General features: G+C 40.3%; 7 protein-coding genes across 9 annotated transcripts; 4 read left to right on the forward strand and 3 right to left on the reverse strand.

Annotated features, from left to right (window-relative positions):
* Positions 1 to 6425: 6425 nt before the first annotated feature.
* Positions 6426 to 20137, forward strand: ccdc3b (coiled-coil domain containing 3b). Its single transcript, XM_084349098.1, has 3 exons — positions 6426 to 7102; positions 11235 to 11409; positions 17930 to 20137. The coding sequence occupies exons 1-3, from the start codon at positions 6744 to 6746 to the stop codon at positions 18221 to 18223; spliced, it is 828 nt and encodes a 275-aa protein (XP_084205224.1). The 5' UTR covers positions 6426 to 6743; the 3' UTR covers positions 18224 to 20137.
* Positions 20138 to 29899: 9762 nt separating this feature from the next.
* camk1b (calcium/calmodulin-dependent protein kinase Ib) lies at positions 29900 to 65583 on the reverse strand. 2 transcript variants are annotated; one of them, XM_084349877.1, is made up of 13 exons: positions 65465 to 65583; positions 63574 to 63586; positions 58973 to 59086; positions 43267 to 43398; positions 37774 to 37848; positions 36004 to 36142; positions 35750 to 35876; positions 35402 to 35477; positions 35077 to 35189; positions 34253 to 34331; positions 33977 to 34064; positions 33272 to 33401; positions 29900 to 33184 (listed from the first exon to the last, which is right to left on the reverse strand). In XM_084349877.1, the coding sequence occupies exons 2-13, from the start codon at positions 63582 to 63584 to the stop codon at positions 33087 to 33089; spliced, it is 1182 nt and encodes a 393-aa protein (XP_084206003.1). In that variant the 5' UTR covers positions 63585 to 63586; positions 65465 to 65583; the 3' UTR covers positions 29900 to 33086. The 2 variants fall into 2 exon arrangements, with proteins under 2 accessions (XP_084206003.1, XP_084206004.1); XM_084349878.1 differs by lacking the exon at positions 63574 to 63586 and having other exon boundaries at positions 65465 to 65558.
* Positions 65584 to 67171: 1588 nt separating this feature from the next.
* On the forward strand, positions 67172 to 75418 carry nek4 (NIMA-related kinase 4). 2 transcript variants are annotated; one of them, XM_084348953.1, is made up of 16 exons: positions 67172 to 67463; positions 68256 to 68522; positions 68633 to 68830; positions 68919 to 69026; positions 69843 to 69997; positions 70200 to 70335; positions 71375 to 72064; positions 72148 to 72198; positions 72338 to 72475; positions 72562 to 72726; positions 72971 to 73037; positions 73190 to 73302; positions 73493 to 73584; positions 73709 to 73926; positions 74004 to 74137; positions 74681 to 75418. In XM_084348953.1, exons 1-16 carry the CDS (start codon positions 67374 to 67376, stop codon positions 74777 to 74779), a joined length of 2721 nt encoding a protein of 906 aa, XP_084205079.1. In that variant the 5' UTR covers positions 67172 to 67373; the 3' UTR covers positions 74780 to 75418. The 2 variants fall into 2 exon arrangements, with proteins under 2 accessions (XP_084205079.1, XP_084205080.1); XM_084348954.1 differs by having other exon boundaries at positions 73496 to 73584.
* A 141-nt stretch (positions 75419 to 75559) lies between these two features.
* spcs1 (signal peptidase complex subunit 1) lies at positions 75560 to 76747 on the reverse strand. The gene is made up of 4 exons (XM_084348955.1): positions 76604 to 76747; positions 76189 to 76248; positions 76018 to 76104; positions 75560 to 75844 (listed from the first exon to the last, which is right to left on the reverse strand). The coding sequence occupies exons 1-4, from the start codon at positions 76637 to 76639 to the stop codon at positions 75719 to 75721; spliced, it is 309 nt and encodes a 102-aa protein (XP_084205081.1). The 5' UTR covers positions 76640 to 76747; the 3' UTR covers positions 75560 to 75718.
* Positions 76748 to 77092: 345 nt separating this feature from the next.
* Positions 77093 to 80992, forward strand: glt8d1 (glycosyltransferase 8 domain containing 1). The gene is made up of 9 exons (XM_084349357.1): positions 77093 to 77432; positions 77639 to 77737; positions 77879 to 78089; positions 78257 to 78374; positions 78479 to 78563; positions 78737 to 78849; positions 78948 to 79114; positions 79271 to 79383; positions 79634 to 80992. Exons 1-9 carry the CDS (start codon positions 77417 to 77419, stop codon positions 79816 to 79818), a joined length of 1107 nt encoding a protein of 368 aa, XP_084205483.1. The 5' UTR covers positions 77093 to 77416; the 3' UTR covers positions 79819 to 80992.
* A 533-nt stretch (positions 80993 to 81525) lies between these two features.
* gnl3 (G protein nucleolar 3) lies at positions 81526 to 86721 on the reverse strand. Its single transcript, XM_084349356.1, has 15 exons — positions 86617 to 86721; positions 86353 to 86411; positions 86053 to 86193; positions 85644 to 85763; positions 85490 to 85561; positions 85263 to 85398; positions 85035 to 85138; positions 84460 to 84610; positions 83702 to 83789; positions 83333 to 83510; positions 83087 to 83229; positions 82759 to 82895; positions 82424 to 82572; positions 82158 to 82224; positions 81526 to 82073 (listed from the first exon to the last, which is right to left on the reverse strand). The coding sequence occupies exons 1-15, from the start codon at positions 86627 to 86629 to the stop codon at positions 81982 to 81984; spliced, it is 1650 nt and encodes a 549-aa protein (XP_084205482.1). The 5' UTR covers positions 86630 to 86721; the 3' UTR covers positions 81526 to 81981.
* A 1161-nt stretch (positions 86722 to 87882) lies between these two features.
* On the forward strand, positions 87883 to 92181 carry LOC311255138 (uncharacterized protein). The gene is made up of 2 exons (XM_084349358.1): positions 87883 to 88186; positions 89417 to 92181. The coding sequence occupies exons 1-2, from the start codon at positions 88006 to 88008 to the stop codon at positions 90334 to 90336; spliced, it is 1101 nt and encodes a 366-aa protein (XP_084205484.1). The 5' UTR covers positions 87883 to 88005; the 3' UTR covers positions 90337 to 92181.
* The last annotated feature ends 29385 nt before the right edge of the window (positions 92182 to 121566 follow it).

A 121566-nucleotide genomic window follows, 5' to 3' on the forward strand; every position in this document is an offset into this window, starting at 1 on the left:
GAAGAACGCGGTCATCCTCAAGCAGATTTCAGAAAACCTGGAAAATATAAGATCATTGACGCTGTTCTGGTGGATCATGGTGGCACAACTTCTTACTAAGACACATAATGTTACAGTTGTTTTCCTTTCATTTGTCACCCGTCTGTATCCGTCGTTTACTACATAATGAGACACAATGAACGAATATGAACATAATGTACAAATTAATAAAAATGTTCACACAAAGCTCCACATTGATAATAGTTCATTTGCACAGTTTAAAAAAAAATCTTTGTTATCACATAAATGTAATCTAATATGATGTACTTCGAAAACTATCAAGAAAAGTACTAACCTTAAAGGATAACTTCATCCAAAATGAAAATTGAGTCATAATTTACTCAACCCAATGTGGAAAGTCGGGTGAAGTTGTGTCCCACAAAACATTTCTGGAGCTTCACAGCAAAACAGCGTTGCAGCATTGTCCTAAACAACTGAAGTAGATGGGGACATGCAGTCTGTCCAGCCTAATCAAAGTCTCCAGAAGCCCCGAAGATCCAAAATTGATTTGAAAAGTAATTATTTATACCCTTTTTAGCTGAAATCCTCACTGTAGCTGGTAAGCTACCCTGTCCTCAGTGGGTGCATGAACTGAACCGTCCATTGAGGGTGTAAATAACGTCTTTACAAATCAATTTGGGATCTCAGTGCTTCCAGTAACTTTACACCGGGCAAGCTGTATGGAGCCAATTTTATGTCCCCATCTACTTGAGTTGAGTGCTGCAATGCTGTTTTTCTGTGAAGTTCCAGATGTGTTCAGTGGACTGATGCTAAACCCAACTTTCCATCAGCACAAGAGTGTAGATGATGACTGAACTTTCATTTTTTGGTGAACTTATTGAAACAATAATAACTGGAGGCAACAAATACAACATTGTTATCACTTTTCTTAATATTTTAACTAGAAGATAGTAAAGTGTGCATGCAAATCAATCCTTGAAACAAATCATCTTAATTGGAGAAATCCCTTGTTCAATGGTTCACCTGGTTGATTATACTTTATATTTTATATTAACAGTATACTGTATTGCTAGTTGACCTTGACCCATCAACAGCATTGTCGTCTTGTGCGCGCTTTCTCTCGGCTACATCCCAGATCCTTCATCCACCGCAGCTTCCCCTCCAGGGCCCTGCTACAAGACAAAAGTGTTTTTAGGCTTCGTTGTGATGGTCGCGTTCATAAACTTTTTATGTAATAAGACTTCTTAATATGACAATGAAGTTAGGATTCAGCACCAAACTATTACAACTTACAAAGCTTATTTCGTTCTCAGCAGTGCCTCTGTTATACTGCAGGCTGGAACTCTCCTCCTGTAAATGAATTGTTAATACAAACTTAGCACATAATGCACAACGATCACAGTTCTGATTGCTAATTGTATCCATGAGCTTTTCAGCGAAGGACTCTCTTTAAAACGGTTTATGGCACAGCTTTATGCAAAACAAAGAAACAACATGTACCTAAATGTCCGACAACATGACAGAAACCCTAGTTGATCACATTCCACGTCTCTGCTGGCTTTCATGCTGGTCATCTGATCTTTGCAGCAGGTGCGCTAAGTAACAAAGTCGATGTTAATGGCCTGCCTTCGCTCTGTCTTCAGATTGCAGGCCTGGTATGTAAGAGCACAGTAATGGTAAATGCCTCAGTGACTTGCTTGATTTAGTTACACCTTATCCCCGTGGAACAGAGGAGTGCTTCTCAACTCTTGAGTCTGAGTACATGTCTCCGGACATGATCTTTATTCATGATGTTCTGTGTAGGTAGACTCTCTCTCTGTGGCTGTCCAAACTCACTGATGGCCCACTTTTGATTAAAACCTTCCTGTTGACATCGCTTGTGTTACAGAAATTTACACTTGTTTTCAAAAATGAGTACTTGCAGAGGAATTCTGTGTGAGGATTTTCAGTCATAATACATTATAAAATATCAAACTTTGTTTAAAATGTATATTATTTGACTGTGTTTTAGCAAAACCTAACCTGAATTAAAATAAAGAGAAATATTGAGAGAAAATAATAATATAGTTAATACAAAGAAAAGAAAAGATGTTACGAATTGCATTACGTATTAAGACTTAATAACAACATGATTGTGTTTCTCCCAAACATAAAAAACAAATCAAGACTAATTTGATGTCAGATTTGTATTTTTTGACATCATCAAAATTTGATAATGTCAAAGAGAAAGATTCAGATGATGCTATCTTTTCTACCTACTACTTTGACTACCTGGCTTATAATAAAGATAATATATTGTATATCATCGGTATAGTGCTTCCAGGTTTTGAATCATGAAAATAACACTGACCAGGCCCTGATTTTTGTTTTGTTAAATTCCTGAATTCAAAATTTCACTTGAGTTAGTAAGTGAGTTCAAAAGCATTGGCATCAAAATGTAGTACAAAAATTAAAAGTACTTATTATGCGGAATGACCCTTTTCAGATGACCAGTATTATGTAATTGGATTCTGATTAATGATGCATTAATATTTTACATCACTAATGTTGCCGCTGGAAATAGTGGGACTAATTTAAAGTACTTTTTAAACTGTTGGGTAGTGTAATCTATAATACATCATAATTTATTAGTTAACTGTTGTTGAATATTAGTGATATTTTGTATTAATCTGAGTCTGTAACCAGGGTAACCCGGGACAATATCCATCAAATAAATGAAGAAGAGTGAAAAGTACAATATTTACCTCTGAAATGTAGTCAAGTAGAAATATAAAGTAGCATGAAATGGAAATATTCAAGTGAAGTAACCTCAAAACTGTTCTGAAGTCAATGCACTTAAACTGGATGCATGTTTGCTGTAGGGAAACCTCTGCTGGCACCAAATGCAAAAGAAAGCACAGTTGACAGAGAACTTACATATCCTACATCCACCTCCATCAGTTCTCCAGCCTCGCTGTCCTCTGTGCTGCAGCCTCCAGGGAAACACTCTGATGAACGCTTCTCTCTTACTTTCTGAAGGAAGTCCGTCGCTGTCGATTTCCTAAGCAGTGCTGTCACATAAACAGGTAACACTAATGCATTAATGTCCCAGATTCTAGCTGAGAGGTTAATATTTATATATATAGTCATCCTGTGTCATAAAAACATCTCACCTCCCTCACAGATGTAGGGGATCATGAGCATCACAGTCAGCAGTGTTGCAGCCATGTCCTTCACGCAGACTCTCACACACTTGAGTGTTGTGCCCCCCTGCAGCTGCTGGTACTTTGTGTTTGTCACCTGAGAATCCCCACGCCCACCTACATCCAAGCAGCAATCCCAAGGGGGCAACAGCCATCAGAAGGATTTGTACTGAGCAACAGGTAGAGAACAAATGTGTGAGTGTGTGGAGAACACATCATGACTATCGCTACTGTGTTTTGAAGGCCTTTGAAACCATGGAGAGTGAGGAGAAAAATGTGTGTGTACAGTCCTCAGAAGAGCAAGAAATGGAGCTTTAAACAAGGAAATTATTTAAATTTTAACCAAATAATTGTCAGAATACTTTCAGGTGAAATCTCCACTCAGTGCCTGTAATCTTTTTAAATGTTCTACACTTGCTTGTTGTGTCACAGTTCAATTAAGTCAAGAGAGCAGAAAGTTGTATTATGTATTACTATTATGGTTGAGTGAGTGCAGTTGAAAGGATTGGCAGCAAAGCATCTTGATAATGGAGGCTAACTTTAGGTAAATGCTCAAGGCATTGAGGCCTTGATGCTTGATGATGGTGCCACCTGGTGGTGAATTTGTTTAATCTCCAATGAAGTACTCTGCATGGGATCCATTTTTGTACTGTCTAACTGATAGTTACTTACTGCACAGTTTAGTGAGTAATCGCTAGATCGAGTTTGTTAAAATTCAGACTTGTTATCAGTCATAAAAATGAGGATGGGATACTTTGATGTGAGAATTGTGTCCTTATAATCACATGTAAAAACACACAACCGATGCTTCTTGAATTATAACTCAAACAGACATAAGTGAATAACTGTAATTTACACAGCATGTTTGCTTACCTGTTTGTGTATATCATCAGTTTCTATAACTTCTGCAGAACCCTAAATATTGTTTATATCAAGATAAAATGCCAGAACACAAGATTGTCTATGAAGATGTTGAAAAATTCGAGCTAGCCAGGAGTCGAACCTAGAATCTTCTGATCCGTAGTCAGACGCGTTATCCATTGCGCCACTAGCCCACGAGGTCCAATCTGTGCTACATCCCCGAGTGTTGGCTCACAGGTTCAGTTTCCCCAAGTTGCAATTACATTTTTCATTTTTTGTTTACTTGTGTTCAAAGATCTCACACAAGAGACCGGCCCGTCATTTCTCTCTCTAAACACATCCTGTAATTATGTAGCATATATAAAAAGAAACACGTGTTAATAGAAAAGAAAAGAAAAGAAAAGAAAAGAAAAGAAAAGAAAAGAAAAAATAAGAAAAGAAAAGAAAAGAAAAGAAAAGGAGAAAAAAATTGCGAACGCTAAAGTTGAACTCTTAGTCGGCCTGTAAAGAAAAAACATCTGAGCCCTTAAGTGGAAGAATACTGAAGTACTTTAAAGACATAATAAAACTATAAAAATATAAATAGAGTGTGAATGAAAACAACCAGGAAACAAAAGCCACCCTGGCGTCCTCTTTACATAATCTCTTTTAATCGATATTTGTACACGTGGACCTTGATTTATTGCAGGTGATATAGAGCCTAATAAAATGGAAACCAACTAAAGCAGTTTCAAATGTGAAATGTGTCTGGCAAGTGACTCTGGGTAGGAGTGTGTGTCAGGGATGAGAACAGCCAGGAAAAATAAGTGGGCACCGTCAGTGAGATGGAGGCCTTTAAATAGATGTGGAATGCCTTGGTCTGATAATTACTTAAGTATCCAAACTTACATAATAAAGGTCAAATTCCTGCTCAGTTTAGTGAGTCAAATTATATAACTAGATCGAGTTTGTTAAAATTCCGACTTGTTATCAGTCATAAAGATAGGGACAGGATATCTTAATATGAGAATTTTGTCCTTGTAATCACTTGTAAAAACACACAACTAATATGCTACTTGAATTATAACTCAAACAGACATAAGTTTGGAACTTAGGTTGGTAAACTCAGTATCCTCTTTTAAATCACTTCTCAAAACACACTTTTACAGGAAGGCCCATTACAGTAAAACAGTTTACTTCCTATCCCTGTTCTATCACCTATTTTACCTGTTTTTACACTGTTTTATCAGATCCTATACTCTGTTTTTTTTCTTTATACACTGTTTTATCAGGTCTTATGTTGTTTTTATATGTGTTTTTATGGCTTTATTATTTCATCTTGTTCTGTAAAGCACTTTGTAACTGTGTTTTTGTTGTTTGCTTAAAATGCCAGAACACAAGATTGTCTATGAAGACGTTGAAAAAGTCGAGCTAGCCAGGAGTCGAACCTAGAATCTTCTGATCCGTAGTCAGACGCGTTATCCATTGCGCCACTAGCCCACAAGGTCCAACTCGGCCTGCATCCCAGAGTCTTGGCTCACAGGTTCAGTTTCCCCAAGGTGCAATTACATCAGTCTTTTTTTGTCCTTGTGTTCAAAGATCTCACACAAGAGACCGGCCCGCCATTTCTCTCTCTGAAGACATCTTGTAAATATGTAACATGTATAAAAGGGAACACGTGTTAATAGAAAAGAAAAGAAAAGAAAAGAAAAGAAAAGAAAACATGAACTAATGTTCTCCTCCTGTCTGTACCTGTCTTTCTAAGGAAAACCAGCATCTGTGCTGAGACCTGTCATGGAAGGAAGAATGAAGTAATCATCAGCCAACAAGGAAACAAAAGCCATCCCGGCTATCTCTTCAGTGTTATCTGTACAAGTGAATCTTGAGTTATTGCAGGTGATATAGAGCCTAATAAAATATAGGTGGTGAGGTGATGCATTTGATGAGTTGACATGACGAACTATGCCGTCAGTTGTGATTCAGCGTAAGTGTCATGTTTCTGTGATGTTGATGAAAAAGTCGAGCTAGCCAGGAGTCGAACCTAGAATCTTCTGATCCGTAGTCAGACGCGTTATCCATTGCGCCACTAGCCCGATGACATAACTCTTTATCATATTTCCAACTATATTGACTCTCAGGTATCAGCTCTATCAACAAAGTGGTTGTAACTTCTAAAGACACCCCTGAAAAGTCTATTTGTATTCGGTAGTTTATAGTCCAGAGGACAGACAGAGGAAGGCTACCCGCCTTGTGTCCTTGCATTGCGTCGCTAGAGGGCGCCACTGATCTGTCCCTACATTTTAATTCTAACATCAGTCTTGTATTGGCTTGCTGAGAGTTCAAATGTGTTATTTGGTGCCTTAAATGCCACCCAGTCTCTTTGGAGCACGCAGGCCTGAGTGCACATGTTTCATTCGCTCCTCCTGGTCTCATTTCAAAGGTGAGAGGCAGAGTTTCTGCAGGGGATGCTGGTGTGATCGGGCTGAGCCTCTGATCGCAGGTATTGTGGCTGGAGGAGGGAGCACAGGGAGAGAAGTTACCAACAGTCTTCAAAAAGTCTTAAACTGACTTATTGTGATTATCAGTAGGGTGAAGACTGGTGGAAGTATGTGCATGCTGTGAGAGCCCTGCAGCTTTTTTCCCTTTTTTTTTCTTCCTGATTTCATCCATCATCCATCGGTGCGCCTCTCTGACCCACAGTCGTCTCCTCTCTGCCGGATCATGTGGATTATTTTGGCGTTTATTCTGGCAGTGGCCGGTCCTGGTGGGAGCAGGGGCTGCCAGCTGCCCCACGACTGGAGACCGCAGACAGAAGCGTGCCGTGCCGAGCTGGCGCAGATCATAGTCTATGCCAAGGTGTTGGCACTGCACAAGGAGTCTTACAGTGTGTATAACTACCTGCCCTGGCAGTACGACACCGACCTGTTCTTCTCCGCCGAGATCGAGCTGCTGTGCGACCAGGCGTGGGGCAGCATGCTGGAGGTCCCCGCCGGCTCCAGGTTTAATGTCACCGGCCTGGGCTACTTCCCCTGCTTCTCCTACAGTGTCACCCAAAACAACAACTACTACTTCTTTCTAAGGTGAGAGTACTGCAAAAAAAGAAGTTATCACCGCAGTTTTATTTGCCCCCCTTCAGGATGAGAGGAGAGCCAGTCAGTCCTCCTAACTACCACCTCATGCATCGTAAAGTTCTCAGGAAAAAATACTTTTTATAGATTGATTTCCAACAAAATAATAAGCTTTTCATTAGGGCTGCAGAGAGATTTATGTCCTGTTATAAATGTGCTTTTGTCAGACCCTCTTGCACCCTCTTGCCTTAATAAGTTTTTGCAGCTACAACAATAATCCTCTTTTTGATGCAAATCAGACATTTTCTATTCCAGATAGAAACTAGATAGATACTGCTTGGGAAAAAAAAGTGTGTGCTTGTGAAGCTCATAAAGTCAGCCAATGAAGATGACAGCACTGCCTCTCTTTTATTGGAATGAATAGCCAAAAGTTCATGTGTCATGAGATTTGACAATAACAGATTGCGAAAGGAAATGACATGCTTCGATGTCTGTGAATGTGGGAAACAACGGGGTAAGTAATGTTTGGCATGTGATGTGAAGTTGTCTTTGGCAAAGCAAAATGCTCATTTTCACATACAAACGGTGGAGCTCCAGCATCACTCCCTCCTGCTCACTTGAGATATCCGGCGAGTATAGTCGATTCGTCTCCTCCATCAGGATCTCAAATGCACAATTTATCCTTATTTTATCTATTATGGATTTGACCATGAGGTATGAGACTGTGCTGTCCAGCCTCACAGTGAGACACCTGATTACGTCATCATCGGCTCCACTATCTGACCCCTTGAGCTCTGGGCCTCTTTGACACAGTGTACACATCTATCAGAGTTAGATACTTAAGCCGGAAGAGAGAAGTTCAATTGGTTAAGTGGCTGCTAACCACTGGGGAATCACTGAAAAGGCCATTAAGAATCATCTCGACAGAATATTAGTGACATTTGAAGCAGCGGTGGACTCGGCATGTTTGAGGGGCAGGGGCGAAAAAGCAAAACAAAAAGGGCACCAGCTGTGTGCAGTGGGCCAGAAAGTCATGATATACCCCAGAGGTCAGGATTGTCATGTGTTATCTACCATAGGGGCATCCACAAGGGCACTAAATTTGAGGGTTCCCCACTGCATACAGCCCTTTTTATTTTTTGCGCCTGCCCCTCAAACATCCTGAGTCCGCCACTGCATATGATTTCCGAATAATAAACAGATAAACTGAAAATACAGTCTGCCCAGTGTAGATCTGTTTAATCCGATCCTGGTTGCCGTATTGTATGTGCCTTAACCGATTGTCCTCCAGGACACCCCAGTAATGTGTTTCATATGACTATGATATAAAATCCACCTCCTCTTTGTGTCTGGCCCGACTCTCCAATGAAAACCAGTCAGACCTGTGCAGAATCTGTCATGAAAGGCAGTAAAGAGGGCCGAATCAGTCGTCACAAGCGGAGGACTGGCACCTTCCTCGCACATTCTCTTTTAATCAGCATCTGTCTGCTTGAATCCAATATATTAATAATATGTTGAACAACCTGCCAAACGTTCTGCTCAGATTTCAAAAACGTATGTGGCAGGTTAATTCTTAAATGTCTGTGTTGCACAGAAACAACAGTGTTACTCAGGAAACGTCGATTGCATTCCAGCCAGCAGTGTAATTACAGAGCCAGACATTTCCCAACAGCTTGGAGGTAAACCTACATATCGGCACGCTAACTATCCGTAGGACCACCTTTTGTCCTGCTGAAGCCCACCAGTTTGCCACTCGATGAAGGGAACGTGCGCTGACAGGCCCGAGCGATATTTCTCTCGTATTCTGCTTTTTCTGTCAAACAGATGAAGACTTTGATATTCACATGGGGGCACTGAAACGCATTCCTGAAGTGTAATGTTTGGCTGTCCCATATGAGGGTCTGCAGCCGGGCCAACCACAATAGTATTCTTTACAGCACATGTTACACATCATATGCACAGAGTCACACTCACATGTGTGGTTGGGTTTTGCTGCTGGCTTAAAGATGAAGGGACCTCAAAGATGATATCACAGGTTTTTGTTTGCTAATTACACCTCCAGGGATGACTTCGCTGTCCCCCCGTTGTGATGCTGAAAACATCCGGACGTTATCCCTATAATCTGTCTGGCGACCACCATCGGAATCTTCCTGAAGCTGGAGTCACAACAGAGCTCTGTTTAAACGCAGACTTGATTATAATTAAGAAGCAACAATTGCTCCTTTAAACCGAAGCAGTAATCTTTCTCAGTGTTTACCGAGGATGTGATGGAGAGAGCCAGCCCCCCCTGAAAAATGCTCACACACATTTTCCTTTGCAAAAGGCTTCATCCCACAAAGGATGCAGACCTATAGGAAAGAAAACAAAGCTCAGATGGGTAATAAATATTGTTTTAATGATTAATGAGTTTGCTATGCTCTGTTTTTTTTCTTTTTTTACCAAGGATTTTCAACATTGTCAAGTGCTCTTGTGGCCTGTTACTTTAATTTCATGCCAATTAATCATTCCAGTGTGTGTTATATGTGAGATGAAAATAATGAGATCTGGGTACTGCAGTCACTTTTTGCCGAGGGTTACATGAAAAGATGGATACCTTTGTCATCTGTCTGGTAAATATAACTCTACAGCCAGCCTAGCAGTTGATTAGCTTAGCTTAGCATAGCAGAAAGACTGGAAATAGGGGAACACAGCTAGCGTGACCATTGTTTTTACATTGAATTTGTTCATTAGTAAGCTTTAGTCATGCTGGTAAGGGGATTTTGTTACCTTTGGACAGAGCCAGGTTAGCCGTTTCCGTTGTTTCTGTTATTTATGCAAAGATAAGCTGAACATCTGCAGCAAGTGGAGAAGAAAGGTTGAACCATTCTTTCCATTTGAACTTCTGGTATTGAACTTCACAGAGATGTATCACAATCGTTTTCTATGCGTCTGTAATGCTAAGCTAAGGCTAGTAGGCTCCTTTTCACAACAAAAGTGCTGTTTGCCTTTACCCGGTGTGTTATTCGACACTAAAACACCCAAATTTTCTTTGCTGAAAAAAATAAATAAATGTAGCTAATCAAATAGTGTTTGCTTGTCCTGCTCTGTAGCTGTCCTGCTAACATGAGACCCCCCCCCCCCCCGTCACAAACCTAAAACAGACCAGTGTAGCTGTGTCTGCTCTGCAACACCATGACCCAGAAATTTTACGAACAAGCAAAAACTGAATGGTTCTCATTGCAGTCTCCAGCGGACGTCTATTTCCTGTTATAAGAGCCCCAACACCACTGTCTCGGCCCAAAAATAGTCTCTCCTATCAATTATGTGGATAAGCTCCCAGGACAGAGCAAATCAGAGGCTAGCATGGAGAAAAATGCAACTGAGGATCTCCCTCAGGAGCTTTAAATGAGACGGATTGAGTGTGCTGCCTGAGCCACATACTGTAAAACCTTCAGTGCTTCAAGATTTTTAACTTCTTTGTCAAAAGAACCAAAAACCAAACCTAAAAGGAGATGAAACCAAAAATCGCTCAAAATTAAGTTAGCATGTGTTGCATTTGTACTTGTTTCATGTATAAAAAAATGTTTTTAAAAAGAGTTTATGTCACTATTGTTATGCTCAGTTCATTTATTCCGTCTCTTTATTTATGTTTCCATCATGAAGTCCATTTCCCTCTGACCTCCTGGTCGATGTGCTTACATCTGACCTTTGACCTCTGTTAAAGCAAAACATCAGCATTTTTGTGCTCTCTCAACACGCACACACACACACACACACACACACACACACACACACACACACACACACACACACGCACACAGAGTCTCTGATAGGGACAACCAAGCTTTTTAAATCCCTTGAGGGATACAAGATGGACTCCAGATGTATGGAAACACGCTGCTTCAAGACTTCCTCCCTCACACTTCACAACGTAGCAGGAGATATGAAACATGCACAGTAAATGCCTTTGGCTTGTACTTTGCTGGCGTGACTTATCCACATAATGCTTGAATTTACATAAAAATAGACCTAGGTCTGTAAACAATTCTGCATGAATGTTTTTTTTTCCTCAGACATTTTTCTTACCTCAGCTGTTAGGTTATGTCTGTGAACTTTTCAGGATAAACACAACCTCTTTTTGTGTCTGTTTGCCTCTGTTTTGCAGGATGGATGAGAACTACAACATTGTCCCTCATGGAGTGAACTTCCAGGACCCCATCTTCCCCGACACTGCAGAAATGCACCGCACGTTCGCCAGCCTTTTCCAGTTTTCCAACTGCACGCCTGGCACTCAGGTCCACAGCTACAGCCCGGAGTGGGAGGCTCAGGAGGACAGCAGGGTATGTAGCCCATCACAACCACAACCACAAGCTTCCTGGTGTTGACAAAATGTTCCTCTTCCAAAATGTCTCTCTCACACTCACTTAGTGATAAGGACATCTATTTTGATTCAGCCGTTGCATACGTATAGTGGGAGCACAAATTACTTTGTAAAAACAGCTTCAGAGCCCAAAGTATTATTGTGTAAACATAAAGGGTTCAGTGTTGGATCCTGGTGTTTTCAGAGGCATACTATGAAGACACTTCATTTCCTGAGGTTTTTGCTTGAAAAAGAAACTCCCCATATTTAAAGGAAAAAATGGACTTCAAAAAACATTATTTTTGCCAACTCTCTAGCAAACCATTTTGTTGTGTAATGGAGATTTTATTTATTCCACATGACGAGAGCCCTAACATAGTGAGGTTGACCAATAGTGTTTTTTTAAAGTCCTATATAATAATGATAGTTTGGAGCAGGAAAAAGATGATAGCCAGCTGGTATAACCCCCCCACCCCCAACTCACTGTCAGAAATGAACAATCTTTGACTTCATTAGAAAAATGGATAACTGTTGAACTGAACATCCAAGTCAATGTAATCAGTACCTAAATAAATGTTTGAATCTGTGCTGTACCTCCAAGCGGAAACCTCCGGGGCTGAAAAATGAAGCCAGCGTGGAAGTATGACTGACAGATAGCCGCTGCCCGCTCCGACGCTTCCCCTCAGCTTATTTGAGTCACTGATCCGGACCTCAAGGGCGCATTTGTGTTGTTGGAGCCTTTTGGACAATTTTTAATGCGCATATGAGAGAAATAATATGGCTTGCTGCGCGGTTAATTGGACTAACAGATCGGAACGGAGGGAACGAAAATGGTGCTTTGGATTAACAAGCAACCCTGTTGACACTAAACTGCAGAGAGCTGCCGGAGCTGGTGAGCTCTGGCGTTGACAGCCGTGGTTAGTGCTGCTCTGGTCAGACACAAAACTGAACACACACACAGACACACTTTGTGACGGTTGTGGCTCGCCATCTTGTGGGTAATAAACAACAAGGTATTCTGGCCATTTCGGGGTGAATAAACGGGCAGTCAAACTGGCGCAAGTAACTTGAACAAACACAAATGATCCCGCAATCAAAGTTATGTGAATAACGTTAGCTAAATTTTGCTAATCTGCATGTTTGAACACAGATAACTTTCTAGCCTTAGCCTTTGATTAGCCGGGAGTTAGCGATGGTTGATACCACCCACCTATGGGTGATGTAACAGTGGCTCTGTTCTCTATTTTTACAGTCAGTGTGTTTTCTTCTCCCGTCTGACTGATGGAAGAAGTGCAGCCATTAGCCCCTAAATGAGTTCTGCTGATACCAGCTTTGTAAAATGCCCTATTGGAGCCGATTAATTGGCCAAACTATTGAAAAGAAAGAATGACTCAGACTTTCAGCTCCAGGTCACACTCTCATGTCACCATTTAATTGAAGAAAGCTCATTTTTACCAAAACCCAAATGACAAACACCTGGTGCTCCTTGACTCTGTAAGTTTCCTGCATGCCGTCCCAGCGTCCATGTGACGGTACCTAAATGGTTTCCAGTCACTCACCGCTGCTTTATCCCCTCTAATGAATCCAAACCTTTGGTGTAATCCCCTTTGATTTTGGTCAGTCCTCTTCTGTCTGTTTCTAATCATTTGCTGACTACTCATAAAAGCAAAAATCTGCCATGGGAAAGATAATGAGAAAGAAAACATGGTTTGTATTTCCATTAAACTTAAACTTCTGGGTCAGGCCTGTGATTATAATTACAGAGGAACATTAAGATATCAGCGCTGCTTTCTTACATCATTCCCCTGATTAGATTTCCTCCAAGTAAAATCAAAACAGACATTGTTTTTACTGTTACTGCTCAACCATTGTTTGGACAACTGACCCAAACTCACATCAGGACAGATAACAAATTATAATCCAGTATCAACCAAAGTAAATCAAATGTCATGCACCCATCTTAAGATTTCACACCAAACAGTATCAGCTATAAAAACATTATTTTAACAAGTAAAAAAGCGTTTTTCCCACAGTTTTATATTCCTAACAAAACCCTTTAAACTCTACCCTGACTTGATGTGCGGACTCCACAAGATTTCAACTTTAGTTAACACGGTCTAATTAAAATTTTCCTTTTCATGTTCAGACATCCATCTGTTTTTCCTTGCAAAGATTTCAAACATGTCTCCTCTGAGACTGAAAAATACGCTGAGAGAAGGCTTTGGTCCTGCATAACACATAAACCCCTTTGTTTTGTCCATGCTGCAGTCGTGTTTGGATGACATCAGAGTTGATAAAATCCTGCTGGGCACTGACGGGGTGCCACATGGATCCATTTTGGTGATGTGGAGTTTGAAAGTCGTGGGTGTTTTCACAGGCGCGAAGGGTCTTATGAAAGTGATATGTTGCAGAGTTGCAAGTTAAATCAGTGTTTTGACCTTTCAAAGAAATAATATGTAGGAATTCTGCATTAACATGTCTAAAAACAACTTGTCCTATATATATTTTTTTGAGTTGTGTAATTACATTATCCCATATGTTTCCAGCAACGTTCAAACCCAGAGAAATCCACAAGTTTACTCAAGGTAACGGTGCGTTTCATTTGGTTGCTTGTCGCTACTTCCAGGATAAGGAAGTCAGAGAACAGGATCAGCATAATTTGTGTTTATTCGCCTTACTTGTGCAGTGTTTATCCGCCCCAAACACTCAGATTAGTTTACTTACATTAAACATACGGTAACGTTAGCAAACAACTGAACCCACAGAGTGAGTCTTTAAATTCTCGTCAGAAGAAAGATGCTGCTCTGTAGTCTGGTCTGTATGGCGTTTAAAAAACGGTCAACTGTTTTGTCCACAGGAGCCACAGGAATCAGCAAAAAGTAGCTTTAAGCACTTCAAGTTTGTCTCGTTTATCTCTTTAAACACTGCTCTTGACAACATATGTTTGTATTTCATGCAAATAAAACAGTATGTGTGTTGTTTTTGTGAGATGAAGATGATAATAACTTGCATATTTCCTTTCACACTCTTTAATATTGAGAACATCGCAGCATACAAATACCCTGGCATCTGGCTTGACTTTTCTGAGTTTTCTTCTGCATTATGGAGATGTGATTCATTGATCTGCTGATATGACCATTCATGAGCCCTTATCATCTGTTTAAACTTTCACTCCTAATGTTTATGTCTGGAGGTAATTCAAATACTCACTACTGCATTTTATATGATAAATGAGATCATTTTCTTTCCAGATGTAGTAACCACTGGTACGTATTTATCTACGAAACCCTTGTTGGAGAATCGCCATCTCATATCTCATCGTGTTGCTCTGGACTTCTGGCCCATACTTAACCTGCCCAAATGACTGGTTCATGCTTATGAAACAATATATCTGAGCTCGTGTAGGAAAGACTGCTTTTATCGTTAGTACAGTGGTCTCACTCATTCAATAATTTGCAACGTCATCTAAAATTCAAACCTCTTATACCAATCTGTAACTCTTAAATCCATGTGTAACCTGTATCATCTATCATTCTGTTCTCTTTGTCTGTTGTTCTTATTTCAATTAACAATGTAAATGTAATCAGCAATATAATTAGTATATGTAACATGCTCTTTAACCAAGCTACTTTATAAATCTCTAACGCAGACATGTGGTACAAGAAAGTCTTCATTCTTGCCACTGCCCTTACACTGCATTGGTATAATACAACTTTAACTCAAGACCGTATGAAAAACGTATGACCACAGGTGAAGTTGGAACAAAGATTGACTGGTAAATCCAAAGCTTTGCCTTCCGGCTCAGCTCCCTCTTCACCCATTACTGCTGACGCCACGCCAGTCTGCCTGTGGATCTCACGCTCCATGTTAACCTCACTCATGAACAGAAACCCAGAGATACTTGACTCCTTCACTTGGGGCAGCAACTCACTCCCAACCCAGAGGGAGCAATCAGATGTTTCCGGCAGGGAACCATGGCCTCAGACTTGGAGGTGCTGACTCTCATCCCAGTCGCTTCAGTGTGTGCTGAAGGTTACGGTCTGATGAAGTCAACAGAACCACACCATCTGCCAAGAGCAGGGAAGCTATTCTGAGGTCCCCAAACTGTGGTTCGGGGCTCCAATCGAGATGCCTCTGGGGCACCTTCCTTTGAAGGTTTTCTGGCCAACTGGGAGGAGTCCCTGGGGAAGACCCTGAACATGCTGGAGAGATTATATACTTCATCTGGCTTGGGAAAGCCTTGGGATCCCTCAGGAGGAGCTGGAAAACATGGTTGGGGAGACGGACGGCAGGACTACCATGGATGGATGGATGGATGGACCTTTCTTTCTTGTCTCCTGGTTTTAAAGTCCACATCACATTAGTCATCTAATTATCATGTGAATTTGAGCTGAACTTTTGAGATGTTGCGAAAAAGACAAAAAAAGAAAATGCAAATCAGGCGCATCAACTGGATTTGAAATAGACTAAAATATGCAAAGTGTTATGTTGTCAGAAGTTCTCAATTATAGGCATCGTTATACATGACGAGGAAGAAGAAGAGGAAGAAACAAAACCAGTTTGGGATTGTGGGAATTGATCTAGTGAAATTGAAGATATTTTCTCGTACGGGGCCATTTCCATCAACCTTTACTAATGCTGTTCTTCAAAACTGTGTATAAAAATCAGTTGACAGAAAGACAGCCATTAGTAAGGCTAAAAAGCTTATCGTTTGCAAAATATGCCCACCTCTCAGAGGCAGCTTTATATTGTATGTATGTCTGTCTCAGTCTCGGCTCCAGACTTTTCAAGGGCAATTACCTTGAAATTAGCCTGAAACAATGCTGTACATGTGGACGTAGGAACAAGCTGAAGGTGTCTTGTGTTAAGTCACACCTGAATGCACAGAGAAGTGATGTGCCATTTTACACCCACTGCTTTACATAACCAGGTTGTTCTGCTTCAGAACTTATCCTTTGCATTATAAAGTTTCATACCGCTTTCAGATCCCTTATGGCACATAAGTAGGAGCACATGGGAAAAATCCACAGCTAGTATTACAGCGGATAATGTACAAACCAGTGATGTGGGGCGGCAGCCAGCAGCGCATTTTTAACATTTCCTCAAAACCCTCAGCGGTTGTTATCTGATGGCAGGGAATATACATCAGTGTTTCACGCTGGCCCATGTGGAAGCATTAGGATCTGTGAAGGAAATCCACACTCAGGCAGACAGGCATGCAGTCAGAGGCAGCTGGAGGTAATTTTTTCACCTATGAAAAGTCCGGGCCTTTGTATCATCTGTCAAAGGATTGCAGTGGCGTCGCACTGAAACAGACGGAACATGTTGTGTAACCATTTTCCTTACCTTAAAGATTCATCTTGGTCCCTAACTGGAGAAACAGCGTGTTATTTTTGGCTTTCATAAATTGTCTGTTACATAAGGAGCAGGGCATTCAATAAAACGGTAGCTGTCAAAGCCTTTCGATAAATTTCCACAAAGTGTTCCACAGTTAGAAAGGCATAATCACAAAAATACTCAATGATTAATTTCTTGACTTTTTCCTTTCACTATTCTTTGCTAAAAGCTGCCAAAAATCGTCTATTTTTTGACTCACTCGCACACAAACAGTGCAATATTCTTGAAGACATACGAGGTGTTGTCACTGGTTGTCGACACAGAGAGCAAGCCAGAAGAGTTCTCTCATTTGACCTGTCCAGAGGCGATCGAGCATCAAAAGCAGCAGGTCTGTCTGGTGCCACGTCATAAATGTTATGAAAACATATTACATCTGACACTAGCACCTTTAGCATGGGGTAAACATTCAAATGAAGTGCAAGAGGAAAGTCTGTTTGGAAAATTGGAGAATATATGATGAAGTCTGGTGCCCCGCAGTCAATCACATGTTGGCCTGAAGTGCACTTAAAGGAGAACTGTTGTGCGTTTTAGCTTTTTTCCTTTCCTTCAGTGTTTTATATAGGTTCTTGTACATGTAAGAGATCTTGAAAGTTGAAAAGATAAGAGTTCGTATCAACAAGACCTCTCTCCTTAAGTGCTCGAAACGCCTAATTTTTGTAGTCCCGCCTTTAATTCACAATATGTCACCCTTCACCATGTTTCATGTTAGCATAATTTCTGCCTAGCAGCTAGTTTGGCAGGTAAGAACTAATTCAGCACAGCTGCTCTGTTGTTGTTAGCCCTGCTGGCTCAGGTGTGCGTGAGCTGACCAATAAGAGCAGAGCAGGTGGGGCCTTAAAGAGACAGGAACTAAAACAGAGCGTTACAGCAGAGGGGGGATACAGAGATGCGTCACTGGACTGTACGAGAAAACTGATGCGTTTTTGAGCATTTAAGCATTACTATTATTATTCTTGTAGTAACCCAAAATAAAATGATGAACCTGTAAATAAGCATATTGTCTCCTTTAATCAAGTGCTCCCATGCTTTTCTTGATATTTCAAATGTTTTTTTTTACTGTAAAAAATTGAAATGAACAAACTTATATCTCATCCTCTTAACAGTTGCTGTGCTCAGCAGTCCAGAAGGCTCTGTTTGAGGAGGAGGAGCGCGTCAGGACTCTCTCCCAGCAGGTGCGTTCCTTGGAGAAAGCCAACGATCACCTGAGGGAAAAGGTGAAGAACATGAAGCGTCAGCTGCGCCAGGCCCAACGAGAAACAACCAAGGAGCAACAGACCCTCAACCTCAAACAGCTCTACGAGCCGAAGACGTCCCAAACCCACCCGGATCAGGACACTAACCAGGACCTGAAGAACAAGCCACTTAAAAAGGTCCTCTCCAAGAGGCTAAAAAAATAGAGTTGTTTGCTTTTTTAGTTTTGTGCAAAACCAAAATTTGCTCACTTTGAAGCACCAAAGACAGCAAAGTGAGAGGGAGTGTGAGAAAAGCTGTTCATTTAGAACAAGATGGACTTTCTTTGTAATTTCATAACATTCTTCATGTCTTCAACCTTCTTAATAAGCTTATTTCTAGAGGAACGTAACTTCACAACCAAATGTGGAAGCTTTGTTGGTCCAACAAAATACAGTTGTTTTAGTTAGCGGTAAAATTGACCTGTGTCATTGAGACTGTCAACCACAAAGAGGCCATTCATGCCTATTTACATCCTTATACTTCTCAGAGATGTGTGTGTGTGTGTGTGTGTGTGTGTGTGTGTGTGTGTGTGTGTGTGTGTTTTGTGTGTGTGTGTGTGTGTGTGTGTGTGTTGGGAGTTGAGGGCTCTCACTTGACTTATATTGAGGCCCCAGATGAACTAAAGTGAAGGATTAACTGCCTCTGAGATAAGGAAGAGATCTTTATCTAAATCCCCTCAACTCTTATTTCACCCCATTAGTCTAATATGATCATTGTCTCCTATCTTAACTCCAAAACTGTTACTTTTATCTTTTGTTAGTTTAATTCAGTGGCAGCACAAAGCCTTTTTCCAAACCTTGGGCCGAGCTCATAGCTGGTGGATGCACTGTTGAACGATATGTGGACAATGTTAAAGCATTTAAAATGTATTATCATGCTTTTTTTCTGTGCTGGACACATTATGCATTGTATGATTATTAGATTTGTTGCTTACTTCTGAAATACTATCTTCAAATGCTCCAAACCAACCCGTTGTCTTTTGAGAGTCCACATTTGGACAAGTTTGTCCTTTACCGTTAAATAGTATGAAAGGTACAGGCTGTGAGCTTTAAAAAATACACAATTCTCTGACAGGGAGCAGCTAAAGTTTTAAAAGCAATAGCTAACGTTTCATCACATCATTTTTTTCTACCTTTGCCTGCTTTTCATTCACATGTTTGATCTATTTATACCCAAGAAACTATCCCAAAGTTGAGAAGAATGACGACATTCTTTAAATTCAGTGAATTGTTTCCTGTGGGTGCATTTCTATGCAAATTGTACTCGGTGACAGTGTAAGTTTTGTATTTGAAAACAGGGTGCTGAGCACTCATTAAAGGATAAGTTCACCTTAAAATGAGAGTTCATTCACTATCTACTCGCTCCGATGTGGATCCACAAAACACTTCTGGAGCTTCACAGCAAAACAGTGTTGCAGCTTTCTCTTAAACAACTGAAGTAGATGGGGACTTGTTTTAAAATGTATAGAGATAACCAACAAAAACAACAACAAAAAAACACACAAAATGGCTCCATATAGCTCATCCGGTGTAATACAAGTTCAGGAAACCCTGAGATCCCAAATTGATTAACACCCTCGACGTATTGAGGAGCTTGAGCACCCACTTCAGATGGGTTGGCACTAACGTTTTTAGCTTGGCGGCTACAGGGAAGATTTTTTGCTTTAAAAAGGGTGTAAACAATGTTTTTCAAAATCAATTTGGGATCTCAGGGCTTCCCTGGACTTTGGTTATGCCAGACGAGCTATATGGAGCCATTTTATGTTTTTAGTTTTTTCCCATCTACTTCAGTTGTTAAGGAGAAAGCTGCAGCTGCAGTTTTGACTCCAAAACACCTGAGTTTCCATCGGCATGGGGATGAGTAGGTAATAATTGAATTTTCATTCTTAGGTGAATTTATCCTTTAAATTATCCAACAGGATTGGCTTTTTCTGTGTCAGAAATCAAAGTTTGCTTTTATTTTACATTTTCTCATTTTTTTGTGCTTTCTCTAAACTATAAACATCTGATTTGCTTTGCCGATAGCATTATCATTTGTGTTACAGTTATTGTGTTTTTTTAATGAATAAATGAACTTTTTACAACACTTCCTGTGTTTGAAGTGTATTTGATCTTCATAACATGCACATGTACTGTAAGTTACTTTTTAGATGGAATTACGATGAAATAAACATTTCAATATAGAAATTAAAAACAAAGATTATAGAGTTACAAAGCAGTTCTTAATATCCAGTCATCATAACGTCTAGCAATGCCGAATTTGTAGTCTGGCTGTGTTAAAGATGTTTTTAATATTTGTATCTTCTGCCTCACTGACTTCCCCCAGACTCGTCCTGTCCGATGTAGACAGATCATTTTAACTGTGTCTAGCCAAACACCAGAACAAAGGGACCACTGAGAGGGATATGCAAGTCAACGTCTCAAACCTCAATTGTAACATTTCCTGCTTTCTATGTATTTGAGTCAGAAATGATAAATGCTTCTTGGCATGCACAGTATGTTTAGTGTGATTCGCTGCTAATAAATCAAAAGTTTTCAAAGCACTGGTGCAAATTCAAAAGCATCATAAATCCTAAAAATAAATCGGCCCCATTTTGACCTCTCCCCCTTCGAGCTTTTGTACAGCGCAGTTTAAGTCCGGTGTGCTTACTGGAAGAACACAGCGCCATTTCAGACGCGAAATCATCCTGGCAGATGAAATTTTCAACACAACTTCCAGGAGAGCTGAACCAAATGTCTTCCACATGGCGCTGCCGCATAAAACCAAGGCCGTGAGAGGCCTGGTTTGCATGGCAGGAGGAGAAACAAGAAATGGATGTATTTCAAACACGTTTTATGTCAAGAGCTCTGCAGGATTGTTCTGCAGTGAGGCTGGATGCGGAGGGGACATTTACAAGTTTTCCTCTCGTTTGACCTCTTGAGCAAAGAAGAGAAAGTGTTGCAGGGACCAGCTCGTCTTGTCTCCTGGTTAACTTTTTTCATGAGACGACCTTGCCTGCAGCCAACTGTCAAAATCCCATGGACCTGGGCCAAAGATGATATACACACACTGCCTTCTCAACATAAACCACCATGCACCGCCAAGCTGCAAAACAGATGTCAGGCAATACGACTACACAGTGGTGGTCCCTTTCAGAAGACCTGGCTATCTGTGGACATGGTTTATTTATCTTGCCTCGTTTTATGTTTTCAAATGTTGTTACTTTCTCTGGCTGCTCTAGTTTCACTTTTTTTTTTTAATATTGATAATCCTAGAACATCTTATTGGCGAATACAGTTCTCTTTTTCCTTTCCCCCCCATTTCTGTTCATATTTTCTCAAGCAGCTACACTTAGTCTGTCACTACGTCTGTCATTCATCGCCTCGCATGAAGAAATCCACCAGGGAGGTTTCTAACTTTGAGCTTTTGACCTTTGGTTACTTCAGTCTGCGCTCGGAGAGACGGTTCCCTTTCAAGAAGTGAAAACCAGCGCTTTGTGTTTTGAATTGGTCATCCTTGTTAAATTAAAACGAGAACAAGAGTCTACAATTATGCAAGTGGCTCTGTGAGGCTGCACAGTGGTGCTTTTAAGCTAAATGCTAAAGCTTGCATGCTAATTCCTATTAGTTTATTCACTATTATATTTTACTACTATGTTTTATTTTTGTAAAACTTGTTTATAATTTTGCACTGGAACCGGCCTGTTGTTGACTGTTTGCCCCAAACTCAGATTACCATGTGCTGATTTTTTATCCAAGGTCCATACTCACATTGACAATGCTAACATGCTAATGTTTAGCAGGTGTAATGTTAACCATGTGTACCATCTTCTACTAAGTTCTATCTTAGTTTAATGTATTAGTACGCTGCTAACATTTGCTAATTAGCACTAAACACAATGTAAAACTGAGTCTGATGGGAATGTCATTCATTTTGCAGGTATTTAGTGTAAAAACCAGAAGAGAAATAACAATTTTGACTTGGTTGTGACCCTTAATGGAAAGCTAAGGGTTTCCCAAAGTCATTAAGATTCATCCAGATGAGGAGATGTTAAGGTTAGGCAAAAAGCGACCTAAACACAGGACACTAAGGCAGGCAGGAAGACGTAACAAAAAGCGCATTTAACTGAAGCTGTATCCAAAAAAGATAAGGCAGGAATACAAGAACACAAAAAAACTAAACTAAGTACTAACCAGGATAACATGAGGATTCAGGCAGCAAATGCTGGAAAAACACAAGGATAAAACCACACCAGGGAACAGACGAGAATCTCATGACTAACGGATGAACTGACAAGGAGAGAGGGAAAGATAGAGGCAGGAAAAAACACAAAGAGAGGAAGTGGAATGTAAAAATGACATGAGGATAAATCCACCAAAATAAAACAGGAAACAACCAACAAAAAAACCCAAATGGGCGGCTGCTAGCGGAAAAGTCATTGGATTACCAAATTCAGAGGGATTCATACTCTGGACTCCATGAATGTACACATTTAAAGGCGATCCATCTGACACTTCTTGAGATATTTAATTCAGGACCACAGTGATTGACCGACTGAACAACCCTTGAGCCATATTTCTTGTCTAAAGAAGGGAGAATGTGTAACATCTCCAGCATCTGCGATTCAGATCAAATAAGAAATGTGATATTATGTTGCACCCAAGTGCAAGCCAGCGATACCTTTTCCCCTTTTCACCTTCCTCACAACTCCGTCATTCTGTCGTCTGCTTCGCAAAGAGAACATTACCCAGCACCTCCAGGAACATGGCTTCGATTTGAGTGGAAACGTTTCCTCGTCATCTCTTGACGAGCTGCACTTTGGCGAGGAGGAGGGGATTTTTCATTGTTGCCTGTCCACGTCTGTTTCAATGAGGATGACTGATGTGTGTGTTTGCCCTCAGAGACCCGTGCTTTGCCCGTGCTTTAAGCCTCAGACCTGTACTCTCGGCTCAAGCGAGGGAAATTCAGCACAAGTGTCTTGGCGAGCCAAAAAAAGTGAGCTCAGTATTTAACGTTCAGGCTACAATAATGACCATAGCACTAGATTAAATTCCACAACCCGGTTATGGCATGCAAAAGGGCCAATGGTTCAGGCCTGGGAATCTGGATTTCACTTTTTTCACTGTGGGAAATAATTGTTCTCGTCCACAGTTTCTGCTTATAGAGGCCGTGACACGCAATCTCTATCCCACCTGGGAAATCACTCTTGGAGTACGCACAAGTGTGTATGCCTTTGGTTCTTCTGTCATCTCGTCATTGTTTAATCTTCTTTTTTCTTCCCTCCAATTTTTTTTCACATTTGGCTGAAAGTAAACCACTGATTTTACTTTCCCGAACAGCCTCTTTCACTCCTCGCCCTCCTCTTACCTCCCCCTCTCTTTCTCCCTCCATCCTTCACTTGTAATTGCTCCTCTCTTCGTCTGGGTTGCTGACGAGGTCCACGAGAGACGCGGGAGGAATTTGACTTCATGTGTTTGTTGTTAGCGCTGCCACGCTGTTTTTATATCTAATCGTTAGACTCAAGGATGTTGGGTTTATGTTGGTGTATTTTCCAGCCTGCATGTTTACAGCATTTCTGAGTGATTGTTCTGTAGTCGAGGCTTTTTTTGTGTTTCGTTCTGGACTGCATGTGAAGTTTTTGCATAGTTTTGAGAGAAGAGTATCCTGCTGTGGGCTGACTGTTGTTGGTAAATGCACCAGTTTTGTAAGTAGCTGCTGTTTGAGGTTGTTATTCTGAGAAACACTGAGGTGTGGTGCGCATCTCAGATGTGAGTGGTTGCGAGTTGGTCTGTGCTTCAGATCTGAATATCAAAACTGAATGGGCATGAGGTTTCGGAGGTGGAGGCGATTGGGAGACCAGTCTAAACAGACTCCACCAGTACTGTTTGAACGCTTAGAGAGAGTAAAAGGGTTGCAAAAATATCTGTCAGTGTAAATCTGTTTTATTCAGTGGCCAGTATAAATCTAGCTACATAAACCAGCATATCAAAGCTAGCTCAAACTATCAAGACGGTGTGCCGCCCCACTCAGAAATACTGAAAAATGTAATTAAGATCTTTTGGGGACAACCTCAATAAAGTAAATGTTGTCAAAACATGTCACATTTTGGAGACAGAGGCAGAGAGATTGAATCTCTTTATTTTCCCCTTGAAATCGCATTGATTTTGATTAAAATAATGTATCTCAATGGGAATTAAGAACTTAAGGGCTGCACAGTTAATTGAAATGTAATTGAAAGTGCAATAGAAGCTGTAGCTATTTTGATAAATATATGCACAGAATTATAATTAAGTACTGTAGGGCTGCAGAGACGCCCTGGCCGACAAATCTTGGTCTCCAGATGTTCGAAAACATGTTTGTTTGGTACAGATTATTATAATTTCAATAGGTTTTTCAGTGAAAATTGAAATTGTCATGCACAAATGATCATTCCCAATAATCGTTAATCATATTGTAGTCTCTTTCAAAAGAATCGTGCAGCCCTGGAGTTTATTATATTCAGGGTTTAAGGGGTATTTGAGGGATAAAACACATTAAAATTAACCAAAATACATGAAAGGCAGCGTACACTGGACAGGTCTATCACAGGGTTCACATGGACAACCATTCACACCTATGAGTCACCGATTAACCCAACCTGCATGTCTTTGAGCAGTCGGAGGAAACCACTAAGTGCCACCAGGTGCAGTATAATGCACATTAATGTACTGTATGCACACGGCTGTACACTATTGTGAGATTTGCCTGAAACTAATATTACTTGTTAGATGTGCATTATAGTCTTTTGATGTGTAAAATAAATACAGGGGGAATCCGATAAAGTGTGAGTTAATATTAAGAACTAATTCATTAGCATTCATTGGGTGAAACAGATAAATACCCAGTGTGATATTATTATTGTTGTTGGTATTCTCTTGTGAAACGGGACCTTTCTGAAGCTCCATTTGATGTGAGTCACTGGGCGTGTTAGAGCAAATTTAATTTGCAGCTGTCTTGATCAACAGTGCTGCTTGCACTTTGGTGCAGACCTATCCTTATAATAAGCCTGAGCATGTTATTTGGGCAGAAATTACTGCCTGAGAAGAGTTTCCAAAAACCCAGTTCTGCACTCAGCAAATGTGTGTGTGTGAGTGTGTGCTTGAAATGGACTGGTGGACAGGGCTTCAGTAAATCAAATATTTTCTTGGTGTTTGCCCAAGAAGGTTTTGCTGAGGATTTGTTTGGTGGTAAAACTGAAAAAAAAAAAAAAGCTTCCCAGTTTGAATGAAGGGTCTAGGGGCCAAGACATTAAGAGGAGGCAATTTAAAACTTTTATAGAAGAGTAAAAATCTGCGGAAATAAAAATACTGCTGCAGTAACTGCTGTGTTTGACCGAATGAAACTGGATTATTAGGAAGTCATTCACATTTCACACGTTTCTCTGTCGGCATCCTCACTGACTTTGACCCGACAGTGTGACCTCAGACGACCCAGAATTCCAGTCTGTATCCTGTCTGATGTCTGCTTTGATCCATTGTCCCCACGGAATCAGACAGATCCCATTCTGAATGTGCAAAGGTGTGGAAACAACACTCTTTCATGATTTTCCTCTCCATCTGTCCTGCTCTTTTCATGTTTCTCTTCTGACAATGTGTTTCCTTTTCATCTGCCGTGGTCTGGGACTGTGTCGTCTGACGGACAGAGTCGGGGGGGAAAACTCCCAACTCAGGCCAGTATCAGATGTATTACTAATGCGAGCACCATGGATGTCAAGTTTCTGGCGATGTTTGACCCTAATTGTAGGTTGAATTTTCCCAAAAGTGGAAAATTAGTGGCTCTCCTCATGTTGCCAGATACTCTCCATCCTGCTCTCCATCCTGTTTATTATTACCAACTGTGGTTTGCAAAGTCATGCAGGACTTTGAGGGTCTGCAGCTTTTCATAAACTGCGGTGCTTTGGCTTCAGGAGCTTAAGTACTCTGTGGTGACTCTCCAAGATTCAGTTCCATGTTTTTCAGAAGGAGATTTCCGAACATCTTTTTGGATTTGAACAAACTCGGTCAGATTTAGGCTCGAAGAACTACTTCATCTCTCCCACTCAGATCTGCTCAAATGAGTCATTCACAGTGAGTGATTGGTTCATAAACCTCACGTCACTCATCTCCAGGGCATGAAGAGGAGGGTGATGTCACTGTGTAGTTTAGTCGCTCACCCTCCGCTGTGCTCCAGCACCTCAGGGACTTTGACTTGCTCAAACTCAGACAACCTGGTTTTACTCCTAAAACAATGTGAGGCCACAGGACCGAGGAGAAATGGAACTGGAAAATCCTTTTTACATTAATGATTTGTGTCTGTTTTTCCGTGTTTCGGTCCAAAGAAAACACTTGGCCAAGATGTTCTGAGCCGTATGACGCTGCATCCAAAACAAATGCCCTACTGAGATAGAAGACAAAGATCTGAGTGATTAGGTATAGAGGAAAAAACGAGTGTGTGCGTCTGGTGTGTGTGTTTATTTGGTATTTTGCTCATAAAGCCTCTCTAAATCTATCCACACAACTTAAGCTTCCAGGCTGCATGCCGCAGTGTGTGTGCGTGTGTGTGAGAGATCCTTTAGTCCTTAGTTATAATCAAAACACAAGAACGTCTTATTCTTTACTTGTAACCAACATAATATAGGACATTGTGCAGCGGACTGCTTGATGAGATTAAGTTTTGGATGTTCTCCTGTATGTCTTATGAAAATAAACAGCATATCTGACTAGACATGGCGTGTCATTGAATTTGTTGTTACCTCCACCAAGGAGGTAATGTTTCCATTTGTGTGTTTTCTATTCAGATTTTGGGGAAATTTGCTGTTAAGTTCAGCCAGGAAAAGCTGAGTGGATTTTAGTGCAGATACTTTATAAATAAGAGGTCAAGTAAACCATTTAGGCATTTACACTATAAAGTACTTTTTGCATGAGTTTACTATAAATGTAGAGGCCAAATTCCTTATTTCTTCACCATATTGCACCTATGCACCATTTAACGTAAAAAGGCAAAACTTTTTAATGCATTGTGCAACCATATGTGTAACTATGCATGTACGACTGTAGCATTACCTGCACAGAAAAATAAACGTTACCAGCGAACATAATGCAGGTAGCAGTTACATTTCCTTCAAAGTTTTAACTAGCAAAACAAATCCGTACTTTATAAAGTCAATTTTTAGGAGACAGAGTTGACAGTTCACAGATACAGCAAAATGTTACTTATGGTCGGTGCTACAGAACGCACACACTGCATATGTGAAAAAAATCAGTATAAAGTCTTTTGTGGCTCCAGCGAAAGCTCGATCTGATAAATTGTTTCCAGTGACGTCACTCAGTGGCTTAGTTGCATTGTGGGTAATGTATTAGTATTAGTTTTGAAAAGTAAGAAGAATGTGTGGGATAAAAACGTTGATCTCTGATTCTGCTGTACAACTTTTGGTCATTTGTTTTTAAACTGTCCATACACCCAACAGGAGTGCACAGATAGACCACTGGACTGCTTTTCAAAACCTGATGTCTACATTACCCACAATGCAACTTGAGTGACATCACTGGAGGCAGTTTAGTTACAAGCTGCTTCCCCTGGAGCCGCAACAAGCTTTTTTTTCACACATGCTGTAGTGCTCCCCAAGACATGTAAACACACTTTAATGTGTAAAATTGGTGGAGTCGGCCTTTAAATAATAATAATATTTGACTGGAAGAGAGTAGAAAAAGAGTGAAAAGCTAAAACAACTTACTTACACTCTCCGTGCCTCTGACAGCACACATGTTGAAGGACAACATGGACTTAATGGGCACATAAAGCTCCTGAGAGCACTGACAGACAGAAGCACAATAGATTCCTGCTGACAGACAGGAGGGCAGCGTGCGCGCTCGCTCTTTGACTCTGCACACGACGCATTTCATTTCGAACCTTAACTCAACACTTTGACATAAGGTGAAACAGGTAACCTTGAGTAATGAAGGGTTATAAAGAGAGGGATTCGAGAATACTTCCCCCCCCAAATAATGTCATTATAGACCCACTAAAGACATTTTCAATGACCTGCAGTATCTTTACAATTATCTTTATAATTATTGGAGTGTTAATGCAAGTTACAGCAGGTGACCTTGGAGGTGACAAAGATGTGGACCTGTCAGATAGCTGTGAAAGTCAGAAACACACTGAGATCAATGGTGTGTTCGGCTAAGCCACGCTAATATGCTAAAAAGCTCCAGTGATGACAATGGTGTCAAATGCTAATGAGCAAATGTTAGCTTGCTAACAAGCCAGACATTCCTTCCTCTTTTTTATTAACAATGCGAGCAGGCTGCAATGCTGAGGTTTTCAATTGTGAGTAGCTAAAGAGACATTTTGTTATGGTCAGCCACAGATTTTGTTGACTTTGGTGCTGTTCACCTGGAACGCTTTGAGGAAATTCCCAACCCTGACTTCCACCGAAGCGCAGCATAAGATGTTAAACATGGTTTAATCTGTACTTTACAATGGTAAATGCCAATGTCAACTCAATGTTATTGTCTTTTTGAGTACATTAGCATGCTGAAGTTAGCATTTAGCTCAAAGATGTATTTAAGAAGCTAGGCTACAGCAAATCCTGACAGTCATACCCACTCTGCCAGTGACAGAGATGTTCTTCCAACCAGAAGATTTAAGCTACGCCCATAACACTGTTTTCATCCATGCGCAGCCATGTGGCTCGTTGATACATTTTGGCAGACCTCCAAATCAGCATTTTGTTTTCAGTGCTCCTTTAAGGTTTAAATTGCTGACACAGCTCTAATAAATCAACATGCAAACAATAAAGTTGAGTCAGTCATACCAGTGTGGTTCACTCCCGGCTTATCACGATATCAAGTCTCTATTTCACATTCCATGCAAGCATGGGCAACAGCACCCCAAAGTCATGCAGGGAGGAGGATGTGGACTAAGCATAATCTTCATCAGTGTGTTTCTACTCTCACTTTGGAGGAGAAATTAAACTCAGGCATTAAGATACAGTAGGCTACGTGTGTTCATTTAAAAAAATGCAGGCCCACTGTCTTCTGGTGCCATCTTTGATTCAGCTGAACTCTTCTCCATGGTGCCAAGTGTCTCTTTGTTTTTACCACTCTTCCACATCTAAACACCGCCTGCATCTTTCAGCACTCTTTACCTTGTGATCCATGCAATTTCTCCCCCATTATTTTGAATCACTCCCTTGTTTCTGGTTTGACCGCATAATTTTTACTCTGTCTACTGTCTCCTGAATGAGGTTGACCACCAGACTCCCGCTCCCGCCCCGCTCGCTGGTGTCCTCCGGCGCAACGCTGCAGCGGCCAAACCACAAGCCTCAATTACCCAGCATTCCTTGGAGAGGACGAGAGAGGCCTCATGTAGCACACTATGAAATTAACATTCATGACAAACCTCTCAAACCACATCACTTTTTCTTGAGAGCAGAATTTCATCATTGAGGAAAGTATCACTCCTACTGGGACTTTTCTGACAAAGGCTGAGAAAAAACCTTGCCATGATTGGCCTACTACTCCGCCGGCACCGCCAAAATGCAGTAATTACACATGTAGTCAAAATTTAGCAAGAACCAGAATTTGACCTGACATTTATTCTACCATAAAACATTTTATTAACAGCAAAACAGTCAAATACAAACTACAAGCTAATTTGTCGGATTAATTTAAAGATATTTAATTAGAGAAAGCTGACAGGACACGTTTTGTTTGGCTAAATATAAACTGTCTTCAAATCACTGCTTTTCAGAAGTAAGAAGCACTTTTAATCTTTTTGAGAATGTACACACCAAAATCGTAAAAGATGGAGTTTTTCTTTTACAAACACGCTCAGACAGATTGATAATGCATAGACAGGGATTTTAATGTACTGTATGTTTCACCGACACATCTGTTCCAAGCACAAGTCACTGGCTTTCACACTGAGCAGTACTTACTTTTCAGCAACCCATGATGCATTGCATCTGTGTATACAGTAGGTTACTGTAGCCCAAAACAGCATTTCTTAAAAAGGCAACATATTCATGGTACGAGTACACATCTGTACAACAAATCTCATCAAACATTGGTCGTTCTCAACAAGCGGTCAGTGAGCGATCAAAGGAGAGGTCCTCTCTTTTTCTTTAGGCTGGTGCACTGTGAAATCTATCAATGAAATGCTGTAAAAATGTAAATTTTTAATGCAAAAGCTGTGGTAATTGATCTAAACACCCTGTAGTTAGGTACTATTGAGGACAAGTTCTGTATCGCTTCTTTTTCCGAACAGTGATTCTAATATCACTCCTGCTATTTGCCTACCAAGGTGGCTGAGTGGTGAGGTAATGGGATACTTCGTTATGTATTTCAGCGCTTGTTTCATTGCACTGGAATGTAAAATCCTTATTTTTCCGTTTCCACACAACAAGAGCAAACTGTTTTGTTCTTCATGACGAACTATTCTCTGACTATATATCTCTTGGTTTGTGGGAAACATTTTCATTTGAGTTCTTGCGGGACTGGGTGTGCTGAACCAGAAGAAACAGCTGGAGCATGTGGAAAAAACTTTGTATATTAATACTAGAAAATTAATCATCATCGACAGGCAAATTACAGGAGCTAAATGAGACTGCAGGGGTGTAATGACAGCCTCTGTGGCAATATGTCAAATCAGAGGACTTGTTTTCTTTTTCAGGGGATTTCTCAGTCTGCCAACAGCAACAAGCATCGGCTGTCCTGTGCTTGTTAGGATCTTCCTCTGTTACGTTAATTTGTGATGTACAAACAATTCACACTGAAAATCCAAGAAAAAAATAATCACTTTTTTTCACTTTACAGTTTGGAGCCACCACTTACATTACTGTCCAAATACACTACGACGCCTACCCAATAGAAATGCAGAATAAAGCTCAAAAAGACTCTTTGAAGCAGCACGTTGAACTCGCTTTAACCTGCGACGCTATTACAGCTTTTTGTTGCTTTTTACACGTCTAATAGCAACTTTTCGAGAGAATTTTGTAATTTTGAAAGAGCAAAACATCTGATAAAATCTCTCCTTTTACCAGCACTCATCTCATGGCAACTGTCATATTATCACAATTAGTTTACACACTATTCATTGTTGATTGTAGGATTCACAAATTTTAAGCCACATCATGCAAACATAGCCAAGTGACATCAATAACAAATGTCTATACTGTTGTATCAGAGAGAGAATGAAGCGTGTACAAAGAAACTGGATGGATGGATGAAGCTCATGTCTGTGGAAGATCTCAGCGTCACTCAGCTCCTCTACATCTGATACTCTAACCAGTCTCCATCCAAATAAAGAACCAACTCGGCTACTGTGTTTGTCAATACGTGTCTTTAAAAAAAGAGTCGAATAAATGACAAATGAATGCAAAGCAGATACTCTTCATGCACACACCAACATAAAAAGCACTGATGGATGCACAGTAAAGATGAAGAGAGTCAGTCTGATGCATATTCACATTCTTTAATCCAGGTTCTTTCTGATCAGGCTGCATGTGGAGGAAATGAGCCTGTAGAAGAATGTAAGAAGAAAAGGGTTGTAATGACGATTACAGTACATGGTGACGGATGCATATCAAAATTTGGTTGCAGTTTTCTTTCTTTCTTTGCTTTCAAACCTACTTAATCCTATTGAGTTAGCCTAGTCTTGGGGATGGCTAAGCACACTGATCAATCAGTTTTCATGTTCGGAAATACACATTTTTTGAGCAAAATGCACTGTAGGATTTGTATTAAAATACATGAACACCGTTCTTTAATATGTGTCACAGAGGGAGCTGGCAAAGTACTAAAGAATACGTCTGAAAAACATTTATTTGAAGGATTTTTTTTAAATAAACGAGGCTCCTGGTGAAGCCTATTGTAGGTTTATTCATGTCATATCATTATATTTGTTATTTCCATTTAGAGCAGATTCAGTGAATAACAAATGACACCTTATCATAATCAACAGTGTGTACGCAGGCCTCCCTTCTTAGATTACAGTACATCACTTTAACAGAAAGCATTAAACTGCATTTTAAAGCTTAAAATGTGATACATACAAAATATGAAGTTAGAAGAAAGAGTCTGTGCTGCACGAGGAGACGAAACCTTTCAGAAGCTACCCGAAAATAAACCCATCATACTGTAAATCCCGAAGGCACCTTAGACAAAGATATATCCCTGTGCTCGAGTGGTTAAAGAGGTTTGGGGTTAAAAAGAGAGAGGGGAGAAGCCTTTTTCCTCTAAACCACTGCATGGAAACACTATATCGCCACAAGAACGGCTACAAAGAAGGAGTTTTTCATTGCATAAACTATTCTGTTACTGATTGTCTAAAAGCTTTAAAGACAGAATGCAGATCTGTAAAATTACAAGATTTGACTCATTTTCATTTTAAATACGGCAACATATCAAGATGCTCTATGCCTTTCCCCCTTTACAAACCTTGCACACGGCACTCCACCATTTGCATCATACTGCCTCTCTGCAACAGGGTATATTTATATAACGAAACATGCGTGGGGGACACTCTCTCCTGATCATGCAGATATTGTTTTTGAATTTAAGCTCCAAAGTCTAACAGTAGGAGGTTAAAAAGACAACACAAAAAATATACAAAACAAACAGAGAGACAGGTTGAATCATGAGTAAAAACAGTGTCCAACAAGCTCTGTCCTGCTTCGGCAAAAACAATCCCCCTGACATGCTGGTGGAGGAGCTTATCTTCCCCTCCTTCCTTTGTTTCCTCGCCCCATTTCAACTCATCCCAAGCTACCAGCCCAGTCTGTAAAAGTGATCCTCTCTGGTGCATCATCATTATCATCAAGTCTCCCTCCTCCTCCTCCTTTCATCCCATTTTATGTCTTGCTTCTCAGGCGGACCGGGCTTGCTCCCCCTGCAGGCGAGAGGTTGGAATGACGCTGTATTCCTAACCAGATAAGGGGGGAGATGGTGCCTCTGGTTCCACCGAGGGGGTTAAAATTGGAAAGTCGCTGGGATTGGTTAGACAGGTTAAGTGGAGCAGGTGCGGGGATCACACCCTGCTGGTCGGGTGGCAGCGGTAGGTGCAGTTGGACAGAGGGTCAGCTCCGCCTTCGACGTTCTGGGAGCACCCTCCCTCACAACACGCCTCTGGGAGACAAAACAGACATACTATCAGTACTTAAGAACAGCTGCAATCCACACATTTTGTTTACTTCAGTAACTGTGTGTGTGTACCTGCATCTTCCTCTGGCATGAGCAGGTGAGTTCGGCACGGACTGGGCAGGGTGGGGTTGGGTCCCTCGTGACTGGTGCCAAGCTGGAGACGCCTCATGTGACGAACCACTGCTGTGGCGTTGAATGCTTGCTGCAGAGGAAAAGAAACGAATCCAATATGGCCCAGAAACCTGCAGCATCTCAATCATCTGAAACTGAAAGCTGACAGGGACTCGGAGAGCAGCCCAGCAGCCGTTCCAGACATTTTTTGCTTAATATGTAGCCACCCCTGCATCTCTGTGAGTTGAGAGCAGTTCCTTAAAAGACTGCTTTTGTTTGAGTCGTTTTAGGCATTAAACTGTACAGTATTTGGCAAAAGAGCAAAGAGTAAAGAAAAGCTTTAAAATTTAGTGTAGCACAATTTCACGACAATTTTGTGACCCCATGGATTTATCTGACAACCCTCAAGGGGGTCACCCAGGTTGAAAATCACTGGCAGATTTGTGGCAGTCCCAAGTCTTTAATGCTTCTAACAATTCAACATCCATTCCCAAAAGTTAAAATTAAAAACGGCTGTACTGGAATGAGTCCTGAGGTTCAAACCAATCCAGACTTTTAATGAAGCTACTCTTTATTCTCTCCATGTGCACCAAAGGGGAAATATGCATAAATCATGCATATAAGAAAATCAAAGTGCATCCAAGATAAACTGGAAATCTGACTTACCTTCCACTTGCTCTTAGCAAAATTCTTCTTGATCTGAGCGCTGACAGACTCATGGATGTTCTTATCCAGAGCAGTATCCCCCGCAATCCTGGCACACAGAGGGGCAAGGAGACATTAGAGTGTGTCACATGTGCAGTCACAGCATTGATCGGAATTTCATAAGCACAAAAGCGAGCTGGATAAGTAGTGAACTTTCAGCATCAAGGTTTTAATCAGATAACAAAAATGTTGTGTGCAGTGTGAGTGCATCATGATAGAGGAGAATGGGACCAGTACCAGGGGTGCTGCAGAGCCTGATCACAGGTGTAACGTACGTGGGGGTCTTTCTCCATCAGGTGGACTATGAAGTCTTTAGCTAATGAAAAAGAAAGGTTGAAAACAGTCAAATTGATACAGTCGATTTATTGATGAAGGCATATGGTGTAACAGTTTGGATACGCTTTAATGTAATTATGTGTCAGTATCTAACTGCTGTAAACAAGACAAAACAAATCTCAAGGTTATTCCCGCATGACAGAGAATTGGCTGCTGCATCAGTTGTATCATTTGCTCTAAAAGTTGGAGAGATCCAGAGCAGAAAAATAGAGTAGGGACCCAATCCAAGAGCTGGGACTGGGAAGAACATCAACATGGGATCATTGCCTTGGCTTGTGGGCTCAACAGCTGCAATGTGAAAGGTAGGGATCGGAAAAACTATTTACTGGCTTCAGAAAATCCAGACATAATTTTCTCTGAATAAGAAAGAGCTTTACTGGCTCTGGAAAAAAACTCTTGGATAAAAGTTGGTCTCTGTTGTACTCAGGACTTGCTAAAGGTGAGAAGTGTCAGGTGTGTGAGTGGATGTTAACAAGCCCCGGCTGAATACTTCAGGTTGGGGAGTTTTTCCTGTTAAATCAGATCAGACTTGATTGTTCCATGTACCAGAACTGCTGAGAACTGGTTCCAATTTGTCTGATCCATTGGAATCGAATGCTTCATAGTTTATCTTTGCCTTGTTTCAATGCAATTTCAAAGCTTTAACCATTGCTTTTCCTCTAGATTTGCTTTGACTCTCTGTAATATCTACATCAGTGTCATGCTGAGAGTACAGCTTGCTGTACCTGAGTCAGAGATATCGTCCCAGTAAGGAGAATCAAACTCATATTCTGCCTTCAGGATCTGTTCAAACAGTTTGGCGTCATTCTCGTCATAGAACGGAGGGTAACCACACAGCCTGAGAAACACAGGAGACATATGCGTCATTTTTGATCTGAGATGTGCAGGAGCTTTTCAACTTGGAGAATGCTAGGAGTTTAAAATAACAATGAATTTATAAATAAATGCAAGAAAAGAAGATGACTGCCAAGGTACTGTGCAAAATCTGTGTGGAAATAAATGAATCCCTCCTGTGTTTGGTTATTTCCATGTCTTAAAAAGCGTACTTACAGAATGTAGGCTATGACGCCAATAGACCAGCAGTCCACGGCTTTACTGTAGGGTTTCTGAGCCAACACTTCAGGGGCTGAAAGAACAAAACAAGGTAATACAAGTTAGTATGTTAACTGTAAAAATTAAAGTTGCTCATTTTATAGGAAAGCTTCTGGCAATTATTTAGCACTTCAGGCAAAGTAACCTAAAATGGGCTAAAATGAGTCATAACTTTGAATATCGCTCTGAGCCAAAGATTAGCTGTTGACACTGTGCTAATATCACAGGCTACAGTGTTCTCTTCTATTAAAAGAGATTTATCAGAGGCTGATTTATCTAATTTAAGACAGTATCTGGCGTCTTTACCAACATATCCTGGTGTTCCACAGGCTGTCGACATCACACTACCGGAGCCCTCAATTTTAGACAGCCCAAAGTCACTGATCATGATCTTTGAGTCTTCATCCATGCTGTAGTAGAGTAGATTCTCTGGCTGCGATGGGGAGAGACAGAGCCAATAACAAAAATGTTAATTAAATACCATCATACATCTCATGCATCTCCATCACCACATGCGCTACCGGCAAAGCCACACATCACACCTCTGAACCCAAACTGACCTTGAGGTCACGGTGCACAATGCCCATGTCGTGGAGGTATTTGACGGCATCCAGAATCTGCTGAATGAGCTTACTGGCGTCCTTCTCTGTGTAAAAGCCCTTTTCTATGATACGATCGAAGAGTTCCCCGCCGGAGACCCTGCATAAAAACAATAATTTATGGCAGATGAACTGCAACAATTTTGGGCTTGACATTTGGTTTTAGCTTCCTTAATGTCAGGATTTGCTGATTTTCTTTGTCAATAATGATAGTAAATGAAGAGTCATTGGGCTTTGGACTGTTGGACAAAAGAAACAATTTCAAGATGTCACTTTGAGCTCTAGGAAATTGTGATGAGCACTTTTCACTTTCTTCTTTATTTTATTTCTTTTACATTTTACGGACTAAATGATAAATTGTGAAAATATTCTGCAGATTAATCCATAATGAAAATAATCGCTAGTTGCAACCCAACATTAAAGTGAAACATAAATCATACAATGAAGAAAACACCAACAAACTCAGACTGGACTGAAAATTGTTGAAATAGAGGCCACTGATTGCTTGAGACAATTTTACATGTTGATGGCTGCAACAGAGAAATAGTATGAAAAGGCATGGTGTGAACAAATTGTTTAGAAAGTAATTTTCAACAACAGACAAACTGCCAGAGATTGAGAAAGAAAGGGCAGGAGGGGAGGATGAGATGGGGACTTCCTACTACCCCATTAATTTGAACAAGAAGCAAACTTGTTTATTTGTTTTGTTTGTTGTAAATAACTGCGATACTGTAATACTCTACATGTTATATGTCTCTTACAAACATACATGAATATAGAAATGTGTTAGTCATACTGTCTAATGTGATTGTTATTAGACTTAGAAACCACTAGATGGAGACATTGTCTGCAGAAAATATGCTGCAGGTTGCTCACTCCTACAGTATTAATATGTGCACCAAAACACACTCACAACTTGGAAAGACAAGATGGAAAGATTTAGAAGAAAAACAAAAAAGTGAAGGGGAGAAGCTAAAATCTAAAAAAGGTCAGAATTATGACTTGTCTTGAATGTTCAGGAGTTTGAAAAGGAGAGCTGACCTCTGTAATAACTCAGCTGGAACACCGTTGTGTCACCTTGCCGGCCAATACTTTCATTTCCCTCGTGATATATTGCCACTTTTTCAACTCCTTGCAACTTTTTCTTGACGTTGTTATGTCAAATTAAAGATAAAAATTTAATAAGTAGATCCATTACCGTGGTGAAGCACTGCATATTACATTTAAGAGTCATGAATCAGAGGGAATACAAGACATATAGCAAGGACAAGCAAAAACTATTTATAAGGGCACACAAATATATTGCAGAGGGGTGACACATTAGTCCTTCCCTTGATCTAAATGCACCCCTCCTGCTCTGCCGCTGTCTTTTATCTCTCTGATTTGCCGTTGACTGTGATAAATACATAAATAATTTATATTTTCTGGAGCCAGTTAATAGCGCTCCTGATCTCGATTTTCTTTCGTTCTCTCTCGCTGACATTTCAGTAGTTGAGGTGGGATGGAGGCTGACAGGCTGCAGGTGTGAGGGCGAACTCCCCACTGGTGTTCATGAGTGGGCAGAGGACCGTGTTTGCCTGTGTGCGTGTAGTTATGCACATGCGAGTGTGTTACAGAGTGCAATTAATGGCATGTGACATCCAGTGTGTGGGAGATAGCACAAGTAGGGAGCTTGAAACACACATCGCACATAAAAACGAGTCACACAAACCCACACATGTGAATACTCACAGTTGCATGACAAGGTAGAGGTGTGATTTACTTTCAAAGATCTCTTCCAGAGATACAATGTTGGCGTGTTTAATCCTGTGAGGAAGAAGAGAACAAGAATAAAGCAAGAAGTTAATATTAATAATTCTACTAGACATTTGGCAAGTAGTATTTCACAAGATTTTTCTCTGCAGAAGGCAAAATTAATCTCCCTGGGTGTCAGAAGAATTCCTTTAAATGTTTCCCAATAGGTCAAGTTGAGACAGTCAGTGTATGTCCCCTCCACAGAGCTTCATCCAGCAGTCACATGTACTTCTTACTGACTGGAAACAAGGCTACACTGTGTGCTGGCATGTAGCTGCCTAACTGGCTGAACTCTGCTGCCCCTTGAGACCCGTGGGTGTAGTGACAGGGGTGAGAAGCTGACTCACTACATCTAGATTCATATTGTACTTCTCTGCCTGACCAGTGTTTACAGCTACCATACCTGAAATACATCCAATGGCCACTTTATTAAGTACACCTGTACAATATAATGCAACCCAGCACAATGGCACACCTTATGGGGTGGAAACTGGGTATATGTCAAAATTTCACATACACATACAATTTCCGTCTCTTTACCACTTCCTGAATTTTGCTTTTCACAAGAGGACCCTAATTATTGTAGACTTTGGTGACTTAAGTGTCTTTTTGCACCATACTGTATGTGGGAATGTGATGTTGCTTTAAACCCATGTTATCCTTTTAAACAACACGAATATTTAATGGCTGTTTCTCCTCCTGCCATGATAAATGTTGGTTGGGTTTTAAACCTCACCACGGTTTTTATTTGGTCGTGGGTTGTATGCTCTGGGATTTCAAACCAGACCAACATGGCAGCTCGTTTGGAAACTTTCTCTCATATTACAAATATAGCTCAGTGAAATGTGTTTCTAAAGACATTTTAGGCGTGAAATAAGCCATGCAGCTGCAAAATATTGATTTTATCTCGACAATATTTATAAAATTAGTTTTTCAGGAGTTTCCAGAGATGTGTGTCATACTGGATCCCCCTTATTTGCATAAAGTAGCCACACTTCTACTTCATGCAAATGAGGAGCGGGCAATACTGTGACTCCCTGTCTCTCACAACGCGACGCTCCACTACCAGAATGCATTTCACAGCTGCTTGCATAGACAATGAATGGCGAGTGTGGAAACAATGGATCCTGTGGACCTGTACCTAGAGCTGTGAACTTATGATTGGATTATTCAAGAAACATGTTAAACCATAGGCTGTAGATACTCTCGACTTAAAGGGGGTCTGTGCAGATATGTTTACACTAAGTGTCTCTCAGCAAAACTTGAGATCACATGTTGACTGTTTCCTTTCTCATAAAGTATTTACAAAGCTGATTTTTAGATTATTTTAAATCATGCATTGTTTACATCTATGTTTGCCAGCATTCTTTTTCTTCACTGCGTTTGTTGTCACATTACCGTCACCAACTGTGGATCAGTGAAATAGCGTTAAACCAACGACAGGATGTGAAGCATGCAACTCGTGCCCTGCATGCTGGCCTTGTGTGCATGTGCAACATACATAAAACAATATGCAAATGCTCATAAACATATTGCTCCATAGCGCTACTAACAGTTTAAAGCTTCACTGGGAGCCTTTGACTGACTGTGTTTGTGTGTACTCTCTTCATATAAGTAAGTATTTCCTGGACAATAAGTGTCTGTTTGAGGGTTATTGAGTTGACTTGAAAGTAGGAAGACAAAGACAACACAAAGCCATGTGTCTGAGCCGAGTAGCGGATGTCTCTGTGTATGCGTCAGCCTGAGCTCATTCTGGATTACAGCAGTGACTCTGATCCAGATTGTAACAATACATGGACATCTTCATTCATCTGCTTAGCTCAGTGAGGAAGGAGAAATGGACCCCGTGAAGGATGAATGATGGATTAAACCTGCTGAGTGAGCACACACGTGTGAACCCGTGTGAGCTTGAGCGTGCACTTTCTCACACCATTAGAGAAGGTCAGATACATGCAGTGACAGTGGGGCATTTAACTTGGATTTCTGTGCAGGTGTGTTTTCTGTTTGTGTGGGTGATGACCCTAAGGTCGACACTGGTCAGGGTGATTGTCAGAGAGCTGAAATGTCTACTGAAGGCTGGTGAGTCATCTGCTGACCTCTGTCAGTACCAATATGGTCTCACAGGGCATCAGAACACAGAAGTCAGCAAATTAGAAAATAGAGCTGCATGCTCTGCAGCCAGTAACCACTACATCTGACATCTGGGTCAAAGTGACAGATCTTCTGAATCTAAGATCGATATTCTGTTGAGTTTCTCAGCAAATAATTACAAAGTTGATTGATTTTTTATTAGGAAACTTTTGTTGGATAAATACCTTGCTACATCTCTGAATTTTTAACAGCTGTGAGTCGAAACACAGCTTCAGGTCCTCTGGCATCATTCCTATTCTTCTTTTAGTTTTTTTTCACGTTAGCTTTTGTGTTTTATTTGTTCTTCTCACAGCTTTGACACAATTTGTCTACTTTCTCCAGAGCAATGAGTGGGCTGGCCATGAATGAATTGATGCTTCTTACAATATCTGTGGGACCTTAAAAGTTCCTGTGGTGAGAGGAATGTTGTCTCCTGTTGCAATGTTTCTTGTATTTCTTCTTGAGTGTCAAGAGGGTTTCATTGATTACAGTGAAGACAATCAGATTTCTCCTACAGAAATCCACCTCCGTTACCCATATTAGAGCTGTGTATTTGGCTACTTACTTAGGTGCTTTTAAATGTACAGAGCCATACATAACACAGATCAACATTTGAGTATTAAGTAATGAAAACCCTGTGTACCATAACTTTTAGGCCTTTATTTGGAGTTCAGCATTAATGACAGAGCCACGTGACACTACTGGCTCAAACACATGTTTCAGGGATGTTATAGACATGTTAATAAGTCTTCTCCGATTTTCAGAGCCTCCGCAACAACTTCACACCAACTCCTCTGATTGGCATGGCGACAAGTGTCTTAGCAGAGTGTGATTAGTCACTGTATTTGCACGTCTGCGTTTGGGGTAAATATTTGGTCTGGATGAAATGGAGGAGAAGGAACAGCCAGCTACACACTGTGGTATCATATGACTACATTAGTGCTACATCAAACTACCATTAGTTAATGTTGTTATTGTTAATTGTTAATAAATTAAGTGTTGTTATAAGTGCTTTGCTTAGGTCGGAAACATTAAATAATCACTGGTAAATTTACAGTGAGTCATTAAAGAAAAGTCAAAATGACAGGTCGGCTCTGGCATCACAGGAAGAATTAGATACAAAGTCCTTTGGTTACTCCTGTGGCCAAAAACAAGACCCATTTATGTGGGAAAAGATCAAAAAAAGGTAGACAGTGAGTTTCATAGTACATCTGTTACACTCAGGAAATAAAGAATTGGACACAAATGCTGACAGAAGAAGGCAGCAGAATAATTTCAGTGATTCATTGGTGCAATAACTTACAGCCAGACACTGGCAGGCAAGCAGGCAGGTACAGGTCCAGCTAAACATGCAGACAATAGAGGCTCAAAAACAAAAGCACAAAGCAAGAAGCCAACAAAGCAACAACCACGAACTGACAGAGAAACAAAGAATCCGGGCTGGTGTGTGAATGAGTGATTGATGAGGGTAATGAGATCCAGGTGTGCAGAGATACGCAGGGAAGCTCAGGTGAGGGGAACAAGGTGACAATCACCTCTTAGATTGCTATGTTTGGGACAAATGTGACACATCAGAAAGAGACAAAAAAACGGAAATGCAAATTCATCCATTGGCAATGGAAAAGGAGTCAGTTGCCTATTTTAAGTGGGTTTACCAGTGTTTGAAGATCCTATACGTGTGAAAAGGCTGTAAGTTTGGTCTGGCTGTTGTATTCAAACACCTGGCTGTGATTGCATCTTTATTAATGTTGAGATATTGCACTATTTCTGCTAAAAGTTGCACCCATTCAACTCAGCAGATTATATGTTTGTTAACTCCTAAATGTTGCCAGCAATGAGACAGACAAGAGCGCTGACACTGAATCTAAACAATATCCTTACAAATTGTAAAACCAACACTGATCTGACAGACTGCAGAGCTAAGGGGAGCTGCAGAGTCTGGTGATGATTCCCTGTGGGTTCATCACTATGAGTCACCCCTTTCCCATTACATGTAGTTATTATATCTATTGTTAATATAAAAAAAAAATTGTTTAGTTCAGCTGGGAACATGTAGTTTACCTTTTTGTATGAGTCTGTCAGACCCCTTCCCCGTACACTGTGTACCGAGGAGGAGTTGAGGATGACGAGTCAAAATGAGTAATGACACCTTCACATAAGTCTACACAAACTTCAGACAGAGCAGGCAAATCATGATTTTCAGGCCAAGTTTAATCAGTTTACTCTGTTTGTCAAATTTGTAACCAAACAGCTAACTAACCCCCACCACTCTCATTCCACCATCATCACCTCAGGAGGGATCATAGCTGTATATTGGCTAGAGTTGTGTCTCCTGTAACCCAGGCAACAAGAGCTCTAAAAATAACTTGGGACCCAATGTAGATCAGCCATTTTCACCATGGTCTGTAATTCCCCACATCTAAAGAGAAGTACGTTTGAAGCGCTCCACAATTACAGCCCGTCTTATTGTCTCTTACCTTTGTCTTTATATGATAAAATGTGTATGTGTGTGTCTTAGCATATGACTCCATATTACAGGCATAACTGCTTATATATGCAATTTAAGTCCTGAAATGAAGGTTAAGGTAAATTTGTTGTATTTTGTTTAGGGCAGGTTACAGATCAGTATGTGTAACACTGTGATCTTCAAGAGCTAATTCATGTTTTGTAATAGTAAATAAATCGACTGATGTATATATTGTTATTTACTGTTTTACTGTCTTAAGTTTAGGGGTCTGTGACTACTGTTGTCGTTCCAATAGAAAGTACAGTTTATCCAGACTGACCAGAAATACATCATGTCATTTCAGCCCCACATCAAATTATATTCAACTCTATTGTACTGCACCTGGGCTAATAAAAGCAACACTAACTGGATGCCTACCTACCAACAGAAGTTAGTGAGGAAATGTGTTTTCTTTCTACTATTTTGGGTGAACTGGCCCTTTAACTCTCCGATTGCGAAAGTGTTGTTTCTTTAATTAATATATGGATCCGAGTCTAGATATAATCAACCATAGTTGATCATATTACCACAGCATATATCATACATGACATCTATATGATATCCAGTAATGTGATACAACTTACATGATGCAGTAATGGAGATACAGTGATGAAAAATTAAGCATCTTAAACCTTGTGGCTAGTGTTTCAGATGCAGGCAGTTGTTTCACAAGCATTTAAAGGGTTTTTGCTTACAGTACAGTTATTTTGCTAAACACCATGTTTTTTAATTCATAAATAAATAAATATATGGTTTATAAATGTTAATTTCTCAAATCATAGAGGTCTACTTACTTGTGCAGGACTGCGATCTCATTCTCAATGCTGTTTTCCTTTCCCTCTAATGCCTTCTTGGGGATACACTTGATTGCCACCAACTTCTGGGTCCTCTTCTCCTCAGCCAGGACCACCTCAGAGAAAGCTCCCCTGAAACACAAACACACAGGTCAGTCTGTCCGACCTCAGTACATTTATCTTCGGGTGTTGAGGCAGAGCTTTGTGACAGTATGGAAAGAAAAAAGGAAAAAACTCCTGCTCTAAATTGGCCGAACTTTTGTGATAACTTGGCAGCGTACAACTAAGTGCTGGTAGAAATTGTAGCCTGCTGATGCCAGGTTGTGTTTATTTTAGACGTCAGCCTCCTCCTGAAGTCTTTGGGGCTGCTGCTGCTGCTGCTGAGTCAAACTTTGGAGAGGGAACAACTTAGTGGGATGATTTGGTGGCACAGATATGAAATGCTGAGGTTTATCTTTGGGATGAATTTTGATACAGACCCAAAACTCTTTCTTTCTTTCAACATGTTTTACTGATGTTACAGTTAATAAAACTTCACTGTTTTAACAGATTTTTACAACGTAAACTAATTTGTTTATATATCAGGATTTGTGTGTTTATGTGTGTGTTTGAGCCAGTGTAGTTCAGTAGTTCATATGAAGGTATATGTGTATGTGGATGATACAGTTCACCATAGCTAGGTTCATAAATATAATAACCATTAAAACAACAGAGCAGCTTGCTCCATGTATTATTCAAATTTAGCACATAACACTGAACAGCGACCGGTTTTATGCTAGATTGTGACAAGCTGAAGTATGCACAGCTACTACATAGATCGGCCCTGACACCTTCTTCAATAAACAGCCACATTTCTTTCTCTTTTGCTCTCTCTGTGTCTCCCTGCCAACAAAAATCAATAATGGAAAACAAGCAGCAAAAAAGCTCAAAGTAGCATTAAAAAATGTTTAGCATTTTCCCATGACCCATTTAACAGCAGAGGCAGACATTTCTTGTGACCTCTGGCGTTTTGGCTGAGCTCCAGAGATTTCTGACTGAGATCCAAAAGCTACAGAAAAACAATACAGAACCCTGACCCACAATTTTTAACTGAACATTACATCAATACAACAGCAGTGGTAGTAGTGGAACTGTACGAGGCGTGGTGCAGGACGGAAAGAAACCTTCGAACATGAATACTGATTGAGCAAGTGAAGTGTGAGCAAAGTGTGAAAGAAATGCTGGAGGAAAAGCAGCATAGGAGCCTACATTATACCTAGGCTGCAGATGATTTATGGTTAATAAAGTCACAAGGAGGAGCTTTCACACACTGGGATCTGCTCACTCTATTTTAATTCATACACTTTTAGTCATAGACCTCCTTGAGGCATAAAGGGCAAACAGAGAACGAAGAAACATTCAAGTGTATATAAAGGCATTCCAGTAGCTAGTCGTAACGCAAAACATCTGTGCATCCTGTAAACTTATGCTGTGTTTACGTCATAGGGGACAGATTGTAGAGATGGGGGCGATTACCATGTTTACAACTCGTCAGTGCACCTCGCCAGACAATTCAAGACAGTTGCGTGATTGCAGAGTTGGACACATGAGGGTTAAAAATAATGTGAACTCGCTGATGTGAAGTATCTGTATTTGTTCTGGTTTTCTTAGTGCCAACTTGGATATTCAACTTGGATGTTAACATAACGCTATTTGCAAAGTGGACAATGGTAGTTACGGTAATTAAGATAAAGCATGACAAACTTATACCGTCCCAGCCAGGAAAGCCATTTTTTAAGTAACAAACAACTGCACTGTGCAATAAAAAAATCATTCAATGAAAACAAATAACAAGCAATCTTAGATTGCTATTTTAAACAGAAGCTCACCAAAATGATACAGACTGCCTGCATATTCTTGTTTTACTGCCAACTCCTGATGGAACAAGTGACAACTACAAGGCCAATAAAATCCTTCTGCCGTCATTAAAGCTATGGTCTACGATTTGAAAGATTTGTTATTATTATTAACATCATTTAGATGGTGGTTATGACCCAATAGTACCACCCACACAATGTGGAGAGTAAAAGGAACCAAAAAAATCCATTCTCTCTAGTGTCTGTAAAACTGAAAAGAAATTGACCAATAGGAACCATCCGGCCCGGATGGCTCCTATTGGATCAATTTTCCGATCCAATCCTCGCTCACTCTCCTGCTCCTGCTCACGTCTGGTCCCGACCCACTTCCGCATTTGAAACTACAAGCGGACAAGAGGTTTGTTTTGCCCTGAGCTGTTCAGCTGCCTCTGCTTGCCCCACCGACAAAGAGTCAAAGAAAGAAAGTCTGTCACTGTAAACACACAAACCGGAGATGAGAAACAAAGAGGGCTCAAACCGAGTAAACATCGGGTCATCGTTTGAACGGTGGCGAAAGGTCCGTGAAGATATGGACCCGGTGCTGATACAGCGGCGTTTCTGTTGAGCAGGTAACCTTCGTCTTTATTGTGGATGTTGTGACACAGATAACTTTCATGCCGATGCTGCTTATGACTGTGAAAGCTGCCGTTAGTTTGTTTCTGTTATTAGACGGTGTCTGTCTCTGCAGTGTTGTCAACACTTGTTTACTTGTTCGACGGAGACGTTAGCCTCTATGCTAGCATTGTAAGCTAACAACAAGTCTGAGTAGCACCGAACAGCAGCTGGGACACACACAGGTTTGTTTTTCAGCCACAATGTGGAAGCGATCGTTGTGATGAAAGCTGACGGCAGCATCTGTTAGTCTCTTGGCCCTCAGTAACTTTTAGAAGTGGCTAACTTAGCTGTTGTAACTTATTACGTAGCTGTAAGGTAACGTAGCTGTAGCATGCTAATGACGTTACGCTAGCTTGGCTGTGGAGCTTAGCTGTGGACATTGTAATGACTTACAAGATTTACGTGAGTTTCAACGTGCATTGTAATAACTTTATCTGTGAATCCGACATCGTTACTCCGCATTCAAAGCTGGGCTGTATTTGGTTTCTGCCGGTTTGTTGCTCTTGGTGCTTGTTGCGGGAGGTATAAAGTTCGTTGATGAGAAAAAAAAAAAAAAGCTTGTAGCCGGAGGGGGTGTGTCGCGGGGCTCCGTGGGGAGAGCGATACAAGCTCGGAGGGGAGGGGTTAAGGAGCACAGAGGGGAGGGGTGTGTGTGTGGGGGGATGCTTTTTTCAAACCTTTTTCTCAGATCGTAGACCAGAGCTTTAATTCACAGCTCATCGTTTTGATATGAATGTGCTGTCCTGGATTGATTTATTAATTGACAGAACTGAGGTATTATTACATATCTGTTGTCTTTGACTTGAAGGTAAAAACTCTATTAAACTGCTCAAAAGATGTGTCACACAAACCATTAAAAACTCCAACTAAGTTCATGGTTCACCTCATCTGAAGAGAACAACATTTCTGGGTAAGTCTGGTTCCATTTTCACAGGGACGTTTCAGATCTCACTCATACTTCCTCTGATGTTCTGCTCCCAAGCAGCTATTAACTCTACATCAACTTGTGGCGAACAAATGCATGTTTATTTTGGAACAGTCCAGCATCTATTCAGTACTTTAACAATGCTGCCAACAAATGTTGGCTGTATCCACATGTTGAAGCACGTCTCTGTCCCCCCAAAACATGTGGTTCTATGGTTAAAGCTGCAATATGAATCATACAAAGACACAAAGATGAGACAATCTCATAAAAATTACTTGTAGGGGCACTTTTTTAAGGGTTTGGAAAAATGTGAAAACATCCCCTGAAGTTACAGTATGTCATTAATACAAACATCCAAGGGCGTTTGAGCGTGCACTGTATATTTGGCATCTGCATATGTGTGTTTGTGTGCGTGTGTGGGTGGAGGGGGGATGTCAGCTGTCAGTTCTTGCCAAAGAGTATCTCATCGGCCACATATAGCTGCATGTGTGGGCAGAGAGGAACCACAACTGTCCAGTGACTAGCTTTGTAGACACTTTATCAGCTTTACCAAAACAAGAAAGATCTGGTTCCATGCCAATGTGACCAGAAAAGAAAGGGTGTGACTCCAGACCACAGCCCCTCTATTTCCTTTTCTCTACAGCTACAATATGTTAACCTCAACACTGAAGATTATTGATGTTTTGATCCACAGTGTGTTTGACTACTTATATGTAGATCATATTTATTTTACAACTGTGTTACTCAACTTTGAACTGAGAAATTGTTCTCTTCTCCTCAGGCAGACCCTCTGGGTGCCTCAAAAGGAAAACAAGTGTGAACAAAATGTACTTTCTGACTTGCAAGTGTTTGTCTTAGTGTATACACAATAAAGCTGCTATGTGTGAACTTGAGACGCCTGCTGTATTTACACTGGCTAACAGACCAAATACCTCAGGTGGATTTGGTGCTTTCATTTTCAATTTGATTACATCTACACTTTGTTGACTTCGTACATTTTTGCGTTATGAAATCAAATTTGTGGTTACTGCATTTATTTATAAAAAAGCAGTCTTTCTAATTTAAACGATATCATCAAGACGTGATTCTTGCGAATGTCTCACTCTACCAGGAGTCCCCAACCCCAAGATTGAGAAACTCAAGCCAAGTGTAAAAGGTGCCAAAGCATGTACAAAACTGATATAGCAAAAGGTATCGTTAAAGTTAAATAAGGAGCAATTACTACTATCTTACTTACAGTGTTAAAAAAGTATATTTATTCCCTGTCAGGTTTTATCAACACCACCTCAAAGCTCAGAACACCTAACCCATTTCCAGATCAAAGTGACCATTATCCTGACATTGAGGCCTTGCGGTCACATCTCAAAAGACAGTAAAACTGCCACAGAAAGGCCATTAGCTTTGGCAGAAATCCAGCTGTGTGGAGGAGGTTGTCAGAGCTGCAAATTCCTTTGTAGCATCTGGAGGATTTAGTTGACATTCTCCATGCACCCACCACTGACAGACCGAGGGGCTCTGGGGAAGTGTCACACAGTGGTTCACACAAACAGTGGGAAAATCTGAGAACACTAATGTGTCTTTGACTGTGGAGAGTCCCATTGTCAGTCTGTTATTTTGGTAATGTACCCCTTCTTTGTCTTGTGAAACAATGACATAATGCAGGGAATTGTACAGATTTCTAATTGTTTAAGATGATTTTATGTCAAACATTTATAAGTGGTATTGTCAATAATTAATCTGGTTGCACCTCTGGCTCGTCATTGCTTTCACTTGCAAACTAAGTGAAACAACAACCCTAGTTTAGCTGGACTGTAGATAATGGCTGTGCAAAATCGTTTGTCAGAAGCAGAAGCATTTTATCCCTGACTTCCTGTCACCAAATGGTACCACACATTGTTTACACGAAGTCCCAGGAGATACTTCCTTCTTTCTGAATTTCAGTAAACTGCTGGTTACATTTTCATTGTGCTGGGCAACAATCTCTAACACAACGCCTTTTAAAACAACGGATTCCACATATTGTGGACTTCGCAACAGATTCCATAAAACAAGCCTTTCTGCCAATTACATTGTTTATTCTGGGCACGATAGCAATTATCACAACGCGATCGTTGGCTTAGTTCTACTGCCAGCATTTCTTCCTACATTAACAACTCACTGTTGTGTTACCAAAAAGATAAACTCTGAGATTAGATGGATTTTCACTAGCACTGATGAAGAAAGGGAGATGCTACCCTGTTTAATACCTGTCTTTCAACAGATATATTGTGGAAAGTCACTTTATTTCAACTACAGGGATGGAACAGAAGTTCCAAGAACAAGCCTTTTGAGAGGCTGTGGGACAGATGTTGCACTAAGCTTAGTTGATTACTTGACATCTCTTCAAAATGTTCCCCCAGAAAGCACAGCATTGGCTCTAAAATCAGAAAGAGAGGCAAAAAAATACCTTCTAGTGGAGAAAAAACCCCAAGCTAAAGTCTGCTTGCTACTGACACAGTGCAGACTCAAAAAATAAGAAGAGCATAATTGTGCTGAATATTTGATGGGTGCTGAGTAGTGTAGTGAGTTTGCTGAGAGCTTAATCCTTGCAAAGGTTTCAGCTGGATTATAAGGTAAACAAGCGTGTTTACTGAGCTGTTCCTGTTCTTAACAGGACATTCGTATCACCACCATGGGAGTGTCCAGGAAGAGGATACACACACAGACAGACACACACACACACACACACACACACTGCACAGCTATTAGCCACTAAACCCTTAATAAAGACACGCTTACTGCCACTATCCAAACAGTCGGGCGTGTTCTCAGACATTCACTGAGCAAATACTTTACCCAAGAGTTTAAATATAAACAGGCAGCATTACATTTAAATACGTGGCGCCCCAGAGTAAATATTTACATGTCAATGAAGCGACATATATTCCAGTGATCGACATCGTGCTATAGTGCATAAATCCTGTATCCAAACAGTGGATAAGAGGCAGCCTTTCTACTTTCACTGCTCAAAAAGTTCAAATATTAGCATAGTTCTTCCACTCAGTTAATCTCTTTATTACATCACTCTTTTCTGTCTCTGAGTAAGCTGCTTGCTTAAAATATAGACTTGGTGTTGCTTAGTTTCCGTTGTCGCTACAAGCAACCTTTCCATGTGTGTATCCCACGATGCCTCACTCAGTGCATCAAAGCAATTCAAAACCAAGGAATTAGGATCTCAAATGCCATCATGCATGCATGTGTGCTCACTCCCATATAACAAACATGGAGGAGCAAACATGGGAAACAAGAGGCTGCAGTCACATCCACAAAGATCATCCACAGCCGAGCTCTAATGATTTAAAATGACAACTTAAAAGACCATATATCTATTGATAACTATCACTGACACACTTTTACACGCAATCATCACAAGACAAATGCAATCTGCACGAGATGGGCAGGCCCCACTCTCTATTTGCTATTACTGCCATTTTTCTCGAACAGCTGTAGCATGTTCTTGGATTTAACAGTTCAGTATCCTTCCCTACACGTTTTAATATCAATCTTCGTTCCGATTATAAGATAAACAAGGATGCCCCTCTTGTATGCTGTGGTGTTTTGAGAATACACACCCTCCTTGACTATAAGCCATGTTTTTCTTTCCTGTAAATCCCATGTTTCTCTTGTGCCATCTGTCCTGCTGGGAAGTTGGTCAAGAAAGTATGTAAGCAGATGACAAAACGGTAACTGTGGAAAGGTCAGAGAGACATGGAGAAGGACCATCTGGTCCAATCAGAGCTGAGAGATACCCAACTGTGATACTGGCCGTGAAACATAAAAAGACCATCTTTGCTCTGTGGGCCTTCCAAACACAAAGATCTAAAAAACCAAACCACAATGGCTCACTTTATCTGAGAAGTAGCACAATGCAGACCAAATTAGTGTTAGCAAGCACTATGAGTTATATTTAGAGCTCCAATTAAATACATAGAGCAATTTTAGCAATAACTAGAGGATTACAGTAATCAACTGATCCTGAAAATAACTGGCAGAATCATCGATAATAAAAACTATCATTGCAGCCCTAATGGCCAGAACATTACTATTTTGGTTTACTCTCACGATGCTAATCAGCACTGTTCTGGATACTCCAGGAAGCTGTTTCAGTAAAAAAGCTCCAAAACTCCCTGGTATAATCCTTATGTAAAAATCCAGCTAGTCAAACAGATGTTGTAGGTCTTCCCCACGCTGTTGATAATTGGTGTGGTTGCACACTGAAGTGAAAATGTTCCAGGATGGATACATGAACCGTTACACCACAAATATGTAATAAAAAAGGGATTAATGTCGTTTACGGTACATTGAGATGATAAAAAATGTAATCTTCTAGTATCATCAAGTTTTGTTCACTCTCATCTTAATAACTCCTTAATATGAGTGTTGGCATGGTGCTGGTATGTTGGACTTGCTGCCAGTAACTTTGTCCCTTGGCTGAAGACCTTAGTGAACTACACACTATGGCTAACAGAGGGGAAATGTCATGACCATATTAAGAAATATGCGAGACATAGAACATGCATTGACAAGTGTAAAGTGATCAATCAAATACCTAAAGACAAATGTTGGCCCTTGTATGCTTGTGTACTGTGTCAGCTTCAGTGAAGAGTATGATGATGGTAAGGCAGACAGTGACACTGGATTTCCACCATTCATCCCATGGGATCTTATACGTGTCCACATTGCTCAGGATGGTTCACAGAACTTGTGGTGAACAGTTTTACTAGCAACTATTTCTTAAGGAGAAATAAACTCTAACACAAAGAGAATTACAATCTACTCTCCATCTCTGCACAGATTCTTAGATTCAAAAGCGGCCAGGTGGCCAGAAACATGACTTTGATGGAAGGACTGCGGTGCTCTGTGGTGGATGTAGGCAATTGTGCACTTACACATTACCCACTTTGCGCACCAAAACTCAACTAATACAACTTTGTCAGAGAATAATAGATCCAACTTTCCACTGTCCGCTTACTGAGAGGAATTGCTCTGAAACACACGCAAAAAAACAGTATCCTTAACCAAATTGCATATCGGATTGTAATTAAGCTGCAAATCAAAGAACATGTTTCCCTGAGGATCCTTGGGCTGGCGATAAGAAAGCAAAAGTCTTCTCAAGCCAGTTTGCTGATATGTGGACAGCTTGTCATAACTGGGGAAATATGGGCGATAAGGGATTATAACAATAGAGAAAGACTGTGGGAAGATGTACATGACAAGCCTCTGAGTGTACTTAAAATTGTTCAGGGGATATATCGCTGTGAGCAGATGGAGATGCTAGCAGAAGTGGGCCAGACAGTGGGCTTGTATGAGTGTGTGTTTGCATGTGCCTGTGTGTGTATGTATTCCAGGAACAGCAGGCTATGCCATGCTGAGCTGTGCTGTGCTGAGATGCAGGCTTCTGTTCGAATTAGGTCAGGGCAGGGCTGAAGGGCTGAGGGTGCCATAAGCAGGGGTGGATTTTCAGGACTGGGTCGGCCTTGGAAACCGTTCCATGTTGTCATTTTTCAAAATATTTGTTAAACTCTAATTGCTATGAATGCTAGGGGTGTTAAAATGGACATAATGTAGTCTTTGAATGAATCAGAAGCTGACTTGATTTTTAATTTCTGTAATGTATCGTAGGCTCAAATGAGAATACGAGGGAATCTGCACACTTTTTTAGCACAAATAATGTCCGAAGCAATGAATCAATAAAATACAAAGAGAGGAGATGAGACGGATGAAGAAACGCAGAGAGACAGAGTAGCGTGCCACAATCCTTACTCGTAACTCCTGTATGGTCTTATCAGTGGCTGAGACAGAATTACAAGGGCGGACACAGTAACATGTTGTCCTGTGCTTTGAGGAGCCGGTACAGTACTGCCTAATGAAGGAAGGTCTTAGCTCTATCTCATCCCACAGCTTTAAACATTGTGACAATAGAAAAGCGGAGAGAAGCAAAACAAGCAGTAGTAAAAAAAAAAAAAAAAAAAAAGGGGGGGGGGTTAATTCATTCTTCTCCCCTTGTGGAGAAGCAGAGATTTGATTAGAGGAAGAGACGACCAAAATTGTAATATCACAGAAACAGAACGGGGTAAATATGGTAAGTAGTAATGATGGGAAGAGAGGGACAGAAAAAGAGAAGCGTGGAGAGAGACAGAGATGAAAAATAGATGAGGTGGGACAGCTCTCACGCTGGGAGACTCATCTGCTCCATAAAGGTGGTTGTTTCGTTTTGTCTGAACTACTTTGTTAATCATCATTTTGAATTCATTTGATTCTGACTCAGCATACAAACAATGAATAATGAAAGAGCCACAAAAATAGCACCTGAATAGTGGATCTGGGCTAAAATTCCCTCAAAGAACCAATTTCTGGGCTCCTTGCTGTGTCTACACCTCAGCTAAGTTTTAGAAGTACATGCTGACATTGAAATATGGTGACTGAGGGATGGGTGGTCATAGCGTGCTTTGCCTGCCTGCTATCTGGAAATCAGGAAGATAGACATCACAGCGATGAAGCAAATGAAGCTGAACAATAGGGATTCAAAGCCACTATCTAAAGGAAAAGTATGGTTTATCTTATTGGTATCAGAATTACAGTAATTGCTTATACTGTCAGAGTGACTCAAATACAGTACAACACATTATACATTTACAAGTCCCACAACACTGGGAGATTTGTAAGACTTCTTTTTTCCACGGCCTCTACGAATAACAGTTCATGTCATAATTTTTATTCAAGTGCATTTGACACTTAGGCAGAGTCAAAGCCTCACCTCTCTTCACACAACTCCACAAATGCATCTGCAAGCACAAGTGCACACACAAATGCACACACACAGTAATCGAACCTTTTCACTCAGAAGCAGAGAGCCCTCAGACAAAGTGGTAAATCAGTGTTAAAACCTGGGTAATGTAGCAGAGAGGTGCAAGTGTGAGGGAACAAGTGGAGCAACGGTTCCTCTTTTGACTGCCAGACTAAGTCCCAGCCCAGAGTACAATTTGTGTATCACAAAATACAAATCTATGAGTAATCTGGGTATAAGATTTAAAACTCAATTAAAACAACAATTTGGACATGTTTAAAGCCTCAACAGGACAACACCTATACAAACATACAGTAGCTTAATCATGCTTGCCAAATGAAAATATCAGGCACTAGAACCATGGATATTTAACTTTTGTGAGGAATGAGGAAGGTAAGATCCGAAGTAATGATGCACAGAAATGCCTGATTAACGTTTTAATGAGAGATCTTAAGTGTGTCAAATAAAAAATAACAGGCCATTGGTGAGAAGGCTCCATCCTTTGTAAAAGGAGAAGATGTGTATAGGGTGCCATGTGTTCATTGATAGATGTGGAAAGAATATGCAGAGAAAAATATACAGAACAACCTTCAGTTACAAACACATCTGCTACACACACTCACACAAACAACAGTGCAGATAAACTATAACCAAAAAAAGTGTTGTTGTTATGAACCCTCTCTTTCTCACACACACTCCTCCCTTCCCAAATCAATTGTGGCCAGTAGCTGATCATACGACCGTCGAGAGCAGGGACTACTGGGTCACCGTTCCACATGAGCGACAGAAACAGGCAGGGGCCAATCCATCAGGCCTAACGATTTTAGATGATTACACCACGCTCCCCTACTCTTACCCTCTACTTCCTCCCTCCCATTCCCCGTCTGTGTGTATTTCAATGTATTTCGGGCCGATAACGCTGAGAATTCCCCCTTGCTGCTCTCGGCATGAGAACATGTCAGAGAAGCCTCTTTTGTGCAGTTTGTCATCAGTAGTAGTAGCATAGCTGGCAGCTGAGTATGGGACAACAAAATAAAAACTGAGGTGCTCTTGGTTTATTCCATAATCTTTACATTACATCAATGTTATCAGAATAGTATTTATTTCATAGACCTGTGAGCTGGTAGAGCTGTTCGACATGGAAAATAAAAGTGGTACAATGCTAAAAATAGTTCTGACATAATAGATTTACAGATTTAAACAGAAAATATCGATATCAATTTTCAAAATACGTGACCTATGAATCTATAACCAGCCAGCTCTGAATAATCACACACTGAACAACATATGCTGAAGAGTGCCTTGTACGTCAATAGCTGAAATGGAGCCAAGGGAAGCGCCGGGGAAGCCAAGGGAATTTACTCTTTCCAAGCAAGAAAGTCTGGATAGGTGGGTGGGTTTGTGTGTATATTAATGTGTGTGTATGCATGGCATGATATAGAAAAGCTGATTTTGGTCTTGCAGATAATTGTGTGTAATTTTTGAAAGAGTAGATTGTTATTTGACTGTATTCTATGTCGTCTTGATGATAATAATGGTTCACTCTTATGCTAAGTCGTGTGTCCCGATTGCCGCATAATGAAAGCTTTAATTTCACCTGATAATTAAAGAGCGGCAGGACACACTGGGATCCCTGTTCCAAAGCAAACACAGTGTGAAACCGGGAAACAGTTAGAGAGCAGGTGTCAGGAGTAAGGAGCCAAAATGGAGCTGGATTTCTGACAGTAGGGTTGTGGTTTTGTGGCTGGGAGGACAGAAAGAGATAGACAGAGAGAGGGAGGAAGAGAGAGGGAGAGAGAGAGAGAGAGAGAGAGAGAGGGGGAATAGATTAAAATAAGTAACAGAAATGAGAAAAGAAGGAAGGCTAAAGAGGATTTGAGTTGATTGCAGTGAAAGTGCCGTCGCCTGTTTGTGCATTATTAATACCCATCTGTTTTGATTACAAAAACATGTGGCAGCAGCTGGAGATTCACAGTGCAGACCCAGGCATGCCCCTGGTAGATGGTTTACAGTTGCTTTAGTGTGTCACTAAAGACACACGTGAAAGAAAATATCAAATGTAAGAAGTATTTGTGATAGTGTATTTGTCATATGTTAACATGCAGTGAAATTTGTTTCATGGATTTGTCATAAAGAACACTGTTTAAAGTATAAATACTGCTGTTATTAAATATATTGTAGGTTATTCTGTATGTAATAATTGAATGTTTTATGTTAGTTCAAGTAAATTTGAAGTAAGGCTTCTTTCTTTGACTCATGATGGACATTTGATTCGCTGATGAGATGATATGTAAGCACGTGCAGGGAGGGAGGCTCCAAAAACAGAAGCACATTTATAGAGAAATGTCTCCATGCGTGTCATTTTTTCTGTCTTTTCTTGTCAGAGAGAGCGAATTTATCTCTTGCACAACGCGCACATATGCACCCGTCGGTGGATTATTAATAGCAAATCAAAAACTTTGTTTCCATAGAGACTGTTTGAGTCCATTATGGAAAGTGTTTCCTGTTGTTACCAAGACAACAATCCAGCGATGGCAAATGAATGTGGCACACAGCTGAGTGATGCGGTGAGCTGGTGAATCTCTCCATAAACAAGCTCAGCACCAAAACTGGAGGCAGGTGGAGAATAAATGAGAGGGTTGAAAGGAGGGAAAACATTTTCATCTATGCACCCATCAGTTGTGCTTATACACGTATACAACTTCAGTTTGGATTGATATTGCTATATTTACCTGTAATTAATCACATTTGTTGTGAGAAAAATAATGAATTAATTTTAAAGTTACTAACATTTTGGCTCTTGAGAGTGTTTACAGTAGAGAAACAGACAGGAGGGATGGTAAGTGGCCATCAAGCTGTTAAGGCTGACTTCAGTGGAAATGTTTGCAACTGTGGTTGAGTTCCATCAGGTAGTTAAGTCCTTTTCATTAGGTGCTTATGATATTCTTTTACCCTCTGTGCAGCCATGACTAAAGAGACTAAGGAGGGTTTAATAAACTAACAAAACAAGCTTAGGTTTCATCTTGCATTCAGTAAGTGTTAACACAACGTAATCCTGGGCTAACAAGGATGTGGGCGTATGTAAAAGGACCTTAAGTAAGACACCTTAGATAAACATCCAGTCTCATGACTCTCAGCACCCATGATTAAGGATCTTGTAACAAAGAGAAGTAGGATTAAATGTTACATTTAACCACTGTGCTCTCTTAGAGCAATTTGTTCTCTAGGGTCAAAATGGCCTCTGCCAATTTGGGAAAGCTGGCAAAACATTTCACTGTGAGATGGATAGCAGGACTATTCAGACAGGAAGACCAAGGCAACCCCAGGAGGAACTCAGGAGGACAGAAAATATGCTGTGTTGTTGAAATTGCCAAATGACATTTAGGTTTGGACAAGTGTACTGTATAGCTACCAGCATAGTATCCCTGCTCACTTGCATAAATATAGAATAGACTGCCTTAAAAGTCGGGTTTGAGGGATCCAACAGATGAGATATGGTTTTACATATGACAAGCAGTAAACATGCCATCATGTGCTCCTGAACCAAGCATGACCATTCTGAGATGAATGAATAACATACACACATGCTCACACACACACAGGCTTGAAACCAAGAAAGCAAGAAAATCATAAATAAGGAGACACAGCACAGACTCGTCAAACAGAACAGAGCAAATTACCCCACAGTATTCCACAGTATAATGCTCCTCTCATGAAGTACTGCTGATATGGCTCATAAACTGAGGCACTGTCATAAACTGAGGCACTGTCGTCCATTTTTCATTTTCAGGTCAACTGAAAATACTGATATACAGATTTGTATTTCAAAAATAAAAACAACCATCTGATTAAAACAATTTTCGCAACATACTAATGAGCCCTGGCCTGAATCATCAACATAAACACGAAGACCTTGTATGAAGTTGATTCAGCTTAGTGTGGGATACGGGTTGATGTTTTCAACATAGAAACAGCATCACTCCGGATTAGTTACTCATAGAAACAATTTAATTGGGTAATGGGTTTTTATTATTTGCTCATGTTTTGTCCATTTGTATGATTCCTTAAGCTAAAGCGCTGTGTTGAGCTCTCTCACCTCTCTCTCTCTCACTTTGGCTTTATAAATGACTGCTGATTAGTCAGGTCTAGCTGTATTGTATCTTTAAACAAGCTTATATAAGTCCTTGAGCGTTCCCAGTATGTTAAGTACACCTACAATCAAACTGGAAACCAATACTGCAGCCCAGCAATAACTCTCTATCTTTGTGAAGCGTATCATGTTCGTGTCAGAGGTGACTCACCTCTGGGGAAATTTGTGGCTGTATATTTAGTGGTGCAGTTTCATAGTGAACTGCATTTCCTTAAGAGCTGTTTTTAATGTTCTGTCTACACTCATTTACATGCAGGCAGCAGAGTATCAGCTCTCAGTATCAGGCTTTGTGGCTGGTTTGTTGACACTGTGTCAGTTTGTCAGAGTTAAATCAACAGTAGAGTTCTGATGATACTCAACAAAAGTCAACAAAAGTGAACAGTAGACGTTTCACAAAGATATATTGCAGTGTTTATCCATTACTGAAACTTTACTGCTGGGTAATGTGTTAAATTGCATTAGACTACGCACAATGACCACTCTCAAAAAAACCTGTTTGCTTGACTGAAATATATCCTCTTGACTAGCCTGAGAAAGTGTGTTTGGAGATATGCCCAAAGAAAAATGTCACCTGATCTGTGTGATAGTGCTCAGGACACATCCTGGAGACACCTCCACCTCCTGTACTCAAGGAAATAGTTGACCAGCACAAGAAGTCTTACTTGCTTAAAATATCGTGTTTTAATATGCTTTTAAATGTCAGAGAGTTTTATAAGGGTTTGAAGAAATCCTTGTGTGTTTCAACTAAAGCTCAAAAGTAGCTGTTTCGTATATACTCATCTGTGCCTCTCCTCCTACCAAACTGGTAAAGATGCATAAAGTGACCAGAGGAAAAGAGCATTGTTGCTACCATTGGATTTGCACTGACACAGTTACTAAATACCTGGCCACATACAGTACATGATCTGCCTGCACCACATCAGGTTCACATTAGAGCCATTTATGTTCCAACCAAAGCATCAAGCTGTTTATCTGGGGACACGGACAGCAGCAGCAGCAACCCAGCATAAATATACATAAATATCCTAAATATACATTTACAGAAAACACTGAAGTCTTATACTTGAATGATGATTTCAAACATTCAATCCATACAAAAGCGTCGGGATCAGAAACAAAACAAATGCAAATGTTCTGTCTTTTGTCCATCTGAGACAACAATTAACAAATACGCACAAAATGCATCAAACACACATCCTCTATTCAAAGCGTGGCAATGTTTCGCAGAGTATGAAAAAGCCATCATACATAGCCGAAACACAAGGGGTTTTAGCTGCTGGCACTGACACACTTACGTTCCCAGGATCTCTTTGAAGTCATACTGATCCTTCACATCTGTGGTCTTCTTTTTCCAGGCATGGCATTCGTCACCCAGTGGCATCTTCTTGTTGTTACGGTCAGAAACAATACTAGTGAAGAAGAAGGAAAGGAGGAAACACTTGTTAATGCCAACTGCTGAAGTGCCTCCATCCGTGCAGTCCATCTCAATACTGCACTTAGTGCTGCTCACTTTTCTTATATGGTTGACTATTATAATATATATTTCTTACAGTGTATTACTAATAGTATGCAACGCATGTAAAAAACATCTTACATATCCTCTATTGTTCAGCAAGGCAGGTTTACTTAGAAGGTGTCTTTTAAACAGAGTACTTTACATTAACCATGTCTAAAACTACTTGCTGTTCCCATTGCTGTGCAACCATTATTTTGTTTATGTGTAGCACATTTTTTTTGGGCTAGGGTTTGCATTCACCCTGCGGGTGTGCACTGGAGAAGACCACTTCCTGCAGCCAGAAGTCACATGATGATAAGAAATACTTGAAGGACCTTAGCACAGTGCCATTTCATGATGCCAGAAAGAAGACTTATGCTTCACAGGTTAAGGTGAAAAACTTTCAGAAACTTACCGGTTACTAAGAATGTTACAACCAGCTTGACAAACAGACTGTTGCAAAAACTTTGGTCAGTCTGTTACAAAACAGACAAGTTGCCCACGTCTTAGGTGACTTAAGAATGTGGTAAATCCTGTTTCCTCTCTAATATAATTTTCACACACAAAATGAATCCTCTGACATGGGGCATTGAACACAGGCTCAGGCTGCATTTCATCCATTAAACTGAACACGTTGTCACAGGGAATTACTAGGTCAATGTTGTTTAGGCAAATCCTGCATCTGCAACTTCAGTGTGGTTGTGTTTCAGCGTCATGGAATTTATGGCAGAAAGGGCTAAAAGTCATGGCCAATATCTATATAAAGTTAATAAGTAAACTGTAGTTTCACTCTGGTGATGCGATTACTGCTGTAGAAGTCTATGACTTCAAGTATACCGCAGGCAGCTCTTAGTGTGTTTCTTTCATCCGTGCTGTTGTTATTTGTGTTTTCTTAACTTAGCTTCCTCTGTACAGATAGTTTCTTTGTTTCAAGCTTCTGAGGCTGTACACAGCTAAGTTATGGACATGTGGTGTAGAGACAAAGACCCTTTTAAACCAGGCACACGCATGTATGTCAGTGGTGACGGGTGACCCTCCCATTATAGATATATCAGTATCAGTGTTGCCTGATATGTGCAGATATGAAAACTATGAAGCAGAAAAAGATGCTTGGGATAATTTATAATTATCAAATTCCCAGTGAAATTTACTCTTTGCACTGGTGTCATTTTAGATAATAAAGTGTATTGTTAAATTGTAAAATATCCTGCCTCTGTTACATATCTTTGCCCAAAGTGTTTAATACCCACATTTAAAGGGATCATTGGCAAAAATGTGTGTAGGTTATATCAGAGTAAATATTGGAATTTTTACTTCCTAATACCGGTATCAGCAGGGGCCCAAAATCCAGTATCGGTCAGGCTCCAGTTATAACAATAAGCTTTTCCTAATATAACATGATACTATATAGTATATAGAGTATAAGAGACCTTTAAGAGTTAGAGAAAAACAATGTTAATCCTTTGTCTCACTTGTTCATATTTCTCAGGGGAAGTTCACATTCAGATGTTTGTCCTCACCATACTCTCAAGAGAGGTAGTGATCACAGAGGACCCTGCCGTCACTGATATCATCATCTAAACCCAGAAAGTGTCTATAACTCAAGACCTGGAAGACTAAAATAGCCCTGCTCATATCAGCGTGCCTCACTCCTCCTCTGTTCCTGCTGCCTGCCTGGCAACTTCATAGTCTATCTATATAAGATGATGTAACATATTGTTCTGGATTGTACAAGAGCCATTTTGCCAAAGACAATATAATAGCACGGTTAATCATCTCCTTATCAGTGCAGAGTCACCTCACTTAAATGCTGAATTGTGTGTATGAGCAGCATTAAACGACAGACAGACTGGTGAGACTTAACACTGCTGTTATCGCAGAATAAATGTTAATAGGATGTGGCCTCTTCTAGTTGCATTTCACTGCAGTCACTGATTGATGCACACAGAGACTCTATCTCTCTCTCATGCACACACACACACACGCACATGTGCACGGTGGCCCTCTCGCTGCCTTCACTAATGTCAGAAGTCGGCTTCATACCTGTTGTCATGGAAACCCAAAGGAGCTGCTATGGTATCTGAGAGTCTAAATTGCTTTAGGGATTAATGGCAGGTGGCAGCTAAGGTGGGAATCATTCGATGGCTGGCTGAAGTGCGTTATGTTTAGTAAAAAAGAAAACATGTAAGCGTCCCGCGTGTGGTTATTGTATATGAATTAGAAGCACATATCAAACACAGGAAGCAGTGAAAAATAATACAACCTGAACAGATATACATTCAATACAGTACAACTCATTAGTAAAGCAGCCACATGACCATGATTTTAAATGTCATATTAATTCACATGACCATTTTCAGTTCATGATTGGAGGCACTACTTTGCCTTTATCTGATGTAAATTTGCTGAATAATGTGACCAAAACTACTGGGAACAAAACTTACAATTGAATATTTAAAACAATATCTGAGTCACCCATCATTTCCTCTACTGCATTTTGCATACCGTTTAAAGCAACTGAAGTAAAAGGAAGTATTTCTAAATTAAAAAGCAGCATGCAAAGTAAATGTGCTTAGGGGAAGTGGTAAGAGGAAGTCCAGGCAAATGTGTAAAAGCTTTGCTGGTAAATCTTAGGGCCTGTGTTCCTGTCGTCTTTCTTACTGTCGGGGACAAACAAACAATACATAGTGTGGACTGTAACTCTATTCCTCAGTACATCTTCAACTTGACACCAGTCTCTTTCTGTGGAAATTGAGGATCCATTACAGAGCATGATTTTTCCCCTCTAATGTTTTCATTGAAAAGTGATCTGGAGTAGGTCATTGCGTACCAATCTGAAAATACAAAAGACTGCCGACAGTATTTGTATAAAGAAATGGGTTTTTTAGTAGAGATGAGATTCTTCAGGCTTTATTGTGTCTGGTGACTGTGAGGAGAAGACGCTGAGTCTGTGGTGCTGAAACTCGATCGACACAGAAATATTTCATGATAATTATGCAAGCAATCATTGATTCATTATTCAATAAGTACAAATATGATGTATGATTACAGCCTCTTAAATGTGAATATTGCTTACTTTCTCTATATTAAGTTAATAGTGATCTCCAGTAATAGTGTTCAACTATTAAGTCAAATTTATCACCAACTATTTGGAAATCAGCTTGAGTAATTTTTTAAGGAATTCCAGTTTCTTAAATGTGATATTTTCTGGTTTATTTACTTCTGTATGACCATGAACTAAATATCTTTGGGTTGTGGACAAAACAAGACATTTGATTGCATCATCTCCATCCTTTTGGAAACACTGACCGGCCTTTTATTGACCAAACGACTAACCGATTAATCCAGAAAATCAGCAGATTAATAGACAATGAAAATGGTTTATTGTGGCCTATACTGGAACTCGAAACATTTTTTGAAAACTTCCCCAAAAAGCAATTTCTCAGACATTATTCTAGGCTCTGGTAAACCGTGATAGAGTTTTGTCTGTATTTTGGACAATTTATAGACTAAAGGATAATCTGATACACTGACAGGAAATAATGAAAGTAATAATAATAGCTGCAGCTGTGTCTCCTCACTTGCATTATTCAGGCAGGGCATCACAGTTTTCCTGTTTAAAGAGTAGTAACCTTTTGGCTAAAAATAACTCTCACAACACAAGAGAAGACACTGAAGTCAGAGAAGGAGTGAAAAAACCTCTCACATACTGCTTGTTTGTAGCATCTCACCTTGCTCATATTGAGATTCATGGAGATTCATGTTAATTCATGCACCGAGAATGGGTGATATCGAACATCAAAGTCATTTAAACATCAAAGTCAGAATGCATCAACCTTACTTGTCACTGGTTGTGTTCATTTTAGAAATCTAACAGGTAGCAACTGTGTGTGTACCCAGGAAATACCAACATGCAACTAAATCTCCTTCATAACGCTTGGATTTCACTCCAGTTGCACAAACATCTGGATTAGGCAGCTTCACATTACATTTCAAAGGACACATTTCAAGCAATTGGAGCATTAAGGACAAAGTTGAGCAAGGGGGGCCTGTTTATCAAACAGGCAAATGCTATAAACAGCAGGATAAGGTTCATGTTTAAGACACGCAGGGGCAGACGGGGGCAAGTTTTGAAAAACTTGGGAGAGTAGAGGGGAGAGACACATGCAGGTGTCGTATGAGCATGTAGAGGGCCAAAAACAGCCCCTCCATGTCCACTGATGACATGACGTTTGGTCGGCGGGTGAAGATAATGCTGTTCAAAGACCCAAGAAGCAACAGGATTGAAGAGGCTTGAGATAGGGAGATGCACAATACCATGAACACATTCCCTGAGTAGTTTGTGACATGCAGCATTCACCCTTGTTTAAGGTTTACACAGAAGAGAGTTGCTGTACTCACTGGTTTCCCATTCCTGTGATGTGCAGTGGACAGAAGAAACACACACACAAGCATACGCACGACCACAGTTAAATGTGACAAAATGACGCATAGTTTGTGTTGCTTAAGTGTGAAATTTAATCTGCAATGGTGTTAAAACATTTTGGCAACCCTTGCATACACACATGCACACAGACAGAATCAAACAGACAAACATATTAAAAACAGATATTTGGAGTTGAACTAAAACTTGAGACAGATCCACCTATGTTCTCCAAACTGGGTGGCTCGCGTCTCAACAAGTGTTGATAACAAACTAAAACATGAGCAAACTGATTTTAAATATTGAGTTTGGGGCTGGCTTTACTTGTTTTACTTCTTATCTCGGCAGACAATAGATGGCTCCAAACAGTGGTGAATTTCCTGCTCTGCCAAGTTATGAACAGGCTTTGGCAGGCTCGTGCCAAAGGACTGCATTCCTGTTAAATCAGATTCACTACGCGGGAAGCCAAATAGTTTTTGAGATGTTTTTTATTTGACTGCTTCTTTTTAGGGCTTAGTTTGGTCAGGTGCGGAGCTACATGTCTGATCTTTTAATACTTTCTGAGAGCATCAATCTGAAATCTGGCCTGAAGACCAAAGCTGGGCAGTTTTTAAAAAAACAAAAAAAAACAACAAATCCAGTTATCCAGGCTTTTGGACCACATTTTAAGCAGTATTATTCATTTTTGCTGGTATTTGGTTTCCAAGCGTTTGGTCTTGTTTTTACCTCAACGGCTTTAACGTCTCTTTGGCAATCTCGGCAAAAACTGTAGGCATCGACCAAGGCTGGAGCCAGCACAACAAAGCTCCATTCACATATTTAGTACAACAAATAACGATGATTCATTGGGTCAAAACGGTTGAACTGCTGCAGCGGTGGTGGGCGAGTGCTTTCTTCTGCTGTGCCAAGAGCAAGATGTTTAAAAGCAATGAACACAGACATCAACATTGACTACTGTAGGAATCAAAACACCATCCAACTCATCACCATCACTCCCTCGGCTGCTTGCCATGGTGCCTGTCCCAAAACTACATTGTCCCCCAGCCCTCAAAACCCCATGCACCCATTGGCTGACCGGGAGATTTACAAAACAGCAGTCTGATTGGTCAGCTGGTGTCGATGACGCACAACAAATCTCCTCTCAAAGTGAGCTTATTAATTGATAAGCAGACTTCTCCTGGCGAGATCCCACAGACAGGCAGAGGAGATGAGGAGGTGTGTGTGCGTGTGTGTGAGGAGAGAGTTGAGAGTGAAAGGGACACAAATAGAAAGAGAGAAGGCGAAACGAGCAGCGGAAGATTACACATCGCAGCATATTAATGAAGAAACCCTTCGCGCCATTTCTACTGTAAAGAATAATAATAACACCAGTGAGGGCTCTTTTTAGAGAGTCATTTGTAGATGCTGTATACACTTGACTTAAATACATTATATTAATTCAAAGAGCAGACTAGTTGTACTGGTTTGCATGGAAGAAGACACTTTAGTCGCATTTTCCATGTCAGTGGATCATATCTGCTCTTTGAGACCGCAGCTTCAGTTACACAGAGGTCCTGCTGATGTGAATGGGAGTACTGTACATATGCATAACTGACGCTATCGGCTGCTGTCAACTTCAGCAGTCTCCCCTGTTGTAAAGCTACTTATAGTTTAGGTTTTAAAGTCGTTAAATCTCCCTCCAAGAGTTACTCTGAACGACAGGTCCCCAGCGGGTGCGCGTGAAGCGGCAGTTAAGGTTAGCTAACTGATAAACGACCTGTCAAAAGCAGAACCTAGCAAGAAACCACGCTCCAACATCTCTCCAGCCTCCGTGAGAGAGGTGGGAAACAAAAGTTTGTGTCACGACAGTGTGGCAGCAGTCGCTCCTACCTGAAATGTACCGGTGCGTCAGGTCCAGCAGCCGTGTCCAATGTCCGTCTGTCTCTCCAACTCGGAGCGCTCTCACACGGAATCCGTACTTGGCAACCTCACCAGCAGCGCTCCTCCTGACGTCACCGCAGGGCAGGACGGCGAGCGGACCAATCAGAGCTCGAGCTGTGGCGCACAGGTAAACAGTTCTGAGACAGTATTGGTCACCTCCCCCCCTCCACCCCCGTGACTCCCGCGCCGTACTGTAGTGTGGATGAAAGGGCTCGGAGAGGTGAGCTGCTGTCGGTGTAATAAATGCTCACACTGTTGGTCAGGAGCAGCTTTATTGACCCAGTCTGTAGGAAGTTAAACACATAAACACAAAGATGGAGAGACATAGGTATAATAATAACAATAACGCTAAACAAAGACAGGTAAAAGTGAAGATAGAACTAATATCTACATACAAGTAAATACAATGTTTTTTTGACTTTGAGGGGGATTTCTTAACGTATTGCTTAACCTGCTGCTTCAGATTCATGGATAACATATTGTCTCTATTGCATGTTATCTATTTTGTATTGTTCTTTAGGCCTACTTTGATTTCATCTCTCTCTTTTTTTTTATTTAATTGTTTTACTTATTGTTTTCTTTTACTGCAGTTATTTGTGTTTTTTTTGTTTTGAATCAAAATCAAAACCAAACCACTTTGACTAATCTATTTGTAATGATGCTCAAAATAAAGCCTGGGATAAACCATAAACAAGTGACTTTTCCATTTCCACTCTCCCTGCCAGGTGCGCACTGCTGGGAAACACTGAATAAGTGCGGTGTCAGCTTGCAGTGGTCTAGTGCTCCATCTAGTGGATTGTAAGGCCCCAAACAGTAAAATACACAGAAGCAATGTGCCTGAAATCACACTTAGTGTAGCGGTAACAACATAGCCATGGGTCTTGCGCAACAATTCAGGTGTTATGTTATTGTAATATATCATAATTTATAAAAGGAATTTCTGTATTATGTCTTTTAACAAGATCCCCATTAGCAACTACCGAGACAGAAGGTATTCTTCCTTGGGTCCACACAAGTAAAGAATTACTATTGTACCCCTGGTAGTTAATATTTATAGTGACCATTTGCTATTTTTTTCCTAATTCCCATGAAATTAAAGGGGCTATACATAGTTTTGGAGAAGAAGTTTAAGCTGAGAATTTTAACATTCACAATGTTGATATGGGAATAATACGAACTCAGAAATATTTATTTTTCCCATAACTGAATAAACAATATGTTCTCAGAGGAAAATAAGGTCCCAATAACACTGTTTGAAGCTAGAAAGACGACACAATCCGCCAAATATAAACAAAGCAAAACAGTATGAAATTGTGCTGTCCTTTAAGGTCAGTTTGTTTATTCAGTTTATTCTGTCACAAAAACAAAGATAGTTTGTTTATTTAGTTTGTTGAGGCATAAAAAAATCAGTTAAATAAGAGCTTTATCTTCTGACTAAAGTTCTTCCTGTAAACTACATAGTGCATCTTTAAGATGTTTGCCCTTTTCATGGCAGGAAGACCATGTGTGTGAACTTGGTCACATCACCTGGGAGTGAAGCTGTACCGGTGTGTGCCTGCAGACGCTGGGGGGCGCTGTGCTGTAGACGGAGCGGTGTTTCTGTCCGGTCGGACCCTCTCTCCATCGTCGGCGGTAAGCTGACAGTTGCCTAGTGACGAAAAACTATCGACTGCTGCTGATTTCCTGCGTTTTCAAAACCTCATCGCTGGCACTGAGCTAACTAGTGCGAAGTTTCCCCGCACAGGTTTCTTTATGTTTGTCTCGTCCCCTCCAGCTGGAGTATGGGGCGAAATAAAACCGCTGTGCTTGTCGAGTGACGTTTCAGTGTTTCAGGTCGCGTTATGAAGCCTTTTGAAGAATGATGAATAATTATATTTTCATCAGGGTCGTTGGGAAAGGGAGCTACGGGGAGGTGAACTTGGTGAAACACAAAACAGACCGAAAACAGGTGAGAGGCGGAAAATACGTGTGGAATTCAGTACATCACACAAGAGCTAAAATAACCAACACATAGCGTTAACACTTTGATATTTTTAGCTTGCCATTACCCACCCCCGCTAAAGTTCAACTAGCTTAAAGTTAGCTAAAGTCGGCTAGCAGATTTGTTTACGCTCTCAGTAATAATGTTCAGATTTATGAAGTTAATCTAATTATACTGTCAAATCCATAACAAAACAGTCAAGTCACATGTTAGAGAAGATAATGTATGTTGTTATTTATCAGCTACAGCAACACAATAACACTCAGTTTAACAGTTTACAAGCTGTTTCCTTTCTGCAGTGGTGCCTAAAGAGCCACTGAAGTGTTTGAGACTACAGGGACAATTTAATGTATCCTACTTAACATTGAGAAGTTGTACCTGCATGATTGATACTACTAAACACCAAGCTGAGAATTATCCCCCTCCAGGAGAGGAAGTTTGCCTTTAAAGCCATCAAACATCAAAACTAGTTTCAGGTGCAGGTCTGTTTTGTCAGTGTTTCATGGCTTGAAAAGTACTCATTCAAATGTGGATCAATAACATTAGCAAGGGTTGTGAATCCCTGGTCTACATCAGTTATTAGACAATTATAACTGAGTTCAGTTCATTGCAATCTGGTAGTGTCAGTTTCTTCATCCTATGGTGATGTGATATGTTAGGTTCCTAGCGTTTTGCTTTCTGATCACAAATATTGAATGGCGTTGTTTTCTTTAATTTCAAATTCACAGGGAGTATTTGTGCAATGTCCTTTTTTTCCAGTATGTTATCAAGAGGCTGAATTTAATCACCTCCTCCAAGCGGGAGCGGCGTGCTGCCGAGCAGGAGGCGCAGCTCCTGTCCCAGCTGCGACATCCTAACATTGTGACATACAGGGAGTCATGGGAAGGAGACGACTGCCAGCTGTACATTGTGATGGGTTTCTGTGAAGGCGGCGACCTGTATCATCGACTCAAACAGCAAAAGGGCGAGCTCTTACCTGAGAGGCAGGTGGTGGAGTGGTTTGTGCAGATAGCCATGGCACTCCAGGTATGCTGTGAGATTGAAAGTGAAGGCCATGCGAGGGTCAAATGTAACTTATTTATGTTTGTTTATAATTATAGGACATCTGGAGTTATTGTTGTCATTTTACTTTGTAGTACCTCCATGAGAGGAACATTCTTCACCGGGACCTTAAAACACAGAACATCTTTCTGACGAAGACCAACATCATCAAAGTTGGGGACCTTGGCATCGCACGAGTATTGGAGAACCAGAATGATATGGCCAGCACCCTCATAGGGACCCCTTACTACATGAGTCCAGAGCTCTTCTCTAATAAACCATACAACCACAAGGTGATTTGGTTGTCTGCAATTACGCTGTGTAGTTGTATTCATGAATTGTCATAGGAACTGCTTTACATATGGTTGTATTTTTTTCCAGTCAGATGTATGGGCCCTGGGTTGCTGTGTGTATGAAATGTCCACCCTGAAACATGCCTTCAATGCCAAGGACATGAACTCACTGGTCTATCGCATTGTGGAAGGGAAGGTATGTTGCATCTTTTTACATATATTTTATTAGACATTTTGTGAAAGTAAAGTTTGAATGGTTTTAATGGCATTATTATTATTATTATTATAATTTTTTAAGTATTTTTTTGGCCATGGCTTTATTGATAGGACAGCTCAGAGAGATGACAGGAATTGGGATGACAGAGGGGAATGACATGATGCAAAGGGCTGCAGGTCGAACTCGAACCCTGGGCCGCTGAAGCGCGGAAAAAACTTCTGTATGTGGGACACCTGCTCTACCAACTGAACTAGTGGGCAACCCTGAATCCGAGTCTGAAGTTTGTTTGTCATTTCCTGAGAGGGTCATTTTGTTTAGCTCCACAAACAGGCTGACGTTTGGAACAGTCTTGTCCTATTTGCCACAGATAGCAAAGCTTTGAGGTTGTTGATTGGTAACTTTAATCATCTTGATCAGGAATTTAATTATTCAAAGTTGAGGTCAAAATGTTTTTTGTTGTTCTTTCTTGGTCAAATGCGCAGTGTAACAAAGGGTCATTTTGAGCAATGGCATTTTTTATGACATAACAAGCAATGACTACTTAATAGGTATAAAATATCAGATGTTAATCACAAATAAGGGCAAACACTGTAAGAAGAAAGGTAAAAATGGAATGAATAGCAAACACATACATAAAAAGAAACAATATAACAGAAAAAAACATTACATTGGTTCTCTTCTAGTTCATACAGTGGGGTATTTTTCTGTACCCTGATAATCTAGAAATGTAATTTCTGGCAAAAAAAAATATCGTCACAATGATTTATAATGTTTCTTCTCTGGGTTTCTCATCAGCTGCCACAGATGCCCAGTAGGTACGATCCCCAGCTGGGAGAACTAATCAAGAGCATGCTGTGTAAGAGACCTGAAGACAGGCCTGATGTCAAACTTATCCTCCGGCAGCCCTACATCAAACGACAGATCGCCATGTTCCTTGAGGCCACGAAAGAGTAGGTGGCCCTGACCGCTTTGCTGTTATTTCTAATGACTTTAAAGCTGTTTATTTCATACAAAAACTTAACCCTATGTGTTTTTGTTTTTCTTTCGCTGACATTTCTTTCATTGTATACTTCAATTTTAATAATCTTTCACAGTCAGATATTCAAATCTAATCCTCCATTTTTAACCTTTGTTTGTTATGGTTCTTACTAGAAAAACTGCCAAGTCAAGAAAGAAAGCTGTGCCACCCAGTGGTGAACGTAAGGCTAACAATGCATCGTCTGTGGTGTCATCCCAGCCAAAACCTGAAAGGAGTCCCCAGTCTGAACCTCTAGCCAGAATGAAACGGGTGAGTCACTGCAGAATAGCATGACTGGTTAAACACAGACAACTTTGCTAAAATACTGTAATATTTTACAATATTACAGTCAATCCTAAAAAGTTTGAATGCTGTGTACAACATACATTCACAGTCTTTCGTTGGCCCTGTCCCAACTGAAACATGTCTCAAATTCAGAATAAGCAAATTTCGTAAAATCAGTGAAGTTGATGAGGTACAACATTTAATATATTGTAATTGTACTGTTTTAAATTGAGTGAAAATGGATCATCAAATTATTACTTTCTGTTTTATTTATGTTTTGCAGTGTTCAAACTTTTTTTGCAATTGGGAGTTGTAGCCTGATGTTTTCAGTCACTCATAAATAACTGTTGTTATTAATTGAAAAGCATCCTATGATTTTCTTGTATTTCTTGTTATAATGTTATGTTATAATGGAGTAATAGTACATACAGGTATCTTCTATTATACTCAACAAAGAGGATTTAGTATGAAAGGGGACCAGCATTAACGTCAACTGGCTTTAATATTAGCATAACATATATGATTGGGCCATTTAATTATTTATTGTCACCTCTTTTTGCTTTCTGAATGAACATGCTTTTTATTTTCTAGTCACAGTTAGCAGTTTTGGAGTTTTTATTTCTGGGATAAAAACTTAATGCTGTTATATTTATACTGTAGAATAGTGAAACCCTCAAGCAAATGTTGTTGGATTAAAGCAGCATTAAACCTTTTCTGACACAGAATCAACAGAAACTGTATGACATTCTTGCAGATTAATCTTCATAATCATAACATGACACTGAATCAATGTTTTTTCAAATTGCCTTAACCAATCCTGAATAACTTCCACTATTATATGTTTATTCTCAATAGGTGTGTGTAGATTTATCCTTGTTATTAAAGTATTAAGGTAAAAACAGTTCAGTGGATTGCTCCGATTACAGAAAGGTTAAGCAGTTTACCCAAGTTCCTCTTGTTCTGATGTCAGGTGGGAAATTGTGAGAGTTTATTGGGATTTTTGTTTTTTTCTTGCCTTCCTCAGAAAGAAGAGAAATCTCAACCACATAAAGTTCGGAATGGCATCATTGAATGCACTCCAGTCCAAACACCGACGCCACACAAACCCTCCTCTCCTGACGCTCTCCAAGCCAGCCTCGTGTCCCTGGCAACCATCAGCAACATTAATATTGATATTCAACGGCAGGAGGATGAGGACCTGATGAAGAAACAGGTGCAGGGGCCTCAGTCAATTGTGTCACACCACCGGGCAGGTAATGAACCTGTGTCTCACAGTGTGTACAAAGACAGCAAGGGACGAGGGAAACCAGATCCCTCTCCCCCTCCTTCCCCTGTTAAGCCCTCTCTGAAGTCTGTATCAGGTGTTGTCAGTCGGGGAGCAGACGAGAGGAGGGCATCCAATGGATTGTTGGACTTCCACCCACAGGCCAGGCCAAACCCTCGGGATACATTTTCTGTTGTCTGTGGGGAGGAACAGATGTCAGCTTTGGATGATAAGGAGGATACCATGGAGTTACTTAAAGAGGCTGACATGCAGAACCCAAACCTAGAAGTAGAGAGAGAGGCTGATTTTTCCATCCCTGAGAGGAAATCTGCACACAAATCCAATATAGAAAATATCGGCGTGAGTGTGGACGTGAATATAGACGAGAAAAATGACACGCTTACCCTTCTCAAGGGAGCTCCAACACAACAACATACCTCAGACACCCAAGTAAGTGCTCTTAGTAATACAGCGTTGTTCTTGTGTTTTCGTATGAAATATTTGTTTAAATGTGTTAATTAATGTGTTTTCAGGAAAACCTAGAATCTACTGAAAAGCTGTTAGAGCCGCTCCCTCCAACACTGGTGAGCATTAACATTCTTGTATTCCCTCTGTGAACTGTTGCCAGAGTAAAGCCCATAAGCTGCAACAAGCAATGGCACATGGCACAGGAAGTTTTTCTTATATTTTGCCACAGTGGAAAACGTGTACTTGTATGTTTAGGAGCCCGTTCAGGAGGATCCCCTCTCACCAGCCAGTAAGCAGGGTCCTACCAATCCATGCATCCATTCATCAGAGCCTTCTGTATCACAGCAGCACAGCAGGAGGGACATAAGACGGACACATGGAGATCAGGACAAGGTAAAGATACAGGCAGTGAGGTTTATTAAATTCATTTACATTTTTTTTCTTAATTTTAATTAATTCATTTTTTTGCCTTCTGTTAGTCCAAGGTGGCCGCTCCTAGACCTTTACCTCCACCGCCCGTTGAGAGCATTGCTGTGGAGGGGAGGAAGAAGAGCAGGAGGAGCACAGAGAGCAAGAGGGCGGGTGTAGCTGCAACCTCAACATCAGTTAGTTCCTGTAAGGACGGACTCTTACCACTGCCACAGGTGACAGTTCTCCTCCACAGTATACAGCCTCATTACTACGAAGCTGAAGTTGATGTTGGTAAAATAAAAAGCTGTATAAACATTTTGTAAGTCTAAATCAGGTAAGTTCACAGTTTGTTCAGTTTTAGTGAACGTTGTTGAACAGTACTTTCTTTGTGCTCATGGCTGATGGTTTTGCTATACTAGTGTATTCTTGCTTGAAACCAGCAGTTGCAAGTAAAATGTGGTTCAATTTTATATCCAGGACCGTCCTTTGTCTGCCAGAGAGAGGAGAAGACTGAGGCAGTCCCAGGAAAGTGCCAGCCAACCAGGTACTTCTGTCTTAACTGTCCTGACACCAGAACATTTTAGTCGGACCTATAACAAGAAACATTTAAACTAAAGATAGGAGGCTTGAATAAAGAAAAATAATCATTGGTAGTTATTTATTTTTTTGTGATGACTTTTTCGGCTCCTTCCACAGGTGTTAGTGTTGTGAGAAGGGCATCTTATGATGTCACATCCACCACAGATGAGCACTACAATGTCCCAGTTACCAGATCTGTTTCAGACAGTGTTACTGAGACCAACAGTAAGGTACTGACACCCCATTGCTATGAAATTTAATTGAACTTTGCACAGTCGTTAAAAGGGCAATGCACTTTTTGGATGTCTGCCAGTATGACAAAAACTAGATGTGCCATGTGCAGCTAATCTGACCTAATTATACAGTGAATTTAAAACAGAAATCCGTTTCAAAACTGCAGTGGGATGTGTTTCCTTACAGCAGGATAAGCTGCCGGAGCGAAGGTCAGATGAAGATGAGTACAACTCATCCACAAGTTCCACAGAACGTTCAGAGGGAGACGGCAGGGAAAGGTGAGATCAAGACCGAAAAGAAAAAAAAAATAGAAAATAGAGCTCTGTAAGGTCTGTGTTAACACATTCACTGTTTCACAGTAAATTACTTGTATAATCCATGATTTTATGATTTCATCTGCAGGAAGACAGGATCCAGCGACATGCAGGATTTAGTCCACATGATGACCCAAACTTTAAGGATGGAAATTGAAGACGGTGTGTGTGAGGTGGAGAGAAGCAGATTTGGCTCTACTGCACTGCCAGAATTTAAATTGAACAGGAGGTACAGGGACACCCTGGTGCTTCATGGGAAGGCTCGAAAGGAAGCAGAAAGCGTGTCACTCGGTGAAATACCAACAGGTTAGATACAAACTCTATTGTCATCAGTCTGACATTCTGGAGCTTCCTTGTGTTTAACCAGCTTGTCTTTTCAAAAGGCTCCACTTCTGGTCCAGCCAAGATAAGGAGAGCCATAGAACAGCTGAGGACGGATGTGGTGAAGGGCCTGGGGGTGAAGATGCTGGACCGAGTGCTGGAAATCATGGAGGAGGAGGACGACACCAAACGAGAAGTATGACTTGAGAGAACTGAAACACATCACACCTTATCATACTATAGTCATACTCATAACACATGTTCATGTGTGCATAATGCTTTGCAAAAGTTTAGACATAATGTGGTTTCCTTAAGTTAAATACATTGTGTACTTTTACACCAGGAAGTATAATGGAAGTCATAAAGATGTAAGCCAGGTGTGCAAGTTACAAAAATAAATGGCTCAGTGATTTTCTGTGGCATTGGTCAATTTGCTCACTGCAATTGTTTAATTGTTTTTTGTGAAAATTCTGCCATATATAAACACAGAGATAAAGGCCCAATGAGAATAAATAAATTAACTAAGTTAGATGGACTTCTTAGTTAAAATAAGTCAACTTTTAGATCAACTTGTAAGAATTTTCTTCCAATCACACCTTTGGAATAGATTAACTTGTTCATGCACTGTGTAACCAATTTATCTGCAAAACCCAGTTTGTGTTGAGTTCAAGCTCTTAATTCGCCTGTACTTTGTTTCCAAAATGATCACAGTTAACATCCTTTTTTATTCTCACTGCAGCTGTGCCTTCGTGACCAGATGGGAGATGAAAAGTACCATGCTTATGCTGTGATGGTGAGGCAGCTGAAATTCTTTGAGGATATTGCCTTCCAGGTTTAAAGAAAATGCTGTATATAAGGGAGTATATTTGCATTTCCATGACATCACATGCGAGAACTTAAAGACGCAAGCATCTTGACAGATCTTGTGCAACAGGAAACTTTATCTTTAGGAGAAATGCTTGTTTAAAAGTGGACGCATGTACTGCAAGTGAAAACTGGTCATTATTGTTTGTGAATTTATTTTCTGTCAAAAGATCCAGCTTGTGTGGCATTGCTACTTTCTCCCTCCTGTTGCATGCAAATGATCATTTATGCATCCAGGCTTTGTCACGGAATTGCAATTATACAGCTCCCCATGCAATCTTGTAAATTGTGTAAAAAAATGTTTTTTTTTACCTCATTCTTCAAACATAGAAATTGTAATTATTCCTATAATATTCAGAATAGCTATGCAAAGATTTTTTGTCATGTTTAAGCACTCCATGTCTTTTTATTTTCTGTAGTGAATATTCATGTGTATTTATAATGGACAGAATTTCAATAATTGTTTTACATATGCTGTTTCTCTGAAGATACTAGATCTCAATACTGCTCTGTTGTAATTTCTTTAACACAAAATAATGTAATGTAGAATAATGCACTGCAGATAATAACTTTTGAATTGTTTCTAATAAATCCTACATGTATTTTTTGTGGACACTGTAGTTTCCATTTGACAGAATCAAAAAAAGAAAGAAAATAATTGAAAAATGTATCATTGTGCACCATAACATAATAAGCAAGTCCTGCTGTAGAAAACAATTCAACACAAATCACACATGCCATTTATAAAAAGATGGACCGTATCAGTTGTTTATTATTTGGACACAAGTATTTCATGACTGATCAAACACTGTAATGGTGTTTTCTTCAAAAATGCTTCAAATGTGACCTGTGGGACAAAATAATTTCCAATATAAAAAGGATGTATTAACAGCCAGGTAGGGATAATTCTGAGTTATTTGTGCTTCTTCTTCTTGAGACTTTCCTGAGGTTTTTGGCTGGGCTCCCCGCTGGGCTCTGGTAAAGCTGGCTGCCAGGCCAGAGGATTCTGTCTGTACATAGGCCATGGAGGCAGGGTCAACTAATGGAGAGACACAGAAGAAAAAATCATTATGTTGACTGTTGTTTATGGGCCTCCATAAGTGTTAACAGACAAGTGTTTAACTGCAGAGAACTCAGTTTTGTTTCCAACGTATCTACATACTGCTCCTTTCCTACAAATAAAGCGAACTACAATGCAAATTAAAAACTTACCACACAGGAAATTGCAAAGCCACCCAAGACTATGTACACTGTCCACCCGAACTGTTCAATGATCAGTCCATACACGAATCCAATCACCTGGAAAAACCATACAAATGTTATCAGAGAAGCAGTCTAATGGGATACTTCAATTGCTAATTTGAATGCATCATATTTACTTACTGCTGAGATGAGTATTATTCCTTGGAAAATCTGTTCAGCCAGTTTCTGGCCTTTATAGTCCTGCAACACAAGAAAAGGAAGATCGTTATAATACAATCAGTTCCCACTGAAGTATGGTAGTGGGTCCATCTGTGCAAAACGAGTAGCAGGTGTAACTTGGCTGTTGATTAATAGCTTTGTTTAACGTGACACCATATTAGGAAAACGTTAAATAACGACTTTGTTAAAAGCTTCTATAGAACATAACACTTTGGTTGTGTCTTTAAAGGATAGCATCACGTTAGCTAGCAGCTGTTACGTTGATTTAACCATAGCACTGGCTAGCTAATAATTACCGTTATCATGATATAACAGCATTTATGAATGGCTCGCATTACTATAAAGCTCCAGCACATATAATCTCATTATATCTTACCATGTGCGTTGGAATGGTCTTGAATATAGACAACATCTTTCCGCTAAAAATGAACAAACAGGCAGAATTTGGCTCAAGCGGATGCAAGCGGAGGCTGTTTGGCTTCCGGTTTCAAAAAGATACGTCGTGTTGTGAAGGACCCATCCGGCTCCTCCCGAGTGTCATAACTTGTGTTAGCTGCGCAGGTTCACAGATCTATAGACGACAGGGATTGGGCGAAGTGCTACACGTTGTTGACACGTTTGGTTTGGGGTTAGTGGAAAGCTGTGCCTGCCTAAATGTGTGCCCGTTATTAGGTCTAATTATTTTATACGCTTTTATATTTTAAGCATGTAATTTGAATCTTGTATATCCCGTCATGAAATTATATAATCATACTAAAAATTGAACTGAATTATTTTTATACACTGGAAATAACAAGCGAATGTAATTTTATAGTCAGGCAAATGCACGGGCAGCCATTACTACGTGCTGTTTGCGATAGCGGATAAACTTGTTGATGTTGAGTTGGCAGTTTGGCTCTAGCGTAAATTACTTTTGCTGCTCTACGTGTTTTTTCTTCAGAGCTGACTTTACCTGCGCTGCAAATATTTCAAATTTAAGCATATGAACAGAGTTTAAAGCCGCTAGTTTGCCGGCGGTCCCGTTGTGTGTTCATGCAGTAGCCACGCAGCGGTGCAGCAGATATTCGGGTTCACCTCAGTCCACTTTAGCTAGCCAGCTAATACATCTTGGGCTGCACTTAGGTCAACTTTCAAGTTTTTACTGGTTTCATTTAATTTTATTGCTGGAGGAACGGATGAGGCCGTTGTCATGACACTGAGGAGAGGTGAGTCAGTTTGGATGAAGCGGTGTCTTGTTTGCATCTCTGTAACATGTCTGTAATTATGTTCAGATAGTCCAGTGTTGATACAATAGTTACAGCGGATATTATTGAGCTGTCATTTAACTCTCACATTACTTCCAAACAAACAGTTCCCACACTGACACTGGTGCCATCTATTATTAATGTCAGCTCTTCATTGTGTCTTCCAGTAAACGTGGTCATCCTTGTGCTGCTGGCTGTGGCCTTCCTGATCATAGTTCAACGAAATCTCCTCAACCTCAGTGACTTTTTACACAAGGAACACCCTGGTATGTTTATCTTTGTTTGTCAGCTGCTCTGTTCCTACATTATCAGAATATCTAGTGTGCACTGTTGTTGTGAACATCTCATCAGACAAATCCACAAACATTGGAGGCAGTTTGTAAAATACCAAATATGTCTTTATCCAGATGCGGGGATGATTCTTCCCTTTGAATCGGAGTTGTCTCCTGACCTCAGACTAGAGGCGGTGAGGAAAGGAGAGGAGATCCCCGTCCTCATCACTGCTGCTGAGGACAGACTCGGTGCTGTGGTTGCTGCCATGAACAGCGTCTACCAGAACAGCAAAGCCAACGTCGCCTTCACCATTGTGACTCTGAATGACACGGTGGATCACCTAAAGTAAGACAATGAAGCAAGTCTTTATGGATCCCATATGTTGACTTGGGCATAATGCAGATCTCTATTGTCTTTCGGTGCCTAAGATAAGAGGAATTTGTGGAATGTATTGTATTTGATTCAAGTAAACCATTGTCTGACAAGCCATTTTCTCTTTCTGTTATCTACAGAGTGTGGCTTAGTAAGACGAAGCTGAATAATATCAAATATAAGATAGTTATTTTCCAGCCCGAGCTCCTCAACGGGAAGATATCCAAAGATCCACAAACTCTGGAGGCTACAAAACCGGTGAGACAACTAAATGCTTTATCACCGGGCCAGAATAAACATTCTTGCTACTATTTACTCATGTTAATCTCTTGCACACTTTGTTTTAATGGGTTGAATTTCAGTTGAGTTTTGCCAGGTTTTATCTACCTGTATACATCCCCGAGGCAGAGAAAGCTGTCTATTTGGATGACGATGTCATTGTACAAGGTAAGACGCCACCATAAAGGAAGATATTTACCTTGGCCAGACATTTTACAGCTACTTTTAAATCAGAAAATGTGTTTTCCATGTACCATTTCACTCATTAACTCGATGTGCGTTATAACAGTAAGAGAAAGGGGAATTAATAGAAAGATTTAGCCTGTTCTGTTGGGTTTCAGGCGACATTCAGGAGCTTTATGAAACCAACCTCAAACCAGGACACGCAGCTGCCTTCTCAGATGACTGTGATTCAGCATCTGCTAAGGGCATTATTCGAGGGGCTGGAAATCAGGTAGGCATCTCTTGCACAAGCTTATTTTATTCAGTTATATAAAACAATCTATCGTTATGCATCATAAGTGTTATTAAAATACAAATCTTTTTTAATAGAATAATTATATAGGTTTCCTGGACTTCAAGAAGGAGGCTATCAAGAAGCTGGGGATGAGGGCCAACACATGCTCCTTCAACCCCGGAGTCATCATCGCCAACCTGACTGAGTGGAGGAACCAGAACATCACCCAGCAGCTGGAGCACTGGATGGAACTGAACACACAGTACGTTACTCACACTGTTGAAAAGATGGGCGAATATGAGACAGTCATCGCTGCTAAACACACACACAACTGAAGACAAAAATCTTACATGAATTGAATGTTAATTGAATTATTATTTCTGTTTGTATTAAGCTCATATTATTGGTTTTTCCTCAGGGAGGATTTGTACAGTAAGAGTCTGGCAGAGAGTGTCACCACCCCCCCACTCCTCATTGTTTTCTACAAACGTCACTCCTCAATTGACCCCATGTGGCACGTCAGGCACCTTGGTAAGCTCTGGTTTGTTACTGACAGGAAACTAGAATACATTAAGAGGTTTAGCTTAAACATATTTTACGGTTGGACAGTATTAAAGCAATGAAGAAGCTCTGTTCGATGTGAAGGATGCAAGTTTTCAGGTTGAAATTACTGATGATTATGTTTTGGATACTGCTTGATTTGATTTTGGAATCACTTGATTTTGGAAAGTATGACATTAATCTAAATGCTTATATGACATCGAAACCTTGTTTTTTTTAGGTGCAAGTGGAGCTGGAAGCCGCTACTCCCATCAGTTTGTGAAAGCTGCCAAGCTCCTCCACTGGAATGGACACTATAAGCCATGGGGGAGAACATCCTCCTTTACTGAAGTGTGGGACAAGTGGTTCATCCCAGACCCTACAGGAAAATTTAATCCTGTGCGAAGACACACAGGGGACAAATAGATCGGAAAAAAATTGGTTTCAGGAACTTTGGACCAGCCAAGCAGGACCGCAGCTCGTGATATCTCAGGAATGAAGTAAGGCCTTCCCCCGTCGCCACTTCTGACATCCTCTGAACATGTAGACCTGTGTACGCTCACATTCCCCTGAACAAACAGAATTTACCTTTTTTCTGTAACCCTGCATTTTTATTATTGCTTGGAGTGCACAAATATTTTACATTTCTTTAGTCAGTGCCCTTAAGTTTGCTTTGACATGCTGTTTTTTCCCACTAAAGAGGCACAGAGTGATTTCCTCCTTTTTTATAAGAGCAGCAGTTTATCCTGAACTTGATTCGAAGCTTGTTGCATCTAGAGGTTATGACCTTTTAATAGACATGTATGCATCAATCCCAGGCAGCAGTAATGAGATGCATTGTGATAATGTGCCAAGACAACTATGTACAACTTAAGCCACTGTCAAAGTAATCATGGCTTTAGAAGGGATGTTCACATGCAGCTTAATATTGACTTATTTACTTTATTTGCACACTACAGCAGCTTGGTTACCTCAGCTGTAAGGTGTAACAGTCAACCGACAGTTTATAAATACATTTTAAAAATTGTAACCATTTCAGCCATGCAGATTCTTTATACCGTTACCTCAATTCAGTACTTCCCTGTGGAAAAGTAATGAATTTTTTATGTTGAATTGCACATAGGCTTATTGATCACATCCATGTTTGGACATTTTTTAGCAGTGATCGGAGCCTAGTTCAGTCTTTACATCACAGCTGGACAGAAAATGCGTTTTTTACTCCTATTCTTTTAATTCAGTGATTCTGAGGGGTATTTTCATCATATGAATTGTTTTTAAAGTGCAACTACAGTTAATTGCAGTCAAGTTAATGCACTACCATTTTCATTTTTCCTACCTTTCAAATCAACTCTGCCATAAATGAAAACTGTTTCAGAACTTCACTGCCTCATTGAACTGTTACAGTGTGGTTTTTAATGACTTTGAATTCAGACCACTAAGCTGACTGCACCTCTGCAGAAATAGAAGAACATGTTTGTACAAAGTTCTTGTTTTATTCTCATCAGAATTTTTATACACATTGGAGAAAGCATTTACCTTGCAAGTGTTAATATTTGTCATCTTTTGTAAAGTTCATGAAATAAAACTTTTATGATTTAAATCTTGTGATTTTTTTTAAAAAAGAAAATCTGTCATGGACCTGCTATTTGTCAAGACTGTCAGGTTTTCTGAAATATTTCCTGAAAATGTATATAAAATAAGAGCTACAAGCAAAGAACAAGCAGTTAAAATGTCGCTACAGTGTGCAACTGGTACGGAAGCCCTAAAGGGCCATGCATTCATACATTTTATTTCCGTTTTCCTGTAATAACGAGTTAATTTCATTCGTTTTCTCGAGATGACATTGCTACACTGATGTTTCCTGCAATGATTTAATATACTACACTATCGTTTGTTTTCATGATCTCGAATTAATTATATCGTTATCTCAGGAAAACAAAATTTTGTTCTCTCGAGATCTTAAATTAATTATCCCGTTATCTCGGGAAAACGAATGAAATTAACTCGTTATCATGGGAAGACGGAGGAAATAAAATGTATGAATGCATGGCCCTTTAGGGATTCCATACATTTGTGCAAATTCATGATTTTAAAAAAATATAAAAAGGCGGTCAATAGAAGAACATAATAAAAGACTTTGTAGAGGGTTTATTACATGTATAGTGCGTTGTCTATTTACAGTATTCTGCATGGACACAATATTACAAATGACCTCTGGACATTTAAAACGGCCGTCAGTGGATATATATACACACATAATCACTTAATAGATAAGTCCACTTCCTTGGCAGGGATTAGTCCTAGCAATACAAAGTTCAATGGAGCCATCGACTGAAAAATGTAGTCTAGGATGGGAAGTTAGTCCTTGCCAGGACGCTGTCTCCCAGGTTAAACGTTTGAAGAGGGTCAGAAATGCCAAGGAGTAGCCTGAAATAACTCAACTAGGCAGTGCCTTTCAAACTGAATCAACTTCTTCTGACAGCGATTCTTTACGTCAGCATGTTCGTGTACGCTGACAGATCCAGGACTGCATGTCAACCAGACCACATGAGCACAGGCACATAATCAGAAACAGTGTGAAGGCAAAGCTCATTTAAAATCTGTGTTGAAGTCATAGGCATCGTCTGTAGAGCGGCTGATGTCGATGGGGACAGACTGGAACTGCACACGGCCTGGTTGTTCTGGAAGACAAGGTGTGATGTAAAAATTAGGTCTAATAGGTGTCGATTTTAGCAATAATTAATCATTTTTAAAACAAAATTTACTTTTGAGTGGCTCCTTTTGTTTCTCCGGTTCTACCGTTTCACTTGCCTCCTCAGTTGTTTGTTCAGGCTGCAAGAAGAGCAGATGTTTATTTTAAGTCCAAGATATACAGAGTGACTTCAACAAAACAAAGTGGTTCAGTCAGCTGGATCAGAGTTGGATTAGAAGTCTTCATAAGCAAATCAAGACTTGCATTTTTGTCCTCATTTCCAGCAGACCAGTCTGCTCGAATTATCAGAAGCAGCTGTACTGTCTGGCAGTAAGTTACCTCATTATTCTCATCGTTCTGCTCTGCTTCTGTCTCTGTGGCTGCAGCACCTGGTTTTTCTTCAGAGACATCGCTGACATTCAGCAGACCAGCAGTCGGGCCTTTGGAGATGATGCTTATACTGCTGGCCTGGTTTGGGAATTTAACACCTAAAAAAAAAAAGCAAATGTTATTTAAAGCAACAGACAGAAGCGACGACATTCTTTCGGTAGCCTCTCAGTTGATACAGCAGACTGACCTTAAGTGCTGCTGTATTTGAGCCCTGCACACACTTTCTTACCCTTACACAGCTGCAAATTTAAATTTTTAGGGATATTCAGGTGGTTAGAAAATACCTTTCAGTGATTCCTCGTTGCCCCTTTGCAGTTGGTTTAGATCCCAGCCGTTCTTCATTTCAGCAACCACAGCATCGGACATGTAGGCAGGTAGGCTGCTGTTCTCCTGTGCCTTACAGTGATAGCTCATCTTGGCTCTGAGGAGAGAAAAACTTAAATAAGACACTCCCTATTCTATGAATTTGAATATTTGCAGTTTTCCTGGCACAGTGTTGGGATCAGAGTTGGATTAGAAGTCTTCATAAAGAAATCCAGAATTGCGTTTTTGTCCTCATTTCCACACTGAAGCTGCTCAACCTTCTTCCTTTAGGAAAATACAAACACTCACCCTGTCCAATCAGCAAGGAAAGCTGTGGCTGCCTGCTCTGTGTTGGGGATTCCACCTTTCTGCAGAAATCCACGCTTTTTGGCAAACAAGCTTAAAAACTCCAGAGAGTTCCTGAAGTCAGGGACAGTATACTGAAGCATGATCTGAAACAACAAGAGCAGGTGACCTGAAATTATTAAAACAGTTTAATTTACATGGTAACACCCAAACTCATCCGACCAGTTCACAATTCATCTCTCCTCCTACCTGAGTCTTGTCACACTGTTTGAGCAGAGTCCTGACAGCCTCCAGCACACTCTCCTGGCCCTCCTCCACCTGCAGACTCCTCAGAGCCATCGAGGCTGGAGGGTTGGACCGTGAGGCTATAACTCCCGGGCTGTCTATTAGCTTCACATTCTTCAAGATGTGCACTTCCTGCATGGATCTGAGGGCGATGACGACAGGTTGGCAATTTTTCACTTTAAGGACCAGCTACAAATATGAGGGGCTTCAGAAATATGTTGATATGTTAATTACAACTCTGTGCAAGTGTGCTAATTATGCACTGTGGTACAGGTCCCAAAGAAAATACTATAATCCATTTAGAGAAAGTTTTTATGCTGAGTTGTCACTCACTTTGTGATGCCTCTCTTGACACCAGCATTGCACGCAAGGACCCCCTTTAAACTGTTGATGAGACTGCTCTTCCCCACATTAGGAAAACCTGAAGGTAAAAAGAGATCGCATTAAAAATGAACATGTAGACTGTTCTGTGAACAAATTCAAAGGAATGAACACAATCGCAATTAATACATTATTACAGAGCAGATAGCAACAAGGTTTAAACAGCTTTTTAAGAGCATTATTCAAACACTTTCACGGTACCTAGACTAAAAATTCTGGACTTTATTTATTTTTTTAATCATCATATGTAAATTGTTATATGCAAAGGTGAAAAATAAAGCTTACTGAATTGAAAAATGCCACCAGCAATGAGTGTATATCTTCATGTAATGTATTTTATCAGCCGTTTATATCAACTTTGATAGCAAGTATTAAATAATAATGGACAAAAAAAAAAAATTAAATATTATTAAAAAAATTATATTTTTCACATGAGGCAAATAAATGATGACAGGAACTTTTCTTTTAAAATACTGAAAAAAATTTGGTTGACAGGAGTGATCGTGACGAAGAAACAAGACTATGGTGAAAATGAAGCATATTCCTGACCTAAACAATTAAAATTAGGCATTTTTCTAACTTTTAAGAGCTTGTACAAACCCTCCAGTAAATGATTTTAATTCATCATAGAGCTCAGTACTTCTAAATCCTCAACTGATACAATATAACATCAAAGGAAGTAACTTTATACGATAAAACACTTTTCTTACCAACTACACCCACTCTAAGTGAAGCTTCATCCTGTTTGCTAGCAGCCAGACTTGAGAGGAGCTCAGTGAGTAAACTGTTCCCAAAGCAGGCTGCTCCTCTCGATTTGTCCAGGACTTCATTGGAGGCAACTATCCTGCTCTTCTTGGCTTGCTGATGAAGAGAGAAAGAAGATCCAATGTAAAACTACTTTAAATACCATTCACATGTAAACAACAAGCTTGCTCCCATGTATTTTCACATATCGGAAACTATTTGTCCACAAACACACCTGTCAGCTCTGCTTTGGACAGAGCCATTAAATTTGTGTGGTTTGTTTGTTACTCTTGGAGGTTATAACCAGTTATAGCAGCACAACACAAGCTGCTCAACCTTCTCAGTCCTCCATATTATAACATGGCATTAACAACTTTAGCAGCAGTTTGTTCTTAGTGATAAAAAAAATCCAAACTATGGAGGAGAAAGGGTGTAAACACTACACTTCCAGCCTCAACTTGGACAGAACCTTTAACTTTCTTCAAATCAAGTGATCCAAACATTTGTTTTTAATCAGTGATGTTTAAAGTTCACCTCTTACCACTGTTTTGTCCTTGATCTGTGTTGATGCTTTGAACGCCACCACCGGAAACTCCTGTTGTAAACACTGGATCCACCTCTCCACATTTTCCTTTGGTACCAGATCTATAACACAGAAAACCTAATTCAACACAACTCAAGACATGTACCTGTTTTACAACTGACCACGAAACCGCTCATCTGTGTGTGCACAACTTAATTTACATGTCACCGTCTCATGTCCATTTACCTATTTTGTTAAGAACCAGAAGCAGCTTCTTGTTGCCTTCCCTCTGCAGCACCGCCTCCTCAAGTTGTGGACACCTGTACCCCAGTGGATCCCGAGCATCGAGGACTTCTATCACTACATCAGATGCATCAATTACCTGAAAAATTAGAGAGGGAGGTGAGGTTGAGGATAATCAGATAAGACATGCCTCTCACAGATAACTGCTGACTGGGCTTGGGTGGTCTTACCTTGTTTAATTCAGAGCAGAGGTACTGTTTTGAGCTCTTGTCTGGGGCAGTCTGTTTCTCTGACTCCTCATCCTGTGAAAACAAAGCAAAAAAATAGTCAAGTCAACCGTAGAATAATTAAACTCAACAGACAGACTTCAGTGTTGCCTTTTACCTGTCGAGCCCTCTTGACTTTGGGTTCTGTGTCTTTACTTGCAGGCTCTTTTTCCTTTTTCCTTTTCTGGGCTCGCTCCTCTTTTTTAGCTTGTCTTTTTCTTTGTTTCTCTTCTTCAACCTGCAAGACCAAAAAAAACCAGACAATTTACTGAGTTGTATTAATAAGGCTGCACCAACACATGGACACTTAAAAACACTGTACAGTTTCCCAAAAGCATCTTATGGCTGAGGTGAACTTGGCCCACATATTTACAATGGGACTAAGATCTTTTTAATTTTTTTTTTTTTTTTACTTTAAACCACTTTTGGGAACCAGATTAGATCCATGCAGCCATCTGAACAATACACTGCATTTATACATGCTGGTAGCTATAATAAACTGCATCATAAGAGCAAATGGCTGTCACCTGCTGCCTCCTCTGCTCTGCCTCCCTCAGGATCTCCTCTTTGAAGGGAGCACTGCTGGGCACACCGAGGTCCTTCTTCACTCGTTTACTCACTCCTTTCTTCTTCGCCTCTTTTCTTAACTTTCTGGCGTGCTCCCGGACCTAAACACACACATCACCAGAATAACGTTTAATTTCGTGAGGACATTTTTAATAAGTCAAACAAGTTAGAAATTAGAGTAGCAGTAGCAATCTCATCCACATAGGCCTCGTCGACCATCAAGCTAATTTTTTAAAATCTAAAGTAACTTTCAAACTTACCTTTTTCTGTATTTTATAACGTTTTGAACATGACACCCGCTTACTCGCTTTCTTTAACTCTGAGGATAAAAGAAAGAAAAACAGAAATCAGTTGAACATGTGTTGAATTGTTAGCAAAAACGAAGCTAATGCAGACCGACGAATAATGGTTGTTGTCGACTAAAACAGTTAGCTTATTAGCTCGGTGGATTAACTTGACAAGAACACATTAAAGAGTTGTTTTCTATCAGCTGAATTATAAGTTAAATGTCAGGGCTAACTTACTCGGTCGTTTCATCGTGGAGCTGCGGACCTGCGAATGTGCCTGCCTGCTCTGCTCTCACACACGTGGAGGAGTGAACGAGCTCTGATGTTTCGTCACTTCCGCTTTTGTCAGCACAAGTGGCGCCACCTGCTGCCCTGGAGTACAAACAGGTGATGAGATGATACTATTTTATGTACCAGCATTAATAAATAAGTAAATAAATAAATAAACAATGAATCTTTTCAATAAATAATTAATTGGTGGTAAAAAAAAATACCTGCTAAATCGAACTTAAAACTTATTTAAAGACATCACATTCTGACTTATTATTTAAAATGTGTCTTTTCATTCTTATTTCACTTCTCATTATATTTAATAATCACCTTATTTATATTATTATATCCACATGTTGATATTTGTATTTTGATTATAATAACTGTTTACAATGGGCTCACTGTTTTTATTTCATATCACACATTTGCTCATTTTATTTTGTTTTTAAATTGGATGACTCTGCCACTGATTGGAGATGCACCTATAATTGTGTTGCCCAAGACAATAACAATAATAATCTCTTGAACTCTTGCATACTGCAGTGCTCCAGCCGATAAGTCTATGGTACTGTACCCTACAGTGTAAGCCACTCACTGTATATGTACAGTGTAAGTGTAGTGAGATGGCATGTCTTTATTGTTTCTATTTGGGACTTGGGACCACAATGCAGAATTCTTTGTTAAAGCTTCATGCACACAAATGTCTAAGCTGGCCCGTAGAGGGTGTTTGCACTATGTGATCACTTTTTCTGTTTGCTTCAAAAGTGGGAGCAACCTGTTATTATTACAAGGCCCAGACCTAAAATGTCAAAAAGTTAATAATAACATAGCATAATTGAAGTATATCATACCAAGACTGCATCTTACTTTAGATGTGTAGTGACTGATCTTTGACCATTAAACACATGATTTCTGTTGTATACAATGTGTGATGACTACCACGTGCAGCCACATGACAAACAGAAAGTTTTCTTAATTCATTTAAAACATACTGCCACTGATGCAATAGAAATGTACCAGCTCTCACCCCTTTGCCACGTTAGGGTTTGCTGTTCTGTGATGGGAGCAGGTGCAGCACAAGATTCTGTGACCCGTCAGATTCGGTGTCCTGAACGAACCCAAACCAAACTGCAACGCCGAAATATAAGCAAACCCAAATGGGCTTTTTATCGAAACGTGTAAATCATGCATGCCTGTCCCAATCAGACACATGTTGGGAAGACTATGAAGGGAAGAAGTAGAAGGAGGAGAAGAAGAAGAAGAAGAAGAAGAAACTACTCCGGGTCACGTGATTGGGTCGAGCATCTTTTTTGGTCCATTTTGGATGATAGCAGGAGCTCCGTGCAACCCAAGAAAATGACCAAACTGCAGTTTTTGAACGTCTTTTTGACTGAGCGTCTCATGCTTGCTGCGCAGGAGATCTACAAATCTGTCGAGGACACGATTTTGGAGTACCAGGAGGAGATAGCGATCCGGGAGCGGGAGAACGACCATCTGAGACGCAGGCTGCGAGACGCTGGAATTGAAATATGGCCAGGTTAGCTCCGCTGAAAGCTAACTGTGCAGTTGCGCCCCTTTATGTCCTTTCAGCCGAGTGTGTGGGTGACGTTGGGTGGTGAAATTGAAACGACCGTGTGCAGGAACAATGCTGTAACACAACAAATAGCCTCGGAATAATGTTCCTCCACTTCAGGACAAGTTAACTTTAGCTGTTAGCGAGCTAGTTGACGTTAGCTGCTGTTGTTGTGGAGCGGCTAGCGCGTTAGCAACCTTTGTTCGTTAGCCAACCAGCTAGTTTAGCCGACTAGCCTACTCCAGGGTTAGCATTTACTTATATCTGGATACTTTTGAGCATTTTGAGTGAGTCATGATTTATTTGACAGTGACAGAAAGAAGTGAACACTGACTAAACAAATACACACTGTTCACCTGTTGTGTCGCTGCGCTTGCGGTTGTTTTCTTCAATTTTCAAACTCAGTTCCCACACAGAGCCAAGGCTCAAACTGTTGCAAAGAAGTCACTTTTTATGAGTGTAAATATGTTTTGCATTCATCAATTCAGTCACTTTTTAGACATATCTATGCACGCACGTTCATTTGCACATGACATCAGTGTTTGTCCTGTTAGCAGTGTGTAATATCCAAGTTACATCCACTGTTAGTGAATGTTGTGAAACACACAAGTCCAAAGGAGTGAATACTTAATGCAGAAGGCATCACATACAGCATTATTGGCAATTATAAACGTTCCCTGACTGTTTTATAGCAGATTAAAATATGTTAAATTGAGTGTTTGTTGTTTTGGACAGTATTGTGTAACTACATTGATCATGAGGAAAGATGTGTCAGGATTTTGGTGACTCTTCTTCGCTGCTAAACAGTTTCCAGTGGGGAGCATCGGTACTGCCCTGTATGTTGTCCTTCCTAGTTGAGATTTATGCATGTTGTGTATCACCTTTATCACATTCAGGTTTCTGTTTTTTTCAGGCAACAAGTTAGTAAGTTCAGCTCTTTGTATTTTGATGAAAAAAGTTGTCAGCTGAAGAACACTGCTGTTAGCATTTCCACATGCTGTGCCTATGGCTTGTGTTCAGCTACAACTTACTTGCGAGCAAATCCATTTTCATACTCAGATACATCCTTCATAAGCAAACTCTGAAACTCTGTGAACTGCAAGTGCCATATGGCATATAAATGGGCATGGTTGTGTTTTGCAGAAACGTAGTTGATGTTTTCATCTCAGTCTCTACCTCCTGTTGTGTTTGCAGATCGTCCGTCCATGGCGCTGTTGGACGAGGAGGATGGTGAGCATCCACGCCGTGAGTGGAGTCCCAGCATGGGGCACGAAGAGCGTATCCCTATTCAGATAAAGGATAAGAGAGATCTCCGGCCCAACCAAGGAGATGATCAGCTTCGTGGCCACGGCTCTTGCAGCACGCCGGAGAACATGTTCACTCCTCCACGCGTTGGAAATGAATATCCCCAGGAAGGCCCCCACACGTCCAACCTTCCTCAGAGTCAAGGTGTGGAGAACAGGGAGAGGGACCCTGGATCTCGAGGCCCCTCACGGCATGTGAAGGTAGAGAGTGGAGGAGCCCACAGAGGCTCAACTGCCTCCAACAGCGGCGCCCAGCCGTTAGCGCCAGTGAACCCAAACTGCTCAAATGAGAACAACATTGACATTATTGGGGTGGAGAATGGAGGACAGATGGTTGGTGCTAAGGGAAATGGAACTGGTGCTAACAGAGGTCAGGCCTCTCACATGCGCAACCAAGGAGCCAATGCCGTGGACTGCCCCCATCAAAAATCCCCTTTACAAGGCCACATGTCGTCCTTCTGCTGCAAGGTTTGCGGTGAGGCATTTAGTCACGTCGGCCACCTGCACGTGCATGTACAAGTGCACACGCGAGAAAAACCTTACCGCTGTGGAGTGTGCGGCAAATGCTGCAGCTCCTCCGGCAGACTCCAGGAGCACCAGCGTAGCCACACGGGGGAAAAACCATTCCGCTGCCAGATTTGTGGGAAGGGCTTCACACAGATGGCTCACCTGAAGGTCCACATGAGGATCCATACTGGGGAGAAGCCCTACAGTTGCCCCGTGTGTGGCAAATGCTTCAGCCGCTCTGACAAAATCAAAAGGCATCTCCAGACCCATAGCCGCGAGGGAACATATTTCTCAGGGCAATGATGCAAGTGTGTTGTTAAACAACCCAGTTTGTGAATCATATTGATGTGGGAAACCTTCCAACAAAAAGCTAAAATTGCTGCCATTAAGACAAGGCTTTTTTTTTTCTACTCTCCAAGAACTAGGGATTCTGCAACTCTTAGAGAAAGTTTCTTATCTAACCTAATATTTCTCCACGCCATAGTCCCTCAATAGAATTTGTATTAGCCAGTTTAGTACGTCATTTATTTAATTTTGTACTTGTCACTGAGTATTAACTCTCTGTGACACAATTTGAGTTATTAGCTAGCCTCTCTGAATTATCAAGCCTTTCCTTCCTTAGTCATATAATTAGCATGATGAAGTCTTCCACACATGCCTTGAAACTGAGATGCATTAAGAAATGCAACAATGTTCAGCACGGTCACGGCTCATTATCAGCCACTCACACCACTTCCTTAACTTTACACTTGAGTTTAAAATTGGCATACTTGACGTCTCGTGATCACTAATAAAAGGACCCAAAATGAAGAGTCAGTGTGTGCATGAAATTATCTCCTTTTTCTCAATTAACCAGAGAATTGATGGCCTGACAACTGAAGCCTGTGTGTCATCTGGCTTAGCGTAACACTGCCAGTTCTTTTATATGTAGCAATTTAACAAATAACACAAAGTTCAGGCAAACAAAAAGATACTAAAACGCCTCCGTAAACTGTGGACTTGATGACTTAGGAGAAGTCTGACCTGGCACTTATCTTCATTGTAGTCTTTATTTTATCTTCCTTTTTCTTCCAAGTGCTGTTACATTGTTGCAGAGCTAAATACTGCCATCTCACGTCGTCAGTGCTTCATGTTGTCCATTGGTGGATGGACAAGTCTATTGTGAGACTGCTCCACTATTTTGTGAAATAATGTGATATTCTGTAAAATACCACTAGTCACGATCTACCATGCATTTAGGAATTTTGTGGTGTCTTTTTTTCTATGACATGCACTAAGGCATCTGTCTGAGACGATGCAGAAATCCACTCTATAACAGGGCCATACAGTATTAGCTGAACCTTTCTGTGGTTTTTCAGGGGTCTCAGTACGCAAAGATATATGTTCCACCACAGTAGTCATGGACATGTGAGGTATTTTTTTGAGCGATTTTTCAGAAGTGATCGGTTGGTTTAGCACAGAATCAGGTACTTCCTCTGACCACAGAACAGCAGACCCTACAGTTACCTTTCTCCTCTCAGGACTAATGCTGCATTCACAACATGAGGGCATACCAGAAATACTAACGTCTGACTAAAAATAGCTATAATAAAAGTCAGAAACTCAGGGTTTGTGAGTTTTCCCATAAGATTTGAATCTACTTGGAGCAGGAATATCAATTTGCTCTTGAATGTCCTGCAGAAATCAACTTATTAATATGACGCCTTCAGTGTGTCAAAGCTAAGTTGTTTGCTCTTGGAGGAACACCAGTGAAACCACCATGTGTGATGAATGCAGCATGAGACGACAGCACGTCCTCACAGCTGACCAGCAGCCCTTCACTCACAGTCTTCTCTGGGACACCTTTGCTCCCCCCAGCACACACACACTCACACTCTACATGTACAGTGTTGTATCATTGCGTATTAAATGTTATTTTTTAATAAAGTAGTAATTGAGTATCAATTGTAATTGTCTTGTATTATGTGAACAAATGAATGACTAACATTAATGGGTATTAAGTATTTCCTTTTTCTGCTACTTCATACTTCAACTCGTTTACATTTATTTGATCATTTTACTCATGACGTGTAACCAGTCAGATGTTGTGAGCAGGACATTGAGTAAAACCGTAGAGTGGAGACTAAAGAGAGAAAGAATTCTGTATAAGAGCAAAGTATAACATTTTTAAATTAATTTATTTTATCTGCGATTGGGCACAAAAACACTGATACCAATAACTGGAAAAATGCTGAATATCATCTCTGTTAATCAGCCAGCTCATAATCAGTCTGTCCCTCACTTAAATAGTGCTGAATAGATCCATCAGTTGTCATTAGTAACACCTGTGCTTTTCCTTCTATGACAGGTCAATATCTGCTGTGAAAAAAGCCTAAAGGAGAACATAAATCTTTTGGCTCTACTTCTGTCCACTGAAGAAAAAACTAATTCATGTTCCAAATACATGAAAATGAAAGCCAGCATTTTCACAAACAATATGTAAAGAAATAACTGGTTCCTGGCAAAATACTTTTATTTTGTAGTAACAGATATGAACACCTGGTGGGGTACTTTCCTTTTTAATGTTTTTCATGAGTGACAGTGTATTTCAAGCTGCCTCCTGCCAGTGCAGATGTACTGGATTATTTTCTTTTCTTAATTTATCTGGGTGACTGAAGTGGCTCTCCAGCTACTCAAATGAAAAACAATTAAAGAATAGTTAATTAAAGGAACAACTAGAAACTTGAACGTGCCTTTGCCATCATAATATGATTCAGTTTAGTAGTATATTCATTTGTACTACATATAATTCACCAATGACTGCTCATTTAAATCTATTTAGTACTTTGTGCTCGACCATGTATTTACACATGGCAGCTTTACATCTTTGAAAACCATCCACCCGTAAGAGAGAGGCACTGACGGCCCTGACAAGGTTTATGCACCAGTAATTAATTAAGAACCACTTCCATATGTTTCAAATGACATCTTCATGCCTCTTGTGATGTGGAGGAACACTCTGTCATTCCTTTATTATCTGTCACAGTCATAACAATGTATTCTGTTTCTGTGTCCACAAAATAAAAGCATGTCTTCGAGCAGCAGCAGCGGCCATGAATACTGAGACTAATAACAAAACAAAGGAGATCTAGCAGACAAAACTTGGGCACAGCTCTGTGATTTGCAGTCAGATCTCACATCTCCTCAGGCTGCAACACGACGCGGCCAGGAGACTGAAGGGAGATGCAGGTGATATACTACATTTCATTTGCTCATATCAGATTTAAGTTGCTGCCAAACAAAAGTTATTGAGGCAAAACGTCCCTTTCAGGTACATCTGTAGCTTAACCCTTACCTTAACCCACTGTAACAAGCTTATCAAATTGTCCCAATCATAGGCAAACAAATCATTAGCCTGCAGTGTAATCAGCCATCAAAATCAAATGATGACCTGAGTAAAGAGACTCATGTAGATTCATATCATTCAATGGGTGCTGGTGTTGGCTTCCATCTCTAAATAAATACATTACACTTAATACAAAACATCTGTTAAAAAGTTTTTTCTCACCTTAAATGTTTGCACTCTGTCCTCAGCATTTCATAATGAAACCAAACCCTTGATGATTTGTCTTACTGTCTTTTATGACAACAAATACATGAATTATATTTCACCATGACCTTCAATTTGTGGCTTTGTATGAATGAATGAATTACATTTATATATTCAGCAGTGACCTCTCGTCCTTTAACCACAACTTCAGAGGAAAACATTGTTATGCCTGAAGATATCTTGGAAGAAATCCAGTCATTCAGTGGAGAGCAGCACAGCAACAGTACAATACCTCATGTCTATTGATACTGCTTTGTCATAACATTCTTAAGAAAGGTACACCCAAAACGCCACTGTGGCCCACTTTTGTCAGGCACACACAGTGGTTTCCTAACTTCCCATAAGGGGACTTTTTGATCAATTACGATGCCCTTAATATCTAAAAATAGCAGAGAGCATCATTATTTTATGAGCGATGGAGCTTTCACTGTCTGACCACTGATGATTGATTGAGGAGGGATGAGAGTGCACTCCAGGGATCTCATTCAAATGTTGATTGATCTCCAGTTTAAGCCTTCAATGAAGATGGAAGTTCATATCCCACGAGGCTGGACATTAAGTATTAAGTTTTGCAGATAGGGTTTGTGGTTGGAAGCTGCGTATAGGGTAGAAGAGGAGGGCATTGGAGATGGATATCAGTCAAGTGGTCCATAAATCAGTGTAATGTGTTGGAGCAAGAAAGCATGGCTGCAGTCCACCACAAGTGTCTACGTCACATTTGTAAATAGATCTCTGATTGTAGATGAACGTATTTCAGCCTCAGAGCAGTAAATCATCTCAATATAATTAAAGTTACTTTATAGGTCAAGAAGTTCATCTTTAAAGATATTATATGTCAGAGTTCTGCATTAAAATGTCCAAAAACAACTAGACCTTTGTTTATATTTTGTTAAGTTGTGTACTTGCGTTATTCCAAACACAGATAAACACATGAGAATGGAGGTCTTCACTGTGGATTGCTAATACAGTCAAGTAAATAAACAGGAGTGAAGATAAATCCATTTTTTAATCTCAAAAGTTTAAAAGTAAACTCTGAACTCTCCTCAAAATCTATTGTGACTCTGGGTGTTTATTCCTCTAGAAGCTCTGGAGGATAAAACACCCGATCTCCACCTGCTTAAGAGGTCCAACTTGACTCAGAGCTTGCTTTGCCTTTGGTGTTGCTCTACTTGTACATGAGCGTGATGCTCTGTCCCTGTTTTTGCCTTTAGTTTGTTTCTAAAAGTCGGTTTGCTGGACATTTATCGACTTTTCTTTCCCTCCAGGCGAGCTGCAGTCTTCTCTTCGCAGTAGCAGGGAGCCCTCCAGGTCCATCTGGGGGACCAGAGGTTCTGTTAGTCCAGTCGGTGCTGCTATTTACTGGTGAACACTGTGAATGCAAAATTTCATTGTTTATTACGGGAATGACAGATTCCTAATGCAACTTTCTGGCCAATTTACTTCCTGCTCATTTCCAGCAAGTGATTCATTAAAATGGCAACATAGTCTTTCGCAAGGCACAGCTTAGTCATTTACTCTATTTCCTGCACATCGACCGTTTTTAGTTTGACAGACAACTCTGAGGAAGCAGTGTGTGCCAAGCTGCATTATGGTTGGCAGTTTCATTTTTTGAGCACACACATACACATGTTTCATCTGTGCTTTTCTTACTATGACCAGTCAAACTATCTGCTGTAAAAACGCCTGTTGGAGAACATAAATCTTTTCCTCAACTGGAGTTTTTTCAGCTCTGAAGCCTACTGCCGTGCAGAAAATAAATCTCATTTATATTCATTGCAACTGTGTCTGTGACTCCATGGTACACTGATCATGTAAAGGCTCTTATTTAGATGTTAATTTATAGTTTATGAGCCTCTACATTACGCCATCGACATCACATATTGACAAACATTTGATAGGAAACCAGTTTGACAGAGTCACAGATCTGCTTGTGGGTACAAATAAATATCTTGTCATCTGTGCTGATAATGAATCATTTCCTAGTGAAAATAAACTCTAATCAATCCAAGAGTACTAGTGACATGATATCTCTCTTTCATTTTCCAACACTCACACCCAATCTCTCTCTCCCACACACATATGTCAGCAGGAAAAAATGATGTGTCATTAATTTCTAACACCTTACATATCCTGCAGCTTCTGTCTGACCGCTCGATGACACATCGATCTGCTCCTCAAAGACAGGGGATGCCAGGATTACTCCTGTATCTGTATGATCCCTGCTTTATCTCTAGACACAACAGTGCCTGTGGAGCACTGTGGAAATGAAAGCATATATTGTATTTTGGCAGGAGCTTAAGCGATTTGAGGGCCAGCCAGAGAGACGTGGCTGCATGACTAATACTTCTTCGGTAACTACCAGTGTGTAGTCAGTAATGTGTTGATTGCATACTCAGTGACTTGCCCTGAGACAAGTTGTTTCAAGTTTACCTGACTGTCGCTACATTATTATAGAGTGTTACATATGACTGTATGGCTTCATGCGGCCATACACAAAACTGATTGTCTTGTTAAGTGATCAATGCAAATTTTACATTTTGGAAAGAGCACAGGAATTGGATTGGTACTTGATTTTAGCCATATCCTGAGCTGCAGTATCAAAATTTGATATCAAATTATCAAAAAAAGGTGTATCTATGATATACAATGTATATATCACAGAATTTGTAAGGTTTTGTTGGATCACATTTTTATTAGTCTATCGGTGGGCTATGAGGCTTGTGAGCTGTACTCATCATTTAACATGATATGACAAACTTATTAGAGAACCATCTGGCTACTCGAGCATCCGGCAGATACAGAGCAACATTATCATTCATGTTGAGTCATGTTTCCTGTCACCTGATGAATCTACTGGCCCAATATTCACGCTCCCCCCCCTCCCGTGTTTTGGTTTTGATGATCTCGTGGGGGAAATATCTCACTTTTTAGCTGCTAAATGCTCCCCTATTTTCACCAGCTGGTCCTCTATTTCGTCTGTCTGCCATTTGGTGTTTGGCAGGTTGTGTACTGTACAGGCTTTTAGAGCTTTATCTCTGGAAACAGCTGCCTGCTGTGGCTGAAAACTGAGTGCTGAGAGTGGAAAACAGAAAATTGCTGCAAAAAAATGAAAGCTGCTGAAACACTTTGTAGAGCGTCAGCGTGTGGTCATAATTCCCTGTGGGTTCGTCACTATGGGCGACCCTTTTCACATTAGACCTACACATAGTCCTTCCCCTCGCTTGATCTTGACCTCATAAGTCACTGAGGCCAACGATTCACTAATATGATTTGCCATGTGGACTAATTACTATATATAATCTCTTGGAAAATCCATAATAAGCATTGCAGGGGAATTAATTTGTCCATAATAAGATTACAGACCTCCGTCACAAATACCATCAACAGTACATCATGCCTCCACTTTTGTTTCCTCCTCTTACTGCCAGATTTAGGAAAGAGCTGGAGGGAAATGCTTGGATATAAAGGGCTACTAGAAATTGAGCTTCAAAGGGCTGAAACACATAAAACTGAACCTGGGCAATGGAAATGTAAGAATATGTTTGTACAGAAAACATCTAAAGACACAGAGAAAAGAACAGCAAAACAGATGGATAGATGTCTTACACGTGATACTGTAAATAATAATAAAGCTAACGATTTCAAATCTAGGCTGAGTCTGGGCCTCAGCGTGTCACCTTCCCCCTCCTTCTCTGTTAAACTTAACCTCTACCGCTTTCCTTACATAACAATATCCTTTCTATTTGTCCTCCTGTCCCATCCATCATTTCCTCCTCCACTCTCGCTCTCTTGCAGCTTTTCCGTCTCTTTGCCCTGCCATCATATTTCACAGCGGCCTTTTAATGTTGTCGACCTACGTGCACAAGCACCGTCTGAGGCCATAAGTCCCCAGGATTACACGTGCTGTCACATTCTGATCCCGCTATCCAGGCAAACAGGGAAATCTGTGTGTTTTCACACCTACTGGCTGTGATCTCTTTAAAGTGGCAAAATAAATCACCCGGCTTCAGAATTTTACGACGCTGTGAGGGATAGCACATCAACAGGGAGCGACAAAAATCAGCATTAGATGGCACACAAGTTGTTGGCCCTCCTAGAACCACCTGCAGTTTGACAAAACACATCAAAAAAGGCTTCCTGGTTGTATTGGAAAAAAAATAAAACTGACTGTGATTGTTCGCTAAACCCCATGCCTGAATAGCAGCTGTCCAATCCTAGCTTAGCATCTGTAACTAGGCACAGCAGGCCTGTCAAAAAAATTGTAAAACAGATAATGTTAATCTGCCACTGTTGCTGTGAGAGAAAAGCTTGACAGGTGTGGCAATATTAAAGGGTAGCGGGGCTTATTGTTTTTTAAATGTCATCATTGACTTGTTGTTCCATCCAGGCAGCTATTACCAGGATTGTAAGGTGCTCTTTCCCTTCTGTTACTGTGTACCATTTCTTTGATTATGTACTCATACATCACATGCAGTTTTTACAAGATCTTTTTATGGTCTTTCTGCCTCACTGGTCAGTTTTAAGTGGAGAATAACATGAGGGATGTGTGGGAGAGATGGGCGGGTGACATGCCACATATGAGTCAGACGCAGAAGCCAGTCTTGGTCTGCAGTAACACCCCCGTCTCAAAATACGTGTTTGTGTGTTACCAGGAATATATCACTTTCGACCAAAATTCCTGTTTTGATACTGGATATCATAAATAAAACATTTCTGTGAGTCTCTTATTCCATCAATGCCGAATTTGGCTTAAACCACTGTTTTGAATTTCAGATGTTTATCAGTTTCAGTAATGATAAGAAATTTCTGGGCAGGCAACTTAAAAAAAAAACATGAATTATGGGAAACGTGTCAAAAATAATTATTATGACACTGCCTACTTTTAGCCTTGCTACTTTGTGTTGACAGTATAAGGGAGAGAAAGGGGGCAAGGGAAAGAGAGGAAAAGTAAATGAGTGGGTGAGGGAGTCTTGGTTCAGTGGGCACTGAGTTTAGTGGGCCTCATTAGAGACGAAGCCTCATAATAGAGGATACTCGCTAACAAGCTTTGACCCCAGTGGGACGGCGGGGTTCAGAGCGGACAGGCTTGGATGAATACATCAGCATCAGGGGTGCCCCGCTCGGGTCCCTGGGGCTCCTCTGTTGTTATTTATCCTGATGAAAGAATCACCCTGAAAATCAATAACATTAATAGACTCACCCATTAAACGAACTGGCGGAGCTCCAGGAAAGGATAAAGGATTTCAGGCACACAGTAAGTGATTTACTGCACTCTCTTCTCCAGCATCCGGCCAAAAGCTGTGTTCTTAAAAACTATTGAGAGCTGAGGGAGGATTTGAAGATATTACATTTAACTTTAATAGTCTCAAGCCAAAAAGAGATGTTGCACATGAGGCATTTCATTACTTTTGCCACCATAAAAGAAAATTGGAATGAAACTGAGGATACTAGCTATCTTCAAACTTTAGCCGGGAACTACCTGACTTTTAGAAAATGGGCTCATCTGTCTTTGGAAATATGAAGTCAAGGACTTGAGGTGCCCGTTATCTCTCCAAAACTCGGCACAGTCTTTTTGAACAATTTCCTTAAAGACTGCAGCTTTTCCACTGATGAGGCGGACTTCCAAGCTCGCAGGGAGGGTTCATGCAAGTCATAGGTCTGCATGGCTCATGAAAGCAATTAGAGGCTGTTTGGAAAAATATTTAAAGCGACTGATAAGATCAATGAGCTCCACTTGAGTGTTACATCAAAGCTCTCCCTCCTCCACCCTCCATCCAAACAGCCATCTCTCTTTCAACCTCATCTCTGTGCAATTTCAAGGTGTGCTGCACCATTTCCACACTCTCCAATGCCTCCTATGTTATCATACTCGACTGTGTACAGTAAGAGCTCTGGAGAGATTTGTTTTGAAATGATAAACTCGCCCACAGTAAGTTTATGGTGACCTTAGTTCAGGAGAGGCCCTCAGACAACCTGAGGGGGTATAACTCAAGTTGTTTACGCTGTGTGCATTCAGTCTTTGTGTTATCTCGATCGATTACAGCTGCTAAATGGCTGAATCCCCTAAGGCTATCCTTACAATGAATGTATTTCATGCAGAGATGGTATACGATTGAAATGTAGGTGTATGGTTCATGAACTTTTGTACTGAATGCATTAGGAATTGTTCAGCAAGTTCATCTAATGTCTAAAATCGACTAGACCTTCATTTATTTACTTTGTTGAGTCATGTTATGAGTTATTATCCAAAATGTTTCAAGGAGTGTTCAAATACAGACAAAGTTTACGCAGGGTAATGATGCGTTTTGTTTGGTCCTGTCGCTATAACTTCTGGGAGAGAGTGAGTGAGAAGGGAAGTCGGCAACTGAGACTAAACATGACGTGTATAAACTTTAAAACATGACCTTGTGTATGAACATTTTTGTCTACGTCATATCAGATAGATTTTCATGAGAAATGGTGGTTGTTTATTGGTGTGTTCACCACTAGTGAAGCGAGTAAGACCGCTGGATATGTGTTTATTCATGCGAGTCACACAAGTGTGTATTTGCCCCAAACAGCCCGATTACTTTACTGTGCATCATCCTCATCAAGCTAGAGAGCAATGGCATACACAAAGGGTGTGTGTGTGTGTGTGTGTGTGTGTGTGTGTGTGTTTGAATTAAGGCCAATCAATGAACTCAGCACTCACCATCGACTCCGGTTCTCTCTTGTCTTCTCTGTAACTTCATGAAGTTGAGTACATCGCTCCTCCAGCTCCAGTCAGCAGTCAACATTACAGTAAACACCCGACAATGGCGGCCACCTTTTCGGGTCACTGCTGCAGTCAGGTTGATAAACAGGAGTGAAAATAAATCCAATTTTTAAAGCTAAAGGTTAAAAGTAATCTCTGGGCTCTTCTCCCAGCAGTAAATGGCTCCAGAATGGATCTGATGCAACTCTGGATGTTTTTTCATCTGGCTCTGGACCCCAACTGTCTCCTCCATAGCAGCGTCTATGCCCCTTTGCTCTGCCTGGCCCTCCCCAGACAACATCAAAAATGTCCTTTGTTTTGTTTCTATAGAGACACCCCTTGCCCGAGGTATTGTTTTTTGGTACATGCAATTGAAGTTTATTTCAAAAACAAGAAACAGTTTAGCAGTGACAGGGAAATAGATTAACCTGCCAGATTTGTATTTCTTAAGATCCCAGAGGACCCACCAAACACACAATGTGACCAAAAATCTGTCAAAGCACATTACGATATAATCTTTGTAGCATTTGGAAATTAGCAAAGAGCACATAGTGAAAACGTGACAAGCTGACAAAGTAAAAACAATTTTGTTAACAGTGTTGATTTGGTCACATTGATACAAATATCCCTCAGCGTATCCTCAGAGGTATTTCTACATTTAGTCCACTCAGGATGGGTCTATCAAAATGTCAGAGAGAAGCACACAGCGAGCTGAAACAGACACACACACACACACACACACACACACACACACACACACACACACACAGAGGCCTCAGAGTCAGTGAACGTCTCGGCTCGGCTCCTCAGAGAGGAGCAGTCAGTCACGGCTGTGTGTTTCTGCATGAATGGTCAGACTGTTCTTTGAGGCAGTGACGTATCAGACAAATGTCAGCGCACCGACCACCACATTCACAGTGTTGAGCCAACAGCTGACAGCATTTCAGCTCTCTCTTTCCTTTTCATCCAACATCCCACTTCTCCTTCATGTACTTCAAACTACATAAGGGTGAAACTCCAGATGGACAGAAAATGAAAAGTAAAGCAGTTCTTACTATTTTCTTGTGATTTATGAGCACTTAGTGTCAATTATTTAACTTATAATTAGTCAAATGCTAATGCTTTCACTTCAGATAAGCCCTTTTTGTTGAAGTACACAGATAAACAAAGACATGATTCATGTTTTATTTCTTTCTCCAATCAACATTTTCTAACCTAAAACTCCCCTGTACGGATGTTACATGTACTTCAACCTCTTCATGTCTGGTTAGCAGGTTTTCCTAGCCTGCACTCTATCACCAACATGGTTACAGCACTACCCTGCAGTGTTGACAGTTATTGCTGCACAAGTGTTGTATCACAGACACAATGACTACCTGGGGAGAGAATTACACATACACTTTGAAGCCATTTAGTGTCAATGTCGCATAATGTCAATCACTAAAAGGCAGCAAGCATAATTTATTGACTGAAGCTGCCCAAGTATCCAAAATATTCTGCACTGTCAACAAACACTAACCCCCCATAGCTGCATATAGATCAGAGTAAAGCAGAGCAAGAGCTCCCTGATAGTTTCACACAACATAACAATCACAACATGCTGAGAGAAAAATGAGTTTGCCAGTAGAGAGCCTCTCTGGGGTAGCCTAACGGGCGATGAAACTAAGCAGGTGGAGGCGGTGGAAGTGAATAACATAATTTATGGCCGGAATAGGTCATTTTATGGACATTTCATCCCTCTGAAGAAACAAATTGGCATTTTGGGAAATAAACTCATTGCTTTCCGGCTGAGAGTTACACAGGAAGAGCAGTACCACTCTGAAAATGAAGCTACAGCCAGGAGACAGCTAGTTTACCTTAGCTTTAAGGTTGGAAATGGTGAAACAGCTAGCTTGAATCTGTCCAAAGGTTAATGTCCCATATTGTAGAAAGTGAGATTTCATGCCTTTTTTGAGTAGTACTTAGTAAATAAGATGAGGGTATCAAAACACTCAGTACACAGAGAAATGCACACAGCACATTTTCGGACGGACACTGTGCCTTTAAATGAGTTATCAGGACTTCTATGAAGTGGGCGGAACCTACCCAGGGCTGACCAATCAGAAAAGACTGGGCTTTGAGAGGGGGGGGGGCCTAAAAGAGACAGGAGCTTCAGACAAAGGATGAACAGCGGTGCTGCAGTGATGGACAGTATATAAGGATATAAATGTGATGTTTGAACATTAAAGCATGTAAATATTTTCTTGACTGCCAAATAAATGTATGAATGTTAAAATGACAAAAAAATGGGAATATGCGTTTCACATTTAAGTTTTGTAACAGATTAAACAAACATGACATAATAGTGAGATACAGAGGTGCTGACAGGAGGATTTAGTTATTGTCACACAGAACAGTCATTGTGCTAAGCTAAGCTAACCACAGGATTTTGAACTGTGATGGTGATGGTAAGATGTCCCTATAATGAGTGACACACATGTTTCTGTTTTATTTCCAGATGCTGTTTCCTGTGACATTCTTCACTTTAATGATTAAATGTGAGGCCACACTGACCTAATTTAAACCTTCTGTCATCAGGTATGTAAATTAATCTGTCTACATGACATCACAAGGCTGGGACTCAGTTAATGTTCGGACCGCAATGAAAGAGATAAAATAGTGACATCCACGTATACCACAGAACCATGTGGAGGTCGCTCTACAGCTCACTTAGGAGACACTGCTCTGTTCCACTGCTGCTGTCTGCAGCATTACAATGAGCTTTGGCTCTCAGTCTGTCTGAGTCGATATTGGAGCCAGAGGAGAAGAAAGAGAAGGAACAAGAAAAGGGGAGCGGTTAAAAAATAAGGGGGGGCAGGTGAGCCTTCACAGCGTCCTGAGATAAAGGAAAATATTCTCTGTTGTCTCTGCTCTCTCTAATTAAATCTGTAGTGACAAATTGAGCGATTAGTAAATTACGTCTTACGATAGATACACATTCTTCTTTTCCACCTACAAATATGTTTTGATTAATTGCCTTAATTAAAGCCTGTTTTGGTTCACTGATCGTCTCACTCTTTGAGATTCTCTCATAGATGTGTGCAACCAGCCCTGACGGGGTCTTCATGGTGGGTGGACACTGCTGGAGAATGAAACACATGTTACACAGCGACTGAACAGCTGTGACAAAGCCTCTAAACTATCTGCTGACAGCGAGGACTTGTGTGGGCGGCAATTTACAATTAATCTCCCATCAGTGTGCCGTAACATGTTGACTCAAGGCAGTGTGTTGATGCAGTTGCCTCTTAGGTAAGCAGTTTTATTAATGGAAATGACCTCGAGCAAAACTGCTACTGTTCGCCCACTGTTACATCTGCATGAGCTTAACCACTTCTACGACTGTATGGATTTGGGAAGTGTTTGTGTAAGCAGTGCCAAAATGTAAGTGTTAAAACAACATTTCTGTTTATTTATATGCTCAGGAGTGTTTCTTGGCCAAGTGCAGTGACATCTTGGTCTCCTACGGTTGCCTGGCGACCTCAAGGCAGCAACTCGACTCCAGGAAGTTGAAATGGCCCTAGACCTAACCATCTGTAAAACTAGACATTTTTACATCTACGTTTTTATACAATTAAACAACATTGTTATAATGCAGTCAAATCACACTAGCATTTGTAATAATGTAAATAACTAAAAAAAAATAGTCTCAAGATCAAACTTTGGCAAGGCAATAGTGTACCATGTGGTTCACTCCATAGCAGAAGATAAAGATGTTGAAAGTGATTTTGAAACAATCCATTTTTTTTTTTGCAGCTTTTGAAGAACACCATTTCCCAGAGGCCAATATACCAGGTCACCAGCATGACAGAAACGACGAATCTGGGGCAAGTCACGGGGGTATAGACATGTCTGTACAGCAGGACAGAGAGGACTGAATGGTGAGGGGAGTTTTTAGACAGCAGTGACTACAGCTAAAAAGTTGAGAAGCTAAATTTGTTTCCATTTAACCGTTTGTAGGTGCATTTCCAATTTGCACATAAACATAAAAATTGGAAACGCTAATTTTTAAAAAAAAAAGTTGAAATGTCGTCAAAACTCTTTAGGCTGTGGTGGAAAAGTACAAAAAAAAAAAGGACAGGCTGCGCAAATTAGTCATGACATACACGAAGAATGTGCCTTAAATGTCACTGAAGCTTCTGTTCTAGTGAAACATCAGATCTGTGGGGAGTCATGAGAAACTAACCTTTCACAGACTAATACATAAAGACATAAATGCCATATTTCCTTTGTGCTTTCTATTTGGTTTTCGACTGTTTGACTGACGCTTCTTTAATGACATCATTATGGGTCCTCTTCTTAGTTCAATGGCACCAGAGTGAGCATTTGTGCCACCAGCTATTTATCTCTGCGTTCATATCCTAGTATTTGCTTAAGAGTGGTGCAATGCACATTAATTCACTTTTCTCTCGCAGATTTTCTAGAAATTTGGGTAATATTTGAGCTACAGTTGAATGAATATCTGCCCAATGACTTTACAGGAGAGTGTCGGTTTCTATCACGTCTGGATTTAGGTCATGTTTTTGTTTTCTTTATCTTTTCAGTTCTGTTTCCTGTTTTATTTTGGTGTCTCCTCTCGTTTCAGATCCCCTTCCTGCCCTTGTGTGTTTCCCGATGTTGTAGTTGTCTGTCCCTCCCTGATGTGTTTCACCTGTGTCCAATTATCCCCAACCTCCCTTGTGTATGTAGTCTGTGTGCTCCCTTCTCTCTCTGCCAGTTCGTCTTTACCCTTCTTAGCAAGCCTGCCAGCATTCTTCCTAGTGTATTTGCCTCTTAGTGTTTTTTGACCCTGTTTTTTGGACCCTATCTTACCTTGCCTCTGCCAAGTCCTTTGTGATTTGTGTTGCCATGCTGATTGATTTCCTGTGTACTGAACCAGCCTTCAGTTAAAACTGTATTTTTGGAAAACCTGAACTGCCCATTTGTCAACTTGTAGTTTTATACCAATGTGTTAGAAAATGGCAAGTAGGGTCATGAAACACGCTTCAGTTTTTCTGACCGATGAAACAAAATGTTGAATGGTGCATTGCTTTGAGTCACAGAAGCTGGTGGCCAGCCTGGACAGAGCCACGCTGGCTGCTCCACCTGCCTTTTCAGTCCTTTTAGCTTAGCTAACTGTCTTCAGACTCCAGCTTCATATTTTAACAGTTTTATAACGTTCCCTTTTGAAGAATAATGTTCAACCGGTTTCACTTTGAACATACAAGTCATTTCTAAAGCCTCTGCAGGCGTCTAAACCTCTAATCCTGTTTTTTACACAATGGCTCTTTAAAACTGTCTCCTTTAAAGTCAAAGAGTTACATGACAACTTTTATTTTTGACAAATTGCTTTGTTCCAAAAATATTTAAGTCTGGATTGCAGCTCAAAGATTAACATTTGTATGTACGGGATGAAAAATGTGTTTTCCTCTCAAACAGCCTGAACAGTCTGTGAGAGAAAGAAGAAAGAGAAATGATTCAAAGCTCCAGCCACTAAAAGGTTTGGATTGCAGCACACCATTTACAATAATCAAAGTGAGCTTCACATTGTGTGATAAAAAAATGCATAATAAATTGAGGATGTTCTTATTAAAAGGGAAAACATCTTTTCCATCCAGCATTATCTTTTAGATGACAATATAATGCCGAGGGCTCTTTGGTGTGCACCTTTTCATATACATTCTGGAGGCTCTCTGTCGATCCATCTCAAAGATGCCGTGCCCAGAATGACCTAATGAGGTGTGATTGAGTAGAGATTTTGTCATGCAGGTGAGATTTTGTCTGTGCTACTTCATGATTTGTATTTTCTGATTAAAATGGAAAGTCCGTGATATTAGTTTAAGCAGGAGACATGCAAAGAATTGCTCTGGTGAATAGGAGGCTTGTATGTGTCCATTTTATGGATTTGTTTAAAATAATGCTTTTGTTTTTCGCCTGTGGCCAGTTTAACATCTCGCTGCGACTGATGTCGTATCAGGAGAGCTTAAAAGAACAATCAGGTGTAGTAGCTTTTCTTTCTTACCTTCACAAGACCTTCTCTGGCCACAAATTACAGCGGAAACATTATCGAATCACTCTCCAATCACTCTGTCTCTTAGGAAATGTTGACATTAATCAGTCAAGTGTTTTCTTATCGTGACAGTCTCAGTAATCAGTCTGTTGTCCTATTTTATGCACCAGAGATGCTTCATGAATTCACAAGCAGACGTCACAATTCACTCAGACATGCTTCAAATTCAACATGAAGAAAAACAAGCTTGACATTAAGTTGTTTTTGTCATGGTGAGAAGGAAGAGGAGGAGGAGAAAGGTTGCAGCAGGATTTCACGCTGAGCTGGGAGTTGATATGTTGGTGCAGCAGCAGGGCTATAAACGTACACCACTGAGAGGGATCAATTTTGTGATTTGGCATGAGGGAGAAGAAAAAAGCTATTTTTAGCCTCAAAGAAAGCTTGCCTTCTCATCTCTTGTTATTGTGAAAAACTACATGTGATAAGGTGTCACAAAAATCTTTGAATTCATCTTTCAAGTCGCTGAATAACTTTGTTTTGTTTTTTTGCGAATAAAACTGCCTCAACCCTCACACAATGTTCATGTTCATTTGAAACTATGACACAAATTACAATGCCGACAATGTTAATTTGCCCCCGAAAGTGTTCATTTGCCTAATTGTGTGTAAATAATCTAATTCTCGGAAAATAGAAATCATTTTCTATCATTTTAATATGAACGCCCACGCTTCCGAGCCTGGAACTTCAATGCCATGCGGCTGACAGGTTCGAGATTAAGACCTTGGCGAGGTCAGTGACACAATGAGACAAAATCAATCAGATTATAAATGTATTTACATCACACTACTAATGCCCGACATCCTTTACCGTGAGCAAACTCATTTCCGCGGGGACTCATCTGCATGATAGATGGACGGTGCCAAGGTAAACCAGAGACTCGTAGCTCACTGGGGGTGTGAGTGAGAGGACAGAGTGGTACAGAATCTATGTAAGGAATGCAAAAGCACAAACTCTGCTGCCAGGGGAGAAATATTTCTTAAATTTATAGCCATGTCTTTTTTTTTTTTTGTGAAGACAGTTCTGGCTTCTGGTTGCTTTGGCCTCATTAACTGTGATCAGGCTCCAGTGAGAGCTTGGCGCGGATGGTGCAGAGCTCAGTTTCGTGAACACATGCACGTCAGCACAGGATCGGAAGCTTCTTTTGTGGCATGACTCTTCTCCTGATAACTCATTTATTGTCTCTCATTATAGTCACTCAGACATTATGAGATTAGTCAGTAATAAAGGGGCATGCTATGTAGTCTAATTCCACTTCAGCACAAAGGTCAAGATGTTATCTGAAATTAATTTAACAAACTGTGCAATCAACTGAAGACGGAGAGGCTGTTTGGCTGTTTGTTAACAGGCCAGAGGAGAGAAAGAAAGTGCTGCATGACTCGGAGGTTATAGAAAGTGAGGGTACACTTGTCCTAACTGATGGAGTGATGCCACAATCATGTTGAATGGTGCATGGTTGTAAAATAATCTGCTGTTTATTGTCTTAAAGGTGTAGTGCAGCAACTGCACACATGCTGAGATATGACTTTATGATTTTAAAGGAGCAATAGTTAGCTTGGTTAGCCTTACAGGTAGTGGTCAGCACAGGAGCTTTGGGCAGCCGGGATGGGGAGGTTTCCAGACAGGATGGGCTGAGGCTAGCTGGTTAGCATGCTAATTTCACTAGATAGCGTCTCTAACATAACGTTTCGTCACATTCTGTTGAAAATGTAAGTTGATTTTTGATTTTTTGCTTTAAAATAAAATTCTTACATATTGCATTTATGAGTCTTCACAATGAGTCAAGCACCAAAAATATGCAACCTGATGCCTGGTGACATCATCAGTGTATTTTTCTCAGACTTGATAAAGCTCCTCCAGCGTCCAAAAAAGGCCTAAAACTACTTTAACTATTTCATGTGTGTTTCATTCAAACGTGAAGGGATGACTGGAGATAGTGTAATATCAAGACTGAAATTCAGATGCGCAGAGAATAAACAAATGATATCTCTTATTGTTTCTAAGTCTAGCTCTTGAAGCAGTTCAGCATATTTGAAGAAACTGATGTGCTACAATTTGTGGGTTGTATCCATATGCCATGTATGTCTATATTTGAATATAAGCTTAGTGTTAAGTATTATAAATAAATGGAATGGAGTGTAAACTGGGATTTGTCCCCTGTCTAACTTTTATTCATAACTAAATAAAAAGAATCATTTTATATAAAAAAAAAGCCAAACAAGCAGAGACAACAAACATTTAGCTCCATTCTCATTTTCTATGTTTACAAATAAAAACGTGACCATCTGTGCCGGTTCTTTGAATAACAAAAACAGCTGCCTATCCACAAAGCCGACAACGATAACAAATCCCTTTGCAATCTAAACATTGGTTTCATTTCCGGGTTCCTGAAATGAAAAAAAAAAAAAAGAAAAACGTGTCGCAAGCGCAGCTAAACTATTGACCAGAAGCAGATGTTGAAGCCTTTCAATTTTCCAGGTCACAGCACAGGAGCAGACCTCATGTTTGCCACAACAAACAAGAAACAGGCCGGTCGAGGGCAGAGAGCCTTTCCAAAGCCCAGCGGGGCCGGCTGATTGGCCAGGGCCACTTTCCCTTCCCAATAAGCCAAACACAGATGATGTAATGGGCATCATCATCGTTATAGCATTGTTTTAGTTTTGTCCCCATCATCTTAATTTGGGAACAGAGCTGGGCGAGTCGCCAGGTCATCACACTTACTCACACCCACAGTATCAGCTACGGGCTTATGTAGATCTGATGTGCCTCCAGTTTGGAGAAAAGAGGAAGTTATCTGGTTAGTGTGTGTGTGTGTGTGTGTGTGTGTGTGTGTGTGTGTGTGTTGCCCTGAACAGCTGTTGCAGTGCACTGGTTCTCTAAATTTAAAACAATCTGGGTAATATATCCGCCAGTAATCAGATAAGGTTAGATGTCATTCTGCGTTCTGCAGATCTCTGATCGAAATCTACTGTCAGAGCATGTTGTCAACTCTTCATTCTGCCATGCAAAGGCAGACAGCAGTAATTACTGAAGCGGAGAAGTTGAGAAAAAAAGGGTTCAGTGTTTTTAGCCTGCCTGACAAACTGAAACAGAAAGAAAAGTTGTAATACCATTTAGGTTGATTAATTTAATCCCCAAATCACAGGCATATAGATGATACATGATGCAGTCTGACTCTAAGTTATGTTCACTGAACGCAAGGGAAACATATCTAGTCCTACAAACAACGGCAATTATTTTTATTTGGATTATTTACAGTTTTAAATATCTGTTTTGCTAGCTGTCTGTCTATAATAATATTTATGGTAAAATGTTTGTAAATATGAATCTAGGCAATGAGATAGGTCTAATATTTTGTGATTTAACGGTATCTTAATCAATACATGCTGAGATGGCAGCAATTGCTACTCTGCTAAGCTAGGCTAGTTACTTTTTAGCCTGATTTGGGCATATTTTTTCTTCACCGTGATATAGTGAGGCTACATTTGCATTCAGTTATGTGGGAAAACAAACCAAATTTGATCTTTTTCTTGAGAGAGCTAGCAGCTAGGCTAAGTTTGTCTTCCCCATAAGCTAGCTTTTCCACTTGATACAGCTGTCTAGCATTAGTTAGCTGTCGAGTTGGCTGTGTTCTGTAGTTAGCTTAGTTTAGCTTTTTAGGCTAGTTAGAAAGTGTTTTCACAAAAATGATATTTCTATGAAATGTTTATACGATACAACAGACACCAGGCCTGTTCAGATTCAGGTCTTAACTGTTTTTGACTGAGTTAGAGTTTTTAACACATCTTAAGTGCATTGATCAATTAAATGCACTGAACGACTAGGCCTACCATGAAACATCAAATATGTAAACCACAAATGTATTTATTTAAGGATCTGGCAACAATAATTTGAAGTTAAGATTTGGTATTTGCTTAGTATCCCATGCCAGCTGCATCTGAACCCTCTGACAACACAATGCTAAGGAGCTGCCTGCATCCTTTTCTTGTATGCAGACTGTGAAATCTCTGTCTTAGCGACAATCACCATCTCACTGATGGTGATGATGCAATAACCCAACTGCTGTGAGACATTTTACTGTCAAATATGTCCAATACAAGCCGGCTGCAAATAACCTGCCTCAGGTCCTGCTGAGACTATGAGAGTCTGATTATTATGTATCACGCTTCCTCTATCAGAGGTTTATCTCTTCCACACGTTTGCAAGCTTGTTGTTAACACGCCATGTTGGACTGAGAAGGTGTAAACTGATGGACGGATCACCAAAGGTGCACTGTGTTCAGGTGGAGAGACAACGAGGAGAGGATACACACTGAGCAGCACTTCCCTCTCGCCAGGAGAGGAGCTGACAGCTGAGGGCTCAGCTGGCAGTCTGTTTCTGACTAATGCTCAGTCCAATCAGAGTGGCTGTGAAAGAAGGCGAACTTTTAGCTAAAACCAAAAAAAATATGCTCTATGCAACTTTTACACAGGGGAGAATTTGCACATTATTTGGTAACATTACCCCGACATGATTTAATAATAATACTTTCCAATTTACAAGAAGCAGTTAATAAAAAGCTGATCATTTCTATATTACATTTCCGGGAAAGTGTCTTTCCTAACATCTGCTGATCATGCTGTTTCAATTTCCATCTAGTTTCTGTTTAACTTCCCCTCAGTGGGCCACTAAGCTGAAGTGAGCTGTTGCAGCATCTCGTTTCTGCAGGTCAGTAAATTCATCTTTGACGTGTCAGCACTGTTGTTTCTTCATACTCTGATGATAATGCACCTCGTTTTTTGAACGTTTTAAACTAAAGCTCTGTCCATTACATCACAAATAGCCCCTTTAAATGAGCCACAAAATTCAAAGAAATGACAAATGTCCTTAAAAGTGGCGTGCTTTATACGTCATCCAATGAGATCATGTTGACAGTGTCAGCAACTGATCTCTCCCTGAGAGCCAAACGTGAGTCTCTGCGACAGTCTTAAAGGTGTGACTGATAACACACAGCTAATAAATGTGGCACTCCATCTCTCTCCCCTTCATTGCAATGTCATTTTACTACTGGTGCACAAACATTGTTAGAAGCTGGAACCAACCGTCACAAAAAAATCATTTTGGACCCGACAAACAATTAAAAATTTGAGTCACAATCGTAATAATGTTTTTGAGAACAACTTTTATTCTGCACCTTTGGACAAGCTCTGTAGATGTGTTATTTAAAAAAAAAAAAAAATGATTTGCTTACATAAAATGTAATCAATATGACCTTTACGTATTTGAACAATGATGATGAGCAGATATGTGTGTTTATGTTTCTTCTCAGGAGGTGAATAATATAGATGAGTGAAAACAGATTTAGAGGGATTTAAAGATCCCCTTTTCACAGACCATTGATCCAAAGCATTGGCTTCACGGCCCAGAGAGACCGGGGGTGAATGTCATTAACAAGTCAGACTGGACACCAACTCAACCTTGGCTCGGATCTCAGCATTTACATATCACCTGGACTGCATGACTTCACGACAGATGGTCGTATATTTTCCATGAAGATTCCAATGTTGATATGAGAAAGAAATTAACTAGTTTAATTTCACAGACACTAGCTGTGAAGTCCCACCGGCACCTCGCTGGTAATGATGTTACATTACCTCAGCTTCCTCCAAGGCCGCCCCGGCTCCTCAAACACATTGTAAAAAACAAATTAGCAGTATATATAAAGGGAGACAGGGCTGACAAAGGAGGCCTGAGGTACATGGAGACGTGAGACAAACACACATTCAAACAATTTACTTGTGGAATTGCTGGTGTTTATTCATTACTGTGCTCCACGTGGGATCTGCTCAAATAGATACTGTAAACACAGCGTGGCTCTGAGATGCATAATTAGCATGTTGTTTACCCGAAGCAGCGACATGAAACAACCTGTTTCTTGTACAGTGGGAATGATAAAAAACACTCATGTGTGAAATCTATTGTTGGGAATGGAAAATAGGTAGCTAAATATATTCACACCATAATTAGACAGTCCAGCTAGAATGTGTTTGTTTGTTTATTTATTGCGTGAAATTGAGAAAAGTGTGAAATCCTAAAGTTTAGTGTAGAAACACACACTCCTCCACATATTACACCCATTATTTCACTGTCCCTCCGTTCTGTGTTAAAATTGCACTTTAATGACTAAATATCTTGGGGTTTATTTGCTAAATTCACATCATCCAAGGACTGATTGAACAATAAAACCTGACCAATATTAAGATTCCTCTACCAATCACGTTGTTTCTTCTTCACATATCAGGTAGTAAATAGTCGAGCTCAACATTGAACCAGTTTTATAGACAGCCACCCTCCCCGTCTCTCTCAGTTGTCTACACAAGCCTGTGGACCTTTTGTCAAAGCTGTTATTGCTGCTGGACTGTGGATTTCTTTGTGAGGGACTGGGGGACAGTCCAGAGGATGTGATTTTATGCACGTTTTGGCTGCCTCGTCTCGGCCCCTCTATCCAGGGAGCAACAGTAGCTGCTGTCACTTTAGAAATGGAGCCGCTACCCTAAACTAATGAACGGCTTCAATCACAACACAGCAGTTTAAGGGAGCCCCTTTAAAGTGTTTATCCTGTTCACGGCCAAGCGGAGCTGCAGTCCGTCCCATCATGCACCGGACGGGTCGCCTATCCATCACAGAGCCAATGAACAAACATAAACAGACAAACACTTTCACACTTGAAGACAAGGAAGAGGTTTCACTTTATATAAAGTGCATTTGGACAGTGTGAGGAAACACAGACACGCAGACTCTACAGTCAGCTGGTGGCTTTGAACTAATAAAAGCTAAATTATTATTGAATCTGATTTGTTCCCTTATTCCTTGCTTTCTTAAATGCATCATTCATGGGCCTAGAAAGCTCTTGTAGTAAACATGATCCAATCTGCTGTGTTTGATGTTTTTATGTATTTCTCCACTTTCCAGTTTGTCTGACGTGAAACCTTAGAAAATTACATCATTAACAATGTTTCTGATGTTGTCTTCAGGACACAGTGTAATAAAAGATGCAGTACATCATTGCTAAATTTCTTTTTTCTGTTCCCAAAATGATTATTTTGCAAGCTCTGGTATTTGCGAGTCATACTTTGATTGATCAATTCAATAACAGTGGGTGTGAGAAAGTTTGCTTGCTGCGTAATGTCTGTACAGTGGAACTGCAAAGTCAAACCAATTTCTCAGAAGTTACTGGTATAAAACTCAGGAGGAGCTACAGGACACAAACACTTATTCCCTCAGAGACAACACAGCTGGTTTTGGTTCAACACAAGATAAAAAGCATGCAGGATCGATTCTCAAAGAGATTTTGTTTTCACTGAGGTTGTATCACAACAGTGTGTGGTTGGAGTTCTGGGAAATTCTGATTAAATCAAATCCCGAACCATCCAAAACCCTCGGGCACTTCAGTATCTAATTTCAAGAATCCATTGACTGTAAGAGCTATCAAGATGCCATAATATGTTACTGGTTAAGCCTCGTTAAATGTTATTCTTACTGGAATCGATTCACTTATGTTGGTTATACTTTGTCTTTGGATTTAGTTAAAATAAATAAGTGCACAATCTAAAATCGAAACATTTTTTAGTAGCACTTTCTCCCTCATCTCTCGCTTATTACATTTCAAAATTTCTAAAAAACCCCAAAACCCTTACAAAATACAATTATAGTGGAGTTCTGGACATCTTGCCAGACATTTCTTTCAAGCTTTGAGGACTGAAGAAAAAGAGACTCCATGTGCTCATATCTGATCCTCTCTGATGTCATATTGAATGCTCGAAACTTGAAAGAAGGTAAAATCATCTCAGTAATACTCGGTGGTTCTCTGCTCAGTCTTACAAAGACAGAGTCCTTTAGCCTCAGCGAATCTCTGAGGAGACAGTACTGTGCAGTTACTTTCATGTAAACATCAAAGTGATTAACTTTCTTAAATGCAAACATAACAAGCTGTCTCCAGCAGTGAATACGAAGGTTTACAGATGGTTTTCGCAGAGCAAGCATGGCTGTGGCATTGTTTCAGAGCCCAAAATGCTGCAGATTCTGGTGGCCCCTGGACAGACATAGTATGAGCACCACCACCTCCTGCCATGTAGGTCATACAGGCACATAAGTATTAAATCCAGACTGTTTCAAAACCAGTTAAAAACTCCTGTCTAGTAGATTACAGGCGTTGTTGTTGTAGCAGACTACTTTATATTGAGGGGTATATAGTAGTGTCAACAACTAACAACAATTAATTAATTTTATTAACTTGCCTTTATTTAAAATAGACTTTGTAAATAGTTGTATTGAATTTTGTTGGATTGTACAGGTGTACATAATAAAGTGGTCTCTGCGTCTATAAACAAACTGTATAGTACTTCCTCTGGTGAGTAAATTAAGTAGAATGCCCGTTTAAAGTCTCTAAAATGGTGGGATTTTCACCTCCCAAGAATGTTTCATGTGTATAATGTTTTAGTTTCTCAGTCAGACATCCTCCTCTCAGGATTATCAAGCCTCCCCTGCCTCAAATCCCCCATGCATCATGTTGTGCTCTGTTTCTAATATCCAGCACGCAGCTGTCATGCCAGTGTTTTATGTACTCTAACAAAATGAAAAATCTTTTGTGTGTAAAGAAGCAATTTAACCTGTTTGAGTGTTGTGATTCTTGCAGCTCTACATGCACTTAAAGGTCAAACAGATGTCTGTTATCACCATCTGCCTCTGAACCAACTCCAACTTCCCTTCGCTGACATTTTCAATCCCACATCTTCACTCTAATGCAGCTTGATGCTGCTACCTGCTCCCTTACCCCTCTTCTTTAATATTGCATGGTGTTTATTACGGGCGTCTGAGCAGCAGTCAAGGTCACACAGTGGCACTTGACAAGTTTCTTAGAAAGTTTCCCACTAGGCGAAGTGTGAAGATGCTTTGTGCTTTTCAGCTGCTGTGTCAAAATGGAGATTGAATTTCTTGAGAGACATGGCAGAATTGGGACTTATGTACTGATCCCATCAATGTAATAGTTTTGACGTCAAGTACACACTGTTTATGTTTGTTTACTAGATATGGTGTAATAGATTGGAACAGTGCGAGATGCTTGTTTTACAGCAGTCATATGTGGTATTTTCTCACACTAGTCGCCCAAAACAAAGTCATTTCCATGAAGAACACTCAGTTCAGTGGTGACACGGCCCCAAGAGACTGAAATGTCCGTCTGGAAAACTTAATGACTTTGATGAAGAAAAGCCAAAAAGATACATTTATAGCAGATACTGCCATAAACCTCTCAAGAGAATTGACAAGTTGTCACAAAATAGTGTGTTTACCACTCAGGAGAGTCTTGCCATTGGCGAAAATTGGGAGATTGTATTTTCTTGCGATCATCCTGTGAGCTTGTCTGGTGTGTGTAGGTTACTGGCTGAAAGAAACAAGTCTGTTTTTGGAAACATAACCTGATGTTATCATAAGTCTTTTAGTTCAAAGTGTGTAGGAAGACGTCTGTGGGTCAGAACTGAAGGAGAAGATGCCAGGGAAGCAAACTGAAGATTTTGAGTGGAGCCGTGCCAACGTGCCCCTGAGAGCGTGAGCTGTTTCGTTTGTTGTTTTGGGCACTTTACAACTGTGGCTGCAGGAGATTCTAATGCCGCGTTCAGACTCCATGATATTTTTGTTAGTGCCGATGGTCATACATTCTTGCCGTAGCTTGGCCAAGAATCACGGCAGACTACACAGTGAACCTCCAACCAATCATAGCCTGCCGTCTTCCATGGCATGACGTGCATGGGTTTTAGGGAAAGAGGCCCGAGGGCATGACTTCCAGAAGATTGCGAACAAACCATGCCATTGTCTTGAGTTCGAAAAAGTGTGTTGTGTGCTCCTGTTTGTCAACATGTGTCATGAGTCCCTTGTCTTCTTGCTGGGACCTTTTGTTTATTCTCTGTATGCAGCTGTTTGTTAGCTTAAATGAACTGAAATCAGCTCACAGTTGGTGACACATAAACCACACAGTTGATCAGACCAGCGGCAGAAAGCGAGCTAAGTAAAACAATCTCACCAGAGTATTATATGTGCACAATCTATCATTAGTTTGTTATTATAGGACATTCTGTCTCATGAGTGGCTGCCAGCTGCAGCATAAAAATAGTCTCTCAAAAGGTCTATATAATGGCTGTTTCGGAGCTTTCGATCGTATCGCACTTACTTCCTCCAGTTGTCGTGGAATCGCAGATGTGAGAATGACAGTTTTCTGATAAACCATTTGTGGGTGCTTTAAGGAGTTTGTGGTTAAACAATGAAATGACATGACATGAAACCAAACACAATAAAACAAGAAAGCTATAGTAAAATGCACAAATACAGAAAATTAAACACATGCATCTGTATTTCGCGATGACATTAAACAAAGTTCGTTCTCTCAAAATCTCAAGAAAGTGGTCTCGTTATTACAGTGTATTATATTTTTGACCCATAAATCCCTCAATCTCTTACTGTATGTTTACAGTGATCGAGATTAAAGGGGTATTTCAGCAATTTAGCGTTAAACTTCCATAAATTTGAGGAAATTTTAAAAATGACCATCAAAATAAGGCTGAGATATCCCGAGCTTTAGTCCCTAGTGTGGATTGAGCTGGATCAAACTTCACAGCACTCAGTTATCACTGAGTGTGTCTGACAATTTAACAAGGAGTGCATGTCGGCTTACTGCTTACTACTGTGAAGAATCCAAAGTCATGAATGAACTTTTTTATGTCTTTTTTTTACGTTGAAACTGAATAAATAAATGTATAAAAGCAGAAGTGAAACTCTAACCCCATAGGAGAGCAGTTGACCTTTACTTAGAAATTAAACCATATCAATAGAAGCATACCTATTTAAAAATATAGCCACATACAAACATTCGGCTTAAACTTCACTGTCATCAACTGCAGGAAACAAACATTTAGATCAAATGTGTGTCATCCTCAGAGCAATAACATCTTCTCATTTTTCCCATCTTCCAGCATAAAAAACATTCAGAGAATAATTAATTTCTTAAAATCAATTTGTTTATTTATTAAGAATTTGAGTTTTGGGCAGGTTAATATAAAATACATATATACATTTCACATGCAAAAGACACATGACACATATTGCAAACATGATGGCACAGCTGAGACACCACACATGCTAGATGCATCTTGTACATTGGTATGCTAATGTTTCTGTTGAATACTGGACTCAACTGTACAAACAGGCCCGGGGGCTTTAGGAGATTCATTCCTGGAAATCTGTCCTGGAAATCGGCTTCATGCACATTTTCTCCTCGGGACATACAGGAGACAGATGGTAATTCCGTTTCATGGGAACAGTGAAGAATTAAAATAATCTGCAGGCTTACATTTTAGACAAAGTTAGGAATGATCCTTGTAAACACAGGAAATAGTTGTTTGGGGTGGTACTTGACAAGCTCACATGCAACCGGCTTCCTCAGGCTTCTACAAAAGTGATCAATGATGTGAATTTTACTTATAACAACACTTCAGTCCTCACTAACTCACAGCCAAGTCTTGCTGAGGAGGATTGTTGTGGGGCTAAATAAACTTGGCTCTCAGTATTGTTGGAAGCTGTTGGAGAAGCAAATAAAGCAACCAATGAATAAATAAACAACAGCTGATTTTAGTTCGCCCCTTCATCCGGCTGTCGTGACGAGTTGATTTATAACTGAGACAAAAAAGACAAAAGCAGAATTACCTCCATTCTTCTGACACAAATCTGGTAAAATCAACCAGAAGGCCATAACGTGTGTGTAATATAACAAATTCCAGTGTCAGTATAATTTTAAAACAGCCTTACAGAACATGTTTTAGACTCACATACAGTAAATCTACTCAGCATTATCAAATTGACTTTAAAGAGGCACTCCACTGAACTTGCAATTCAAGACCAGTTTCCTCATCAGTGCGAGCGAACGTCTGTATTGCAGACTGGAGATGTAAAGTTTGAAAGAGACGGTTCAGTTGCATTATTGGAACTATATGATGTCTGATGTATGATGTCTTGGTTATTTTGATGATTAATTTATTAGTTTTTCTATTTTTTTTGTTTTATTTGTGACACTTTTCACGTCATTCAATCGTTCAATCTATTTTGTCTTTCACACTCACTGTCTCTGTAGTTTCTCTTATTTCCAATTTTTACATTTTCTTTCCTTTTAGGGAGGGAAGCATTGTTTTAAAATGTTTGTTCTTTGTCAAACCTGCACAGACTCTTAAAAACCTCATTTAGACTGAAGTAAAGAAAAGTGAAAACTGCTTGAAAATCTTCACTTATGCATCTTAAGAAACACAACTCAAACCATGATGAACCAATTTTAGTTATTGCACATTTTGCAAATATTTCAACTTCAGCACATCTTCTGATGAGTCCTGCAGATCAGCAAATGAAGCGCTCGTGATACGAGGCTCATGCCAGCAGTAAAGTATCTGAACAATTCCCTCCATTTACCCGGGGCTGGAGAGGGTTGATGAGGAGCTGCACGTTCTCTCCCTAAATTGTCATGCTTCAACAGCCACCGCACAGATTCAACACAATGGACCTCAATGCAAGCTGGGAATCATTCAACAGGCCTGCGGAGCTTCATTTCTTTGAAAGAGGGAGAAAAATTACTTCCAGATAAAATATTTCTCGGTGTGTGCTGCATAGAAAACAGGTGATGAAAACAATCAAAATGATAAACTGAAGCTAAAACAGTCTAATTTTACTTAGAAAACAGGATGCTGAAATTTGTTATACTTGTTCACTAAAATGTGTCCACTTATTTGGAAATTCTGGTGAAGAAACATGGAAAAACACCCAGTAGAGCAGACCCTGCTCCTCCTCAGCTGGATGAAGCAGATGAAAATCTATTTTTTGTGCAACACCTAACAACTCATAGACATCTGAAACTTGAAGCTGCTTTTAAATAAACTGGTTTGATCTCCTCCTACTTTCCTTTAAGAATAATAATGTTCAATCTTATCGTATCTTATCTTATTTTATCTTTCAGTCTGGTCTTTAATGTTTGTTGTCATGTAAACTCTTAATTTGTTAAGTAACGTTTAACTTAAGCTGACAAATACATGTAGTAGAGTTAAAAATATGATGTTTCCCTCTGAAGTTTGGTGGAGTGAAAGCAGAAAGTAAAATGGAAAAAAATGGATGCACCACTGATGCACACAGACTGTAAACACATATGCACATAATTTTATTTTATCTGAATTTTATCTGAAATAAATAATTATTTCATTTCCACCATGGTTTCTGTCTCCTTGGACGAGTACAGTCTCTGTGAAACAGCTGTTTGACTGCAACATGCGGAGTGAGGTTAATGAGTTGAAAAGCTGTATCACAGATGTAAATGAGGTATGTTATGAGGCTTTGGCACAGTGAAGTAACAATCTTGCCTTTCACTGTTTATGGCCCTACTGGGCCTCCATATTCGCATTAAGATCATGATCATCCTTAGTGCAATCAAACCGCCCTGCACTGTGAAAGGATGTGATGTCAACCGTGGATCCGACATAGGGAGTGAGTCAATATTGAGCAGAGGGATCAGAGACTGTAACAGTCTGGTAGTGTAATGCTATACAAAACAAAACTTATCAGGCTTATCACTTAAACTCATCAGTTTCCAAATACAGCTCATCACTGTTTCGTTAAGGTGTCGACTTAATTAACAGCAAAATGATGTAATGTCATGCGTTGATGAATTCGTCACACACCATGAATTCGCATGGGCTTAGACTGAAGCAAGTGACAGAGGGGGCAAATATTTACAGAGATTTGTTCCAAACCCACGGTCTCCTTCTCGAGTCAGATGTGTGACAGGGGAACAGATTCAGTCCCCCGGTGGTTTTATTTCACAGCTCCATCCAGCCTGTGCTCTCATGCTGGCTTCCTGCACCTGTTGGCTCAGTGGTGAGGACAAAGACTGGAGCTGACAGTGTGCAGCTACCGGGCCATTGTGACAAACAGTCCTCACCTCGATCTGTCTTAATTAGAACAACTTCCAGAGACTGTCTGACACTCCCAGCATTACTATTGTAAAGGAAGCAGAGGACTGCATGGAAACAGCAAAGGTATAATTCAGATACAAATTGCAAATTCCCAAATCCAGAATCCACTGTACTCAATTGGTAAATGTGGCTTATCATCTTACAGACCTCTGTTTCTGTGGTAAAGCCAATTCTGAGGAAGATGAATTCCCTGATGAGACCCTTTGTAGTGCTGTTGTTCACATGCATACATGTGGAGAAGAGAGTGGGTTGCTGGCGAAAATAAATACTTGGAATTCGTTTAATGACTCTTCTAATAAAAATAGTCTTGTATCACTGAGAGAAACACTGTAACTTAGAAGAGACTTTCCATGATGTTTCTGCTGTATGAATCATGTAAAAATCACAGTCATTTATCATAAATAGGTTGTTCCAGCAAAGATAAGAGCTTTCAAGGCTTTCTAGTCTAGACTGTCTTTCCATTTTTGCACTTGCAGACACATGCACTCATCTTCAGATGAAGGTTCGGGGGGAAACAAAATATTCTTTTACAGAAAGATAAGGACAGGATAAAGGACAACAGAGAGAGACTTTCAGAGTTCAGATGATCATGCAGATGTTTTGAGTCAATCTGCTCCACATAGAAAACCTCAGTAATGAAGAACAGTCATAGTGTTACAGACCTCCCAAAAGCTCCCTGGAAGACAGATCCTTTACAAGGAAATGCTTGGATTTAATCATCAGCTCTGATTCAGATTTCCTTTTGCCTTTCATGGCTTTATTCGATAGGACAGCTTGAGAGATGACAGGAGGTGGGATGAGAGAGATGCAGCAGATGGCCGCAGGTCAGACTCGATCCCTGGGCCGCTGCCGCGATGACACAACCTCTGTAAATGGGACACGCGCTCTAGCAACTGAGCCACTGATCAATTGACTCAGATTTTTTAAATGATTCTGATCGCATATTCAATAAAATATGCAGAAGCATTCGGCCAGCAAACACAAACGGGATTATTAGCTGTCATTGTAGAACAATATAACCAAAACAAGTAATCACTGATTGATAATAACTGCTGTGTTTGTTAAGTGATATCATGATAGATGGTTAAAAATG

This window comes from Pagrus pagrus, assembly GCF_965226575.1.
Source record: "Pagrus pagrus genome assembly, chromosome: 3".
Lineage (NCBI taxonomy): Eukaryota > Metazoa > Chordata > Actinopteri > Spariformes > Sparidae > Pagrus > Pagrus pagrus.

Coding starts and splice junctions, on each gene's coding strand:
- ccdc3b (XM_084349098.1), top strand. CDS start 6,744: ATGTGGATTATTTTGGCGTTTATTCTGGCAGTGGCCGGTCCTGGTGGG. Junction 7,103..11,234: donor AACTACTACTTCTTTCTAAG/GTGAGAGTACTG, acceptor TCTGTTTTGCAG/GATGGATGAGAACTACAACA. Junction 11,410..17,929: donor AGGCTCAGGAGGACAGCAGG/GTATGTAGCCCA, acceptor TCCTCTTAACAG/TTGCTGTGCTCAGCAGTCCA.
- camk1b (XM_084349877.1), bottom strand. Junction 34,332..35,076: donor GGACGATATCTCTGACTCAG/GTACAGCAAGCT, acceptor CTTTTTCATTAG/CTAAAGACTTCATAGTCCAC. Junction 33,185..33,271: donor CATGCCAGAGGAAGATGCAG/GTACACACACAC, acceptor TTTGTCTCCCAG/AGGCGTGTTGTGAGGGAGGG.
- nek4 (XM_084348953.1), top strand. CDS start 67,374: ATGATGAATAATTATATTTTCATCAGGGTCGTTGGGAAAGGGAGCTAC. Junction 68,831..68,918: donor ATAAACCATACAACCACAAG/GTGATTTGGTTG, acceptor ATTTTTTTCCAG/TCAGATGTATGGGCCCTGGG. Junction 72,476..72,561: donor CACATGGAGATCAGGACAAG/GTAAAGATACAG, acceptor GCCTTCTGTTAG/TCCAAGGTGGCCGCTCCTAG.
- spcs1 (XM_084348955.1), bottom strand. CDS start 76,639: ATGTTGTCTATATTCAAGACCATTCCAACGCACATG. Junction 76,249..76,603: donor AGACCATTCCAACGCACATG/GTAAGATATAAT, acceptor CTTGTGTTGCAG/GACTATAAAGGCCAGAAACT. Junction 75,845..76,017: donor GCTTTGCAATTTCCTGTGTG/GTAAGTTTTTAA, acceptor TCTCTCCATTAG/TTGACCCTGCCTCCATGGCC.
- glt8d1 (XM_084349357.1), top strand. Junction 78,564..78,736: donor TGACGATGTCATTGTACAAG/GTAAGACGCCAC, acceptor GTTGGGTTTCAG/GCGACATTCAGGAGCTTTAT. Junction 78,850..78,947: donor TTCGAGGGGCTGGAAATCAG/GTAGGCATCTCT, acceptor CTTTTTTAATAG/AATAATTATATAGGTTTCCT.
- gnl3 (XM_084349356.1), bottom strand. Junction 85,562..85,643: donor AAGTCAAGAGGGCTCGACAG/GTAAAAGGCAAC, acceptor TTGTTTTCACAG/GATGAGGAGTCAGAGAAACA. Junction 82,225..82,423: donor AGAACGATGAGAATAATGAG/GTAACTTACTGC, acceptor CTCTTCTTGCAG/CCTGAACAAACAACTGAGGA.
- LOC311255138 (XM_084349358.1), top strand. CDS start 88,006: ATGACCAAACTGCAGTTTTTGAACGTCTTTTTGACTGAGCGTCTCATG. Junction 88,187..89,416: donor TGGAATTGAAATATGGCCAG/GTTAGCTCCGCT, acceptor TTGTGTTTGCAG/ATCGTCCGTCCATGGCGCTG.